The sequence below is a fragment of the Pteronotus mesoamericanus genome, unplaced genomic scaffold (assembly GCF_021234165.1).
Source record: "Pteronotus mesoamericanus isolate MK-2021 breed Mesoamerican mustached bat unplaced genomic scaffold, CSHL_Meso_final contig_182, whole genome shotgun sequence".
Lineage (NCBI taxonomy): Eukaryota > Metazoa > Chordata > Mammalia > Chiroptera > Mormoopidae > Pteronotus > Pteronotus mesoamericanus.
Window position 1 is genome coordinate 15720060 of NW_026555078.1, and position 117261 is coordinate 15837320.

At 43.5% G+C, this 117261-nt stretch overlaps 6 protein-coding genes and 1 pseudogene across 10 annotated transcripts in view; 4 read left to right on the forward strand and 3 right to left on the reverse strand.

Moving 5' to 3' along the window:
* ISM2 (isthmin 2) overlaps nt 1-10235 on the forward strand; it is a 14223-nt gene extending 3988 nt beyond the window's left edge. The window contains exons 5-10 of the mRNA XM_054567603.1: nt 3339-3477; nt 4637-4846; nt 5064-5181; nt 6008-6457; nt 7858-8062; nt 9692-10235. Of these exons, the coding sequence (XP_054423578.1) occupies nt 3339-3477; nt 4637-4846; nt 5064-5181; nt 6008-6457; nt 7858-8062; nt 9692-10235 (1666 nt within the window). The remainder of the gene's footprint in view (nt 1-3338; nt 3478-4636; nt 4847-5063; nt 5182-6007; nt 6458-7857; nt 8063-9691) is intronic.
* Nucleotides 10236-15078: 4843 nt separating this feature from the next.
* LOC129066077 (uncharacterized) lies at nt 15079-15694 on the reverse strand (annotated as a pseudogene).
* A 608-nt stretch (nt 15695-16302) lies between these two features.
* On the reverse strand, nt 16303-25113 carry AHSA1 (activator of HSP90 ATPase activity 1). Its single transcript, XM_054567215.1, has 9 exons — nt 24845-25113; nt 23328-23518; nt 21177-21259; nt 20675-20792; nt 19504-19592; nt 18302-18430; nt 17739-17840; nt 16784-16835; nt 16303-16688 (listed from the first exon to the last, which is right to left on the reverse strand). Exons 1-9 carry the CDS (start codon nt 24922-24924, stop codon nt 16516-16518), a joined length of 1017 nt encoding a protein of 338 aa, XP_054423190.1. The 5' UTR covers nt 24925-25113; the 3' UTR covers nt 16303-16515.
* Nucleotides 25114-25598: 485 nt separating this feature from the next.
* On the forward strand, nt 25599-49881 carry VIPAS39 (VPS33B interacting protein, apical-basolateral polarity regulator, spe-39 homolog). The gene is made up of 20 exons (XM_054567216.1): nt 25599-25695; nt 28622-28714; nt 29375-29477; nt 31846-31992; nt 33075-33113; nt 33443-33507; nt 34192-34248; nt 37764-37856; nt 38336-38369; nt 38876-38978; nt 40484-40511; nt 42927-43000; nt 43901-43976; nt 44425-44559; nt 45163-45204; nt 45541-45630; nt 46976-47062; nt 47633-47722; nt 48133-48237; nt 48877-49881. Exons 2-20 carry the CDS (start codon nt 28622-28624, stop codon nt 48895-48897), a joined length of 1482 nt encoding a protein of 493 aa, XP_054423191.1. The 5' UTR covers nt 25599-25695; the 3' UTR covers nt 48898-49881.
* A 3448-nt stretch (nt 49882-53329) lies between these two features.
* Nucleotides 53330-66734, forward strand: NOXRED1 (NADP dependent oxidoreductase domain containing 1). The gene is made up of 6 exons (XM_054566987.1): nt 53330-53484; nt 55185-55381; nt 60521-60701; nt 61249-61400; nt 62006-62228; nt 66557-66734. The coding sequence occupies exons 1-6, from the start codon at nt 53330-53332 to the stop codon at nt 66732-66734; spliced, it is 1086 nt and encodes a 361-aa protein (XP_054422962.1).
* A 3626-nt stretch (nt 66735-70360) lies between these two features.
* On the reverse strand, nt 70361-78400 carry SAMD15 (sterile alpha motif domain containing 15). 2 transcript variants are annotated; one of them, XM_054566989.1, is made up of 4 exons: nt 76793-78400; nt 76529-76690; nt 75405-75503; nt 70361-70597 (listed from the first exon to the last, which is right to left on the reverse strand). In XM_054566989.1, the coding sequence occupies exons 1-4, from the start codon at nt 78398-78400 to the stop codon at nt 70361-70363; spliced, it is 2106 nt and encodes a 701-aa protein (XP_054422964.1). The 2 variants fall into 2 exon arrangements, with proteins under 2 accessions (XP_054422964.1, XP_054422963.1); XM_054566988.1 differs by having other exon boundaries at nt 76529-78400.
* Nucleotides 78401-78696: 296 nt separating this feature from the next.
* Nucleotides 78697-112983, forward strand: TMED8 (transmembrane p24 trafficking protein family member 8). 4 transcript variants are annotated; one of them, XM_054567217.1, is made up of 6 exons: nt 78697-78865; nt 97544-97625; nt 102359-102488; nt 104235-104361; nt 104585-104890; nt 106087-112983. In XM_054567217.1, exons 1-6 carry the CDS (start codon nt 78748-78750, stop codon nt 106302-106304), a joined length of 981 nt encoding a protein of 326 aa, XP_054423192.1. In that variant the 5' UTR covers nt 78697-78747; the 3' UTR covers nt 106305-112983. The 4 variants fall into 4 exon arrangements, with proteins under 4 accessions (XP_054423192.1, XP_054423194.1, XP_054423193.1 ...); XM_054567219.1 differs by lacking the exon at nt 78697-78865 and adding an exon at nt 79732-79785; XM_054567218.1 differs by lacking the exon at nt 78697-78865 and adding an exon at nt 80711-80738.
* The last annotated feature ends 4278 nt before the right edge of the window (nt 112984-117261 follow it).

A 117261-nucleotide genomic window follows, 5' to 3' on the forward strand; every position in this document is an offset into this window, starting at 1 on the left:
TCCTGAGAGAACCATTGCTGTGGACAATCCCGAGCAACTGAGCAGCCTCTGACCCGTCCCCTCTCCTAACTGGAGATGACAGTGGTCATAAAATTAATTAAACTGGCAGTTTTTTTCTACTCATTTGGCAGATATACATCCTATGTTAGTACTTAATGGCTTTGTATTGTAATTATTTTCAGTAGGTTTGCCAGATCTTTCCCCAAGACCAGCCTAGAGGATGAGTTATTTCAGAGCCAAAGTCGTATCCCCAGCCCCAGCAGGGCCTGGCAGAGCCCTCAACAGCATTTTTTTTTAAAAGATTTATTTATTTATTTTTAGAGAGAAGAGAAGGGAGGGAGAAAGAGAGGGAGAGAAACATCGATGTGCCAGAGAAACACTATTGGTTGCTTCTCGCGTGTCCCAACCTGGGGACAGTACCCATAACCCAGATGTGCTGGTGACCCTTTACTTTGCAGGAAGGACAACATCCAACCAACTGAGCCCCACCAGTTAGGCCTCAACAACATGTTAAAGCAAATTAGAGTCACGGAGGGAAAAAAAACCAACAGAGCTTGGAGCCCACGGCCTCGGGTTTTAGTCCCAGGAGGTCAATAACTCATGTGTGACTCACCTTGGACAATTTCCTGACATTTAAAATGAGGGGCTAAGTCATCCCCGTGGTCCTGTCCAGCTCTAACGTTGTTCCACGAGTCTGTGTGATGTGTTTTAAAGCTGTTACACATCAAAGCTGTTAGCTAGGGAGTGGTCGAGGGAACGCAGACTGCCATTCTAAGGGCCTCGCGGGATATGTCAGAAATAACCGACCAACCCAAAGAGCTTTATGAAGAAACTGAAGAACATAAACTCCCCAAACCTAAAGGTATCGGATGGCTGAAGGGGAGTGAGCATTCCCCGGGCCTTGCAGAGGTGTCAAAGACTAACATCAAAGACTTCACATGATGTTATTTCATTGTCACACCATGACTTGAGCATCGTGCCCATTTTCCAGATGAGAAAATTGAGGCACAGAGATGTTAAACCTAGCTGGGATTGCAAGCCAGATCTATCATTTCGAGAGCTACACTGGGCACCTGATGGGTCTATCGTTGCCTGTCATGCCCCCGCCTGTTCATTGACACCCTTGAAAAGTCTTGAAATTATTGGCATCATGAACAAAATATGCCGTCCCTTCTCTGGGCAGGCCTGTTGCTGAGCTTCCGTTTACTCCCACAGTCAGATGGAAATGGGAGAATATTCTGTCAGACGAAGCTGGGTGTGAACGCACAGCACACCTGCATGGGTGGCACCGTTGTCAGAAGGGGCTGGGGCCCAGCAGTTTGTTCCAAGGGTGCTGGACAGGCAAAGAATGACACAGCTCTGCCTTGGGTGTCCTCTCTTCTAGGTAAGATCAGAACATCACCCAAACAGCCACCATGCCTAGCATTTTGTGTTTCTTGTTATCCTCATTTTTGGGACAAGAAAAACTGACAGTGGATCCAATAACCTACAATTACACAGCTAGTAAATGGTGAGCCAAGATCCAGACCCACCTTTGCTTAATTCTAGGACCCTGGGCACCAGTGCTGGCTCCCCCGGCCTCCTAGGCAGGCAAAGAAAACCTTGGGGTGCAGGGAAGGGGTGCGGGGAGCTTGGGGCAGAGCTTGGGCCATGCTACTAGTGTATAAAAGAGGGTGATGGAGATTCGAATAGGCAAGAGAGAAGAACTGAGAGAACAGCTCTTCCAGGCTGCAAGGGCTGTCCGGCACGAAGGGCTCCCACGTGCCGTGGAGCTGGGGAGCAGACTGAGTTGCCTGGACGAGAGCACCCAGTGAGGGGCGGGCTGAGAGCGGACAGCTAAGCGCGGAGGGAGGAGCCTCCACTGAGAAGCAGGTATTTTCCTGAGGATTGGCCTTCTCTAGCGGGGGCCTTCCTATCCCAATCCGTGAGTATCAGAAGGGGACCTGGAACCCAGGTCCACATGGCGCCGAGCCTACGGGGCCTTGCCCTTAGCCCCTCCTGCAGCCGCACGCCTCTCACGTCCTCGACTCTGGCCATCGTTCTCCATCCAGACCATTCTTCTTGCTCTTAGAGCTCAGAATCACTGGAAAGCCGGTTGAGGGAGAAAGGGGAGAACAGGACCGGGCAGGCTGCTCATGGTCCCAGGCAAGTCCCCAACCTCACTGGATCTCAGTCTCCTAATCGCGTTCCTCCCCTTGGCACCTCACTGGGTTGTTATGAGGATCAAAGGGAAAGATGGATATGAAAAGCAGAACATCCTGTTCTAGCGCTTTGTTCATTCAACACACACACCGCCCCAGAGTGGCGGGCGCAGAAGGCGCAGGCCCTGCCTGGAGCTGGCAAAGCACAAGGGTTAAGAACACGGAGTCCCACCAGGCCACCTGCCTGTAATCCTGCTCTGCCAGCCCCCTCGGTGACTCCAAGCACGTTCCTTCACCTCTCGGCTCCTTGACGGCCTCATCTCTGAAGTGGGGATGACGCTACTGCCCACCCAAGGGGGGCTGGAGTCAATACACACGGGGCACCTGGCAGGGCCCGCTGCATAGTTTGTGTGGCTCAGTGCAGAACGCCACAGCAGAGCGCTGAGCGAGGCACCGGACCCTGGGCACAGGCCGCACGGCACGAGCCAGCCCTGGTGCTTGGAGGCTGTGTTCTGTCAGGAGTACTTTTCCTTCAGGGAGGAGCTTTGAGGTCCCCGCCGGGTGCCAGCGTGGGCTGGGTTAGACCCGTGCACACCAGCAAGGAAGTTGAAAGCCAGCCCCTTCTAGAGCCCTTGTGGTCCTCTGGCCTGGCCGAAGAGGCAATCGCTGTTGAATGTTGGGTCCCCAGCACCTCCTGGGAGACCAGTGACTGTGTGTGCAGCCTGGCTTTACATGGATGGGCCAGGGCCTCAGCAGCTGGGGCTGCGGGGAGGGGAGGTGCTGGTCAGCACCTGGCAACTAGATTTCATTATCCAGAGCACGTTCCTGACCCCGGAGGCAGAGAGGAGATGGGAGGCTGGGGAGCTGTAAGGGGCTGAAACACGTTAGCAGGCAGGCTGGTGCAGCGCAGGAAGGGTTTGTGGGTATGAGGGCTCTTGTGTTAACTGGAAACACGTGGATCAGGGCTGCCGGCCGAACCTGGGGAGGGTATGTATACGTGTGTTCTGTGTGTGTGTGTGTGTGTGAGAGAGAGACAGAGACATACACAGAAAATGGTGATCTGTCTCCATACAGGCGTGCCCTCCTTTTCGAAAGTTCACATTACATCACTTCACTTTTATAGAAGGCTCATATTAGTACCTGTTTTTGCTAACTGAAAAAAAATCCAAGAGGATTTTTTGCTTTTACAAAAAAAAGGGGGAAGATACAGCCAGTGTCCGGCTGCTTGAGGGCATTCACCGGCACTAGGGGCTGCTCTGAGCTGCACGAGGCAAGCCCGAAGCGCCTGCCTGCAGAGCAAGCCCCCGCCCCCAGCAGCCCTCAGCCAATGGAGTTGGTAGGTAGACAGCCCAGCTCCCCCTCCTCCAGGAGGATAACCGAGGCATCCAGTGGGGTTGAACTCCAGCTGCCCACTAGCCTGTGGTCACTAGCCTGATAGAGCATTCCTTCTTAGCTACCTACCTTCGTGACTTGGTCTCTCTGCTCCACACCCCCAACAGTGGTATCTCTGGGCATGAGATCACCTTCTAAAGGCGCCACTTGCCCTTGAATCCTTGTCTGTGGATCCCCCCCTGCCCCTCTCCTGTCCATGCCCAGGGGCCGCCCAGGCTGATGCACAGAGCAGGAGGCTCCACGCAAGGTGAGGCGGGGGCGTGTGTGGCCGTGATGTTTATCCAGAGCTCTCTGTGGCCTTTCTCATCATCTGGTCCACCGGGACACCAGGGAGAGCTGGGATTGGATGTTCTCAGCACCTGCTAGATCCTAGCTCTTTCCCATCACTGTTCCTGTTTTGTAGATAAGAACACTCACAGAGGTTCGGTCCCCTGCCAGGGTCCCACAGGCCAGGGCCAGCCACTGCCGGGATTCAGACTAGGCAGCCTCACTCTAGAGCAGGGCTTCTTAATGAAGCACTGTTGTCATTATGGGTTGGATAATTCTTGCTGCAAGAGCTGTCCAATGCATTATGGGATCTTTGGCCTCTCCTCCATGGTTGCCAAGAAGACCCCTCTCCAGTTGTGACAATCACAGATGTCTCCAGACATTGCCAAATGTCCCCAGAGGAGAACCGCTGCTTAACCACCCACCCAGGATGTGAGGAGCCCAGATCAGCCAGAAAGGCTGCAGGACCCTGAACTCTCGCCGCCTCCCACCTGCGCGGCCCTGCGCCCCAGAGGCTGCTGACAGAGGGGGCGCTGTGCCTCGCCTTCTTCCTCGGTAAAATGAGGAGTTGACTGTGGTTCTTCTCTGTGTAGAAATCTGATTTTAACCCTCCCTCATGCCTCCTGTTGGCACCATTTGTCCAAGTGCTTTGTGGAAACGCCTCACGCACCCTCTGAGGCCTTCAAGCAGCCATGTTTGGACATATAGTCACAGGGCGGGTTTGTGATCTGGTCAGACCCCAGGGCTACTGAATCCCACCCCCACAGCCTTTCTTGGGTCCACATGGGGCGAACCCTTCCCTCAGTCTCCTCTCCCTCCCCTTCTCTCCGCCTTAGGCCTCCCCAGATCCCAGCTCTCTTAGGGAAGAGGAGGAGACCCCAGCAGTCCCTGGAACCCACCTACAGGTGGGGCCACCACACACAGCTCTGACCCTGGAAAAGGCAGCCCCTGCTGGGACCCGGAAGGACTCTCCCCTGCTGCTGGAGCTGCAGAAGCTGCCAGGGCTGGCCAACACAGACTTGAGTACCCCGAACCCCAATATCCAGGTGAGAGCAACAGAGGGACCAGGGGCCCCGCGACCGCCTGGAGGGGGCTGGGCTCAGTGGCTCACAGGCCTTAGGCGTCCTGTCCCGTGTTCCGTGGAGGGCGGTCCCGTGCGGGGTGTGAGAAGTTGACTCCCGTGCTGTCCCCATGGAGCTGTAGGCTGGGAGGGCCTGCTTCTCCGCTTTCAAGCTGCAGACTGTGAGCAACTAATGTCCATAGCAAGGGACAAACAGCACCAACCTGGCCGGGATGTCCGGAGACCAAGCGAGTGGAGAAGGCTTTGGGAGCTGCGGTGGGTTCCGGAATCCAGGGGGAGGCCTTACGGAGAAGCCCGGAGGTTGGATCCCCACCCCGGCCCAAGCCTGTACTGCGGCGCCCTGAAGGGCTGGTGGCGGGCTGGTGGGGTTCCAGTTTACCTACTCCACTGCCAGTCCTGAGTCCCTAGGGGTAATGATTCGGCATTTTTCGTGTAGCGTCTGTAGTTACGAAACACTTTCACCAAAAGAGAAAAGTGTAGAGCTAACTCTGCTAAAAGGACGTGTGTATGTCTGTATGTGTGTGCATGTGTCTGTGTAAAACCTGTCAAGTTCATCTCTAAAATGTTACCTGCTGGCAGTGGAATATGGGCGACGTCCATGTGCTTCTTTCTATTTTGCTGAGTGTTTCCCTAAATTTTGTTCAGTGATCTCAGATTCATTCATAATAACCTCAGATGGTGTTTTCAAAGTTCACTTTCACATAAATCATTTCATATTATTTACTCCCTCTCCACGATGTGGTGAAAGAGAGCCCTACCTTTGCTCCCCGGGGACAGGGGGTGGGGCTCTGCTGTCGCTGCTGTTGTTTTTTGGCTCTACAATGAGGAGATGGAGGCTCGGGGCTGTTAGTGGCCCCTGAGACTGTGCAGCCTGCAGGCTGGTGGAGCCACAGTTCAAAGCCAGCTCCTCGTACACGAGTGGGTCTCGACCCTGGCACATGCCACAGCCACGGTACCCGGCCCTGCCTAAGACCAGTTAAATCCACGTCTGGGGTGGGGAGTTAGAAACCTCCAGCGGATTCCGATGCACAGCCAGGTCTTAGGCTGTGACCCCACGTGCCCTGGGAGGCCAGGAAGTTTGGGCCTCTCCCCGACTGCTCCTGCCTCCCCTCTCCTTGGCGTCCAGCTCTGAGCCCTCCCGCACTCACCAGCCTGGAGTCTCTCTCCCTGCAGGTGACCATCGAGGTGGTGGAGGACCCCCAGACCCAGGCGGAGATGGACCTGTTGGCTGAGCCAAGCAGTCGCGGGCCCCAGGGTGCCCCCAGCTGGCAGCACACCAAGGAGCTCTTCTGGCCCCTCTTCTGGGGCTACACGGAGGGGGAGGCGGGGGAGTCCAGTCTCAAGGGCAGCGTCCCAGGGGACAAGGAGGAAGAAGAGGAGGACTACCCTTCAGAATACAGTGAGGAGGCGGAGGAGGACGACGACCCTTCCGAGTACAGCGACAGCGAGGGCCAGGAGAGCACCAACGAGGAAGATGACGACAAGGAGAAGCCTGGGTTCAGTGGAGCCACCGGCGGCTGGGAGCAAGGCTGGCTGGCCCCCAGGGACTGGGACTTCGAGGAGCTGGACAGCTACGGTGAGCACCGCCATCCTGGCATCCCTGGCTGCTGCCTCTCAAGGTCCAGAGTGGACGTGGGGGTAGAGAGAGGGCTGAGAGCTTCCTGGGCAGGGGCCGCTGGCGGACCAGGAGCTCAGGCCTGTGCAAACGCCACCTTCAGCTCAATAGTAACAACATCACCCATAGTTGCTCAGTCTTTTTCCCCGTTTGTCCCTCACAACAGCCCTGAGATCCCCTAAGCAAGACAGACATTTTTAATATTATAGATATTCATATCTATCAGCTCCCAATAAATTGGAAAATATTATAAATACCACCAATCACAATGGACCTCATTTTCAGACTGTGTAAGTCTGAATCCTGACTCTGCCACTTACCAGCTGAGTGACAGTAGGCAAGTTACCTAACCTCTCTGTGCTCAGTTTTTTGCCTTATTAATACTGGGAATGGCACAACCCTCACTACGCAGGGTTGGGTGTAGACAGTATTAAGTTAGTGAATACTTTCAAAGTGGCAGTATATAGTATACACTGTATTGGTTATTTTTATTAGAAAAAAACATGATACAGTCTATTCAGAAAATGTTACCTAAAGCCTGCCAGTCCCCCCTCTGCATGTCAGCTGTTTGTATTTTTGCACATGCAGTTCAGGATTTCCCTGGGTGCAGACCATTTTGTGCACATTTGCGGCCATTCTCCCCGGGCCTCGGTGTTCTGTCATTGGATGGAGGTGCCTATGAACAAGACTAAGTCATAGCAGGCTTTTCCCAATTTATCAAAATAATAGAAACTTAACAGGCAGAACTGTCATGGCTTTCAGCTTTTGCACCTTTATTATCCCTAAACTCTTGGTGCCAGCCTGCTCGGCCGGCCGAGAAGTGAGGTGTGCCGGCCACGGCATTGGTTTCGGGGGCTCCACAGAGAGCCCGAGTCTCAGGCCCTGCACAGCCAGAGGGTGCAGTTCACCTGGGGTATTTCAGGTCTCTGGCTAGGACCGGGCTCCTAACATGGGCAGCAGGGACATTCTTTAATACCCCTCGTGACAGGCGAGTATTGTCACCCAGGGTTCTGATTGACATAAAAACTATAGCTCAGAGATGGAGAGGGACTTGCTCAAGGTCACACCGACAGTGGCCAGGTGGCCTCCAGCCCAGATATCTTTGGCTCTTGGTTGCTGTGTTGGCACAGTACCTGGCTGGGGGTTGTGCCATCTCTGTAGCGCCACCTCCTGCTTTTGCGTGGGAGTGCACTGCACAGGGGGTGTGAGAGGGGGCTGAAACCCAGGCCCTGCTCCGCCCACTAGTATAGGAGCCCTGGCACGTGCTGCATCCTCCTTAGGAAAGGGTGCCTTTTGTTAATTTTCTCCAGTGCACCCTGTGGGCTGTGCTCACTCACCCCTGGCTCCCTGCCTTGACCCAGATTATGAGCTTCAAGAGGAGTGGAGCCCCTGGTCTCCTTGCAGTGTGAGCTGCGGCAGCGGCAGCCAGCAGAGGACTCGGCCCTGCGGCTACGCCTGCACTGCCACCAAGTCCCGGGCCTGCGACCTGCCCCCCTGTCCTGGTGAGATGAGCCACAGCTCCTGCACAGGGAGCGCCTTACACGCTGGGCCTGATCCCCTGGGAACGTGGGCATGTGTGCCTCGTACCAGGGGTGGACTTGGGAGAGGGGATGCAGGAAGCTCACAAACATGGTGGTCCTGCCTCATCCCAGGTCTGTCCCAGATGCTATGGGCACCGAGAGCCTAGTGAGGGCTGGGCTTCCCCATCGGGAGCACAGAGGTGCCCTGGGGCGCCACCAGCCCGGCCTCCTCTCTTCCCAAAGGCGCCAAGGAAGAGGAGCCCTTGGGCTTCCGCCGTGAGGAGCGGCATCCCCAGATCTACAGTGCTGCGGACATGCTCCGCCCAGGTCAGTGGGGGGCTAGGCCTGGGGTGTCGGGGAGAGCCTCTCTCGGGAGGGTGGAGCATTATCGTGGGGGCAGGAATCTCACTTCCGTCCGTTGAGGCAGAGGGTACGTGCTCCCGCTGGAAGGTTAGCCTTCCCAGCGAGGGGCCCTTGTATTTCTGAGCTCCCCGTGGACAGGCCCATGGGCCTCTCGCAGCCTGGCATTCCTGCCGGGACGGCCCTGATGGGAGCCGCAGGGCGTGGAGATCGCCCTACGGGGCCTGTTCTCCCGGGCAGCAGAATGGGTACGGGGCCTCCCAGCTTCCACTGCTGGCCACCCTCGGAGACGCCTGGGCAGGCTTTGTCCGGGAAGAGAGGGCCATCAGAAGGGGGTCGGGGTCCACATCTCCGGGACTGCTCCTTCCAGCGGCTTGGAGCAGGCCGCGCTTTCACCAGCACGCTGGACATCTGTCACCGGGTCTCAGCTGCACCGCAGGGAGCCTGCAGGCTGCCGACAGCCTCCCTGGCTCAGCGCCGTAGCAGCTCGCTGTGCCCCTGGCGTGGTGCTGCAGCCGGGGGTTCCCAGAGGACTGAGGCCTAGTGCCTGTCCTCAAGGAGCTCGGGTCTTACGGGGCAGAGACACATGACCACCTTGAGCACTGCACTGGAGGCTGTGCCCCGGAGTCTGGGGCACAGGAAGGAACAATTTGTTCTGTGTGTCAGGCGTCAGAAGCCACTTTTCCCAAGGTAGAGAGATGAGGGGGCGCGGCATAGACAGAGGAGGCCACAGGGGGCCCAGAGTGGCAGAGTGACCACCCAAGGTCCTGCGGCCTGAGAAAGGCAGTTTAAGAGCAAGAGTGGGCCAGGGGGTAAAAGATAGGGTGGGGCCAACATGGGTTTCCAGTTGTGAGTATGTGAAACAGTTTTTTCTATTATTATTATTTCTTCATTATTGTATTATTTTCCATACGAATAACTGGAAACCTACGTTGGCCCCAGCATGTATTAAAACGTTTTCTTACCAGTTGGTTAAAACTGCTCTCCTGCCCCAACCACCCAGCTCCCTCCCCAGGACCTTTCCATCCACCCAGCACCTAAAGGGACAACAGCTGGCAGAGCAGAGGGCATTGAGGCCCCCCTTCACCCCCTTGGCCAGGGTCTGTTTTAAACCATGGCCTCTTGCTTCAGGTTTCCTGGGTGTTGTGTGGGAGCCCCTGTCTGTCAGCAGAGGAGGCCCAGTCGTACTGCCCCCAGCTCTGGTGCGGGTTCTAAGGCCCTTCCAGGCCACACCTTCGTACCAGCCGGGGCTCTGGCCTCCACGCACCGGCCCTCCATCAGCCCCCACCACACCACACCACGGGGGTGACCGCAGTTCCCCCACTTCTCTGCCCTCTGCAGATGTGGACAGCTGCGAGAAGTGGCTGAACTGCAAGAGCGACTTCCTGGCCAAGTACCTGAGCCAGGTGCTGCGGGACCTGCCCAGCTGCCCGTGCACATACCCGCCGGAGGCTGTGTACAAGGCCGTGAGCCTGCGGGATGAGCGCCGGGGCCGCAGCTTCCGGTGGAAGGATGCCAGTGGCCCGAGAGAGCATCTGGACGTGTACCAGCCCACGGCCCACTTCTGCCTGCGCTCCCTGCTGTCCGAGGACAGCAGCACGCTGGCCGCCCAGCACTGCTGCTACGACTCGGGCGGCCGGCTGCTGACCCGAGGCAAGGGCGCAGGCGCACCTGACCTCATCAGCACCGACTTCTCACCTGAGCTGCACTTCAAGGTGGACAGGCAGCCCTGGATCCTGTGTAAGGGGGACTGGAGCCGCTACCACGTGGTGCGGCCCCCCAACAATGGCCGGGCCTGCGCCGACAACCCTCCTGAGGAAGAGTACCTGGCCCAGCTGCAGGAAGCCAAGGAGTACTGAGGAGAGGCTGCTGTGCTGGAGGACTTTCCTGGCAGCCCCCGGCCTGTGAACCCCAGGAAGGTCAGCGCCCGAGTGTTGGGTCGGGTTGGAGAGGTTGAGGGGCACACAGAGCCCAGGGTGCGGGGAGGGAGCTTAGCCCCAAGGCCCAGGGGTGCAGTGGGGGTCTGTGTCTGTAGGGGCCTCCCTCTCTTGCCTGCCAGGAGGAGGCACTCTCCCTGCCTGGCTGCTCATGCTCCTCCCCCTCCCTTGAGCTGGGCTCTCCTGCCCTGGGGCTGCACACCGGTGTGAGCCAGGCTCTCAGGCTGTCCACACGCAGCCCGGTCAGCAGGGCCTGTGCTGACTCGCTCAGACCCCCAGCCCTGAGAGACAGCCCGTCGCCTCAGCCACCCCACAGCTGCCCTTTGTCTGCCCCGGGCAACCAGCCCTCCGATAGCCCTGAGTGGCTGCACCTGGCCCTCTGGCCGCCGGCTGGGAGCCGTGGCGCAAAAGGCTTATCCTCAGCTGGGAGCTGCCTTTCAGTGGACACCACTTTAGCCTGGGGCTGAAGGCTTTCAGGGGACAGACAGGTTGAGGCGGCCGAGCCAAGGCAGGCTCCAGGCAGGGAAGGGGTCACCCAGTTCAGGCCCCTTCCTTTGTCCAGCCCATCTGTGTTCTGTCCGGGTTGCCGGATTGTGCAGGGCGGGGGGATGGCACTGCCCCTAGTTGGGGGAGTGGCAGCGTGTCGCAGCGGCCTGGCTTGGGGTGGACTCAGAACCAGCTCAGGCATGTGTCATGCTCCTGCAGTGTGTTGGTGTAAAGCCATTCTCGGGAAGGGGGACAACTTCTGTGGTGTAAGTACTCCCACCATGGCCCACTTTGGGCTCCCATGGTGACGTCACTGAACGCACTGAGCCCAGAGTGGGGGAGAGATGCGCACAGTCCACTCTCCCAGCACAACTTGTGCCTCTTCCTGCCTCCCCTCGACCCCAAACTGCACTTCCTTGCCTTCTTGATGTTGAAATGCTGAAGTCCCAGCGGTCCCTGGCCACAAAAGCCTCCACAAGGCAGGGGATTTCCCTCCCAGCCCCTGGGCAGCTGCCTCGAAGCTCTCTGGGATCCTCAGCAATAAAGCACTTTATTTTCCAGTTCTGTCTGATGAAGACGTTGGAGCCCACCCGTGCAGGGCTGGGTGAGGGGCCTTTGCTTCCAGTCCATGCTGAACTCCCAGCTTCCACAGGCTGTGTTTGTGACCGCTTCACTCACCGGGCAGACACAGCTCCTGGGTGCGGAGATCAGGCTGAACCCACGCTTGTCAAGGGCTGCGTGGGAGACACATTCATTCTAAGCTTTTTGGTCAAAGAGGTAAATTGCATTTATCCAGAGGAAGTGGCCCTGCTCCCCCAGGTAACTTGCTGCAAGGGGATCCAACACAGAGTTGCCCCAAGGACTATACCTGTAAGATGGCAGAGATGGACCTATTCCCTGCCTTAGTGGATACCCTTACCACACACTCCATGGTCACTCCTGGCCATTGGGGAAGGAAGGAGTCACATCAAGGAAACAGAAATTAGACACAAGGCACAAGGTCACCAGTTCGATTCCCAGTCGGGGCACATGCCTAGATTCTGGGTTCAGTGCCCAGACAGGGCATATACAAGAGACACCTGATCCATGTTTCATTCTTTCTCCATCCCTTCCCCTCTCTAAAAATAAATTCTTTAAAAAACAAAAAGAAAGAAAGTAGAATGAGGCAAGGTGTGTTTCGAGCTGCCACTTGGAGAAGCCCAGAGAGCCACATTTTCCATTAGCAACACGCCTAGAGGCAAGTCTATTAGTCTGGTCCTGGGCCACAATCTGAAAATGCTTAGGCCACCCGATGGAAACCAAGTTCACACTCTCTCTCATCTGTGGAATTGAAGACAATTAGCATGGACATCTTTTAATTTTTTTTTTTTTTACCAGAAACTAAGCAAAAGTAAGAGACATCCCAGAGACTATTTTCACAGAAAAATGCAAATTCCCCTATTTTAAAAATTCATTAATTTTCTTAGAGACAGAGAGAGGAAGGGGGAAAGAGAAACATTGATTTGTTGTTCCACTTATGTGTGCATTCATTAGTTGCTTCTTGTATGTGCCCTGACCGGGGGCTGATCCTGAACCTAAGCGAATGGGGAGGGTGCTCTAACCAACTGACCTACCTGGCCGGAGCTCCCCTCCTAACGTAACTTACCCTGACACTTACACATGCTGTCTAAATTTAATCTATATCTCATGGCTGTTTATTACCCAAACGGTATTTGGCCAGTCCCATTTTTGATCTGTAATCCTAGTGACATGTTCAATTGCTACCATGTCAGGCCACAGATGAGAGTGACTAAGAAAAAGAGGCTGAATGGAGCCTTGAAGGGGCTTGGGGAGTAGGTCAGCTATAGAATGGTTCACACTCTACGGAGGAGAAAGAGGCACTGCAGGGAGCTGCAGGCTTGGGGAACACCTGTGTGTGAGGAGAAAGTGATGGAGCGCGCACAGCATCTGGGAAGGGGGGCCTTTCAGCAGCGGCTGGTATCAGAGCCAGGAGGGGCCTGTGAAGTCAGAGGGCCCCCACCTCCCTCTGATCCAGTGTCAGTCACGTCACTGGTGCGATTTACCGCTCCTCCTGTTGCAAACACCAGGAGCCACCTGTGGCCACATCGCTTGTGACCACCGCTACTCTTTCCAACTGAGCTGCTCCAGCCACCAAGATGGTTTTGCCCAATTTCCCCGCTTTGGTTAGCCTATAGAGGGTCCTGCTGTAGGTAAGACTGGTCAAATGGAATTCTTACTAGGCTATAAAACAACCAACAGTGCAAACCCTGTCAGATCCTGCTGACCTCCCATCTCCCGGAAGATTGGATGCCTCAGGTCCTTTGTTCCATTATTCACAGAAGGGACCCAAATGTGCTTCTTTGGCTCCTCCATTACAATTAGATTTTCTTAACATACTGAGGTGCTTCTCAAACTTAATTCCTGATGGCGAAATCAGCTATTTATTAAAATGAAAGTTCATGCCCTGGCCACATGGCTTAGTTGGCTGGAACATCATCCTGTAACCAAAAGGTTGTGGGTTCAATTCCTAGCCAGGGCACATTCCTAGATTGTGGGTTTAATCCCCTGTTGGAGTGTGTATAAGAGGTGACAGGTCAATGATTCTCCCTCTCTCCCCTCCTCCCCCTTCCTCTCTAAAATCAATCAATAAATACTTTGATGAACAAGGCTATTTAAAAAAAATAATGCATAAATAAAATGCAAGTTCATGCACTATACCCACTGGGTGAGAATCTCTAGAGATGGGGTCCAATTTCTATATTTAATGGGTGGTTGGTTCTTAGGTGAGGAAACATTTTGGTCTAGGGATTTGCAATTTGGCCAATTAAACACCTTTCCAAAATATTAATTCTTGCTCCAGGGAAAACACTTGGGCCATGAACACAGAAGTAGCGGGTGCCATTTGCTAACTGCTGGCAGTTGCCAGCATTTATGTGTCCATCGTCTCTAAGGCTCTCATAAGGCACCTGGTATACCCACTCTACGGATGAGGAAATTCGTCCCATTTGTAAGGAAGCGGCATATTTACGATTCCAACCAAGTCCACTGTTTTCAGTTACAGCAGTCTGCCTTGTAGACTCCGGTGGCTAACTGCAGTCAAACGACAGGGGTAAAAATGGGAATAGCTGTCAGTACCAGGGATGTGACCTGTTCCTATGTCACGTGGCAGACTCTTGGCTGGGTGCTTTGGTGTTTTGTTTTTAAGGTGTTAGCAAACTCTACCTCAGGACTTCTTGTAAGTACTCTTCTCTGGAATTAGTAACTCTCCAGTCAGGTGTGAAAGGGGTCCTTTTTTGTCACTGGTCTCTGTTAGGAAAGGAATCTGTGTTAGGAGGGGCCTGTTAATTTAAGCTTGAGTCCAGGAGTTTTGTTTTGTTTTTAATTGCTCTTAGAGAGAGAGGAAGAGAGAAAGGGGAAACATTGATGCAAAAGAGAAGCATCCATTGGTTGCCTTCAATAAGCGCCCTGACTGGGAATTGAACCCGCAACCTTTTGGTTACAGGATGGCACTCCAGCCAACTGAACCACACTGGCCTGGGCCAGTCTAGGCTTTTTATCAGAAGTTGTCTTTTTGGACCCCCAGGAAGCAGATATAATGCCCAGTTGGATGCAAGTTACTTCAGTCCAGCACTTGTTTGAATAATTCAAGACAAAAGTGGCTTTTGGGGGTCTAAATTATCCCTGTAAGTGCTTCTTCTCTGCTTTAAGTACATGTTTTGGCCAAGTCATTTTGGTAGAATTAGCCTGCAGGCCTGCCACCTAATAGAACAGGTGACATAGGGGGAGGAAAATAGCTGCAGGAGGCAGAGTCTGGAGCAGCCGCCACTGACTCGCCCTGGGGTGCGGGACGTGGGGCAGGGCTTGTCTGGGGGAAGTGACCCTTCCTATCCAGGCGGTTACCCCCCCAACACGGCAGTGTGAGCCCCTCCCCGAGAACATACCCCCAGCGGTTGGTCAGTGCTCAGTAAGCTTGTTTAATGGAACAAGAGGTATTTAAAAATACTCTAACAAGGACACTCATTTCTTCCTCTTTCGGGGAGCACTGAGACCTGGCATTTCCTACTCCAGGAAGGATGCCTAATATGCTAGAAATTGTTTCTTTGTGGAAATGAACCCAATGACAAGGCAGCAGACATAGTTGTTGATTAATTACAGTATTTGTCTACCGTCTATCAAACCCTGAGCCAAGCACTTTCCCCAGGCTGCCTGGGAGGTGTTGGAAAGGGAACATACAGGGCAGACAGAAATGGGAGAACTATGGTTCGTGGTGACAGCTCCTTCACGTGGTGAAAGGGGCGAGAAAGGCTACTATCAGGCAAAAAAGCCCCATGGCCTCTCAGAGGGCAAAGCCCAGAATGGTGCAGGAGAGCTGTTGCCTCAGGGAATTGGTTCCTGGCTTAAACACTGAGGCGGCTCCCAGACAGTCCCAATCCCAGCCCCAGAGCCTGCCCGCCCCACTGTGGCCGACTCTGCCCCAATGAACATGGCTGCTGTGTGGATGCCCCTTGAAACGGTGCTGGTTTGGAAGCTGCAGCTAAATGTTAAGGGAGGTCGGGGGACGCGGGGCTGCCAAGCTGCTGTGTCGCTCACCCATCAATGTGCCCACCCCTGCAGTGACCGGCTGGGCCGCTGTCCAGCGGTGCTCCTGGCCCAGGAGGACGTGGGGCACGCTTAGCACAGGTGCTTTTCAGGGGACAAGAGGCTGTGGCAGGAGAGCTGCTTCCCACGCAGAGACCTAGACGAAGCGGTTGAGACTTGAGCACTGGCTCTGCAGTGGTGGCCCTTCCTCCAAATGCCAGCCCTGCTAGTATCAGTGGGGTCTTGGGTATATTAAGAAATCCAAGGCTTGGGTTCTTGTACGAGAGAAATGCTAGTATCTATCGTTACCTTGCCATGTATAATGTGCACCCACGTTTTCCTGAGCATTATACACAGGATTATTATACCCACATGTAACATGCATCCTTATTTTTCCCTTCAAAAAATTGGGCCAAACAGTGCACTATACACGGCACCATATGGTGTTCCATAGGGCTCTTACGGAGTTAAATGAGCTAACGCAAGAAAACTACAGTGCAATGTCTGGTACATAGTAATTGTTCAATAAACAAAAAAGATGAACCCAAGGCCTACGGTTCTCTGCCACAGGGTGGGAATCTGTTCACATCTCAGACCGGCACCTGGCGGTCACTGTTCTTATGAGAGGTTACAAGGCCACAGAGTGCAAAGCCCAGGATGCCACCTCCCCCCGTGATGTTTGTTGGCGGTTACCCCAGAGCACCAATCCTCCTTTCCTTCTCCCCCCGGGGACCAGAACCTCCTGCCAGTCTGCACCATACCTGCTGGCAGGCAGCTTCCCCGCGTGCCTTGGAAGTACATTTCTCCAGAATGGAGTCAAGGCCTTATTCCAACCTTCTAGTTTTTTTAAAAAAATTCAGAACCTTCAAGGGAATCTTAGTAACAGCTATCCAATCAACGCAGGTTCCATAATGCATGTTTTTTAAATTACGTTTATTTAGCATATGTACACATAAAAGAAAAATCGCCCTCTAATCCCACCCAGCAGAAAACATGCACAAACCCAAGGTATACGTGGAGGGAAGGGCCCCGGCCCCAAGTTAGTGGTTGGGATGGTGCAATCCTGTGAGCCAAGCCTCAGTCAGGAGACGATGGCTGGACCGAAGTGTCGGACAAGCTGAAGCTCCCACCGCTGGCCCTAAAGTAAGCGTGCGCCATAGCCGAAGGTCTGTTTGATGCCCTCGAAGTAGTAGCGCTGCCAACCCTGCCGTGTCCTCTCCTCCTCAGGTGCAGGGATGCCTCGGCCTTCCATGCACAGTTCAGTCTCTCCATTCTTGTCGATGAAGGTCAAGGTGATGGTGGCAAAGTGCCCTGAGGGAAGGCAGAGAGAGGGGTGTCAGGCCCAGGGCTGGTGACTAAAGGAAACATTCTGGGCTTAATGGCAATAAACAAATATGCTTGCTTACCTTCTGGCCAAGATTTAAACCTCCACTTCATCACAATATGTTTCTCAGGGACCTAAAATAACCAAAGAGGTCAAGCTGTACTTTATATCAGTGATTTTCAACCTTTTTATCTCATGATATAAACTAATTACTAAAATTTCTGCAGCACACCAAACAATGTATTTTTGCCAATCTGACAAAAACAAACAAACAAACAAAAACCCATTTTTTTTTTCTTTCATTCACACCAGATGGCTATTGTTGTGTTGGCTGTTATTTTTTAATCTGACAGTCTATGGGAAAAGAGGTCAGTGGCCTGACTAGGTAATGCAGGTTTTAGAATTCTTGTGGCACACAGGTTGAAAACAGCTATTGGCCCTCGCCGGGCAGCGTGGTTGGAGCACCGTCCCAGCACACCACGGCTGTGGGTTTGATCCTCGGTCAGGGCACATACAAGGTGCAATCAGTGAATGTGTAAGTAGATAGAACAACCAACTGATGTTTCTCTTTCTCTCTTACAATCAATAAATAAAATTTTTAAAAAGATCGCTGCTATGGATCAAGGGACCCAAGCTTGGCTAGATTAGCTATCTGCCTTTCATACAGAATCTATCCCCTGTCCAATTACACCATGGATGAGGGCAAAGTCGGCCAGAGCGGGTAGCTTCTGCAGCAACAGTACAATAGCTCCTAATATCTGCTCTTACTCCTCAGTTAGGTCTGGTCACTGTGCCCAGGTGAAATTTCAGAGCAACAAATGGAAAGCCGTTAAGCCACCAATATATACAACCTTTCTTCCATTAGTACTCCTAGTAAGAATTAAACTTAACTCCTCTAAGGAAGAAGTTCTAGGAAAGCAAGAGAGTTCAAATGGCAGCATCCTTTTGAAAAACAAAACAGAATGAAGTGCTACTATCCAGAGATTAAGGCTTAAACCACACCCACAGAGCTGGCCCAGGGGCGAGCACGCACTCACCAGATCTGTGAATTCCCCAGTGACGTTGCCATCTACCAGGTGGAACTTGCCTCCTTTGTCTGCTTCTAACACTGCAGGAGCATGGGTAAAGGCCTGGACCAGCTGCAGGAGGGGGGGAGGGTAAGAACGAGGTAGAAGATGCACTGCTCTCAGTGGGATCCAGGGACAAATGGCAGCTGAGACCTGCAAGCCTCAGCTCTCATTCCAAAGATGCCGCCTTGTCCAACGACCAGACCAGGTTCAGGTTCTACCCTGTTCCACCACAGACCACGCTCTGCTTTGAGTGATTCAGAATCCACAACATTACTTTAGCCCCATTTTCTAAACAGAATGATTCCCAATGATTCCCACTTAGATGACCCCAAACTAGTACAGATGAGGAAAAAAGAAAAGTATACTTTCAAGAGAGGAATGAACTAAATTTCCCTTTGTCTCTGCTTGCATGAGGAGAGCCTCAAGGTCCTACCCATCAGTGCTTCTTCTGCACACTGACAGGATGTGCCCACAACCCAAGTCACGTGGGACAGCAGGTGCCATGTGGCCGAAGGACAGATGATACTTACCTCTTGGGTGGTTAACACTCTATAAAGCTCCTCTGGTGATGTCAGGAAGGTGTCTCTAAGGGTGATCTTACAAGTAGGGATTTTTACACCAACTGGTGTGGCCTGGGCTTTTGTAGGAGCAGATTTAGTCTGTGAAAGTCACAGTGAAAAGTCAGTTTAAAGTAATGGTGAAAACTCAACTAACATGACCTGCCATTTATTCTCACAAACTTTTTCACTCTCCAGCTAATTACTCCAGGGGGTTGGAGGTAATTTGTGTGGATGGGTGTTTCAGTCACAAGGGATACCTTTCCAGAAAATTCTCAATTCCCACTGAAAACAACCGCTTTAGGTGAGGGAAGACCTATGCTGTTTTAAGAACCCATCAGCCAAAGGACATGTTACAATAAATCATTAGGCATTTCTAAGAGCACAGTGTAATTCCCCAACAGAATCTCTACACTTAAATAGCCAGGAGCAACAACCCCACCCCCACCTCCAAAATATCCTTCACTGTGCTGACAAAGGGCACTTGGGCTGAAAGCTGAGTGCTGCGTCTGAACTACACAAGTTCGATTTCCAGAAAAAAATATTTGCTCACCCTACAAATGGGGTGAAATTGATCAGATCACTCCCTGACAGGTGAAGCTAGTGACCTAACTCAATACCTTAAAGAAACCTCTAAGATCAAAGTATGAAATACCAACACTCCAGTTAGAAATAACACTGGAGACATATATAGGTGAAGACCATCCTGTGTCTTCAACATAACCAGCGTAAAATGCAACCAAGTGCCCTGGCTCAGTGGACTGAACGCTGGCCTGCAAACCGAAAGGTTGTCGGTTCTATTCTCAAGCCAGGCACATGCCTGGGTTGCAGGCCAGGTCCCCAGTTGGGGGCGTGCAACAGGCAACTGACTGATATATCTCTAGCATATCAATATTTCTCTTCCTCTCTAAAAATATATAAAATCTTAAAATAAATAAAATACAACAGAGTTAGACTTTGAAGTCCCTAATGGATTCCATTTGCTCTAGCAGTAGTTGTAAATGAATAAAACCCAGATCAAAGATGGGTAGACAGACAACTACATATTCCAGACTCTAGAAAGTTGTGGTGTAGAGGTCAGGGTCAGAGAGAGCGAGCTGGAATTAAGGAAGAGGCAGTGTCTCAATTCCTGTCCCAAGCAGCCTCCCACCCTGCCACGTGGGATGACCGTTTACCTTGCGCTCCTCAGTTTTTAGTGTTGGCCTCACGGTTTGGTCTACTGACTCTCCATTCAGTGTAGGCAAGATCATGCCCTGTGTGAACTCTGAAAAGACAAAAATCCCAGCTCTTGGAAGCTATTTCTTACAGTAGTTGAGATTTGGGGCCTCAAGCAGCTGAACAAATATGGCCATCTTAACCCAGAATGAAGTAATGACCAGGAGAGGGTTTATCTACTTCACATTTTTATCTTTGATCCGTGCCAAACAGGTATCTGAGAATACACTATAGAATGTAGTATGTTCACTGGGATTATTTTAAACCCCTGACTCAACTGGAAGCATCACAACTTGTTAAATGTATGTGAAGTCTATTACGATGGTAGCCAAGGAATACAGTTGCACTTCTGATGAATTTCAGAGTGGGAAAAGATACCCAAGGACGCATGTTTAGTACCCAGTCTCCACTCTGCCTTACTGCTGTAGCCTTACCGGTGCAGAACAGCTAACAACATAGTTATGGGATCAGACCCCCAACTTCCCACCTCTCTGCTAGTTCTCTCTGATGGTCATTACAGGCACTCCACCACATCAGAACATACTGGCCGAACTGGAATTCTGGGGGAGAGCTGAGCTGGCTAGTATTCTAATCACCCTCTAAATATCCCTGGAGAATGCATATCAGAGATACTCCAGGACAGTGCCCAAGCAGTGAGTCTGGGGATGCCAAGTCCTTAGATCAGTGCTGTTCAACAGGAATGTACTGTCAACCTCAAATATGTTTTAAAATTTTCCAGTAGCTACATAAAAAGGGTACACAGGTAAAATTAATTTCAGTAATATAGTTAACCCAAAAGATCCAAACCATCACTTCAGTAGGTTATCAGTATCAAAAAATCTGCTATTTTACATTCTTTTTTGTATGAAGTCTTCAGAATCCATTGTATTTTATATTCAAAGTACATCTCCATTTGAACTAGCCACATCTCAACTGCTTAACAGCCAACATACTAAACGGTGCATTTTTAGAACTTCCCCTTACTCAGCGTTAATAGGATAATTTCAAGATGAAACCCCTCCCCCAAAACCTTTACCCATGTGCCGAAGGAAGGACTGCCAAGCCCCTCACTCAGAGCCTGACAGGTGGAAAACTATCTCCTCAAAGCATATGCAACTACTCAAGGGATACCTGTTTTGAGGGTGCTGATGTAAATTCCCATTGCTTCTCTGAGGAGTTTCACCCCTTCTTCTTTCATTAAGGCCACGAGATTTGTGTCAGGCTCATCTTTGGCAAGGCTCACACTAATCTGAGTGAAAGATCAGAAGTAGGTAGTAAATAACTCGAGGGGTACCTGCACTGTGGAATGTGGGTGCTGAGCAATCAGGTAACTGGTGTCTCCAAAGGAAAGGTGTGAGAGGTGAGGTGTTTGTACAAACCCCAGGAGTGTTCTCTGCCAAGGCAAAGGTGGCTAATGTTAGAACCCACATCACTAGCTCAAGCAAAGTTACCAAACAAGCACAAGCTGCTCTGGAAGCTCCCAGTGGCACCACTGACCTAGAAAGTCATCTGCAGGCTGGGGTTCTGAATGCCTGGGCCGAGCCTGGGCTTTAGTTTTGAATGATAGCTCACTGTTCTTATCTGAGAATAAGAAGATGTAGAAGACTCAGATGAGAAGTTAGGAAGCACAAACCTCTACTTCGTCCACGCTGTTTTCATCAGACAAATTGGGGATCTCCACATGTCCCTTGCACTGCACTCCAGACTTAGAGGTGCCTGTCAAAAGCAACACAGTGTCATCAGTCTCCTCTGAAAGAGAAGTCTGCTCCGGAGTCCTTCTACTCCTCTGTATACGCTTCTTACAAACAACTGAACTGACCTCTTTACTCTGAGAAAATGCGACATGCCAGATGCAAGCAACCTTCCCCCTCCTGAAAAAAAAGTCTTTCCTTATCAAATTTTTTTAAAACCGAGCACGTTATTACAGTGTGGGACCAAGAGCCGCATGAATTCTGCCAGGGAAGACTTTGGGTCAACAGCCGATCCAGCCCTGGCTGGTGTGGCTCAGTGGACTGAGCACTGGCCTACAAACTGAAAGGTCACTGGTTTGATTCCCAGTCAAAGCACATGCCTGGGTTGCGGGCGAGCAAGGGCAAGAGGCAACCAATTGATGTTTCTCTCACACATCGATATTTCTCTCCCCGTCTCCCTCTCTTCCCTTCCCTCTAAAAATAAATAAAAATCTTTCACAAAAATTGCCTATACAGTCAGTTCTGCTAGAATGCTTATTTTGAAAATACGAATTTGTTCCAATTAGGGGACATCTGATCCTAACATGAATTTCACATTTGCTTATACCCATGAGAAACACGTTATGGATGTCCAACCTTTGAGCATATCTGGGCCCCACTGTCAGAAGAAGAGTCTTCTTGGACCACACATTAAATACACAAACACTAACGGGAAAAAAAAAAATCTCATAATATTTTAAGTAAATTTATGATATTGTGTTGGGCCGCATTCATTCCTAGCCATCCTAAGCAGCATGTGGCCTGCGGGCTGGACACCCCTGCACCAGGTGAACATAAGAAACATACCCAGTTGAACTCAGCTTCTGAAGAATACAAAAAACATCCCAGACACTGCTCTGCCGGTGACCTCAGTTCACTGAGCCTGTTATAAGCCACACCACCCACAACTGGTGTTACAAAGTTCCCTCTGATTGCAGGTGACTCCGTCTATCGCTTCACTAACCCACCAACTGGAACTCCTGAGGCCCACTTTCACAAGTCAGCTTCCAGTCTTTTTCAAGGTAAGCCAGCATACTCACTGTATTATTAATGTACTGCTTACCATTTTGTGTGTTTAAAGCTGTGCTAACAATTTTTACATTGCTAAATTTTTAAAAATGTGTCACTAATGAAGTTTTGGGTGTCATGTTATGTGCCTAACCCTCTTTTTCCAATAAGCCTTGTGGCTTTTACTGAGCGATTTTGCACAGTGCAGTGATTTTTTAGGAATATGTATGTCACACTATAGCAGAACTGACTGTACTTCAAAAATCAATCAGCAAATTTTTTTTTTTTTTTTCCACTTCACTAGGCCCCGTTTTCTCAATCTAAGACTAGAGGACTGGGCAAGATGATATCTAAGGTTCCTTTTAGACTACTATTCTTTAGTAGCTTAAAAAATAAAAACACCGTTATATATCTACCTTTCCCTTCTTTATTACCATTCATTTGAGAAATGTTTACTGAAGCACAAGTTTACTTTATGCTTTGCCCCATACACAGACGGCTGTAGCTTTAAGGCCTTTTACAATTCAACCTCTTGACTGAGAGACCACCTACTGGGGCATATGCATGGCCCCAATTCTTTGCTAGTATCAAGAGGAGACACTGAACTAGAGGATAAAACTGGCCCACATTAGTCACATGTAAGCTTCATTAGCACAGTAGTCTGACCTGTTAGATCCACGCTGGAGAGTGTGTGTAAGGATAAGACCAAAATAACCCCCCTCCCCACTTTTATATCATCCAACTGACAGAAGTAGCTAGTTTGAGGAAGTCACTTAAATGTGAACTTACAGAGACCAAGCCCCTAAAATACAGGGGCAGAGCTGCTTCACTGGTAGTGACCCTTGAGACTCACAGAGAGGAAACCCCTTTAGTGTCTCGCAGTGGCAGAGAGATTTCAGCATCTAACGCTGCTCCCTATAGGACACCAAAACAGCACTATCTCCCTGGGGAAGTTCATAAGCCCTCAGAAATGGTTCTGCCCAGCTCCTTAACAGGTCAGTCAAAATGAAGTTAACCTTCTTCCTGACAGCCCGAAGTAGACTCACCTGTCCAATTCAGTTTGACAGACCACTCATAGAAGAAGATAAGTTTGCCTTTGCGATTGTTAATGGATGCCTCTCCATCAAGTTTGTTCACTTCTGTCACCTCACACTTGCCTTCCTCATTTTGCACCCGCACGGCCAGGAACAGTGTTTTCAGTTTTTCCGTGGACCAGTTTGAAGCATCCCTCTCAGTCCTGCAAAACAGAAACAAAGCTATGAACCAGCAGCCATAGAGAGTGCACTGCTTGCTTTACTCAAGGGAATGCAAGGCTAGAGGAGGCCTGACAATAGTTTGAAAAGAACAAAACGTTGCACTCCAGTGTGCCCACAAACATGTCACTCTTGTCTTAGGAAGACAAGAAGTCATATACTGTCAATGAAGAGACTGCCCCACAGAATGGTTACAAACTCAATCAGCATAATGGTACAATGTGGGGTGTGTGAAGTCAGTGTTTGACACCTTAACGTGGTGCCATTTGACCACGGGGGAACTGTACACATCTTGCTGAAGCCAGGAGCTCAGCCTGGGCCATACAATGCATAAAAAGTCCTGGAAGGAATAAACAAATAATCTTGACCCCATTAACACAGTGTTCTGATCCATCAAGTTCAGGTTGCGCTATAAACGCCCTACACATTGTGAGCCCTGTAGATGGCCATGAAAACAATGTTTAAGTCCAGGGCTTCAAAACAAAGAAAAATTAGGTCAAACACTCTGCGTTCTGTTAATAGAAGAGCCCGGCTGAGATACCAGAGACGAAAAATCACTCTCTGCCTCCTGACTTACTAACCAGGAGAGGAAAACAACAGAAAGCTGCAACAAAGTAAAAACACAATGAAAACAGTATGAGCAAAGTTCAGTGTAGTTGAAAAAGAAGAAAACTATTTCCGTAAGACTTCATGAAGGAGCAGGCTTTGAAAGAGTAGTTAGATTATAAAAGGACGCTCGCCCGGCAACCAGGGGCAGTTCCCGGAGTTACAACACAGGCAACCTAACAGTTCCGGGGGAGAGGCCGGGCGTCCTCATCGTCACTGAGCTCTGAGCACCTGGAGAACACGTTCCAAACCTTCGCTTTCCGAGCTGAAGCAGCGGTTCCGAAGCCTTTTAATTTCACCCGCAAACCGCAGAACAGGAATTCCAGCCACCCCGCCCCCGAGCCTTGCACAGCAATCTCCCAACACAACCCAGGGCCCCCGTTTGGGTCTCACGGTCTCCTCCGACCACGTGTGGGAAATCTCTCTCCTTTAAGGTTAGAGGCAAAAACTAGAGGGCTATGTTTTCACCTCTTTGAAACCGCTCTTCTGGAGCCAGCCCTCCACGTTGACCCTCACCCCCTAAACACTGAAACGGCGGCCAAGGTAGGTAGGCATGGAGCTACGGACACCGGCAACAAGAACCACCCACCCCCACCTCCGGTCCGGGCTGCCTCGGTCCCAGCTTTGTCCCGCCTGAGGTTCCAAGGACCCTGCAACCCTGACCCAGCCGAAGTGCTCCCGTAGCCCGGCCCGCTAGCTCTCACCAGTGCCAGTTGTTGACGTTGGTGGCGTCCGCCCGCTCCTCCACGATCCAGCGTGGGTCACCCTCACCCCACTTGGCCATCGGCTTTCCTATCGCGCCGGCACCAAGTCCCGAGCAGCCGCAGCAACAACCTCAGTGCTGCCTGGCCCCAGTCGCGCCGTCACCAGGTCCCGAGCAGCCACAGCAACCACCCCAATACCGCCTGCTCCCAGCCGCCCGGCAGCGCCTGGAAACTACTAGAAGCGGCCGCAGAACCTTCTGGCTCGCTTTTCCCTCCACCCCCCGCCCCCTCCCCGCCTTAACTTCCGGCTCCTCCTAACTCCCACCGGTACTTCCGTTCCACCTCGCCGGACCTTGGCTTCCGCTTGTGCTAGGGTTCTTTCAGACTCCCTGAGGTTCTCCCCGAAGGGGCCAGAAATGCAGTCACTCATTCAACCACTCGTAATCCGTAGAGACACAAAGAACGTGTCTCATTGTTTCCCCAGACCCCAAGTCGGCTCTGCTGAGCCTCCTGGGAATTGTAGTTTTGTTGCGTGACCCTCTGGATGACTACGGGAGGTCGCGCTAAAAGAGAAGGAAACGATTAATGCACCGTGCCTTGGAGATTCTGGGAGTTGTAGTCACTAAGCCCCATGGCTTGTCCGGACAGCGCCTGACGCCGAGAAGGAAGAAACTACAACATCCAGCATGCTCTGCGGTGCCTTTCTTGCCACAGGTTCCCTCTGACCGCTGCGCCTCCCTGCGACTATCCCCTTCCGCCCTATTCTATGCCGCATAGCCAGTCTAGAAAGGGTTGTCCTGCGGCGGAAGAGTCTGGCGCTTTCCTGATTGGGAGGGCTCGGTGTGGAAGAGGTGAGGGTGTCCCAAACCCCTTCTGCCGCGTATCTGGCTGAGTCCAGCGCTTCGCACCTTGATCCTTTCCATCAATTCTTTAAGACGTCCCTACACTCCCCCCAAGGCCTGATTCTCTTCCGGTCCGAGCGACCCCAGGCAGGGTGACCAGAGAACGCTCAGGTTGGAGCTGAGAAGGACCCCTGACATTTGATTTTAAACAAGTATTTAGTCTTCCAGGGATCCGCCGGGCTCTGGCAATCCGAGACTTCCTTGGACGTTCGCCCCTGATTTAACTCACAGTCCCTGGTCTGAGTTCATACCCTCATCCATGTAGGACTGTTTTGGAAAAGAATAACTGAATCTGAATCTAACTTCTTATTAGCTGGTTTCTGGGATGTCCTGAGGCGGGGAAACGTGTTGGTTGTGGGATTTTTCTTTTTTCTTTTTCCCTGTGCTTTCTGTTTTTCTTATTCATGTTTCTGTTCTCCCCTCATGGGGTCTTGTTAAACAGGTGGCAATAAAGACAAGTCTCTGAAGTATTTTAAATCATGTTAAAACACCTTCCTCAGCCATTCTTAAAATTATACCTAGTTGCTTTATAACTCCCAGAGTCATTCAGTCGTTACCTCTTTACTTGCCAAGTAAATCTAGGTTCTGTTTTGGCAATAGACAAATTGTTGTCAAGTATCCATCCAAGTTGCATGGTTGAAAAATGATTCCAGAAATCCCTCTGATGGGTTATTGGGTTTGTCAGATATATTCTATGCCTATTTGTAGATACTTACAGATGTTTATTGACTGTAATGAAGAACGCTCTGTCCTAGTTTTCCCTTATAGTGAAAAATAGGGCCATGGAAGTCAGAGTGGAAATGGTCCAGGAGGCAGTAAACCAGGGTCATAGGAGCAAGTAGCAACGTGGCTTGGATACTTAATCCTTTTGTGCATCATTCCTTTCATCAGTGAAATGGAAAAGGAATCTGCCAGGCCTGCCTTATGGTGGTGTTCCAAGGATGACAAAATAACTATAAATTGGCACCCGTGGCAGAGACATTTACAGTATATGTTCTATGTACACCTTCAGTGTTTGTGGTGGCCGCTTACAATTTTTGTATCAATTTTTTTAATCTTTAGCATTGCTTAAAAATACTTTCTAACTTCTTCCAAGGTACCATAATTTATTAAAATAAAAGTTAATACTGAGCATTAATTTTGTGTCAGGCATGTATTAACTAGTTTAGGCTTCAAAACAATCCCATAAGGTAGGTTTCTATTATTTATTTATTTTTAATGCTCACCCGAGGCTATGTTTATTGGTTTTAGAGAGAGAGGAAGGTGGCTGGGGGTGGGGGAGAGAGAAAGAAACAGAAACATTGATCGGTTGCTTCCTGTATGTGCCCTAACCAGGGACTGAACTTGCAACCGAGGTATATGCCCTCCCTGGGAATGGAACCTGCAACCTTTTGGTGCATGGGATAACATTCCAATCAACTGAGCTCCCAGCCCGGGTGGTAGCTTTCTATTATTAATGCCCATTTTACAGATGAGGAAACTGAGATAGGAAGGTGTCAGTAAAATGCTAGCCACTTTGTTAGGCGTTTCCTGAGTCCTATTTATTCTTCACTGCAACTCTGTGTAGGTAGGCTATCACTTTCTCCAAGGCTTAGAAATAAAATTTTTTACCCTGTTTGCTCAGAATTGGAGAGACCAAGATTTGAACTCAAGGATACCAGAATACAAAGCCTGTGTTTGTATCACTATAAGGGATGAGTTCATTGTCTGCCAGCTTTTTATTTGGTTTTGACTTATTGGGATTAAGTATGCGAAAGAATTTTTAAGTTACACCTGGGTTCAGTAGAATGGGAAGGGATCAGGTAGTAGAAAATTCCCAGCCGTACCTTTGCCATCCCTGTCCGCCCTGGAAACACAGAGTCGGAAAGGGAATGCAGACTATGTTAAGGAGCATCAGAAGCCTCAACACGACTGCCAAGATGAGTATTTATGAAGCTTCTATTCAGAAAGGTACTATTGAGAAAAGTGCTATTGAAATGAAAGGAAAAGCAAATGGATCCTTGAGAATTTGACACTATGGAACCCTTGGAGTTATTTTTGGTGTTGTGAAAGTTTCGGACCGAGTTCTTGGATTAAACCAGTTTTCACACTAATCCAGTTGGCATTGATAACTTGGTTTGTAATTCTAGGGCAAATTTTTTCAGACCAAAATCTAATTTTAGAGTAGTTATGAGAGGGATTTGTGGTCCTTTGACCAATTCTTTTTATAGTTTACTTTTTGGCCATGCCCTCATTTCCCAAGTTTGTGCAGATACTTGTTAATAAATTAATGAAGATTTAAAGATACAGACAGGATAATTCTGCTTTTAATTGCTTTTATTCTTTCAGGCATTTAACGAGCATACATGAGAGCAAGATATCTGTCAGTTTTATTTACGGCAGGATCCCCAGAGCCTATAAGAGCGCCCCAGGCATGGCACTCAGTATGTATATGTTGAACACAGGAATGCAGTTATGATCTTTTTGTATATATTTTGATCCTGTATATTCAGCAAAGTTGGCAATGCATTTTTAAAACACTTGCTTGCCTTGTACTATTAACTCTCTATGTACCTATGCTGAATACTCCAGCTGTGTTATAGGATCCTTCAGGAGAGGAACTGTGTCTTGCACTTTTTAAATATCCCTTACAACACTGGAGAGAGTGCCTTGAACAAAGTAGGTGTTCTAGGAATGAATGACTACTTGTGGGTAATTTGAGGATCAAAAGTATGGTTTGATCAGTTGGATACCCAAGGATTTGATTTTACATGCTATATCCACTATTTGCTTTACCAGATTTTTTAATATATCCCTGATTACTACTGGGGGTCTGTAGTTTTTTGACGGGGGGAAATCTAGAAAGGGACATATATCGGTCTTCCTCTCATTTTAGATGAATCGGACAAAAGGTGATGAGGAGGAGTATTGGAACAGCTCCAAGTTCAAGGCTTTCACCTTTGATGATGAAGATGATGAGCTTTCACAGGTAGGTTTCCATGAACAGCTGCTGAAGGTCTCATTCTTCTTTTTAGTGCTTCTAAAATCCTTTCCACTCACATGCACACTTGGTAACCTGGCTTTTGGCCAGGTCTCCATTGAGCTCAGAAATGTTTTGGGTCAGATTTTTAGAAAATGTTCATAAAGAAAAGCCCTTAGAAAAGAACCAGAAGGACTGTAAAAACCAATTCTTTGTTCTTACTGTATATTCTTAAGATAATTCATTTCTTTCTGTTTGTTTTTTCCCTAAGAACCCGAAGTCTTTTGTCATGTGATATAATTTATTCTGTTTGAAAGATGGACCAGATTGAAAGTTTTGTGTTTAGTGTGTCTGTTTTACAAATGGAGGAACACTCATTTTTAGAGAGGTGGATAAACTCACTCAGGTTTACACAGCAAGGCATTGCCAGGAATACGATTACAAGTCAAAGGTGGCTCTGATTCCTCCCAACTCCTTTGCCACTGGACTCCAGTGTTGGCTAAAAACCATTGTGTTTTCTTGGCAAGTGTCTAGCAGACTAGACTTTCTATTACAGAAGGTGGAAGTGTTGGCCATCTTCGAGTTCCAATCTCTCAGCTTTCTTGGCTTTCAAAGAGAAGGGCAGGAGATGCCGATTGCCTGAGCGTCCTTGCCTTGTGTCTCCTGCAGTTAAAGGAATCCAAGCGGGCAGTGAATAGCCTTCGAGACTTCGTGGATGACGATGACGATGACGACCTGGAGAGAGTCAGCTGGAGTGGGGAACCTGTGGGAAGTAAGCAGAAAAGGCCCTACAAGGGGGTTGGTATTCAGGGTTGTCTCTAATGAAGGCTCCGCTTGTTTATCTCTCAGTGTTTTTCAGGAAAGGGAATGAGGTTAGACTATTTTCAGATGCACACATCTGGAAATTTGACCCAAGGAGAAGATCCTTGGGCAAATACAGCAGTTATTCCCATGTGGCTAGGTCTGCTGTACTTGGCTAGCTATTTTAGACTCCTTTGGGTGCTTGTTAAAATTAGATTCCTAGGCTTCCCTCCAGAGACTCTGATTCAGTAGGTGATTGGGATGGGATGGTGGGAGTTAAGACTGTATAGGATGTATACAGATACTTCCTACAGATACTGCAGATACTTCTGTGCAGTCATATTTGAGAACTACTGACTTTAAGTGCTCATAACTGGTTGGCAGAACTGAATTCTTTAGCCACCAAGTCTTCCTGCCTAGGAGTTATGTAATACCACTTAATTCCTTTGCAGAGTCTATCTGATATTTAAGAATATTTTTAAAGTTTGTTGTTGTTGTTGTTTTTTTTAAATACAGAATACTGTAATGTAATTTAAAAATTAAAAAGTATTGCCCTGGCTGATGTGGCTGAATTTGTTGGAGTGTTGTCCCATAAACCAAAAGGTTGCAGGTTCGATTCCTGATTAGGGCACATGCTTAGGCTGTGGGCTCAGTCCTCGGTCAGGGCATGTCCAAGAGGCAACCCATCAATGTTTCTCTCACGTCGATGTTTCTCTTCCTCTCTTTCCCTCGCTTCCCCTCTCTCTAAGACCAATAATTATGTCGTCGGGTGAGAATTATTTTTTAAAAAGTATTTAGGGCACCATGGCTGGTGTGGCTCAGTGGACTGAGTGCTGGCTTGTGAACTGAAAGGTTACCAGTTCGATTCCCAGTCAGGGCACATGCCTGGGTTGCAGGCCAGGTCCCCAGGTGGCGGCACATGCAAAAGGGAACCAGTCAGTGTTTCTCTCCCTCTCCCTCCCTTCCCCTCTCTCCAGAAATACATAAATAAAATCTTTTAATGAAGTATTGAGGGCATAGAGTCAAAGGCTTCCTTCCCACGCTGTCATGCATTTACTCAGTTCTTGCCCTTCCAAAAAGTAACTGCTATTGTTTGTTTCCTGTATATCCATCAAAAGATTCTTTTGGCCCTGGCAGGGTAGCTCAGTTGGTTAGAGCTTCATCCTGATACTCCAAGGTTGTGGGTTCAAGCCCTGGTCAGGGCACATAACAAGGATCAACCAATGAATGCATGAATAAGTGGAACAACAAATCAATGATGTTCTCTCTCTCTCTCTCTCTCTCTCACGCAAAATCAGTAAGTAAAAATGTTTTAAAAAGATTCTTTTCACATTTGGAAATACATATAGGAATGTATATTCTTACCCCTTTTCTATACGAATGATGGCATACTTTATACCCTGTTCTTTTTACTTGATGATACAACTTGGAGATCTTCATGTCAATACATAAGAAGCTTTCTCATTCTCTCTTTTTAAATAGCAATATGATATTACTATATTTGGACTTACCAAAATGTATTTCTTCAGCTCACTGTTGATGAACTTTAAAGATTTCTATTTATTTACTTATTTTTAGAGTAGGGGAAGGGAAGGAGAAAGAGAGGGAGAGAAACATCAATATGTGGTTGCTTCTTGCATGCCCCTAAGTGGGGACCTGGCCCGCAACCCAGACGTGAGCCCTGACTGGGAATTGAACTGGCAACTCTTTGGTTCGCAGGCCAGCACTCAGTCCACTGAGCCACACCAGCCAGGGCCTCTTGATGAACTTTAAACTCTCTCCAATCTTGTGGTGTTTATTTTGCTATCAATAACCTTGCATTCTGCCCGTACGTGACCATATGAAAGATCAAGTCCTAGAACGAAATTATTGGCAGAGGGTGTTTGGGTCTATATTGAATAGACCCTGCCAAATTGCTCTTTGTGGGGCTGCACCGGTTGGTACTCCTACCAGCAATGTCAGAGGGTTCTTCCTGTCCCCCCCCCAGCCTTGCCAACACTGGGTAGTATTAAACTTTGGGATCTTCGCCAGTCCTAGAGGGGACCAGTGGTATCTCAGTGTGCTTTTAATTTATGTAAGTATCTTATTAAGAGTGAGGTTGAGCAGCTTTTCATGTGTTTAATAGCCACTTGAATTTCTGTTTTCTGCAATCCATTCATTTCCTTTGTCCATTTTTCTGTTAATTAGTCTATTTGAATCTATCCTTTTCCCTGTCCCAATTTTTGGAGTCCATGTGGACCAAAGGGCCACGGTGAAAGGCTTTTAGAATTTGTTGGAATGGTTGTTATCTAGGATTTATTTGGATAAGAATGACTGATTCAGTTCTTACTATCTCACAGGTATCTCCTGGTCCATCAAAGAGACTGCTGGTAGTAGTGGGTCAAACCAGGAGGGGCGTGAACAGCTGAAGAGCCGAAACAGCTACTCCTCCTATGCACAGATACCCAAACCTGCTTCTACCTACTCTCTGAGCAGCTTTTTTAGAGGTAAAAAGTGATGGTCGAAGTCACAGGGAGTTCTTTTTTCCTTTTTTCAAAAAAAATGCTCAGGCTATAATTTTTGTTTACTCTGGAAGAAGATTATTGAAGGAAAAAGAACTGTGTTTGCAGCTGGCAGTTGGGGATCAAGAGTGGGAGAAATGAGAGAAATTCAGAGGGATCGTTCTGTGTTTCTAAAACATGAACAAAATTGGCATTAACCCTGTGACAAGTTCTGAAGAAATTTGCCTACATCAAAATTTCTCCCTTTTCCTGTGCATTGCTATTGGGAACCCTTGTGCACTGCTGGTGGGAATGTAGAATAGTGTAGCCACTGTAGGAGACAGTGTGTCAGTCCCTGAAAGAATTAAAAAATTAAATACAGTAACCATATGACCCAGCAGTCCACTTCCAGATATATACCAAAAAAAACTGAAAGCAGGAACTTGAAAAGATATTTATACACCAATGTTCATAGCAGCAGTATTCATAATAGCCAAAGGTAGAAATAACCCAAATATCCATTGACTAATGGATGGATGAGCAAGATGTACATGCAGTGGAATATTATTCAGCCAAAAAGGAACATAATTCTGATACATACTACAACATGGATGAACCTTGAAGACTTTATGCTGTGAAATAAGCCAGACACAAAAAGACAGATAGTATATGATTCCACATACATGTGGTATCTAGAACAGTCAGATTCATAGAAACAGAAAGTAGAAGAATGGTTGCCCGGGGCTGGGGGCGAGGAGGAGTGGGGAGTTAGTACTGAATGGGTGCGGGGCCAGGCCAGGATGATGGAAAACTGCTGGAGATGGAGAACGGTGAAGGTTGTACATGCGAATGCACCCAGTGCCCCTGAACTGTAAACCTAAAAATGGTCAATTTTGCGTTATGTATATTTTGCCACAATTAAAAAATTTTTTCTCCCTACCTCTTTCATAGCCTCTCAAATTTACGAAATTAAATAGAAGCTTTTCTAAGCCTTGAGGTCCCATATTGCATAATAAGGTTTTATACACACCACATCCTTAACCAAATCTGAATGGGTCTAACTTGCCTCATGTGTTTTTCATCTTTAGGGAGAACTAGACTTGGAAGTTTCCAGTCCCTTTCTGATGGTAGGTATTGACCCTCTTTTCTTGATTACTTTGGGAGATGTTACTGTTCTGGGGAGTCATGGAGAAAAGTGATAATCAGATGGTTTGATAAAATTTCTTCTGAATCTATCATCATCATTAGAGACATTTTCTGATTGGGAGTAAGAAGGTAGATTATCGTTATAAGGGAGAGAGGCGACTTCTACAGGCATTGGCTTTAGGGAGGAACCAAGATCTACTTCGGACCCTAAAAAGTATCTTGGGAACCTATAAGTCAAGAAGGAAGCCGTCAAGGAAAGGAATGACAAGATGATGGTGTCCTTCTGAACCAGCTGCCTGTTCTCTTTCAGCTCTTTCTGACACTCCTGCCAAAAGCTACGCTCCAGAGCTGGGGCGACCCAAGGGGGAGTATCGGGTGAGTTATTTCTTACACTGGTTTGACCCTTTACAGAGTTTAAAGTGCTTTGACATACATTATCTTGCTTGATCTTCCCAACTTTTTGAGCACCTGTTATTTTAACCCCCTTTTTATAGATAAGAACACTGGATTTTTAAACATTAGGGCTTGCCTGGGGTCTCACAGCTAGTAAATGGTTTTGGACTCAAAAGTGGTTGTTTTCTGTTTCAATCCTAGCACACTTTCCTTCCCCATTATGCTGCCTTTTGATCATCAGTGTGGTCTGGCAACTTGGTGAAACTCATAGTCTCATGAAGCACATAAAAAAGCAAATGGATTCATAAGGAAAAAACTATATTGTAAGGTCCAGAAAAGGAACGTGCCTCCCTCTTTCCTTATACTGGCATAGCTATTAATTAGAGTCTCAAAAAGGGGCTTGTTTGCATCTAGAGGTTGGATCCTGTACCAATAGGCATAGGGTTACTGGTTTTGTCACTTGGTTCATTTCCTCTTTGATTCATCACTTCCTGCTCATATTGCCTGTTCTAGTTCCTTCAGAAACTCAGAACAAGAATATCCCAGTTCGTTTTATTTTTCATCCATCTGCTCCCACAAAACATTTCCCCTTTAGGGGGTAAGACGGTGAGTGTGAGATGAGACACACTGCTCATCCTTGGGAATCACGCGTTGCTAATATTGCAGGACTACAGCAACGACTGGAGCCCCAGCGACACGGTGCGCCGCCTCCGGAAGGGCAAGGTAAGGCCCCTGGAGAGGGAGGTCCTGTGGGCCTTTTTGGGAAGCTGGTTCCCACAGGGTGGGTTTCTTGGCCTCTCTCTTCAGTTCTATTTGTTAAATGAGGTGGTTTTCAAGAGGAAGATAAATTCACTAAGATGGACAATCAGTTAAAAAATTTGAGATTCTCCAGGGTCTAGTGTTTGACAGAGTAATAGGGAAAGCGTGATGAATTGTCACGTGAGGGGTCGGAGTGCGTCACTGCGGGATCTGAGGGTTTTCGTCCAGGCCCGCTGAGATGGGATCCGGGACTCAATCCCGCAGAGCCCATCCCAGAAGTGTCACGGATGGGGGAATAAACACGAGTCGTCGCAAACACTTTTCTGTTTGCCAGGAGAGAGGACACATCCCTGTAGTGGGGAAGGCCCAGAGCCCCTTTGTTTAAAGGCTTTTATTGACAAGGTTATCAGTGGGGCCAGGTAACAGGAATGTACAGGTTATCTCATTATATCCATAGGTTAATGTTCAGAGAGAATGGGTCACGTTTTGAAGAAAACAAACGATAGGAACACATCGATTTACATGGGTCTGAGAGGAGACTAGTAAACAGGAGAGAAGACTAAACATGAGAGCGTAGTAAACATAAAGAGTGCCCAGGGGTATAAGGATAGGGTCTGTGAATAATGTAAATTTCCTTCCCAGCCTGAGCTGGCTATAGCTTCTGAAGGAAGAACAAAGCACACTTTAAAGAATTTACTTTTAGGCCTGATTACCCTGGGAACCGCCAGATTTAGTTTAGGACTGTCTCTGGTATTGTTTTGAGCCTGACCCAGGCCGGGGGAGGCAACCGCCAAGAGACAAGGAGACTTCTTTTGGATAGAATGAGGACTTCGGCCATGTCCAAGCCGAGCCGAGGGGTGCGGGCCTTTTTACCCTTTCTCTGTGTCCCCCAATTTTTTGTCTGTGCCAATACTGGCCGATATCTGTCTTAGGTTGCTATCTCTGCGTGAGATAACTTACCCCTCATGGATTACCGACCATCACAGGGCCAAGCAGAGAGGCAGGAGCTCCACCCCTGCCAGAGGGGCAGGTTATGTCTCCTCAGGGGCCTGTTCCTCCACGGCCTCCCTGATTATTTCCAGCCTTGGCACCCCCCCCCGCCCCCCCCCCCGCCCCCGCCTATGGGTGGGGTTACAGTTCCTGAAACCAGACAGGGCGTTTCCCAGCAATGAATGAGAGGGGAAAGTACTATTAAGAATGAGAGCTATCTTTTATGTTTAGGTCTGTTATCCATTGTGAGTTAACTTTTATACAGGGTGGGGCAAAAGTACGTTTACAGGAGTGAGTATGCAAAACGGAGTTTATCCTTGTAGTATTCTTTATTAATTACTGTATTATTTTCCATACGAACAGCTGTAAACCTAGTTTTGCCCTGTATGTGGTGTGAGGTTTAGATTGGGGTCATTTTTTATTTTTCTCATGTACTTCTTTATTTTTTCCAGCTCTATTTTTCAAAAAAAGTGTCCTTTCTTCATTGAATTAGCTTGGTACCTTTGTCAAACATCAATTGACCATATGTGTCTAGGTCTATTTCTGAACTCTTTATTCTAGTTCATTGATTTGTCTATCCTTATGCCATTGACACAGTTTTGATTATTGTAGCTTTATAGCAAACCTTGAAATCAGGTAATATAAGTCCTTCAACTTTGTTTCTCTCTTCCAAGATCGTTTTCACTATTGTAGACCCTTTTTATTTCCATCTAGATTTTAGTATCAGATTGTCAATGTCTACAAAAGAAGTTCTTGGATTTTGATTGAGATTGCATTGAATTTATAGAGCAGTTTTGGGAAAATTGACATCATAGTAACTAATGGGTCAAAATGGATCATAGACTTAAATATGCTATGCTGAAACTATAAAACTGCTAGAAGAAAATGTAGGTGAAAATCTTTTTTTGTTACCCAGGACACACACACACACACACACACACACACACACACACACACACACAAAACAAGCAGCAAAAAAAGTGATTAAATGGATTTCATCAAAATTAAAAACTTTTGATCTTTGAATACACTGTTAAAAACATGAAAATACCACCATAGCTAGGAGAAAATATTTACAGAATATATACACTATAAAGGATTTTGATCCAGAATATATAAAGTATAATGAATTATTTTCAGCAATAAGATAAATAATACAATAAAAAAGAACCAGAGCCCTGGTCAGTGTGGCTCAGTTAGTTGGAGCTTTGTCCTGTAGTCAGAGAGTTGTGCGTTCGATTCCCAGTTGGGGCAGATACCTAAGTTGTGGGTTTGATCCCCAGTCCAAGCATATACGATCCCAGGTCCAGCACGTGCAGGGGCTGGGGTCGGGGGGCATCGATGCTTTTCTCTCTCATGTTGATGTTTCTCTCTCCTCTTTCTTCCCCTCTCTAAAAGCAATGAAAGGGTGTTCTCTGGTGAGGATAAAAAAAATTGGCACAAGATTTGACCAGTTATATCACAAAAACATTATGAATGGCCAATAAACAATTGAAAAGATGATAAACATTATTAGTTATCAAGAAAATGTAAATTAACACTAAGAGATACCATTTTACAGCCACTAGAATGGATAAACTTAAATGTACTGATCATACCAAATAATAGGAGAATGTGGAGAAGCTGGAACTCTTGTATACTGCCAGCAGGAAGGTAAAATGGTAAAACTACTTTGTAAAATAGTCTGTCAATTCCATACAAAGTTAATTGTACCTTTAATTTCACCCTAGAAATTTAAAATTCAAGATAAATAAAAACAGGTCCATACAAAGCCTTGTACACAAATGTTGATAGCAGCTTTATTCATAATATTCCACAAAGTGAAAATCCAAATACCCATCAGCAGCAAAATGGATAATAAGTGGTAGTGTGTCCATGCAATGGAAAACTACTTACCAATAAGTAGGAACAAGCTACTGATACTCATCACAACACACAGATATTGATTGAAAGAAGCCAGGTATTAAAGAGTACATATTGTATGATTCTATTTTCCTGAAATTCTAGAAAAGACAAAGCTTTAGTGACTGAAAACAGATGAGTGGTTGCCAGGGCTGGGGATGGGAAGAGGTTGTTGACATCAAAGTAGACAAGGAAACTTACCGGGGTGATGGAAATGCTCTGTACCTTGATTGTGGCAGTTGTTACAAGGAATTATATACTTGTCAAAACTCACTGAACTGTACATTGAAATAGGGTAGATTTTATTGTGTGTAAATTATACCTCATTAAAAAAGAAGAGGCAGTGTCCACCTGTTGACTTCGGCAAGACTTCGTCAGGAAGTGACATCGTCTAGGGCATAAGGCTAACTGGAGAGGCTGTGGTGGGAGCCTGCTGTCTCACACTGTGCTGGGGACCGTAGTGTTAAAGTAAAGTGGCTTTCCTTGCGTACATTTCCTTTCATTCTTGCCCATTCGTCAGCATCCTGTGACAAAGAATTGTGAACGGTCTTCTTCCTTGCACACGAATTCTGTTTTTATTCTACCAGGTCTGCTCACTGGAAAGATTCCGCTCCTTACAGGACAAGCTACAACTCCTAGAAGAAGCAGTAAGCATGCATGATGGAAACGTCATTACTGCAGTGAGTTTGTTTGTTGTTTATTGTTGTTGTCATTAGTTTCTGAAAATCCAGTCAGAATAGACTTTTACATTTCAGGGTAAAGGTCAAGTAAAGTCCTGAATTTCCTTTTGATGTGCAGGATGCTTGGTAATAAGTGTTTTAAGGCTCAGCTGGCAGGACACGCATTGTGTGTGCAACGCTTGCCAGCTGATTATAATCAAGAAGCAGTAGTTTGGCTACTATAATCTGAGGGAAGAGAGATGTGCGAGCAGGAGGTAACTCTTGCCAGTGTGGGCAGGGGCATGCAGACTCCCAAGGCACAGCTCAGTTCCAGATGTCCACCGCCGGTCCTGCCATCACATAGAGAAAGCTGTGCCTGGACCTGCAGCGGTGCCTAAAGAGTTGCTGACTTCATTCCTAGACATCAGGTGCACAAGGCAGGGCTTTATGTTTGAAAGGTTGCATAGGGTCATTCATTCTTTGTTCTCTTTTTCCTCTAGGTTTTGATATTCCTGAAGAGGACATTGAGCAAAGGTGAGCATGGTTTGAGGGACATCTCCAGTCAGCAAGATATATGCTACTGTTGAGGGGAGAAAGGCATTGTGGCTTTTATACCAGAATTCACCAGCATCAGGTCTGCTTCAGAGACGGCGGGGCTGGCTTGAGACCTCAGAGTACACATCACGTCTCCGAGGACCGTTGTCACCCATCAGTGTGATAACTACATTAACTACAAAGCCCCCTGTATTTACTGGATGCACAGGTGCTGTGTTGGTTTGAGGAAGTCAGAGTTGATGCTAAGTACCTTACATTTGGATTGGTGAGAATTGAAAGCTGACTCAGTGGCCAAGAGTTGCCCTGAACCGTGCAGTGTGTTGATGGTGCATTGAGCCATAGGGATGAACACCGTGAAAACCATTCCTCACTTCTAATCAACTTTGAGGAATTAATGTTTGGGATGTGTGACTAGGGAGATTAATTGCGCACTTGATTAACAGGCTTTGACCTTTGTCCACCTGACTTCTTCCTGCCTATCACAGAGATCCTCTTCCGAGAGCTAGAGGTGCGGCAGGTTGCCCTGAGACATTTCATTCACTTCCTTAAGGAAATAGGGGATCAAAAGCTGCTTTTAGACCTCTTCAGGTAAGCACTGATCACCTGGTCCATAAAGTATATTAAGAGTTTTGTTCAAAGCACTGTGTAGGATACCAAGAGAGAAGACACTGTCTGTTTTTTCTGGAAATGCTTATTAGACAAGATTTTGAAATGTGATGGGATAGCTGACAAGCACCACAGGCTGCGATAAGGTGGACAGTGTAGCAGGAGGTTCAGAACCAGGCTCTGGGGTCACACATACCTGCATTGAATACCGGCTCCACCATTAATTTACAGAATGACTTTGATCAGGTTACCCAGTCTAAGTACCCGTTTTCACATCTGTAAAATGGAGATGATGATGCCCTCCCCACAGGATCATTACGAAGATGAAAAGAGTTAGTGTTGTGTAAAGCACTTAGCATAATGCCTAGTCCGTAGTATTAATATCTGTTAAGCATTTTTTAAATAGAAAATTAGAACGAAGGTCTCTTTTATTACTTGGTCCCCAGTGATGGTAGTGAAAAGTACAGTGGAAGAGCAAATGTAACTTGCAGTTAGGATTCCTGAGGATAGCCTTACGGAAGTGGTTAGGAATTGAGTTGGGCCTGAGACTAGGTAGGATTGGTGGAGAGGTAAGAGGTAGGCATATCTGCTGTGGGTTGGGGAGGGTGTTGGGAGGGGGGGGTCCTCTATCTTGTTTTCCTCTCCTATCTCATTCCAATTAGTAGGGGCTATTTCCTGCCTGTAGATTAAAATATATGTATATTATGTTCTTTCTTCAGTGTCAGAGAAGGGGTTGGAACCTCTCTTGAGGCTGACATGTGGCCTAGGGTAACTGCGGTTACCAGTGACTCCAGCACAGTGATGAGCTGCCCCAAAGACTAAGGTGGGGAAAGCAGGTCACCTGGTTAGGGTCAAGATTGCAGCTGGTTAGCTGTGAATTTTCAGAAGACACATTTATGGAGGCAGGCCATTCTCTCCCTCCTTCCCAATCAATAAGGCTTTATGAAGCATCCTCTCTCTGCCAACGCAGTGATCTTAACTGTGGTGGACCATTCAGAGTAAGAACGGAACAGGACATAGAAGTCCTTGTTCTCCAAGGCCATACCATCTTTGAGGAGAGACAAAACACATTTTACACTGTACATGGAAACAGGAGAGCGATATAGAAAATCTGTTCAAGAGTATATTGAGAGACAGGAAGAGTGCTTTAATCTTTCTCAAAAAACCCATAACATTACTGTGGGTAAGGTTTTGTAGAGTCTGAGCCTTCCTGTCAGACCTTTCAGAGTTATTCATGCCCTGCCGTGCCTTCTTGTCCCTCCTTTTTGCTTAGCTAGAAAGGTCAAGGGAACAATGCTAGCTAATCCACCATGTGTTTTCAAAGGGTTGCTGGTGGTAGAAAGTTGAAGAAAACAAGGGCTTATCTTGTGTACGGGGGCAGTTGAGTTAGAATTGTGTTTCTCCTAGAGCAGCCATCTTATTTTATGAGATTATTCTGCTACATGTCAATAGATAAAAATGCCCTGCTCCCTTCTGCTTCTTCCCAGGTTCCTAGATAGAACGGAAGAGCTTGCGGTAAGTGTGGCCTTTATTTCAGTTGGGGACCTATTTAACAGAACTCTAAGCTGAAACACAGTCTCCAGGATCCCAGAATGACTGAATCTGTTCCTTTTCCATTGGTATTGATCATACGCAGAAAAGAGAGACATCTGGGAATCCTGATGATGTACTATTTTATTGTTTTTTATACGTTCTTTTGATTGGGCTGTAAATAAGTATTTTTTTAAATAAATGAATGAAAACTGGCCTCATCAATTTGTAATTTGTTTTTTGTTGTTTCTGTTGTTTTTACCTCCTGGTTTGTAGGAGCTTTTGGCTTTTGGATTTTAATACTAAAGAAAATGTTGAAAGCTGAGAGTGATAAAAAACCAGGTAAAGGTCAAGAAAGAAGAGGTCAGGCTGGTGGTACACCCAGTACTCATATTGGCTGAGAGCTCAGTGAATGAGTATTAAAATAGATTTTTGACAGGTTTTCATCATCATATAATGAACTCCTGGAATACAAGACTAAATCTGAAATTTTGCCAAAAATTGAATGGTATTATTAAAGCTTCAGTGGTCCGTTTTTAAACCTTTGACAGAACGCAGGGGCGAGAACTTCCCAGCGCCAGCCCTACAGAGCAGTTTGGTTGGCTCTGCGGTGCCCGTGTTTGGTGGCATCAGCGCTGATGTCCAGTTGGCACATTTACTGATGCTGTTAAACTTGTTTGCACAACAGAATGTAATTCAGGAAAATGTTTTTTAGTCATATTTTGTAAAAAGGAACATGCACTTAATATTTATGGCAGGGTAAAATCTCAGAAATGCTTTCTCTTAGTCTGCTCAAAATGATTGGCAACCTGTAGTAATCATTTTGAACAGCTTTTTTGTCCATTTTTACTCTGCACAGGTTTGAAACTACAGGGAATTGTTTTCATACATCATTCTTATAAAGTGTTTTGTTTTGAATTTTGATTAAAAATAAATGTGTGTTTTGGGTAACTCATTTCAGTTTAAAACTTATTTTTTGCATGATCTCTGTGATATTTGAATTGAGGATGATTTATCATGCATGTTGCTATATATAACTTTGAATTTTCTAACCTTATAAACTCTGGAAGTGGCAAAGCTAATAGTCTGCTTTTAATTTATCCTCGTAGTCTATGAAGATTTCCAAAGTAGGACTTTTTTTTAAAGACTTAACACCAAAAATTTATAGCTCTTAAAGGTCACTTTTTTAAATATTAGAAATGATTATGTAACAGATATTTTACAGAGATTAGATTATGATATAATCTCTGTTTTTATGTTTTATATTATCATTTACATTCTTATAAAACCTGTTAGCTCTAAAAGGATATACTGTCCTTAAGCAAATTAATTCTCTCTTTTTTTTAAAGATTTTATTTCCTTACTTTGAGAAAGAGGGAAGGGAAGGAGAAAGAAAAGGAGAGAAACATCCATGTGCAATAGAAACATTGATTAGTTGCCTCTTGCACCCCACCCCCTCCAACTGGGGACCCAGCCCACAACCCAGGCATGTGCCCTGACTGGGAATCGAACCGGTGCCCTTTCAGTTCGCAGGCCGGCACTCAATCCACTGACCCACTCCAGCCAGGGCTCGTTCTCTTAATAGCCATACTAACTGATGATCTGTTTGTTTTTAATTCTTGGGAGTTTTTAATAACTATATATAAAATTACAACTTTCACAGTCATCATTAATTATTGCATTATATAAACTTGAGTTTGTATTTTAGAATTTCAAAACAGAAAGCACATAAGATTTTCTTTCAGGGTTACATTTCGAACCTACAGTATTTGAATTGACTATTTAGCTATCAACATTGAATCAGAATGACATGCCTTATTTGTGATGTTACTACCATTGATCCATGTACAAGGTCAAGGATGCCAAAAATAACATTGAAGTAGGCATTTAGCCCTTCAGCTGGGCAAAGGCTTAAGCTGAAGCAAAAGCTGGTTTTGGTTAAATACTGAAGCTAAAGCCAATCTTCAGAGTAAAGCTAAGTGCTCCATCTACTTAATGCTTCGAGTAAGTCAGCACTGTCTAACAGAACTTCCGGCAATGATAGGAATAGTCTATATCTGTGCTGGCCGACGCGGGAGCCACTAATCACGTGTACAAGCCCTTAAAAAATGACTAATGCAACTAAAGACTTGAATTTCTTTTTATTTAATTAACTTAAATGTATATGTAAACAGCCAAATGTGACTCGTGACTACAGTGTTACGTGCTGTAATTGTAGATAGACAATTACAGGGTGGCCCCCACCCCAACTCCCACATCCAGTCTGTACCAAGAAGAAATCTCTGATAATGAAGCATTTAGTTTTTAAGCATGAAAAGTCTACTTTTGGAGATACCTCTTCATTCTAAAGAGATGAAATAGCTCAAAGCCTTTCTGTTTTCTTTTAATTTTTATTTTTAGCTGTCCCATTATCGAGAGCACTTAAGCATTCAAGACCCTGAGAAACGAAAAGAATTTCTGAAGACGTGCATTGGGTAAGTATGCAGGAGAAATGTCTTTAAGTATAAATACTATCGTGCAGAGGAATGAAGACTAAGAGAGAGTGGAATGGAGAGTTGAAGGGAAAAGCTAGCACAATGCATCATACAAGTGTCATTAAAAATTATCTTACTGGTTCAAAATACTAGTCCACAGTAGAATCTTAATTGATTGGTGGTAAATTAAGAAAAATAAAGACAGTGTAGAGAGCTTTTTTAAGAGCTAAATTTATTTAATTGAAAGACTGACTTTTTTTCTGGGATTTTTTTCCTCTCCCCTCCACCCCTTTTCTGTAGTGAAATGGGTTGTAATTCTTTTTTATGATCATTTGTATTAAAATAAAAACTGGGCCACACTTTATCTGATGATAGTGTTTTCAATGTTACTGATCCTTGAAACCCCAATCCCCAAGAACCACTGATTTAGTATAGGCTTTGACCCAGAACGTAAGTCCCTGTAAAATCCCACCCCACACATTAACTCTTCTGCTGATTGGTCTCTCACTGCTCTTGGGAGTAGCTCATTTTATTGTTGGACAACCTTCATGGCAGTTGGCTAATCTCACTCATTAGCTAAGTGAGTCATTCACCAAACATTACAGCTCCCACAATGAGAGGATTCTAATTTGTTTCTCAACAACATCACTAATGGCTATATATTTTGTCAGCTTTCAGGATCCCTCTTCAATTGGCAAACCTTAAATGCAAAATTCTATCCAAAGGTCTACTCTATTTCTCCATTCTCTCTCTGCCTTTTACGTATGCTCCAGAGGTGAATTGAGATCAGATTTATGAAGCACCATACGCCTCATATGCTTACAGTAGTGATTTGGTTTAGTTGGGTTTGTGTTCTCTTTGAGTAGAGGAAGAGGTACTAACGTTCTGGCCCTCTACCAGTTTGCCATTTTCAGCGGAAGATTCTGCACACATACAAGACCATTACACACTTCTGGAACGTCAGATCATCATTGAGGTTAGAATCTTCGTATCTATGTTTTCTGCTTCAGTGCCAAAGCTCAGTGCCATTCAGCATCTGAGAGACATCAATGCTCTGCCCATATATATCATTTCCTGTTACAGTCTCTAAGAGCCTTTCATCTTCTCCCTCTCCACGGTAGCCCCCCTTTCTCCATTGCTCTCAACATCCTTTTTCTTCTCGCCTGCTGTTAGCCTGGAAGTATTTCCTTGTGATCCAAGAATTCCCATCTCATTGCTGCTGCTTTGGTCTTCCTACATCCAGCCTGGATCTGTTATCAGTTTTTGGCTTTTAACCTCCCCTGGATTATCCTAGGCAATTTCTTTTTCTCTTCCTTACCTCTTTCCTAGGGCAGGAAGCACAACTACGTTAGTATTAAAAGTTTCTCTCCTGCTTCTGCAGCATGGGCATTGTTCCTTTTTTCACTTGGCTCACTCTACCACAGGCAAATGATCGCCATCTAGAATTAGCGGGACAGACTGAGATCTTCCGGAAGCACCCCCGCAAAGCTTCCATCCTCAACATGCCACTGGTGACGACACTTTTCTACTCCTGCTTCTACCACTACTCGGAGGCTGAGGTACAGGCCACATGTGAAAGACTGCACACACTCACTGCACAGAGGAACAGGGTTTGAAGTTAGTGTTTTGATGTATTCTCTTAACAGTAGGTGCGTATAGTGCTCAGAAATCCCCCTGGAGGCTTTCCTGGCCCTCAGCAGGGGCGAGCCAAGGGGGAAAGAGGTTGTAAGGGCCCATGTGGCTTCCCGTGAGCGGGCGCTGGCACAGCACATGCTGCCTCACCAGGGCCGGTCCCGCAGCAGCCTCTGTTCAGACATCTGTAAGTGCAGATGAGCTGCTGAACACAGTGTACAGAGGAGCAGCAGGGTGTCAGGTAACTCTGGACATTGGAACCATTTTTTAAAAACTGAATGTTCACAAGTGGCCATTTGGATTAGCATAAAATTGGGGAAAACACCATACTTACTAAGCCTGTCCTATTAAGCTCGGTTGTGGTGATATCTGATTAGACCTGATGGAGCTTTTCTCTGAAAAGAATTTCTGGATTTAAATGGTTACAGAGTAAAATGTAGAAAGTCTAGTGAGTACAAAAGAAAATAGGAGATTGGCTGGTATTTGGGAAAGTCGGTAACACTAAAATCCTTTCTCCACTTTCAACCTAGGGGACATTCAGCAGTCCAATCAACCTGAAGAAGACATTTAAGGTAGATACCTATCAACTGGTCAGTGCTTTGGTAGAAGCGGTATCAGGGTACCAGTGGAGTGGATGTTGTTTGTAACCCTGTGCAGTAAGTCTCTTCAAGTTTAGGGTTAAAGGTAGAAAGGCAACGTGTTTGTGGGAAGTGAGACGAAGCTTTCACTGAACGGCCAGTCGCAGCGCTGGGGCTGGGAAACGAAGGGCTGTTGACCTGAGAGATCAACGGCCATTTAAGGGGCAGAATCAACACTGGTATATTTTTGCCTACCTTTTCCAGGATTCTCAAGAACCTCCCCTGAGGTAGTTCTACTCCCCTTAAATTCCCTTTGTCTCTGCTCTTTAGATCCCAGATAAACAGTATGTGCTGACTGCCTTGGCCGCCCGCGCCAAGCTCCGAGCCTGGCATGACGTGGATGCCCTCTTTACCACAAAGGTGGGTGCCCCAGAACCGCTCCGGGCTGCTGGCGCGTCAGACAGGCCATCTGCTTGTACCTCAGGCCTTGGGAGTCTCATGTTCTAGTGACTGGCTTACGTTTTTTTCCTCCAGCTCTTTATTTTACAGTTTACACCTAATCAAAAGTTGAAAGAATAGTATAATGAACACTAAGAGTCTTTACCTACTTCACTAATTTATTAACGTTTTTGCCGTAACGTTTTTCTATGTCTATACACATAGAAAAAGAAAGTAATATGCTTTATTCTTTTTTTTTTTTAAGATTTTATTTATTTATTTTAGAGAGACAGGAAGGGAGGGAGAAAGAGAGGGAGAGAAACATCACTGTGTGAGATACATCTGTCGGGTGCCTCTCACCCGCCCCCAGCCAGGGATCTGGCCCACACTCCAGGCCTGTGCCCCAACCAGGAACCAAACTGGTGACCTTTCGGTCTGCAGGCTGGTGCTCAGCCCACTGAGCCACACCAGCCAGGGCTGCTTTTTTCTTTTGCTGAACCATTTGAAAGTAAGTTTTAGACATTGTGATACTTCTCCCTTAAATGCTTAAGCATTTTTCTCCTTTGTAACCACTTACAAGAGATTTAACATTAATGTTATACATTAACATATGTAAAGTCTATATTTAAAATAGCTCTAAAGAGCTATTTTTGTTTGTTTTTGTGTTTGTTCATTGTCAGGATCCAGCCAAGGATCTTGCTTTGCATTTGGTTGTCCTGTCTATACTGGTTGACATTTTAAATATTGATTTTTTTATTATGGGTTTGAGAACTTTCTGTTTCCCCCCTTTGTTAGCTATTTATAATTCGCTACAGTAACCACCAAAGCAATACATGCCTGGGTCCAAATCAGACACTGTGGGAAAGCATCAAGAATAAAGAGGGACGTTTCTCTTGCATTGTCTGCCTGCTCCTATCTCCTTCCCTTCCTCAAAGCAGATACCATTAAAAGGTTGATGGGTATTTTCAGATCTTTCCTTGTGAATTTACAAAGAAACATCTTTATGTAAATGTAAAGGACAGGATTTTTCTACCCAGGTAAGTTCACACTATAAGTTGTTAAGTAAAGTACTTACTTCGTTTAACTGTATTTCACAGACTTTTCTGCATTAGTTCCTATCAATCTAAGAGTTTATTTCATATGACTCTTTTCCACCCTCTCAAGTTTCTTGACTTTCCTGAAAAACTCATCTCCATTTCCCTGTCCCCCACCCCAGTCCATCCACCCTCACCACCACCTTATTCTAGTCTGACCATAAAACGCAGGAGACTAGCTCAGAGTGTGTTGAGTTCATGTCTGGCTTAGTTACTACAGCCATCTTTTTCAGAACTGGCTGGGCTACACCAAGAAGAGAGCACCCATTGGCTTCCATCGGGTTGTGGAAATTCTGCACAAGAACAATGCCCCTGTCCAGGTAATGGCTCCTAAAGAGAGCTAGGGGCAGGATCTTCTAGGAGACCTAACTTGTAGCCTTTTACTAGTCCGTGATAGGACACTTGACCTGGTCTCTTCTTCCCTTAAAGGCAATACAATGACTGTATTCAGTGTTGAGATAGAAAAGGCCAGGGGGAGAAGTTCTGCCTTTTAGAAGTAATCTGAGGAGCATTTACTGTGTTGAGCCCATGTGGAGTACTGCCAGACTGTTGAAATGGTACAAAAGGAGAGCTCACTGAGAAGGGACATCGGGGAGCAGTGGGCGCAGTGCTGGATCAGATCTGGAGCGTGCATGTTGCTGGCCCGGGTATCCAGCTCTCGGCTATGGAATAGCGTTCTCTCCCCTTCTTTCCTGGGGGAGCATGGGAGTGCTGCATGGGGCCCCCCTCATTTCCTGCCGCAGAACTGGTCCTGTGGTTGAAGATGGGAATTGTAGACATCAGATTTGTAGACAAACTCTTTTGTCTTCTTCAGGATTTCTTTCCCACTTTTCAGCGTTCTGTGTTTAATGGGTCTGGGAATCACTAATCAGAAGTTCCTCTTCCCACAGATATTACAGGAGTATGTCAATCTAGTGGAAGATGTGGACACGAAGTTGAACTTAGCTATCAAGTTCAAGTGCCATGATGTCGTCATTGATGTGAGTTCCCAAGAAATAAGAACCCTGAGTTAGACCCACAGTGGAGAGTGGGGTATTATGATGTTCTCTGTCCTGCACCCTAAGATACTGCCATCAGTTTTGACTTACTGGACAGAATGATCCGGCAAGAGTGAGCTTGGAGGCCAGCACTCCTGTGTCATCTTCCCAGCCCTCTGACTGGTGTTTCTGTGCTCTTACTAATTTGTTGCACTTGGAGAATTCACAGAACTGAATCGAGCCACTTAAGCTCTGTAGACTTCACTCCAGCATGAAGCTCTGTGGGGGCCTTCACCCCGCTGTCAGCCCAGCCTCTCCTTGACCCTTGTCTCCAAATGGGAATAACAAGAAACGAAAGAGCTTCATAGAGAAGGCTGATTTTGGGTTTATTGTTTGTCTACTTTGGTGTACAGACTTGCCGGGACCTGAAGGACCGTCAGCAGTTGCTGGCGTACAGGAGCAAGGTGGATAAAGGGTCCGCAGAGGAGGAGAAGATCGATGCCACCCTCAGCAGCACGGTGAGTAGCCACAGCTTCCCCTCCAGCGGTCGCAGGGGACAGGCAGTTCACAAAGTAGCATCGAGTGTATATGAGGGTAATCTGGGCGCCTCTGGCCGAGACCCAGCTGCAGTGCTCCGTTTGTTGTTAGGCCTAACAGGTAGGAGGGACTAACTGCTGGCAGTACAGAAATGAATGTTACAGATTCAGAACATCCTGGGAATGGATATGGTCTACCTGTTGGAACTAAGAAGGGGGTAAAATGGATTTTAGCTATTTGGGGAACACAGCCCGCTTGTTTCTCATAGCACAAAATTGCTGAGGTTTTTGTTCATGTTAACCTTAGTTCCCTGTTAGATATTTTGGGACCCCCCCTGGGGTTGTTGGAAGCTAGTGACTCGTGGTCCTGAGGAGGGCAGGACCAGAATAAATGCCCACCTTAGGCTTTTGAGATACAGAATAGGTGTCTGATTTATATATCAGTAAATGAACTCTACCACATGCAATGTTTTTAAAAGTTCATTGTTTTTAAAATTCTCCCCCTCCCCTCCATTCTTCTCTTTTCCTTACACTACGTAGCTGTGAGTCTTGTTTAATTGCATTCCCACTACCTCTCTGTTGGGATGAGTGCAAACTGATCATCGTTTCCTCCTCCCACAGCAAATTCGATGGAAGAATTAAGTGGCATCGGCGACCCTGAAACCTGCCTCGTGTCTTCCTTTTCTGCCCGTGAGAGTAGAGTGCACTTTTCTTTAGGAGAGTTACAGCATCCCATTGCTTGGGCCCATCACCTGCAGGCCACACCTGCTACTCTTGGGACAGAAACCAGCACCCAGGCACAGATAGCTTCCGACTGATCTTCTGTCCAAGGGCCGTCATCTAAGGACCAAGATATAAAGCTTCGACTCGTGAGAAAGATTCCCTCCACCTGGTGCTCACGTGAAGGTGGGAGTCATTTCTACACTGGGCCCATATTGGGCAAAATCGCTCTTGGTCTGAGATAAGGGACTGCTCGGCCAAGGAAGTCTAGAGCAGGTATCACGGGCTGACCCCTCAGTTCCTCTCAGCAGATGGTGACCCTGGGCTTGGTGCTGGACATTGGCAGTTCTGCTGTGAATGACGTCAGAACAGAACCAAAACGGCTCTCTCCCAGGGGCCTCAGGAAGGGGTGCCGGTGTGGCCAGGACCTGCTGGAGGTGCCCTCGCACCAGGCCGCACGGAGCCCTCCACCTTACGACAGAGGGCCCAGGCATTGTTTCTTCAGCCAGTGTCCTTCTGCTGCCCCAGGCTCGCCTCTGTTCACGGACTGCAGACTGAGACGGCCTGTGTGGGCGATGAGGACAGCCCCATCGTCTCTTCCTCTGCATCTCCCGCCCCAGCCCGGGAGCTTCCATGGAGCTTAGACTCCGCAGCACTGGAGCACTCCCCTTCTGCACAGATCTCATTACTTCACTAGCAGAGTGTGGAAGCTTCACCAGGCTACGCCCAGCAGCACTGCTGCCCGTTAGGGTAGTAAGGTGGCAGTTTTAGTTTCACACTTGGTTTTTAAGAGGAAGTTCTGTAATGCAGGATTCCCGCCCTGTACCAACATTAGCCTCGCTTCTCTGTGACTGAATTGGGTTTCCCCAGACATGTTGAGACTCCTAATAAAGCTGTTTCTTCCTTGGTGCCTTCTTTTTCCCTTCGGTTGTTTTCCGCAAAACAAATAAATAATTGCTCTGTCTCTTGGGACCACTACCGATCTGTCTTGGTGAGTACATTCAGCAGCCTGTCAACACATGTCGGGTTAGGGAGTAATGGTGCTTGGCTTAGAGAAAGCGGGGCCATGTGGTAATAAAAACCCCTGAGCTGGGAGACAAAAGACCGGGCCTCTTGTCCCAGCTCTACCACTGACAAGCTGTGTGATGGTGGGTGGGTCCCTTTCCCTCTGGACCCATTATCTTAGTGTTTCGTAGGAGGGCATGATTCTTTCATAGGATTCGGTGCTCCTGTGACCGTGGAGTGGATTCGGTGGAAAGGGGAGGAGATGCCCATGCAGAGGCACCCAGCATGTAAGGCAGAGTGGTTCTCAACAGGGTGCTATGTTGACCCCTCGGAGACCTGTGTCAATGTCTGGAGACACTTTTGGTTCCACAGCTCGATGGTGCTACTAGTGGAGAGAGGCAAGGGATACTGCTAAGCATCTTTACAATGCACAGGACAGACTCCACAGCAAAGAATTACCCAGCCCAAAATGTTAGTAATGCTGATGCTGAGAAATCCTCCTTTAAGGGGGATTTTTCTACCCAGGTAGAAAAGAGTTGGAGCTGGACTCCAACTCTTGCTTCTGCACTTTGCAGTCCCTCTCCAATTCCAAGTAGCTTCATATGTGGTTCCTTTCCTAATTATTGTTCTTGCTGTTGAAGAAACAGCATAATTTGCTAAACTGCTAAAGTTACTGGCTGATCTTCAAACAGTCATAGCTTTATTAACTAGTGTATCAGTTAAGGTTCATTTAGAGAAGGAGACCACTGTGAGTAGTGGTCTATCTGCCCATCTATCTAATATATATGTGAGATTCATTACAGGGGTTTGAGCTTACTCAGGTAGGGCAGTTAGTTAAACAGTCTCTGGAAGGTTGTCTGCGTGGCTGGTGGTACAGGTGCAAATCCATGTGGCAGGCAGTGGGGAAGGGAAGGTGGATATAAAGTAAGGGGAGAGCAAGGACAAGCTGGAGCCCATGGGTATGGATTGGAACCCATGCCAGGTCTCACTGCTCCCAAACTTGGATGAAGTAAGTGTCCTGCAGGACAAGCGAGCTGGTGGCCTTTGCCGTGGAGCTGAAAACAGACCCAGCAGGGGAGTGTGAAACGCTGCAGGAGGACCGGGGAGAAGGTATAGCAGTTGGAGGGCCACCTGCTGCCCCACAGGCAACGGCCTCCAGCGGACACCAAAGTGCCTGCCTGTCCCTTACCAGCATAAACACAAACTGGCCGCTGCCTGCACTTGTACCCTCCAGAAATCTCTTCCTGTGGCACACCGAACTGGGAATAGAAGGAAATTCTGGAAAACGGAGGTCAGCCAGCTCACGTGACATGTTACAAAGCCACAACAACTGGATCCCCATATTTGAAAATGCGGAAGGGACAGGCCCAGCAGCCATACTTGTGCAAGTTAACCTGGGCTGCGCTGGCCATGCTGAGCTGGGAGGTTTTGAGCTCCTCTTTCCTTTGGAGCAACATTAGGACGTTGTGCCCACTGTTTGGGTCTGAGGAAGTATTTCTTAGACTTGCTGACAATTTCCATGCTCTTCACTTCAAGTGCTGGAGACTTTGCTTTTGAAGGGATCAAGAAAGTGATATAACAGCTCTCGTATAAAAGGTATTTTAGAGAAGCCAGACAATGTGATTCCATTCATGTGAAATACCCAGAGAAGGTAAATCCATAGAGACAAAAAGCAGCTCAGTGGTTGCCAGGGGCAGTTTGGGAGGTGGGGTAGGGAATAACTCCCTAATGGGGGCAGGGTTTCTTTTGTGAGGGGGATGAAAAATGTTTTGAAACTAGAGGGGTAGAGGGTGCACAACATTCTGAATGTACTGAATTGTTCTCTTTTAATCAACTAGGTTATGTGAATTTCACCTCAATAAAAATGTTAATCAAAACGCAGATTAGAGATGAGTAGTTTTGAATTCTGATCTCAATTTCACCATTGTTATAAAATAGACTAGAGTTTTGAATGTCATTGATTTTTCCTCAGCTTTTTTGAGGTATAATCGTCAAATAAAAATTATATACATTTAGGTGTACAACATGGTAATTGGTTACACATTGTGAAATGATTACCACAGTCAAATTAATTAATCCATCATGTCATAGTTACTTTTTTTGTGTGTGGTGAAAACACTTAAGATCTACTCTTAGCAAATTTCAAGTATACAATATAATATTATTAACTGTAGTCACTACAATGTACAGTAGATCCCCAGAACTTACCTTATTCATTGATTTCTTGAACACAAAAAGAAAGGGTTTGAAAAATAACTCTGTGAGTAGTGCTAAGATTTGTATGATATCCCAGTCTACAAAAAAAAAATCTGGAAGTCCAGACCCTTCTGTAGGGAAAAGGAGGATCCCATACTGCCCTGGTGTAGTAATTCTAGAAGAAGTGGAAGGAATTCGCATCCTCCTGTTACAGGTGGGGAAAACCTCTAGGCAGGGCTGACCCCTTTAAGTCTCCTAGACAGTAATTTGGTAGCTAAGGAGTCATAATGACAATTTTCTTGGGTAGTTCTTCCTGGAGATATAGTTCTTCCCCTGAGGACCAGAAGTAATGAGGAGTAGAGCCACCTTCTCCTCAGCTGGGTTGGTGAGAGATACATGTAAATGGGCTTATACTTTGTTGGCTTCATTTTCTAAAGAGATTTCCCGCTGTAAACAAGGGACCGTGACATTTAGTTTGGGCTCTTTTCTATTCTGCAGGGGAACACAGAGTTTAGTGAAAGGAAAGAATTTACTTGAAATGTGGTCTAAGTGTTTGCTCCTTTGTTTTTAAAAATATTTTTTATTTATTTTTAGAGAGAAAGGAAGGGAGCAAGAGAGAGAGAGAGAGGGAGAGAAACATTGATTAGATGCCTCTCACACATCCCATGACCTGGCCCATAATTCAGGCATGTGCCCTGACTAGAATCGAACTGGTGACCTTTCAGTTTGTAGGATGATACCTAACCAAGTGAGCCACACCGGTCAGAGCATGCCCTATTTGTAAAACAGGAGGAAATGGGAGGGAGAAAGTTCTAGCCCAAGAGCACCTGTGAAACCCATTGCTGGTATAAATGCATCTGCTGAAAGAAATGCCTATGGAGGAACATTACTTTGGATTTCCATTCAGGTTTTTCACAAATGCAGGTCTTCTCAACTCACAGGCAATGTTGAGGAATTCTCCAGGACTCACACTGAAACAGGGAAGCCGATGAGAGCTGAAAGGGCAGAACCGGGAGGAGAAAGGTGCTGAAGCCCTTCCCCTTAGGAGCTGGTGACGCGGGCGCACACATCCTCTTGCATAGACTCCCTTCTCTTCCAGGGCAAGGAGCCAAATTGATTGCTCTCTGTCGCTGCAGGAGATGGTGGCTTGGGAATGGACATGCTAGAGGACCTTGAGTCCCTGCAGTTTGAGCACGGGATTGAGGAGGAAGACCGCAGCTGGCTGTATTTGCAGGGCCGTTATCACGGGCTGCTGATGAAGGCCTGTGCCCATGCAGCCTTTTTCTGTAAGCTACTGCATACTTTAAGGTAAGCAAGGTCTCCAGGGTCAGGCAAGGCAGATGGAGAAGAATCTCACTGCCAGGAATCCAAATGACTTTAACTTTTTTTATTGGAGGATAACTTCGGTAAGTGTCTTCCTACCTTTTCCAACCCACTGTCTGTTCCTCCTGATCTGAAAACACCAGAGAAATGCACACTAGGGTCCCTTAGCTGTGGTTCCATGATAAAGCATGGATTAGTGGTGATTTCCTTTCTGTGAGTGGGTTGATTAAGCAATCAGTCCATTCATCAATCCATTCATTCACTCATGTCTTCCACAGCTCCCAGTGACCTATCATTCCATGAAAATGAGTTGAGTTCCTTTTTGTGGGGCTTATAGTGGAATGCTCCCTCACAGGAAAGCCATTTGGGACTTCGGAGTCCCTGTGGCCAGACGACTTGCTTGAAACCAGGAATACTGATTTGCAGAGGAGCTCTCAGTCCGGTCAATGCGGTTTCAGACACTTAAATAAGAAGTCATGTGAGAGCCAGGCACTTAGGACTAAGCGCCTGGATTCTGTAACTCTAGGTCACTCTTGGAATATTTGACCATGCCCCCCACCCAGTCTATTTCTCAGTTTATTTTTCTCTGAAATTAGATTAAGTCCTTGTTGATGGAACCAGACCTGAATTGAACATGTTATAGATACAGCATATACCTAAGGAGGCAGGATGCTCAGTGGGTTTGCTGATTGGCTGACTGATAAGGATGCACAAACCTATTGGCTGAATCCAAGAAGAGTGGTGAGAAACTGATATGAGAAACTTCCAGGAGGCGTTTTATGTTTATAAGGGTCAGGCACTGAGAGAAAACACTCCCCTTTAAACCAAGCAGCTTTAAATAGAATGTGGCTTATGATGCTTAGATGGGAACTTCAGAGCTTTACTTTTTATTTTATTTTTTTGAGCTTTAATTTTTAAAAACTCCAATTTGCACAGAAATACGAATATAAGGTTGTCATACAACAACATAAAACAATGCCTTATGTATTCTACGGTCAGATTTTGTTCATTTTGGGCTGAGAAAATACATCCAGAACCAATAGTAAGGGAATCTCTGGAAAGAGAGTGTTCAAATCTCTGACCCTTCATTTCTCAAGTCTATTTTCCCTTACTATAAACCATTTTCTTTCAGTTAAGAAAAGCTAAGTCACCGGTTTCCTGGATCTGTGCAGAACTGATACAGCAAACCAGAAGGCACAGGCATGTGGTAGGAGGCTGCCCCAGTCATGGCGATGGCAATGAACCCTGACAGCTGTCTGCCGTCAGGAGACAGGGAACAGGCCTGTGGTGTTCCAGGATGATGCATAACGGTGGCCGTTCACAATGATGGCCCTGAGTCCAAAAAAAACAGTTTAACATCCAGACCTTGTGTTTAAGAAGGCAGGGAAATGCACAACACATGTAACCAAAAAAAAAAAAAAAAAAAAAAAAAAAAATTCACTTAAAAATATTTCAAACAAGTTTTGGTCCTTGGAAAGGATAGGCTTTACATTCTGGAAAATTCACTCAGGAAGAGCAGTTCATTCCCTTGCACAGGTGGCACATAATTGGAATGCCTTATCTCTGAACGACTTAAGGGGACACCAGACTGCCATATGAAGAAGTTAAAGCAGAGAACATCAGAGGAAGGCAGGGAGGAAGAACTCCAGGGTGAGCGTGTATTTCCGTTTGTGTTCTTTCTCCAGAAAATCATTACACGAGAAGCGAGCTTCCGGATGTCTCTCGATTGGATCGCTTGCCAGCGCCCCTGATGATGATGACTTAAAGGTGGGCATCATTGGCGGTGGCCATCTTGGGAAGCAGCTGGCTCGTGTACTGCTTCAGCTTGTCCCTGTCCCTGCTGAGAAGTTGCGGATCTCCACTCGGAGGCCAGAAGTTCTGGGTGAGGAGCAGAGTCCCGTAGAAAGGGGGCTTGGGCGGCGAGGCCATTGCGAAAGGGGAATCCTTGCTTGCAGCATGCTGAATTCTCAGCTTTCTAGGCCTGGAGAAAGCTGGAAAGGTGGTTTCTAACGTGTCCCTTACATTTTTTTTCTCCACTTAAATGTTTCATAGCCATCTTTCTTCCTTGTACCCTTGGTGGTGAGATATCTTTCTGGGTCTTTGATACAGAGAAACTTCCCAAACAGAATTCAGATCTAACTGGACCAGTTAGAGTCTGGTGGGTGTTAAGCAGTTCCAAACATTTGGCCTTGTGTTTTTTAACATAACATTTCCTCAATTTTTGAAAGTTTCTAATGATTCCATTTACTAATCAGAATGGTGCTTCCAGGGCGATTGATGGAGAAGGGGCCTAGGGGAACTTTTTGGGGAGATGGAAATCTTCTAGTTCTGGAAAGAGGTATGAGTTACATGGGCGTATGCATTTGTCAAAAATGATCAAACTGTATAGTTTAGATCTGCATGTTGCACTGTATGTAAATGATGCTTCAATAATTTTTATAAATGTAAAATATTATATGCATGTTATAGAAAATTATTCTGTAGGAGTAAATAATAATAATAATAATAATAAAACCACTACCTATAATCCCTTTACCAGGTATATAATTTCCTGTTTTTTCTCTGATTAGATCAGATTATATCAATAATTGATACTATACACAGTTGTTTGTATTCTCCTTTTTCACTTAATGTATTATGAGCATATTCTCATTTTATTTAATATTCTTCAAAATCATGATTTTTAAAGTTGTATAGCATTAGAAAATATGGCTGTATGATAATTTGTGTAACTGTGCCTTATTAGATTTCCTTATACACAATTTCTAAAATAAAATTACTAGGTCAAAGAACAGGCACAGCTTTATTAAGATATAACTTGCATAGAATAAACTGCAAATTTTTAAAATGTACAATTTGATGTTTTGACACATGTATAATACCTGTGAAACCATCAACACAAGGTAATGAATTCATCCATCACCCCCAAAATTTTCCTTATACTTCCTCTCTCTCTACCTCCCTGTAGCCCCCATCCAGGAAACCACTGATCTGATTTCTATCATCATGGATTAATTTGCATTTTCTAGAAATTTATACAAATGGAATCGTACAGTTTATACTGTTGTTTGGTCTGACTTCTCTCACTTTGCATAATTATTCAGAGATATATTTTGAGAAATATGTTGTCTCATGTATTGATATCCTTTTTGTTTCAGAGTACTATTTCATTGTATTAATATCCCAGTTTATCTATTCATCTGTTGACGGACATTAAGGTTGTGCCCAGTTGTGGGCTATTACAAATAAAGCTGCTATGAAAATTTGTGTACAAATATTAGTGTAGACAAATGCTTTAATTTTTCTTGGGTAAACATGGAAATGGAATAGATGGATCATATGGTAGGTATATTTAATTTTTAAATTTTTATTTTTGAAGACAATTTCTAATACATTTTTTCAAGCTGGCTTCCAAAAAAGTTGTTGAGGTATAAACTTTCACAGCATTATGTAAGAACACCAATTTCATGACACTCTTCAATTCTGAGCCTCTTTTTTTATAAATCACTAGTTTAATATGCCTTTTAAATGTTTCTTATTTGATTTTTTCTTTTCTTTTTAAAAATTTATTTATTTTTATTGTATTTATCCATTACCATTTAGTCCCATTATACCCCCCTGACCCCCCAATCACCACACGGTTGCCCATGTCCATGAGTCCTTTTTCCTTTTGTTCAGTCCCTCTACCCCACCCTCCCCCCACCCCTTAGCTCATCCTGCTCTCTATCTATGAGTCTACCTCTGTTTTGCTTGTTAGTTCAGTTTGTTCATTAGAGTCCACATGTGAGTGAAATCATATGGTATTTGTCTTTCTCTGACTAGCTTATTTCACTTAGCATAATGTTCTCTGGGTGATTTGTCACAAAGGTAAAATTTTCTTCTTTTTTACGGCTGAGTAGTATTCCATTGTTTAAATATCCCATAGGTGTTTTATCTCCTCATCTACTGATGGACACTTAGGCTGCTTCCATATCTTGGTGATTAAATGATGCTGCAACGAACATAGGGGTGCTTAATGTTTTTTCGAAGTAATGTTTTGGGTTCCTTTGGATGTATTCCCAGGAGTGGGATATATCGCTGGGTCAAAAGGCAGGTCCATTTTTAATTTTTTGAGGTAACTCCACACTGCTTCCCACAGTGGCTGCCCCAGCCTGCATTCCCACCGACAGTGCAAGAGTCCCCCTTTCTCCACATCCTCCCCAGCACTTGTTGTTTGTTGATTTATTGATGATAGCTATTCTGACGGGTGTGAGATGATATCTCATGGTGGTTTTAATTTGTTTCTTGGATGATTAGTGACGTTGAGCATCTTTTCATATGTCTATTGGCCATCTGTATGTCCTCTTTGGAGAAGTGTTGGCTGCATAGCTCCTTTGCCCATTTTTTAAACTGGGTTGTTTGTTTTTTTGGTGTTGAATTTTGTAAGTTCTTCGTAAATTTTGGATATTACACCCTTATTAGATGTATTGGTGGATATGTTCTCCCATTATTTTGTGGACGTTTTCCTTTGCTGTGCAAAACTTTTTAGTTTGATGTAATCCCATTTGTTTATTTTTTCTTTCTCTTGCCTGGGGAGATATAGCTGATAAAATAATTGCTACAAGCTATGTCTGAGATTTTGCTGCCTATATTTTCTTTTAGGATTTTTATGGTTTCAGGTCTAATATCTAAGTCTTTAATTCATTCTGAATTTATTCTTGTGTGTGGTGTAAGAAGGTGGTGTAGTTTCATTTTTCTGCACGCCTGTCCAATTTTCCCAATACCATTTACTGAATAAACTATCTTTAGCCCATTGTATGTGCTTGCTTCCTCTGTCAAATGTTAATCAACTTTAAAGTTTGTTTCTCGGCTCTCTATTCTGTTCCATTGATCTATGTGTCTATTTTTATGCCAGTACCATACTATTTTGATTACTATGGATTCACAGTATAGTTTGATATTGGGTAGCATGATTCCTCCAACTTTGTTCCTCTTTCTCAGGATTGCTGTTGCTATGTGGGGCCTTTTGTAATTCCATATAAATTTTTGTAATATTTGTTAGATATATATCACAGAACTGGAATCTGGATAGAAATTTCATTGAATCTATAGATTACTTGGGTAGTATGGATATTTTAATGATGTTAATTGTTCCTATCCATGAACACAGTATGTGCTTTCACATAATTGTATCTTCTTTAATTTCTTTCTTCAGTGTTTTATAATTTTCCAAGTACAGGTCTTTTACATCCTTGGTTAGATTTATTCCTGGGAATTTTATTCTTTTGGAAGCAACTGTCAAGGGGATTGTTTTCTTAATTTCCCTTTCTGTTAGTTCATTATTGGCATATAAAAATGGAACTGATTTCTGGATATTAATTTTGTATCCTACTACTTTGCTGAATTCATTTATCAGTTCTAGCAGTTTCTCGGTGGAATCTTTGAGATTCTCTATGTATAATATCACATCATCTGCACATAAAGACAGTTTTACTTCTTCCTTTATAATTTTATTTCTTCTTCTTGTCTGATTGCTGTGGCCAGGACTTCCAGTACTGTGTTGAATAAGAGAGGTGAAAGCAGACATCCCTGGCTTGTTCCCAATCTTAAAGTGAATGCTTGTAATTTTTGCCCCTTGAGTATGATGCTGGCAGATGGTTTGTCATATATGGCCTTTATTATGTATGTTTCTTATTTTAATATTTCCTTAGTGATCACTATAATTGTTGCATATTTTCATAGGTTTATTGCTATTTTGTCTTTTTGGAGTTTTCTTTGTCCAATTTTTCTGTTGGCAGCCTATATTTTTCTCATTAATTTGTAAATATTCTTTCTATATTAAGGAAATCTTAAAATTTTATTACTTGAGGCAAATTTGAAAAGTCTTATCAATAGGACTAGTATTTATATTTCAATAAAATGCATATACTCTTTGGGAAACAATATGTTTATTAATAATAAAGTTAGTGATTTAGAATGTCACTGCATGTTGTATAAGGAAGCAAGAATTCAAATTGCTCAGCATCAGCTTCTATATACTTTTGAGAACTACATATGAAAGAAGAATAGATGTGCATGTTTTCTAAACTTACTCTCTGTAAGTACCTGCATTCCCAGATAACCTCAGCACCAAATTTATCATCTACTCTTGGTAATTAAGATAGAAAGTAGCCTCTCCAATGTCTAATACTCTCTTTTTCAATAACATTTAAGACATATTACCATATGACTTTACATTTTTATTTTTGAAAATACATATGGCAGTAAGTACACCAAATGATTAACTACCAAGAGGTGTTTTTATGCAACTACATGATTTATCACATTTCTCTCTACCTTTATAGATATCTTAACATTAAATTGTATATGCTTTACAGAAACTATAAGTATAGAGGGCAGGGCAAAAGTAGGTTTACAGTTGTTCATATGAAAAAAGAATACAATAATCAGTAAGTAATAATACAAGAATAAACTCTGTGTCTTGTGTACTCACAACTGTAAATCTACTTTTATCCCACCCTGTTGTTTCCCAATCTCCTCCCAGCCTCCACCCTACACTCTTTCACTTTCTTACTTAGTCATTCCTACCAGCTCAAGCTGGTTAGCTATGTAATTCCAGGCCAGTCACATAACTTCTTGACTTAGTTTCCTCATCAATAATATAAGAATAATAAGGTCCTTAGGAGGAGTCCTGTAGATAATGCATATAAAGTACTTTGTACATTATCTGGCACATGATATATTGGAGCAGAAGGCTTCTTTCGGAGGTTTTTCTTCCTAAAAAAAAAAGTCTGAAAAGCTCTAGCTTTTGAGAGAAGGACAAATTGTCTTAAAACCTCAAGCACTGCTACAGTGGCACCAACTGCTTTAGCAATGGGGGTAGGGCACTGCTGAATGGTTTTAGACCGCATGAGGGAACCTCTTCTCATGTATGTGACCGCAGGAGTTGAGATAAAAATAATTGTCTTCCTCTCCCTACAGTTGATGTTCAAGTGCAACTCCTTTGTACTGTGATCTTCCTGTCTTCCTCTACCTCTTCCAGATGAGTTCCAGAAACTGGGAATCCAGTGCTTTTACGGTAACACTTATCTGGCGGGCTGGGCCAATGTGGTATTCCTCTGCTGCCTGCCCTCTCAGCTGCCCAGTATCTGCACGGACATACAAACCAGCTTGGAAAAAGCCTGCATCGTGTACAGCTTTGTAGCTGCCATCCCAATACCCAGGTATCTCATTAGGGGGAGCACAGAGCTGGCAAGCGTGCTCTGTCTCCTCAGCCCTGGCTTCTGCCTCCCACCTCCACCCAGCCTGTTGCAGGTGGCCGTTCCCAGTAGATAAGGTAGAAGTGGCTTCACCTGCAGAAGGACCCAGCCGTCCTTTCTAGCATCATCCCACATCTGTGGGTGGGACATTTTCTTTGACATGCACATGTTTAGCACTGCAACAGAGCATAGCCTTTCGTCCTTTGAAGCTGACCCGTGTTCCCCTTGTGCATCAGTCAATAGCATGAAGAGTGACTGAGAGCACATGTCAAATGTCATTTTCATACCCCCAGTGTCTAGGCCAGTACCTGGCAGTGATAACATTCAGTAAGTGTTGGTTAGGCACATGGCTAAACAGTCCAACTGGTAAGTAGTGCCCTCAGTGCGGCCCCATACCGGTGATGTGCGGGGAGGCAGTGTCTTTTGTTGGGGTTGCATATTAACTCGGTAGATCATGTGGCTTATTTCAATCCTGGCCCTGTACTCCATGTCTTGGTGGCTTTACTTTCAGGTTGAAAAGCCTACTAAACCACACCAATATCCTGCGGCCTCAGTATCAGTGTTTAGAAGGTTTTGCCAATGTCTGGGGGGCCAATAAGGAAATCGTAGTGGCTCTTCAGGATCCCGTGGTTCTTCAGGCTACCTGCCCCTACAGTTCTGCTGGTAATGGCTTGCCCTCATGTTGGCCCTTTAAAAACTTACCTTCCTCTTGGCATGTTATCTTATTAGACCCCTGTGTGTGTGCGCTGGGTGAGTGCGGGAGGAGTACAAGCTAGATACATTCCCAGCTATTTAGTTTTTGTACAGAAACAGCTTTGGTGGCAAAAAAACAGTCCTAATAGGGGAAAGCTGAAAAGTCTGAATATTTGGACCCTTTAAGGATGAACTGGAAACCACCAAAGGGGAGAGCTTATTTAATAAACAGGAGGGAGGCAGCGTCTAGGACTACATGGATTTTCCCTGCTCTAATCTGCAGTTTTCCCTAGTTCTTTTTTTATTGGCAGGGGTCATTCTAGAAATTCCTAGAGGTGCTTTTGCCATTAGCAATGTCCACATTGGTCATACCTGTCCTACGGTGGCAGGGTCGGCATGCTGTATGTTATCAAAGGTCAGGGGTGAGGGAGAGTGTTTGCTTATCTTGAGGTTCCTGTGACCAACTTGTCCTGGAAAAAAGCATGAAGAGTGTCCGAAGTCCTAGGGTTTGTCCTAGGTCCCCTGCCAACCTTTTGGTGGAACTAACTGGTCTTTCCCTTGTCATTGATGTGTAGGCGGAATAATCCTCAATATCAAGTGGTTGGAGGGGGTGTTCTATGCAGCTCTAAACATCTGTACGGCAAAGGCCATGCGTCACTCACAAGCGCTGCAGCTTCTGAATGAGCTGTTCCTCTCTGTGCACTTTGAGGACTGTGGTGAGGACAGAGCATCTTGCCCAAAATTTCAATTACGGGATTTTGTCAGCAAAGTCTATGCTGAGAACCTGCCTCACAAAAGGTAAGGTATAATGGCTGGCCATTCTCATTCCTCCCACACTGTTGTCTTGGCAGATGTTTTGCTGCTTCTTTCCTTCCATGTTGTGTTTGAAAATTTATGAAAAGAATACATTCTTGTGAAAAGAAAAGTGAAACCTCTCCTTTTCTCCACAAGTACCATTTCATAGACTCCCTCTAATGGTTTTTATGTTTCTTTTTATGTATGGATTTACAGACATATTTATACTATTATTATATTAAAGTATGTACATCTATATCTAGATACACATTTTAGAAACATGGGGACTATATATACTGCATTTTTACTTATTATTTCATGGATACATTCTTCGTTAGTACAATCGTATCAGTTTCATGTGTGAGCAACTGCATTAGCATCCATTGATACATTTAATTAAATTTATTCATCCTATTTCCTCTTGAGGATAATGTAGTGCCCCCACCCCAAATTTTACATAAAGGGCTGCATTGAACATCCTTGTACTTATTTTGCATACTGGGACCACTATTTCTGTTGAATAGCTAGAATAATATTTCTGGGTTAGAGAATATATATATTTTGTTTGATGGGCATTGCCAAACTGCTTATTGAAAACGTGGTGCTTATTTTTATTTCCAGTAGTAATATATGAGAGTATCATTGCATGTTTATTTTTTAAATAATATTTGCTGTAGGTTTTTTTTAAAAAAGATTTATTTATTTTTAGAGAGAGGGGAAGGAGAAAGAGGGGGAGAGAAACATCAGTGTGTGGTTGCCTCTTGTGTGCCCCCTACTGGGGGACCTGGCCCACAACCCAGGCAGGTGCCCTGACTGGGAATTGACCAGGCAACCCTTTGGTTCGCAGGCCAGCACTCAATCCACTGAGCCACACCAGCCAGGGCTGCATTGTTTAATCTTTGGTAATCTAATGAGAGTGTAAAATGTTTAATATTTGATAATCTAATGGGAAAAATTGCTGCCCTTGTTACAATGCCCTTTTGTCACAAAATTCCTTTTCATCCTTGACTATCAAACATGCCATCCTTCTTGAAGCAATCTCTTGTTTTGACTTTCCTGATATCTTCACATTCTCCTCATTTTCTTCCTGTCTCTCCGGCCCCTCTGTTGCCACCCCCTCTTCTGCCCCATCCTTAACACTGGAGTTTTCAGGACTCTGTCCTAGGCCTTCTTTCCTTTCCATTCTACACTTGGTTCCTGGGTGATCTTCTCCACTGTGGGGATCGGGGCTGCCATCTTCACACTGACACCACTGAGTCTGTATCGCCAGCCTAGAGGTCAGTTTCTTGCCCTGGTATGTTCACACTCACTATCTCCACTCAGATTCAGTGTGTCCAAAGCATCCCTGCTCTCATACCTCCTCTTCCATTGTTTCTCATCCAGTTACAGGCTTCTTCACCAGTGGTTCAAGCCAGACCCCTGGAAGAATCCTTGATTCTTCCTTCTTTTGCATTCTAATTAATCACCAATGGCCCGTGATACGCTCAGTTTGGAGACTTCCCATCCCCATTATCCTGGGATTCCCTTCACTGCTCTCTCATGTGGGATCTCTTTTCCTGGATCTCTCTTCCCTGGCATGGTTCACTCCTTCACTGTGGTGGGTCAGGCCCTCCTCCTGTAGCTTCTTTAGAAGAGGGTGCATAGGAAGTAATTTTCAGAGACTATGTCTGAAAATGTTTTTATTGTAACCTAATATGTTATTGAAAACATAGCCAGGCATAGAATTCTAGGTCAGAAATAATTTTCCTTCAGAATTTTGAAGGCATTACTCCATTGTCTTTCAGTTTTTAGAGTTACTAATGAGAGAGAGGCACAGTGTCATTCTAATTTTTGAATCTACCCTTTGTCAGAAAACTGTTTCTTTTTTTCTCTGGAAGCTTATAGGATCTTTTACTTTCAGTGTCCTGAAATTTTATGATGTGTCATGATGTGGATCTACAGGGTCCAGCACAAATAACACCCCTTTTCTATTACAAAATCCTAAGCATGTAATTCTGTAACATAACAATGTCACACTCAAGCACACCATATGACATTTTAGGTGAGATGTTCAAATTAAAACTATAAATTAATCACCTACATTATTACCCTACCAACCACACTGAAGCAGGCGTTACTTCTGCTGGACCCTATATTTTAATTCACTGCATTGGCATTTGGTGGGGTTTTTCTTTCTTTTTTTTCCCTTAAAAAGATATTGTCAAATATAACACATGCCCAGAAAAATGCATATTCCATAAATTCATAAATACACAGTTTAATAAATTATGGTAAAGAAAATATCCAAGCAACTGCTACCCATAAAAAAAAAAAAAGAATATTCAGTGGTCCTTTTCAATCTGGATGTCAAAGTTCTCCAATTGTGTCTTCAATCGTCTCCCTCCCATTTCCTCTGTTTTCTCTTTATGAATATTTTATTAGTCAAATGTTGGACCTTCAGGACTAATCCTCTGATTTTTAAAAATATTTCCTATTTTCAGTATCTTTGTCTTTTTGCTCTGCTTTCTGAGAGATTTCCTCATCTATAGTGTTTTTGCTGTCATACTTGGAGCCTATTTTCATTTGTGCTATATTTTGATTTTCAGAAATTAAAAAAAATTATTTGTTGATTTAGAGAGGGGGGAAGATAAATATCTATTTGTTGTTCCACTTATTTATGCATTCACTGGTTGCTTCTTGCATGTGTCCTGACGGGGGACCAGACCTGCAACCTTGCTGTATCCAGATGATGATCTAACCAATTTAGCTACATGGTCAGAGCCAAAGATTTTTCTTTTTAGTCTCCAATTACCTTGTTTTTAGCATCCTCTTGTAATTTTACTATGCGATACCATCTCCTATCCCTTTGATAGAGGGTTTTCTTTTCTGAGTTTTTTCCTGATCATTTGTTTTGATCTCTATCATTCATTTTAGAGGCTTTCTTCAAATACATGGAGAATCTTGACAGTTCATATTTTTAAGATCCTCATTACTAAAAAATTGGCTTGCTAAAATTCCTTGTAGCTGTTTCCTTCAAAAACCCTGAATATTGGTATCTTTAAATCTTTGGGCCTCAACTTGGGGAAAGGAAGCTGTGTTTAGGGAGAACAGTAGTCTTATCCTTCAGTTTATATTTTTTCCAATATGTTTCCCCCTTTTCTGCATATCTCTGCCCTGAGTGGTGCCTATTGTCCCGCTGTCTGGAGGCCCTTTGTTGGACCTTCTCCAGAGAGTAAAGCTTCTGTTAGGGAGGAGGAGAACCTGTCTCTTGATAGGGCAGTGTTGGGTAGGGAAGGGGGAGGAGGGGTGTCTCTGTCCTTTTAAGATGTTTAAGCCATCATCCTCTTTTTGGCCATCTTGCACCCACTTCAGATGTACTTGGTTCACGACTTCCTGAGTCTTCTGTGGGTTCTCCGACGTAAATGGCCTGGGCACTGGCTCAGTGTTACTGCTTGTCCATATTCTTTTCAGCTTCCAAGCTTGCTGCTCTTGTGTTCTCATTGTCATTTTATGTTCTTGCCTATTTTTCATGTGGATTGTTTTCTTTGATTTATTGTTTTGTAGGAGGTTTTCAGTAGGAATATGTTTTGAGTATTGGAAATGTTTTTCATATTATTTCTCTTTTTTGGGGTCTATTTTGCTGTTGAGAGGATTCTAATTTTTGTAGTCATAATGGTCAAATCACTTCTTTATGGATTCAGGGTTTCAAGTCATAAAGACTTTCTTCATCCCGAAATATTCTCTATCTTATTCCAGGATTTTATTTTTAAAATATTGAATTTTTAATACATTTAGGATTTTTAACATCTTTTATTCATTTTCAAAAACCAGTTGTCCTAAAACTATAGAGTAGCCAATTCTTTTTCTGCCAATTTGAAATGTGATCTTTATCATTTGGTAAATTGCAAGATATTCATGGGTATATTTAATAACGTCTACTCCTTCCCTATAGACTTGAAGAGGGTATATTTTTTAAGAGGATATTTGAAAAGAAATGAGATATTTTCCGTTCCCAATGTCCAAGATCCTTTTATGTATTCTCTTCCTAAATTCAAGGGAAATATACTGAAAAGGATGCCAATGTTACTATTATAACCATTCCGTAATTATGAATTCCTCCCAAAATGCACTTAGAAAAATGAACGTGTGAAAATGCGTCATAAGTACAATTAAATCCACGCATTGAGTAGTTTTAGCTGAATGTTTGATTTAATTATGAATTTTAATTAACTTGATGTAGAAAATGAAGAACCTTATTTCCAAGCAGAGGAAACCTTTCTTGAAATGTTTACAGCCAAATCAGATGTATTGAACAGACAAAATAGTAACAGTATTTTTTTTTTTCACTCCAGGACTCTCCCCTGGTTTGATCTGACTGCTGTGCAACTCGGGAAAACTCCTTTTAGCCAGCACCTCTTAACCTGCCCTGCTCTCCAGCGCCACCTTACCCATCTGTACTGTGATTCGTTTGGCATCCCCCTAACCAAAGGACAGCAGCCCGAGGCTTCCACAGGCTCTCCATCCCAGTGAGAGAAGAGAAGTCAGGAATCAGAATTTGTTCCCCCTTTGCAACGGTTGTACTTGGATCATCACAATTGACAGTGGGGGTCACCTGACTGTATTGTGTTTGCCTTGTGTTAGGCACTAAAGAATTAGGAAATTGTATTGATGGTTCTTTAAAATGTAGATTAAAACAGGTGGTCCTTTACAGTGGTATATATATGTGTATATCTGGATTTTCAGGCTACCAAATGAAACTACATAACCTGAAACATTTAAGGAAGCTACTTCCCCATGACAGCCTTGTTAATACAAATTATCTCATTTGTAAAAGCTAAATTTAAGGTGTAATATTATTAGCTTCTCTTCCTGTAGCAGCATGTAGCTGACAGATGATACAGCTTGATTTTCCTACATCTTACATAGAGAAGTAAAATGTGTGGTAAACAACTTCACTATGATTCATTTCATGCTTATTTCAGCTATAGATGACTGTTTTGATACGATCATTGAAGTTGTTCCATTTAAAGTATTTTCAACCATACATTTAATTTTACTAATTTATTTTAAAATCCTCACCTTAGGATACGTTTTTATTGAAAGGGAGAGAGGGAAAGACAGAGAGGGAGAGAGAGAAAGAGAAATATTGATTGGTTGCCTCCCATACACTCCTGGACTGGCGATTGAACCCGTAACCCAGGTATGTGCCCTGACTAGGAATTGAAACTGTAACCCTTTTGGTGTACAGGACTGTGCTCCAACCAATGGAGGCACCTAGCCAGGGCAACCATACAAACATTTTTAAAAATAGCTGGCATTTATATTAAATGACTAAAAATAATTTTTGTAAATATATTAAAAAAAGATTTATTTATGTATTTTTAGAGGGGAAGGGAGGGAGAAAGAGAGGGAGAGAAACATCAATGTGAGGTTGCCTCTGGTGCACCCCCTACTAGGGTCCTGGCTCACAACCCAGACATGTGCTCTAGAGTGGGAATCAAACTGGCGACCCTTTGGATCGCAGGTTTGCACTCAATCCACTGAGCCTCACCAGCCAGGGCTAGATCTTGTTTCTATAGTGAAAATTTATTTTCTTGACAAGGGGGGACCTCAAAAAACTGGAATTATCTTCTGGAGGGCGGGGCCCTTGTGGTACAGGCTTCCCCTTCCAGGTGAGTGTTCCAGGAACCCATCTGTGTCAGTATACCAGCTGGTGTTATTGTGAGAGGCTGTGTTTGGCTTCAGTGAATTTTTTTGGAAGACGTTCAACGTGTTTGCCCATTTCATTATGAGTGACTTATGAGCGCATCTGCCCACACCCTGTTGAGTATTCAGCACTTTTGGGCCAAAGACAGCATGACCCCCGTGCCCCACGCTTCCTATTCACCTGATCTCACCCTAAGCAACTTTTTGTTTTTTATTTCCCCCAATGAGAAAAGTCCTCAAAAGGAAATGTTTCCCTGATGTGGAAGAGGTGAAACAAAAAGACAGCAGAAGCACTAAAAGGCATGAAAATCGACAAGTTCAAAAACTGTTTTGAGCAGTGGAAAAAATGTCTCGATAGCTGTATTGCATCACATGGAGAGTACTTTAAAGGTGACTGAAGTTTAGACATGTAAGAATACACAATTTTCTATAAATAAATTCCATTTTTTGGGTCCTGCCTTGTATGTTTTGCAAATACTTTGTCAATTGTAATACAGTATAAAACAACATCAGTGGCCATCAAGTTGACAAAGGGCAACACTGACCATGCTCTGTCACTGAACAGAACCACTGTGTGCTAACTGCTGAAGTGCTTTTGAACAAAACGATTCACTACATAAGTAAACCACCATGGTCCTAGGTTAATCATTTACATTTTTCTTTTTTGCATAATTATGAGTCAGGCAAACTCAATGGTATTGAATGGTTTGAGATAAAATTTTGTTAGCCCAATTTGGGAAAAAATTAGGTTCATTGCCAAATTAACACTCAACCCTGCCCAGGTGACTTGGTTGGAGCATCGTCCTGTGCATCAAAAGGAATTGGGTTTGTTCTCTGGTCAGGGCACATATCTAGGTTGTGGGTACAACCCCTTGTTGATGTGCATACAGGAGGCAACAGATCAATGATTCTCTCTCACATGGATGTTTCTCTCTCTCAAATCAGTAAAAACATATCTTCAGGGGCCTGGCTGAGTAGTTCAGTTGGTTAAAGTATCATCCTGATATGCCAAGGTTGCAGGTTCAATTCTAGGTCAGGGCACGTACAGGAATTAACCAGTGAATACGTATGTAAGCGGAACAACAAATCGATATTTCTCTCTCTCAAAATCAACACATTTAAAAAAAAGAAACTGGAAGAATGCTGGGCAGATTGTTTACTCCCAAAATGACCAGCCAAAAAAGAAACAAACAAACAAACAACATATCCTCAGGTGAGGGAAAAAAACCATCAACACTTGGTATGAATGTTAATTTGAGGCACTGTTCCTTCTCTCAGTAGAAAAAGAAAGAAGTGTATTCCTTTGACTATTCATTCAGGTGTAGGGAACTGGATAGGATACATCATTGTCCTTCAGGGTTATGGTAGCCCTGTACTGGTTTTAGAATCAAGAAGTGAGGGTGGGAAGAAAAAGAGCAGTTAAATCCATAAAACTGGAGAGGAATTGGAGTTATTAAAGCAATAACAAGTATTTTGTAATTTCTTTTGAGCAGTCCAGTCATCGGTACATTCTGGCCTGAATTCATTTTATAAAGGTCTGGCAAGTACCACATAAAAGAGCCCTGTAAACCAACTCAGACCCTAGTTCATAAGGGTACTTTCGTAAGCAACACTGTTTGTAAGGATAAAGGCAAATATAAAATATATTTAAAAAAATATTTCTCTGATACCAAAAGGGAAAAAGAGCTTTCCTCTTCTTTTTAAAAATATTTTCTTTAGAAAGCTTGTAAATCCTTTTTCCCCCTGTCTTTGAGATGTACGTCAATATTTTAAAAAGCTGGACAAGCCTTCTGCCAGTTGTGTGTCCCAGGACTGACTTTTTGGGGGGGAGGGGCAGGGGCTTTGGAGCCATCTCTGAAATGTGAGCATCTAGGAGGAGGGTGCTTGGTCTCCATGAATCTGTGGGAGTCCAGCCTGAGCGCCTGGCCCCGAGGAATAACTTCCTGTTTGTGACAGAGACGTGAGAAGTTTTTACCTTTGGATACAGACAGTTAACACTGTGTAAGGGACTGTGTCTGCTTGGCTATATGAAAGGGTGGGATTTCCTTGTCTTCAATCTTTTACGCAGCTCATCTGTGATGTGCATCACAGTCTGACTTAATGCTGACTTATCAAAAAAACTGTTTCTCTTTTTTTCCATTTTGGAGAGGACTATCTGGGATGGCAGGAGACCCAGTATGTTCCTACCACCAGATGCATTACTAGACTTTATCAGGAAATTCTTACAATTACCCAGAAAGAGAATATTGCTATCTTTGTTTTAACCTGAGGCTAAATGAAAATACAAATAACCGGGAGGTGCTGGGAGTTGGTGGAAGAACTAGGGATAGAGCCAGGAGTTCTAACTCTGCTCCTTAAGGAAGAGGAGAAAAAGAAAACCCCGCAAGACCATACTTCTTCCCCCAAGTAATTTAGTTTGATCTTTCGAACTTAAGTGAAATGGCTTTTCCTTATGGCTCAGAATAATATAATGCCTCATTCAAGTCAGGGACAGTTATTTGTGGTTCATAATCTTGTAATCTTGCTGTTTGCACAAATTCTGCTAAGGTCAAGGAATCAGATTTTACCCCAGTATGACCTTTTTGTTCTAAAAATAAGCCAATATTGTCCCTATAGGGAAGACTGATGCTGCGATTAAATAATGGTTCTTCAATTCCCAGGAGCTCCCGTGTGTGCCGAGAAATGACCTGAAACACAAGGATGATTTTTTTTAATGGTACCAGCCTGAACATACAACCAAATCAAAGCAGTCCACTTTCCTAGGCCTCTTGAATGCTAACCCCTTCCGTTATCTCTATGGGAAAAATAAATTAATAAAATAGCACTTTGACAGGCTTACTAGCCTGGCCTTATCAAAACAAAGTTCTTAAGAGAAACATAATTTATCTTTTTAAGTCTCATTTAAAGATGTTTCTAGGCTCTTACATCAATCAGATGGCCATGGATGGGTTCATTTCTTTTTTTTGGCTGAACAATCTGACCAACCATCTGAACAAATAATAGGTTCAGATTAGGAGCCATGACTATCTCTGGGAAGGTTAATAAATAACATGTCTATAAGGAGCTCAATTAATCTGCAGCTAAAAAAAATTATTATGGTCCTGGCCGGTGTGGCTCAGTTGGCTGGGCATTGTCCTGGAAACCGAAAGGTCACCAGTTCCATTCCGGTCAAGGCACATGCCTGGGGTGCAGGTTCAGTCCTTGGTTGGGGCGCATGTGAGAGGCAACTGACTGATGTTTCTCTCTCACATCCATGTTTCTCTCCCTCTCTTTCTCCCTCTCTCTAGAATTAAAAAAAAAGAAAAAACATTTTTTTTAAAGTAAAAAAAATTATGCAATAGTTATCAATTTGTTTGACTAAAAATACATCTTAAAGACTAAACAGCAGACGTTAAAGTTCCAGCTATTCTATTAGTACTTATTCTTGTATATTCTTTTAAAGCATTTTTTGCCACAATTTTCAGTATTTCTAAAACAAAACTTTTACTCATTTGAGCACTATGCTACTTGATATCCTAGATTAAGCTGTCATTGAGTTTTCAAAATTTAATTTTAATCACAGGTCTGTTATTAATAGTATTTGAACTTATATTCTGCACCTGGATGAGACTGTCATTCATGAAATTGCTGCTAGAACACGGCCAAAGGAGTATGTGAAATGGATTTTTTTTAGTTTAAAACTAAAAAAAAATATGGCCATAGTTACAAGACTGTAAAGTTCATGCCACAGACAATTCTAAACCTGATACAAAGCTTCCCATTAGCCATGTATGTTAGTCAGGCAAGAAACCTTTCTTCTCAAATCATACTTGGTTTTGTTTAGACTCTAGGATCGTTTGTGGGTAAAAGAACATCTACATAGTTGTCTTGCATTTCCAGTGGATATACTAATTAAGGTGTGTAGCAATTGAGGTTTCTAAGAGTTGAGATCCAAATTCCTACAAGTGGCTCTTAAGAATCCTCCTTTATAACTGGTGTTGCTACACTGAGCACCTTGCTTGGTCAGCATCTCACCCTGACTCTCTTTTTGAACATCCCCTACCAGAAGAGGCTATTTCACAAATTCACTGAGGTTTACCGATGGTGCCCCGAGGGGGAACCTGGCAGTCACATATTCACAATTAACCAAAAGAGCTCTGTGCCTAGCGTAGGCCAAGAGAGTCCAGCACTGTTTAATTTTTAATGCAGAAATTAAAAGTGTTATAAAGCAATCAGTTACATGTATAATCAAACAATATAATCTAACCCTCCCTCCTCCAATTCAGAGATTCTTCGGGTATGTCTGAGGTTCACGGATGGACCATGAGGGTCCTCTGATGGGCTATAAATGTATCTAAAACTGTGAGTTCTTTCTTTAATTCTGATGAATAACAAGCATTAGACCTTATTTTTGCCTAAGACTTAAAGCAACTTAGTAGTAACTTATTTGAGTTAGTAAGGATTATTAGAATAGGTGTTTAGGAATACTAACATTTAAGTTTTCTAAGGATACTTAATTCTATATTCTAGGATGGTGGCTCATACTTAACACTTGGCATCACTTCAGAGCATCTACTTCATATGGTCTCAAGCAGGCATCTGCAACACCGATAGTTTTCAAGATTCTATTTTTATTATATCATCATTGTATCTCGTGTTGATCATGATTTTAAAAAGCTGTTATTTTTGCTTTTATTTGTAAACTACTGATGGATTTGCTTCACTATTATCAATTTATTTTTATTTATTTATTTTTAGAGAGATGGGAAGGGAGGGAGAAAGAGAGGGAGAGAAACATTGACATGTGAGAGATACATCGACCAGTTGCCTCTCACACTCCCCCAACTGGGGACCGGGCCTGCAACTCAGGCCTGTGCCCTGACTGGGAATCGAACCAGCGACCCTTTGGTTCACAGGCTAGCCCTCAATCCCCCGAGCCGCCAGCCAGGGTATCATTATGAATTCATTACATACTGCTTAGTTATCTTATAGTAGCAATGCATATTTGCTTAATTGGGACCTATGGTTTACCTTAATTTAACCTAAAGACCTAATTTTTGTGGTTCAAATGTGAATCATCTATACCATCATTATGAAACCAGATGTATGGTTTCCTTAAAATCTGCTTGTTAATTCATATAATAATGTGAATTGATCTTAAATGAATTTTGCTAAAGGAAAGAAGCTAAACTCAAAGGCTACATATTATCTGACTCTATTTATGTGACATTCTAGAAAAGTAAAAACTAAAGGGACAAAAACCAATTTAGTGGTTCCCAGGGATTGGGGTGGAGGGATGGGCTGACTACAGAGGGGACACAGGGGAAATATTAGAGTTATAGAATTGTTCTGGATACCTGATCCTGTGCATTTGTTAAAACCCACAGAACTGTATGCTACAAAGAGTGGCTTTATGCAAGTTTTTAAAAAGCCAGGATGTTGTGGTAACCCCTGATGGAATAAAGGCTGTAGAGAAATACATCTAACTGTATCACAAAGTAAGACATAATGTCATTAAGAAGGTAGGGAAGAAAGGAGCTGACTTTGAAAACCAGTGCTTTGTCTAGGCCAGTGATTTTCAACTAGTGTGCTGCAAGGATTTTTAAAATAGGCAATACCTGACTACTTTGTCAGGGGCACTGACCTCTTTTCCCATAGAGTGTCAAATAAAAAAATGACAACAGTCAACACAGTAACAGCCATATGGTGTGAATGAATCAAAATTATACCTATTTATTTATTTTTAGAGAGCGGGGAAAGAAGGAAGAAAGAGACAGAGAGAAACATCAAATGATTGCCTCTCACGTGCCCCCAACTGGGGACCTGGCCTGCACCCCAGGCATGGGTGCGAATCAAACCAGCGATCTTTTAGTTCAGAGGCCAGTGCTCAATCCACTGAGCCACACTAGCCAGACATTTTTTTTGTGTCAGATCAGCAAAAAAATATACTTTTTGGCATGCTGCAAAATTTTAGTAATTAGTTTATGTGTGCCATAAGAAAAATCATTGGTCTAGGTCGTGTAAGGCCAAAGACAAAACAACTGGACACAAACACTGTACTCTGGTAAATGTGTTTCTCATAGGGATACATATTTACAGATAAGGAGAGCCAGGCTTCTCATTGTCAGAGAAAGAAGTTATAAAGAAGCAAAGGGGGACAGGGAATAAAAGGATGGGAAGGCTAGAATGAACCTTGTGGTGCCGGACTACAGTCAGAGATACCAGGGTAACTATTAGTAGAGTTAACTATTAGTAAGAGATTAAATGTTCATTTAGAGTTTAACGTGTTTAATAATGTAAAGGATTTCTTTATTTTCTTGTTGCGAGGAAAAGGGATTAGGTATTAGCAAGTATAGTTTTCTTATTTTCTAAATCATATTACTTATAGAATTACATGATTTTAAGGTCTGATCAAGAGTCACCTGGGGAACAAATTCCAGGGTTTATTCTAGACATAGTGAATCAAAATCTTTGGAATGTGGAGCCTAGGAATCTTTTCTAAAAAATCTCATCTGATTTTGAAGACTATCCAAGTTTGAGAACCACTGAAGCAGAAGCATTTATGGGCAAGAGTGTACTGAACGAAACCACTAGTATGCTGGGGAGGTGGTATTAAAGGAAAGGTTATAAATGAGATTATGTATGTGAAGCTTTGTAAACACTATAAATGGAGGGTATTATTAGGCAAAGAAACATGATCATGGACTGTTGGTGCTGGAGAGATCTTAGGAAACAGGTCCAGAGAGGTTAATGTAACTTGTTTTCAAGTTAGGTACCAAAGCATGCAAAATACCTATGGTGTTACTTAAGTGCCAATGGGTGTTAGAGACATAGAATGTATGAGATCTTGGAAAGAGAGGTTACTGTGACCTGGGAAGGTCAGGAAAGACTTCTTGGAGACAAGAAAATTGAGCTGGGTCCTAAGGATGATTAAGATTCATATTAGTCATAGAGGAGAAGGAGAAAGCTGCAGAGGGAGAAATGCAGACAGGTTTAGGAAGGTGTGAGTTAAACCTGTGAGGCTAGAGCAGAAGATTCGTATAGGAGAGTGATAGGAAGAGAATGGTGGTTGGATAAAACTTGTGGGGGGCCCTGAATTCTAAACTAAGGAGTTGAGACTCTCTTGTAGGCAGAGGGGATCCAAAGAAGGTTTCTGAGTAGCATATAAATGGTTTGAAGGTGAGAGTTAAAAAGAAGCACTCTTGACTCAACAGAGGACCCATGGACAGAGTCTGCAAGTAGGAGGTTGCTGGAATGTTCTAAGTATAAGGCAATAAAGGTCTGAACAAGTGGAAATGGAGACAACCAGATGCCATAGGAGGAACTGACAGTTCATGGCATCTTTGTGGGGATCAAAGGAGACAGCGAGAGGAAGAAATGACTGTGAGCCTGGGGACTGGGAGTACAATAACACTACTGACAGAAATTGGAGGCCATGGAGGAAGAAAAGGAGGTTCATTTGAACACAGTAGGATTGTTACAGTGGTCTATGGGGAAATTTGATACACGACTCACCTTCATGTCCTCGAAATCTGTTATCCCCATCTGAGGGAGGTTTGAGCAGTTTACATGGATGAGTTTTCGGCCACTGATGAAGTTTGTGGTAAAACACTCCTATCAGTACAACGAGAATGTCACTGAAAAGATGTATGGTGGAAAGAAGGAAGGAAGGGAGAGAGGGAGGGGGGGAAAGAGATGGAGAAAGAAGGAAAGGAGAGGAGGGAAGGGGGCAGGGAGGAGGGAAGGAGGAGAGAGATGGACAAGGAAAGAAACAAGGGAGGGAGGGAGGAAGGAAGGAAGGAGAGACAGGAGGGGAAGGAAGGATGGAAGGGAGGAAGGGAAGGAGAGAAGAAGGGTAGGCAAGCGGGGGGGGGGGGAATAAATCATGTTTTCCTCCTGTTCTATACTGAGCGAATTTTAAATTTAAAATAAGTTTAAACTTAGTAATAATCCTAATAATCCCACATATTTTCCATCTAAGTTTTTGCTAAATTTTTTTGGTATGATACAACCAATAGTTCTTTCATGCTTCAATTACATTTTAAGTTTTAAGTATAGGATTACAAAAGATATTATATCTTATTTTGTTTATTTATTTATTTTTGGTAGTAGCCTAAGAACATAATTGGCATCAATGAAATAAAAGGATTCACTTTTCATTTTATCTTTTTGATAAAACTATTTCTAGTTAATTGGCTATTTAAATTAGTACTGTGAGGTGCTCATGATACATATGACATATTTAGGACATTTAAAAATAATAGTACAAATTCAAATTAGGGAGCTAAAACAACTTCGCAGAGTACCAAAAAGTCTACCTTGGGTGAAATCTATTAAAAAGTGCAGTTTTCTATGAAAAGAGGTCTATCTAAATTTCTTAGTCTTTATTTAAGGATTTGGAGAAGAAAAATCACTGCAATGAATAGAAAAACATACAAATGTGACTCTCCTTCCTCTCCCAAAATACAAATACACATCCGTGGAAAGTCCAAAATTAAAATCCAAGTTACCATTACCATAGTTCAGGACTTTTCTAGACTTCTAGTAAGGAAGAAGCAAGAACTCAGGCAACGGTAGAGGAATAAGAGGTAGAAGAATGAGAGTATAATTTCAAAAAAAAAAATGTTATTTTTGTATACCTTGTATTGAGGGAATCCTAACTTGCTAATCCACTCTGCAACTTTTTCTGGGCTCCATTTAAGATACTCAAATTGTAGCTCAATCCTTTTTTTTGGCTGGGTTTCTTCATCTTCGCGTACCAGTTTCTTCAACTTTAGAGACTCTCTTAAATCCCTCTGAGACTCTGAGAGATATAAGTCATTACTGGTATCAACAAGCTCGTCCAGCATTGGAGGTCCTTCTGAAAACTGATAATCTGTATTTACTGAGTTTACTTCTCTTACCTCTAGAGATCCTAACATAGAGTCTTTCATAACTTTTTTAGTTTCTTTTACTAACAACTGTTCTTCATAGTCAGAATCCTCTAGCTCATTTTTGTCTGCAAAATGCTTAAATTTGATTGATTCTGACCTATCTTCCTTGGCAAATTCTTTATATGTCTCTTGTCTACGTTGTGGTTTGGCTTTATCTGGTAACTTTAAATCTCTATCCTTAGTTGGTTCTGTTTGTGTCTCCTCTTGAGCCTCTGGTTTGGTCTTCTGTGGTGGCACTTGACCTGTGTTCTCAGTCAATTTACTTTGTGTCTTTGGTTCTTCCTTTGTAACCTCTGGTACAGTCTGTTCTGGAGGATCTAGACCTGCCTGTTTAGTTGACTCTTTTAGTGTGTCCTCTGATTTGGACTTCTGTGGTGGTGCTAGCCCTGTCTCCTTAACTGATTTTCTCTTCTTATTTTTTTGAACTGTTGGTTCAGTATCTTCTGGTGGTTCTAGAACTTCCTCCATAGTTGATTTTCTTTGTATCTCTTCCTGAATTTCTGATTTGGTCTTTTCTGGTAACTCTAGACCTATTTCCTCAATAGGTTTTCTTGCTTTTTCCTCAGGAAACTCTGATTCGATCTCTTCTAGTGCCTCTGAAACTTTCTCTTCAGTTGACTTTCTTTGTGTGTCCTCAGTGTACTTACTAGGTTTCTGGTCTGGAAACTCTTGTTTAGTCTGCTCAGATGGCTCAGTCCCTTCCTCAGTTGGTTTTCTTCCTGATTCCTGGGAAACCCCTGGCTTAATCTCTTTTGGAGACTCTAGACCTGCCACCTCCGTAGACTTTCTTGGTTTCTCTTCTGTAAACTCCAGTCCGGTCTGCTCAGATGGCTCTCTCCTTTTCTCCTGATGTGACTTTGTTTGTGTCTCCTCTGGAAACTCTGGTGTGGTCGACTTTTGTGGCTGTAGAACTGCCTCTTCAATTGATTTTCTTGGTTTCTCACTTGGAAATTCAGGTTTGGTCTGCTCTGCAGGTTCTAGACTTGACTCTTCATTTTGCTCTCTAAGTAAGTCCTCTGAAACCCCTGGTTTGGTCTCCTCCAGTAACTCTAACCCTGTCTCATCAGTTGTGGCCCTTGGAACCTCAGACTCTGTTTCCTTTTGTAACTCTAGATCTGTTTCCTTAGCTGACTCTATGAAGACATCCTCTGTAACATCTAGCGTGGCCTCCTCTGGTGGCTCTAGGTCTGGCTTCCCCTGCTTTTCATCCATATGGGCCTCAAAATCCTTGAAAAGCTCTCCTACCATCCCTCTGGATGCTTCCGACATTACTTCTTGGGGAATCCCTGTATCTATCTCTGACTCCTTGGCAATCTCTTCCTCGGATGTCCTGGTTGGTTTTTGGTGTAGGTGTATATTCTTAGGACTCTCTTGCGCCAGGTGTTTGAAGTTATCTTCCTCCGTCTCTGGCTGTGGCTCTTGATCCATCCCTTCATGGAGCTTCGGGTCTGCCTCTGCCGTTGCGTCTGGTTCGGCATCTTCAGCTATTTTAAGAAGCTCTGGCAGTTGTGGTTTCCCAGACTCCAGGTCTTCACTTTCATCGGGGCCGGAATCGTAATCCTCTGGTACTTCAGCCATGACGCAGATTAGCCCACGCGCCCACGCCTCCCAGCAACCCCAACTTCCGATAGCGTCTCTATGGATACCACGATTTCCGGCCAGAAAATTCCTCAATCTTCCTCAGGTTTTGTTTGTTCTTTCACTCCAGGACTTTAAAAACCTGCCGTCCAAAGCACGCAGTAATCTTTCCCACATCCGCGTTGCCAGTCCTCGCTGGCCAGAGCTCCTGTGACAGCTCGGGGGCCGGCGCGCTGCCCCTTCCGGCCCTCGGGCTCCGCTCGGTACTTTCCGGCGCTCACTAGGCCTTCGGCTCTTTCCGGGACCATTCGCGGCGGGCGGTGGAGGCGCTCTCCGCTCAGCTGCAGATGTCGGACCCGCAGGCGGCTGAGGGGCTGGGCTTCTGGAGCCCCGCAGCCGGTCGAGAGCCGGCGGGCAGCGTCGGGGACGGCCCGGGAGTGGAGGGGAGCCAGGCGGCCGTCTCAGGTACGCAAGGCCAGGGAGCCAGCGGAGGGCGCCGCCCGTCCTCAGGGCTCCGCTCCTCGGCTGCAGGCTCGGCCGCGCGCTGCCCAGCTTGGGCAGCCCTTCGCACGCGGATCTCCTGTCTTCGCTCCTGCGGGGTCCCGGCTTCCCGGGGCCGCGACCCCCGGCCCCGCCTCTGCCACACCCCGGACCCTGGTCTACGCTCGAGGTTCATTTCTACTCCTGTTTAGAAATGCCTTGGTTCCTGCTTCGCTTCCTTTCTCCGATCAGCCCAGACGGTAGTAACAGGGCTGCTCCGCCCCGGGCCTCTCTTCGGCTTTAGCACGTCCGCCGAACTCGCCCTGGCTGCCGACCCCAAGCCTACTGGCGTCGCTGTCCCACGCCTGGCTCCCCACCCCGGTCCCTACGCCTGTCCCCGGCCCCGGCTTTCCGCACGCCTCTTAGCCCGTAGGCCCCTGCCTCGCCTCCATCCTCTCCACCTCAGAGTGGGAAAGATGAAAAGGAGAGTTGGCTCGGGGGTCTCTTGAATGAACGTAGTGGCCAGGAAATAGGGGCTGAAATAGGAACTTTGGCGACCTCCCTCTTTCTCCAGGATCCTCCTCTTGTGCAGGACACTTAACTCCATTTCTGTCCACTAAGTTCCTCCATGTGGGTCACTTCAGAGTCCAAAGGCAACAGGGTCCATCTGTCACAGCGTTACCCCTCAGGACCCTGTATGATCACCATACACGTCGCAGCTAAAAGGACGCTCTTTTGAAATACAAAAGGATAGGGGGGAGAGAACTGGTCTCACTAAGTAGCAAGTGCAACTTAATTTTCCAGGTCTGAAATTAAAATAGACACCGTCAAGTGTAGCGGTAGAGGTGGTGCCACGGTACCTGGGTTGGAGTCTGAAATTTCAATTTACTAATAAGTGACCTTAGGTAAGTCACTTATCTGTCTGAGTTTTGTCCTCTGTAAATTGTGGGTACCTGCCTATTGCTGGGTTACATGAACCACTATGTGTGAGGCACTTGGTGCCTGCCTAGCCCAAGGTACACACCGAACTGGTGTGGTCCGTTCTTAGGAGAATAAGGTCTGTTTTTGCTCATCTAAACTCCGTGTGCTGTTTTAAGTGTTCCTGACTGTATGTTCCAGCATGGTGACTTTTCCTGTCTTTTACTTCTACCCCAAGTATCCTCCGTCTCCTAAAGCTGCTTGAGTCAAACACACATCTTTGAATCTCCTAGCTTTCCCCACCGACTTTATGTTCTCTGACTTTTAAACGTGGGACAACAGCATTTGTCTTTTTTTTTTTTCCTTCTGAACGCTGTGCCTCATAGTAAATTCAAAATTGATGGCATGTTATTTAACTTTATAGCGATAGAAAATTGAAGCCAAATTTCTAAAAGATTAAGCAAGCAAATACTCAAAGTCTCATGAATATCTGTCCCTTGCATGTGTTGATATTTTTGAAATAGGGATTGTTTTTCACTTCCTCTTTACATCTTTGTGTGGTTATGGCGAACACACCCGAGCATTTAAAATGAGGTCTTAAGAATAGTTCTGGGCCCTGGCTGGGTAGCTCAGTTGGTTGGAGCATCTTGCTGACATGCCAAGATTGGATCTCAGGTCAGGGCATACACAAGAAGCAACTAATAAATGCATAAATAAGTGAAACAATAAATCCATGTTTTTTTCTCTCCCTCCCTCCCACCCTCCTCCTCTCCTTTTCCCGCTCTTTCTAAAATCAATTTTAAAGTATTGTTCAACATATATTGGGTTTGTCTCTGAAGGCCCCCCACATCTCCAGCTGGTTCCTGCTCGCACTTTTTCCTCCCAGGACATTGCTAGAAATATTTATGGTTACTCTCTCCTCTTGCTGTCAAAAAGCAGGGTGAGTGTTGATTTTATTTCATGTTGGGGTTTGTTATTGTATCCTGGAGCAGGATCTTCTCTTTGAGGTAGGATTTGTTGCTAATAAAATAATAATAATGATAGCTTACATTGCTTGCTCTGTGCCAGAAAAAGCAATGGAAAAAGATTGGCTTGTATTATCTGACTTCCTGTCAACAATAATTTTTCTCCCCATTTTGCAGCCAAGAGGGCTTATTGCCCCAGTTAGCTGTGGAGTTTTTACTGTCCCTATGAAATTGTCACCTTGTTATGGTGAAATTTACAATAGCTTATTTTTATTTTTATTGGCCATTAATCAAGTGTTAGTATTCCAGAGTATGGTCTTTGCCCTCTAGGTGTTTTTATTTTGGTGAGGAACAAAAACCAGCACTTCAAAACATGATATAATTGGATGTCTTTTATTATAGCTCTTAATGTACTTATTCCCCCCACCCCAAGAATCCTGTTTGAGGGACAGAATTGATCCAGTGTATCTCCTAGAGCCCTTAATGTTTTGTCCTAGTCAAGGGTGTCCAACCTGCCGCCCGCAGGCCGCATGTGGCCCAGGATGGCTATGAATGCAGCCCCACACAAAATTGTAAATTATGCAAGTACCTTTCTTTCTTTCTTTCTTTTTTTTTTTTTGCTCATCAGTTTTCATTAGTGTTTGTGTACTTAATGTGTGGCGCAAGACAAACTCTTCTTCCAGTGTGGCCCAGAGACGCCAAAAGGTTGGACACCCCTGTTAGAGGTTCTGTAAATATTTGTTGGATTGAGAGACAAAGTCTCAACACAAGGATTTGGAGGCATGTCAAATGATTATGAGGAATTAAGGTTGAGATAATCAAGAATGTTCCTTTGGTTAAAGCAGTAGTTTTCAACTAGGCGCAATTTTGACCCTCCCAGGAGACTTTTTAGTTGTTACAACTCCTGGCTGGGGAGGAAGAGGAGGGCTATTATTATCATCTAGTTGGGTAGAGGCCAGGGATGCTGGTAAACATCCTGTGGAGCACAGGACAGCCCCCACAGTGCAGAAATATCTGGCCCCAAATACCAGTAGTGCTGCTGATGAGAAACCTTGAGTTAGAGTTAAGCTGGGTTTGCAAAGCAGTGTGGAAATCATGCTTTTGACTTGGCTCAGAGTTTAGAAGCTTGGTGTAAACTCAAATTAGGAGTTTGATTGGATCCTTCTGCCTTCTCCTTTGGAAAATGATCCAATGAGTAAGCAATAGAGGCCTAAGAATGAAAGAAATTGAAGGAGGTTTCTGTCATCCTTTCTTAGAGGGAAAACAGCAATAAGAAGTGAGATTGTTATGGAATTAAGGGTTTTGATTTCTCCATGTATCATTCCTTCAAAGCAGGAGTTTGTAGTCAGGATAATCATAACTTGTTTTTTAAAAGTATTCGCTGCAGAGAATACCTTTTGACAGCCATTGTGTTTGGTAGCTGAGGTTTTGGTGATAAGGTAAAAAAAGTGTTTACGTTCTTCGGAACTAAGTTCTCCAGTGGTCATAGTGTTCTTATTGTTTTATGAACTGTAATTGTTTTTAATAGTCTTTCGTTTGGGACACTTGGGTCCTGCAGTGAGAGAGAGAGAGAGAGAGAGAGAGAGAGAGAGAGAGAGAGAGAGAGAGAGAGAGAGAGAGAGAGAGATTATTCTTTATATAGTGAAACTCCCTGAGGTATGCATGTTGCATCACTTAAAAGCAGGCTTCTTTTTCTTTTTCTTTCCTTTTTTTTTTTTTTAACGATTAGAAAGCTTTGGGAAAAATAAAGAGCAAAATCTGTTATGACCCTAAAATCAACAGTAGGACTTGGTTTGGTGTATGTGACCTTGAGCACTATCAATGCATTTCGACATTAAGGACTGGAAATGGCAGGTGAACTTGTTCATGGTTCTTACGGGGGATTTAGAGCAGTGCAATAAGTCTTTCTGCAGTGATGAAAATGTTGCATTTTTATGGCTATTTCAAATTTAAATTTTCAGTTTGAAATTTGGTACCTACCATATTGGATAGAACAAAAGAGTAGAAGCCTATGCCAATGTGCCCTTATGTTTTTTTGGTTTCTCTTGTAGTTTCATGTCAAAATGCCTTATTAATTTGTCTGCCTGTGGGTTATTTTTTTCTCTTACAGTGGTTGTGTTTTTATGGTGTTGAGATAGCCAGTTAGTCCTGTCATATTTCAATCCATAACATAAAACATAAGGTTTATAATCTGACCACTCAGGAGCATGTCCCACTCATAAGGGCTGAGGAGAAATTGGATCACATGGTCTCTGGATTCAGTTGGAATGTAAACTCAGCCAATTGCTTTTTATTTGAGCCTCTTTAATCTATAACCATATAACCTGCTTTTGGTTCCTCTGCACTTGAATCTAATAGCTCAGGCTAATTATTTCTTTGCAGCCTGTTTAGTGAAAGGGAAGTCCTGTGAGACCTGTTCTAAAGAACTTTGACTTGATTTTCAAGTGCTTTAGAAAAACCTACTTTTTGGTTCTCTCGGTAGAGAAAGTATATGTCACAGTAAATTTAAGTCTGTACCATGATCAGAATGTCTGAAACCATATTCTGGTAACATAGGAAGAAAACACTTACATCATTATACTTTATTTTTAAAAATATAGATGATCTTTTTTAAAAAAATTAAAGATTGTATTTATTTTTAGAGAGAAAGGGAGGGAGGAAGAAAGAGAGAAAGAGAAACATTGATGTGCAAGAGAAGCATTGATCAGTTGTCTCTCACATGCCCCAGCTGGGGACCTGGCCCACAACCCAGGCATGTACCCTGCCTGGGAATTGAACCAGCAACCTTTTGGCTTGCAGACCAGCACTCAATCCACAAAGCCCTACCAGCTAGGACAGAAAACATATTTTAAAAATAGAAAACAAATCATTTTAAGAAGGTTCTTTTTTTCCCCTTTCTCCTTTGGCCATCACTTATAAATGGAGTTATTCTTGAGCTTCCATTTGCTCTTCTCCATTCATTGTTTTTAAGACCATGGCCATTCAAGGAGCCACCTTAGAGAATATATTCCAATATTATTTGATTATTACTTTTTCTTTAAATTGACATTTAAAATTTTGTTCCATCCTAAATGATATCTGTGATATTACTAGTTTGTTGTATCTGTATGTTTTTCCTAATGCATATTAAAATAATATGTTTTTCCTAATACATATTAAAATAAATATATACACATTAAAATTTTTAAAATATTTCCCACATACCATCTAAATTTGCAGAACTGTCCTGGTTTCTCTGGTCTCTTTTAAGAACACTTGTAGAATTGGTCTATATTTGGCTGACATATTAAAAGCTGTACTACAGAAAAATTGGCTTTTGCTTCTTTATAGTAGTCTAAATTTCACTAAATAAACTTAGGAAGTCTAAAAAGTTGTGTTTGTAATTGTTTTCTCTTCAAAACAAGACTGCATCTTCTACAGTATATACTTCTGGAAATAAACTTAGATATTTCTGTCTCCTTTTTTACTTCCTGCCTCTCTGAGTCCAATTATAAGTTGTTTTATCAGCAGTTCTTACATAATTTAGCATATACCTTTAACCTTAAAAAAATTAAAAGCAATTATCTTTTCACTTTTTTCCTGCATACATTAATCTGTTAAGTGGCTGTTAATGTATAAAAAATGCTCAACCTAACTCATTATAAGAAAATAAATCATAACCATACTGGGTATAGTTTGATATCTCACTGTTGGTAAATCTGTATAGAATTGCATTGCTGATAGCTGTGTAAATTGGAATACATGCTAAGAGGGCAATTTCTTAATATCCATCAAAATGATAATATATGCCCTCATTGATTCATTTCTTCCAGGAATTTGTCTTACAGAGTTATTCATGTGTCTGTTTAATGACATAGACACAAGGTTATTATAGCATTATTTGTAATGGTAAAAGATTAGAATGGACATAAACATCCATCAGTAGGGAAATGGATAAATTATGGAATATCCAGTGAATGAAATATTAATTAGCTATAGAAAAGAATGAGGAAGCTTTTCATATATAGTTATGGAGAGGTCTAAGATATAAGTGGTAAAAACAAAGGGCATAGTAATATGTATGGTATTTTCATTATTTGTGCAAAAAAGAATAGATATGTGTGTATCCACATACATACCTTTTTATATGCAAAAAATATTTATGGAAGACTACACAAAACCTAATAGCATTTGTTGCTTTGGGAGGTGGGGACTGAGATGGGAGAAGGTTTTCACTGTATATGTTTATGCTTTTTGAGTCTTGAATAATTTGAATATTTTACCTATTCAGAAAAAATACACAAACATGTTATTAGATTTTTTTACTATGTTTATATTGTAAGTTAGAGACATTCTGTACAACTGTGTTGCCTTTGTGGTCCTCAGGAATTGACCTCACCTTTTCTGGGCCTTTTTTCTCTCAGATGAAATTTTTATGAAATGCAGATTGTAAATCTCCTTAGGGATTAAGTTTATATTATTCTTTAAACCAACAACTGTCTTCCATGATTTTTATGCTAATTTTATTTCTGTCTAAAAATTTAATCTTACTGAAGTCTTTATTATGATATAAGAGACAGGATAGATCAAAGTGGGATAGAACCATTACTTAGATAAGCTCATACTGTTAGCCAATGACAGAAAGAAGACTTAAAATTTCTATTTTGTTTCCATTTTATTCACTAAGTTGTCTTTGAACTGGAAAAGGTAAAGGGCCAATGTAGGTTTCTGCTGAGTAATGGCAGGCTAGATGACTGGGATCAGTTCTCCCACTGCAGACAATTAGAAAATAATTGTCGAAATATAAACATCTACTTGAAGATCCTAGAGACCTAGCCGGATAATGAAAACTTACCAGGCTATGATCCTTGTCAAGGCGGAAGTATAAAGGTAGAAGTCCAAGGGTGAGAATCCATTGTGGAGCTCCTTTCTCCTCTGAGGGCATATGCTGGATTCCTGAGTGGGGAGGCTGGATGACAAGGCTGTGAAAGTGCCTCTCTGGACTAAAGCAACACGGATTAACGTTTAGGACCAGTCAAGCAGGGGAATCCTGGTGAATCCTCTTTCCTTTGGGTTAAGACAATGAAAGGCTATGTTCTAGAAGTAAGGGTAGATTAGAAGTAGGCTATTGCAAGGGCTGCAGCTCAGCTTCAGAAACATATCAGTTCATACAACTGGATTAAGGTGACTCCAGGGTGCTTGTGCTCCAGGGCATGTGGAAGAAGTAAGGCAAATCTCTGAAAGATCATTGTAGGCTTCAAATTATTTCTACAACAGCTTTGCAAAAACAATATCTGCCACACAGCATAGTGGCTGGATGCACAAGAAGAGACAATGTGAACAAAACTCAAACAAATAACAGACAGTAAAATTGAATCTGTACAGGTTATACATACATTTTGGATCTGTACATTTTAGGGTTATCATATACAGACTTAAAAATAATTATATTTATTGTTCTGGCTGGTGTGGCTTAGTGGATTGAGTGCTGGCCTGTGAACCGAAGGGTCACTGGTTTGATTCCCAGTCAGGACCCATGCCTGGGTTGCAGGCCCGGTACCCAGTTAGGGGCATGCAAGAGGCAACTGATAGATGTATCTCACACATCAGTGTTTCTCTCCCTCTTTCTCCCTCCTTTCCCTTCTCTCAAAAAAAAAATTAAAAAAAATTTTTTTAAATAATTACATTTATTATTGTTGAGGGAGAGAGAAGTTTGAGAAATTTGGCAGATAATTGAAATTTATAAAAATGAAACCAAATAGAAATTCAGTAATTGAATGAAAAATAAGAAATTCAAGTGATAAGTTTAGCAACAAGTTATGGCACCTGGAGAATAGTGCACTGGAAGAAAGGTCAGAAGAAAATATGTGAAAATGCAACAATGGAAAATTCAGGAAAAAAATAAGCAACATAGAGATTATGATGAGAAGGTCTAATATTTGTATAATTGGAGTCACAGAACTGAGGACTCAGAGCAAGAATGGACATAAGCAATGTCTGATGAAATAATAGCTATGAATTTTCAAAAACTAATGCAATCTACAGATTTAAGAAGCTCTATGTCCCCCAAACGGTATCAGTGCAGTGAAATCTACAGTCTGTATATATTAAGTTAAAACTGCTATAAATCCAAAACAAATGGAAAAATATTAAAAGTAGCCAGAGAAAAATTACAGTTTGCCTTTAAAGGAGTAGTGGTTAGACTAAAAGCTGATTTCTGCAAAGAATACTGGAAGCTAGATTATCTTTAAAACAGTTAAAAAAAATAACTTGATATAGAATTTATTTTCTCAGTGGAGTCTATAAGAATAAAGATGAAATAAAGATATTTTCAGACAATCAAATACAGGCCTAATCACCTTCAGACCTGCACTAGAAGAATAACTAAATCTTTCAGGCAGAATCAAACATCCCAGATGAAAGGAAAATTGCAATTTAATATTACTCATTAACAGAGATGCAAAAAGTTATCAATAAAATATTAGCAACTAAATCCAGCAATATGTATGGCCCAATTGGTTTTTTCCAGGAATGAAAAGTTATTTTAACATTAAAAAAAGTCAGTGTAGCCCTGGCTGGTGTGGCTCAGTGGATTGAGCGCTGGCCTGCGAACCAAAGGGTCACCAGTTCAATTCCCAGTCAAGGCACATGCCTGGGCTGTGGACCAGGTCCCTGGTAAGGGTGCGTGAGAGGCAACCATACATTGATGTTTCCCTCTCTTCTTCCTCCCTCCCTTCCCCTCTCTCCTAAAATAAATAAAACATTTTTAAAAAGTCAGTGTAAATCACCATTTTAATACACTAGAGGATAAAGATGATCAGTTTAGCCCTGGATGGTGTGGCTCAGTGGACTGAATACCGGCCTGTAAACCCAAAGGTCTCTGGTTCAATTCCCAGTCAGGGCACATGGCCAGGTACTAGTTGGGGGCTTGTGAGAGGCAACCGATCAATATGTCTTTTGCACATGGATGTTTCTCATCCTCTATTTCTCCCTTCCCTTCTCTCTAAAAATAAATAAAATCTTTACACTTGATCTTAGCATAAAGGCCGAGAAGCGATTAAAAAATAAATAAAATCTTTAAAAAATATTTTTTAAATCATGAATTTAATAAATGCAGAAAAAATGACAAAATTCAACCCTTATTTATGATTCAAAACTTTTAGCAAACTAGGAATAAAAAGAAACTTCTTCATTATTGGATAACGCATATCTACAAAAAACCCTACCAGCAACTTCAAACTTAATGATAAAATTTGAAAGTTTTCCTCTTAAGATTGGGAATAAGACAAGGGTGCCCACTCTCACCAGTTACTATTTATTATTTTATTGGATATTCTAGCTAGTATAGTCAGACAAGAAAAATTATATGAGGATTAGAAAGAAATCCTGTTAAATTTGTTGTTTGCAGATGATGACTATGTATCTGGAGAATCCAAAAAAACCATACAGATAAATCATTGGAATTACTTGTAGTAAGTTTGGCCACATATCTCTATACAGAGCGAGTGTGCCAAATTCCATTTATAAATATCAGCAACAAAATTTTTAAAAATTAAAATATTTACTATATAGTAAAAAAATTAGGAATAAATTTCACAAAATGTATTTAAACCTTTCTGCAGAATATTATAATACATTAAAGAATACCTAAATAAATGGAAGGATGTAACATATTCTTAAATTGAGATGCTCAATATTGTGAAGATGTCAGTTCTCCCCAACTTTACTTCTGGGTAAAATTTAATCCCAACAAAAATTCCAGCAAGGTTTTGGTGGGCTTTTTGGGTGGAATTTGACAAGCTGGTTCTAAAAAATATGTAGAAGTGAAAGGCCACAAATAGCAAAAACACTGGTAAGAACAAGAAGGAAAGATTTGTTTTATCAGGTATCAAGACTCATTTTAAAGCTTTACACAGTAGTCTCATAGGCTCGAGGACTAGGTTAAAAGCCTAGAAACAGAATCCTTGATTTGCAACAAAGGTTGTACTATAGATTAGTGGGGAAAGAATGGTAAATGTTGCCGGAACAGTTGAATATCCTAAGAGGAAAGAGAGAAGGAAAGAAGAAAAACATGATCCTTGCCTTACACGCAAAAATTCAAGCTCTAGTTGGATTGTAGATCAAAATGTGAAAGGCAATATAATAACCTCCTAAATATAGATAACATGGGATAATATTATTTTGATCTCAGTGTAGGGAAAGACACCTTAAACAGGATACATAAAGACTAATAAAAGAAAGTGATAAATTTTCACTATATTAAAATTAAGAACTTTGGTTCATCAAAGAATACCATTAAAAGAGGGAATAGGTAAACTACAGAGTGGAAGCAGGTTGACAAACACATATAGTTGACAAAAGGTTCGTTTCCAAAACTCCTAAAAATAAAAAGACAATCCAGCTTTTGTCTTTTATCTCAGAGGAGGCCAAGGTGCAGCTTTTTTCATTCGTCCCTAATCCAGGTTCATCTGATTCCAGCCTCCATCATGATGCTTAAATTCGACCCCATCAAAGGCATACACCTAAGATACGCAGGTAGGGAAGTCGGAGCTGTACCTGCTCTGGCTCCTGAGATCAGCCCCCTGGGTCTGTCTCTGAAACAGGATGATGATGACATAACCAAGGCGACCAGTGATTGGAAGGGTCTGAGAATTACAGTGAAACTGACCATATAGAGAAAACAAATCCAGATTGAGGTGTATCTTCTGCCTCATCCTCATCCTCAAACCCTGAAGGAACTGCCAAGAGACAGAAAGAAGCAGAAAAACATTAAATTAAATACTGAGGAAATTCAGTTTTGATGAGATTGTCAACATTGCCAGATTAACGTGGTACCAGTCTTTAACTAGAGAGCTCCGTGGAACCATTAAAGAGATCCTGGGGACTGTCTTGTCTGTGGGCTGCAATGCTGATGGCTGCCACCCTTATAACATAGATGACATCAATGGTGGTGTGGGGAATGCCCATCAGGTTGAGAACAATTAAATACGTAGGAAAATACTTCAGTAAAGAATCATTTGACCAGGCCCTGGCTAGGTAGCTTTGTTGGTTAGAACATCATTCCAACCTGCCAAGGTTGCAGGTTTGATCCCTGAAGAGGGCACATACAAGATTCAACTAATGAAAGCATAAACAAATGGAATAACAAATCGATGTTTTTCTCTCTAAAATGAGTAAATAAAAATTAAAAAAATAAAAGGAATCATTTGAATAAGAAAAATCCAGTAGTAAAATAGGCAAGGGACTTGATCAGGCACTTTACAAAAGAGGATTTCTATGGCAAGAGGCATGCTAAGTCATCAGTGATATGCAAACTAAATGAGTTTATACCCACCAGAATGGCCCAGATAAAAAATATTAATATGAGCAAGTATCGGAGAGCATACAGAGTAGTGGGAAAGCTCCTCACTGCTAGCAGGAACACATATTTGACACAACACCTTTGGGAAATAGTTTGGCATTACCTACCACAGTTTATCATTCACATTTCTGTGATTTAACCATTCTATTTCTAGGTTTGTATCCAACATTAAATGCGTGTGCATGTGTACCAAGGGACATGTGCAAGACTATTCATAGCAACATTATTAATAATAGTCCCAAGTGAGAAATAAGCCACATTTCATCAACAGTATATTGATAAATTATGGTATCGTCTTGGGATTTGTGCAGCAATGAAAACCAACTAACTCACCCACACCAACATGGATGAATCTTTAAAACAATGTTGAGTGAAAGAAGCTAGACTTAAAACATTCTGTATCATTTTCTTTTATATAGTGTTCAGAAAACAGGCAGAATGAATTAACACTATTTAGAAATGCATATTTAGAACTATAAAGAAATGCAAGAAAATGATTCCCACCAGTTAGGATAATGGCTAGGAGGAAGGCAGAGGCTAATGATTGGGAGGGTCATGAATGGGGCTTTTGGAGTGCTAGGGACATTATATTTCTTGGCATAGACTGTAGTTATATATCATAAATGTTTGCCTGTGATAACTTATTGAGTAGCACATTTTTGGGTACTTTTCTATATGTTTGTTATATTTCACAGTAAAAGATTTAAAGAGGAGTCAGTGTGTAATGTAGATATTAAGAATGCTAGCTTTGGACTTGGCCTGCCTGAGTTCATACCACTTCTATTCCTATTTGCTGGCTATCTAGGGCAAGTTACTTGATTTTGCTGAGCCACAATTTCTTGAACTATCAAAAGGAACTAATAATAGCATAAACTTCAATGATTATGCAATTTAGTGAGATTCAGTAAAAATTCAATGAGGTGATGCCTGCAAAATGCTAGAAAGTAATTGGCACATAGTAAGTCGTCACTATGCCTTGGTTATAGTATTAATGGTGATCAGAATGAAGATAGGACATTTAGCTATTTTAAGTTTAGCTTTCTGGACCCTGGCAAATTCTATTTGGGTATTTAGGTCAGAGTTCTTGGTTATAGCCAACTGAACTGATTCTGGCTGCAATAAACAGAGGATTATTGAAGGATATAGGAGGAAATAGAAATTGTTAGAAAAGGAAAACTGAGTAGATTCTAGAGGTTAAGCAGCAACAGTTTGGTAAGGGCTCTTTGGCTGACACTAGATGGCTTCTCTCCTTTGTACCACTCCTGTTTCAAATTCTTGGTGGGAATATTTTAGGTCATGTGCCTATTTCCCAACTTCCTGGGGCTGAAGAAGGATCATCCGTTCTGAGTTTCATTGTGTAGTATTTACAAAGTCAGTCCTTCCCCAAGAGGAGAAGGTTGAGTATTTGAGAGCCAAGATGGCTACTTACCTCCAGGCCCTGAAAGAACCTGCAAATGTAGTTGTGTGTCATCTTCGAGAAATGTCAGGGGCTTGAAACGAACCTATGTACCAACTATCCTAAAGCGGAAGAGAGATTAGAATCCAGGATCTGTAAACCATTAAACTTGATACAACTTCTCAGCAAAGTTCTAGAATATGTCACAGATGGTTTGTGAACATTTCATAAAGAAAATAAGGGTTACAAGGAGCCAGGCTGAGCATACTACAAATTTGTCCACCTAATTATTTTCTACTCAAGTCCTCTATGCCTCAGCTATCACTATTAGATCCTCATTGTCTCTCACGTGAACTTCTACAGAGACCTCCAATCTGATCTGATAAAAATTCATCCTACCAGCAGCTGCCCATTGAATGCTACTAAAGAATAAAATATCAGGTCATTTCCTTGCTTAAAATTCTTCATCACCTGTGAGACAAAGGCCCTTCACAGTCTTCCCTGCTAGACTGAAAGCTTCGTGAAGGCCAGAACTGTGTCTGCTTTAGTGCATTATTTCCAGTACGTACCGTGGGGCCAGGCACTTGATAGGAATTTGATGAGTGTGGAGTTACGTTGATGGACCCTTGGTTCATCTCTGCACTTACCTATACACACTGAACTGGCATGGTGTTTTGTTTGTTTTACTAACAAAACAAAAATGTTTGTGGGTTTTTGTTTTTAATACTCACCCAAGGATATTTTTATTATTGATTTTAGAGAGAGAAGAGGTGGGCAGGGGAGAGAGAGAAACATCAATTGGTTGTCTTGTTTATGTGCCCTGACCTGGGATTGAACCCACAAACTAGGTGTGTGCCCTGACCAGGAATCAAATCTCTGCAACCCTTTGGTATACGGGATGATGCTCCAATGAACTGAGCCATTTGGCAAGGTCATGTCTATAATGGTCTTGTGAGAACAAAACTGAACCTGAATCTAGTCAAGCCTTAAGGTCAACACTGTCCGATAGAATTTTCTTTGATGATTAAAAATGTTTAATCTGTTTAAATGTGCTGTGTAGTACAGTAGCCACTAGCAACTTGTGACTTTTGAGTACTTGAAGTGTGGCTAGTGAGACTGGGGGACTGAGTTTAACATTTTATTTAATTTTAATTAAATTTAAGCACATGTGCTAGTAGCTACTGTATGGCACAGCTAGTGGTCATAGATAGTATGACCATTTTACAGGTAATGCAGGGGATAGAAGAATCTATTAAAGTGACACCATGAAAATGTAATCAGCCAAAATCAGAATATGGGAAAATCTGTATGTCACATGATCTTTTTATTTCAACAAACGTGTGAAAAACAATGAGGTAAAGATAGGTATAGATTAAGAGACTTAAGATCCATATAAGCTAAATTTAGTATGTGAACCTTATTTGGATCCTGATTGAAACAAACCAGCTGTTAAAAAAAAAATCTTTGAAACAAGCAGAGAAATTTGAACACTGACTGACCTTTAAATGATGTTATGGACTTGCCCATTTTGTAGGAGTGATGATGATATTGTACCTATGCTGAAAGTCTTTTCATTTAGAGATATATTCTAAATGGATATAATGATGTCTGTGTGTATGGTAGCAGGACAAGGAGGTGGGGCTAGATGAAACAAGATGTAAGATGATGAGAAGATAGGTAATGGGTACATGAGTCTAGTCTCTAATTTTGTTCATATCCAAAATTTTCTAAAATAACATTTTTACACAGTAGCAATTAATGTAATTAAAATATATAAAGGGAATAATTTACTCAAAATTCAGAATGGGAGAAGATATGATTGGGAAGAGGCATTATGCAAGGGACTTCTGAAGTGCTAATAATTATCTTCTTTAGTGAGTACACACAGTTCTTGGTTTTATTAACACTTTTAGTTCTGTGTCTGCTTTTCATGCACTGTTCCATATGTATGATATATTTCACAGTAAAAAGTAAAAAGAACATAAAGGAATTGTACAGAATCCAATTTGGAGGAAGCACAGTTGGACTGCATGGGAATTAGAACGTATTCAGAGAGACTCTGCGCCTGTTTTCCCCCGGACACCACAGTTTCTTGTTTCTTCTCTTTGCTTGAATGCACCGTTTTCCTGTCTCTGACGGTTGTCTTCTCTGCTTAGTCATCTGCTTTTACGTGGCCTGTGAAGACTTCTTCAGATGGCGGGCCCACCCCCTGACCTCACTGAGGCTTTTTAGTCTGTTTTGGTCTCTGATATGAACTCTAGATTTTGGAAGAGAATTGGACTGACTTTCGGGCAGGTGTTCACCCAAAACCAATAAATGAACTATGACTAGCATAGTGCACCTTGGTCACAGGGCCTGCCCCTTCCAAAGCTGTTTGCAGGGGACGTTCTTAAGAAAGAGTTGTAGATACCTCTAACATAACATCATTGTCTATAATGGTGAAAGATTTGACACAGTATCTAGCTTTAACAACACAGGCTTGGGGATTGGTTTAAGAAATTCTGGTATAGCCTATGGGATAATATGTAGCATCTGGATCCTGAAAAATGTTCATGAATAATGTTGAATACTATTTGGTGAATGCCCTTTCAGAAATATATACATTTTTTTTGAGTCCTAGAATGAGTGGAAACTATAAAACATTAATGAATAATTAATGAAAGCTGTATTTTGGATAATCCTGAGCTAGTGGGTATCATAGTTCAACTGATCACCTCGCGGTACAGTATGTCCAGTAGAACCTGTGGGCTCTGTGCCTCACACAAAGCTAATGGCTGGGGATAGGGGAAAATATATGTATGCACATGCATGTATATACTTAAGAGTACATAAATATATTTCTGAAAGGAAGTGCATAAAAATGTTAACAGTGGTTATTTTGGGCTAGTGAGATGGTAGTAGGGTTTTTTGTTTTGTTTTTGCTTATTTGTGTTTCCTGATTTTTTTCTACACTGAATAATGGATTATTTGTATAGTAAAGCCTGTAAGGATAAGTGGGAGATATTTTCTTATTTGTATTTAATTTGTTCTACAAATAGCAGAGCACATATTAGTATAATTTCAAAAAGTTAACTTGAAATAAACAATATGGATATGTAAAGTCTTGCATTTAAGTTAAAACCCAATTATCTTCCACAAATCTGTGTCAAAAATAGGACATAAGAGAGACTGGGCTTCTAATTATAAGTCCTGGAGATCCTGATTAACTTATTTAGGTCAATAGTGTAAGTTTTCATCTAGAACAGTCAAGTGCCCCGTTAAAATATTATGTGAAAAAAATACTGTGTCCTTATTAAGAGAGTACTCTTTCAGTGTACTCTGCATGGATTCAAACACATCTGAAAAAGTTGCCTGTGTTAAGTCCTTACCTTGAAATGGGACAAAGTGGAACCCTAAATGAGGCCAGCGTGGTCTGAGGCCATTTGAGGGATGATTGAGAGAGCTGGAGATGGTCAGCCTGGGAAGGAACCCGCAGGGAATGTGATAACAGGCCATAAATATTTGAAAGGGCATGGTGGGAAGGAGTGATCCAATTGCAGAATTTATTAGGAAGCAGATTTTACTTGGGTCAACATAGGGAAGAACTTTCTGTTCACATTATTGCTCACTGGAAAGGGCCTCTTCACAGAGTGGCAGAGACTGGGGACACATCTGACCATTGTCTTAGACTCAGGTCTTTTGTTGAAATGTGTAAATTAAAACTTAGTTCTTCCCCTGCGTGTCTCTCCTTTACTCTCACGCCACCACCACACTCACAACTCTCTCATACCGAAAGTGTGGGTTTTTTCACCCACACCAAGCAGTTCTGCAGCACCAGCTGGGTGTCTGTAATTTAATTCAGTTATGACACTACCTGGACATAGGCTCAGTCCCACAGGACTGCCCCCCAGTCCCACTTCAGATGTCAGTGTGAAGGTAGTTGGGTCCCCAGGCTACCACAACTTCTGCCCTACTTGGCCACAAATGGACCCACCTCTTAGATTTGATTATGTGTTAGAACGATTCACAGAACTCAGGGAAACATGTTTGCCAGCTTATCAAAGGCTGTGGTAAAGGATACAGATGAACATTCAGATGAAGAGATACAGAGGGAGAGGTCTGGGAGGGTCCAGAGCTCAGAAGCTTCTGTCTCCGCGGAGCTGGGGCAAGTCACTCACGCAGTGTATGGGTGTGTTCACCAACTTGAAGCTCTCTGAATCCTGTACTTTTGGATTTTTATGGGGACTTCGTCACATAGGCACAATGACTGAACATTAACTTCATTTCCAGTACCTCTCCCTTCTCCGGAGAATGGAGGGTAGGGCTGAAAATCCCAAGCTCTAAGCATGGCTAGGTCTATCTCGTGACCAGTCCCCTTCCAGGAGCCGACCCAGAATCACCTCAAGAGCAAAAATCATTTATATCACCCAGGAAGTTCCTAGGGATCTAGCAACTCTGTGTCAGCAACTAGGGTCAGAGACCAAATATTAGAACAAAAGATGTTCCTAGTGCACTTATCACTTAGGAAATTATAAGGGTTTGAGGACTTCTGTGCCAGGAACCAGTGGCAGAGACTAATATATATTTTTTTGCTCCAGCTGGTGTGGCTCAACTGGTTGGAGTGTCATCCCATAACCCAGAGGTGGGGGTTTGATTCCTGGTCAGGGCACATACCTAGGTTGCGGGTTTGATGCCCCTGTCTGAGTGCGTCCGGGAGGCAACCAAATGATGCTTCTCTCTCGCGTTGTTTCTCTCCCTTCCTCTCTCTCTCAAAGCAATGAAAAAAGTGTCCTCAGACGAGGATTATATATATATGTTCTCTTAACTTACAAGAGGAAAATTGTGTGGCATAAGCTCTAAGGGTTTTCTATCTCTGAGAGTGTGAATTGATGAAAAATAGATCTTATTTACATACAAAAAAAATGAGACTAGATTAAAATTGGATTGCAAAAATTTGTCTGTCATTTGCATTTTTACAAAACTCTGAAACTTCCAACATTTGAGGTGTACTTCAGTAAGTTATTTTGAATTAAGAAGTGAACTTTGGGCTTCAGTTTCTTGCTGTCTTAGCTAGAGGCAGTTAAACCAGGAGTATCTAAATACGCACTGAACCATATGGTTATCTGAGTGCTCAAGAAAAGGCTAAATGAATAAACCACAAAACTAAGCAGCTTCTAATGGTTGTGAGGCTGACTGCCTGGGTTTGGGTCCTGTCTCTATGCCTTATTTTCCATACCTGCAAAATGGTAATGACAATGCCAGCCATAGGCTCTCTGTAAACTTGGGGACATAGCCCACATTATGCATTTCACCTACATACTCCTTGAAGGCATTTAACAGTATTCAGTAAGTCATTGGTAAATGAGTGAGTAAATGAATGAAATCACAAAAATCTTTTACCTGATTTTTGATACAGCGATCTGAGCTTACTGAATAGAGAGGTGGCATTCTGTACTTTGGCCCTGAACTCCAGTTCGTTTTATCCTACATCTCACTCTGCCCTGTATTTTCTGCCTAATTTAATCATCTGTTTTCCAAGAAATAATGATTCCTGAATTAGGATTGATTCTGTGGGGACTTCTTTTGGAAAATGAATTTTTTAAAAAATAAATGGGTTATCTGAGAATACTTGGATGTGATAACTTGAATAATTTTGTACTGGGCCTCCCAGAGTATAAAGTTTATGCCCAGAATATTTTTGGAAAGGGAATGTTGTTTGAAACTGCCAGATTATTTAACTTTTTTACTTATTTTATTATTTATTATTTATTATTATTTTTTATCCTCATCCAAAGACATGCTTAGAGAGGGGGAGGCAGGGAGAGAGAGTGGGAGAGAAACATCGATGTGAGAGAGAAACATCGATGTGAGAGAGAAACATCGATCAGTGCCTCTTGTGTGCACCACAACTGCGAATTTTACCTATGACCTTTTGGGTTATGAGATGACGCTCCAGCCAACTGGGCCACACTGGCCAGGGCCTGCCAGATTTTTAAAAACGATACAAGATAATTATGATTGTGTTCCCTCTTAGATATTGACTTTTTCTTTCCATGATTTTCTAGAGAATGAAGATGTAGAAAATACCAAGGTCACCTCTCCAGCGGCTTCTGCCTCTGATCCGGAGCCCCATCCCTCACCCTATAGGTAGGAACAACGACTGCTTTGGATAAAATGCTTCTAGAGCATTTTTATTCCGAGAGAGGGAATTGGTGAGAGAAGTAGGCAGCAACTTTAAGGGGGAAGACAAGTTGTAGTGAAAGGTATGAATGGTTTTTGCCATTAAATGATCAACCTTTAAGTGTATTTAGGGGCAGTGTCAGATCTATTTCAAGTTGTAAAATTTTCTTTTACTTTCAGAGAATAAAACTGTAACAAATAGTGTAGCATCTTTATGTTCTGAAGACTAGGTTCAAATGTGAAGACATTCAAAATGGATCTCAGGTGGACTTTCAAGAGAACATGTGTTTGATTTCTGTTCTTACAAAGTGTATGTGTGTGTGTGTGCATACACACACACACAATTGGAGGTAGTTTTTTATTATGTAACTTTCAGGTTAAACCATTATGATGACCTTCAAATTATCATTCTTAAATTTCCCTCCCTGTCCAGCTCAATCCCCACCATCAGTGATATCAGAGTATACAGGAGAAAGGGGAGACTTGTACTGAGCCATACATAAAACATTATGGAACAATTAATGAAAAACTATTTTGGAGAACCCTGAGCTAGTGGACATGGTAGTCCCACTGATCAGGGAATGGTACAATGTCAGGCAGAACATGTGGTTCCTAAGTCTCACACAAAATTAACAGTGAGAGAAGGTCAAGATATTTTTAAATCTGTTACATCTTGAATAAAAGTTCTTTCTCCTTATCTTTGTATATGAAATAAAACTCTTCCCCCCCAGAATTCAGATGATGAAAGATAATGATTAATATAGTTGGTGATAATAATATAAGCCACACTTGATTGAATGTTTCTCTGTAATAATAATAAAATTATTACTTTTTATTGAATATTTATATTTGCTCAATACTATTCCAGGTGTTAAACTATGTTATCATTTAATTCTCATAACAACCCTCATTAAACAAGTATACCTTTTTTTTTTTTAAGATGAAGAAAATCACACAGTGAATTCAGTTATTTGCCCAAGTTTACCCAGCTTTGGGTTTGTTTAACTCTAAAGCTTATTCTCATAAGTAGCAGTAGAGGAGTTTTGAGTTCTCTGCTTAGAGCTACTAGGTTACTATATATAACACTCCTTTTAGAAGACACGGTCTCCCGAAGGCTTTGATGATCTGAGACAGTTCATGTTCTCATCAGTCCCCTGAGGAGAACTTCCCATCTTTCTGCCACCACCCTTTTTCTGTTGATTTGAAGGATCTTTGGGGGATAGGTTTTGGCACAGAACTGATTTTTCCCTCTAAGAATAAATACATTTTTTTGGAATGAGGATTACTTGTATAGAACATTCTCAGAAAGAGATTTCATTTTAAAGTCTTGTTTCTAAAATCTAGTGTGTGAAGAAAGAAAACCCAGCGATTGTGACATTTAGCGTGTGAAGTTTAGTACCGTACTTGTGTCTTATATATATTGGAAACGGAAACGGCACAACTGTCTGTCCGTTCCAGTGAGCCTGGCTGCGGGCCCCTCCCTGTGGAATGGCGTCCCTGTTCTGGGTCAGCCTGACCAGAGCCTTGCACTGGGAGTGTTTCCTTGACGTGGTTTATCATTGGCATCAAGTGATTTGCAGTTTATCTTTCTGAAAATGCCCTTTGCTGATTCTTCAGAGCATAAAATGCTAATGTGAATATTAAATTTATGTGGCTGTTGTTTGTCCTGTGTAACACATTTTTTAATAAGTAGAGCCATATTTGTGCAAAGTAACATGCAGAAAGACAAAAAAGAGACTCACTTTTAGATGCCATACATGGTAAGGGCAGGCAAATGGTCAGATTAGCTGTTGTATTCTTACATTCCAAATATTCCTCCTTTGTTCCCAAACAAAAATTCATTCATTCATTTATTTATTCAACAAATAATGAGTGGGTGTCTACTATTTATTCATTCAGCAGATATTTACTGAGAGCCTGCCCTGTACCTAGCACTCTTCCAGGCACTGAAGATGCCACAAATGAACAAGCTGGTGGGGGAAGGGGCGATGAATAAGGGGACTAAATGGTAATGGAAAAAAAAAATACAAAAACCAAAACTGATAAAGAAAAAAAAAATGAACAAGCAATCCAAGTCCCTGGTTTCATGGAGCTTACATTCTAGTGAGGGAGGAAACAGAAAATAAATATATATTGTATTTCATAGAATCTAAGTTGCCATCAATGGTAAGATGAACTGCTATTTTATGTACGAGCAAGTAATAAAAGAATGCCCAAGATAGTGAATCTAATAAGAGACTCTCCACATGGAGCTTTGGTTCAACAAAAGCCTGCACCTTCAGTGAAAAGATAAACAAGGAAAAAATCCCTCTCTACAGCAGAGGACAACAAGGAAACTGGAGGGTCTCAACCTTGCACTGTATGAGGGCAGGGCAAAATATGTCTCCTGAGAATCTGAACCACAAGTCTAGTCACCAGCTTGTTTTCTAAACTCACTCTCCCAGTGTGGTCTAAACAAAACCCTTCAACAGAACTTCAAGTTCTACTCTGCTGGTAGCACTCCCGAGCTCCGGCAGAAGCAAATGCAAATCTCCTGGGGAAGCACACGACGTCAGTCCAGGCCCCAGGCCATTTGAAGACACCACCAGTGTTTTAGGACATCCCGTATTTCAGTTGTATTAAAATCTGAAAACAAATATGCAGCTTGCAATCAACAAAATATAGTACATACTATGCCAGGCAGTAATGAGTGCAGTGAAGAAAAGTGAAGCGAGGAAGGTGTAAAGAGAGATAGGGCCAGGGAGGGGGGGACGGTATTTATTATATGCAGACATCTGGGAAGCCTCCCGAACCTGAAGGAAGGAAGCCAGAAGGTCACTGGGGGAAGAGATTTTAGGCAGAGGTGGCAGCAGGTGCAAAAACCCTCAAGCGGAAGAGTGCTCGAGCTGTTTGAGGATCCCTAAGAGATTCAGAGGTCCCTGTGCCTGGAGTGGGCTGGGCAAGGCGAGATGAGATCATCCGAGGGGAGGTGGGGTCAGAGTGCGAAGGGTTTTAGGGTTCCATGCGACAGGCCTGGCTGTAGATACTGTGCAAACAGAGGGGACAAGGCCAAGTTTTTGCCTTCAAGCTCACCTAAGAGTGAGAGAGATAATAATAAATAGTTTCGAGGAACAACACTGAACTTTAATTTCTGGGCTAGAGGGAAAAATAGGCTCACAACATAGATTAACTAACAATTTACACAGGATTACCTGAGCAAACCCATAAAAACCAACAGTCTCCCACGGTTACTATCAATTTTCATAGTAACTACCTTTTGTTTGCTGTGAGGTAGGTTGGAGTGACTTGGTTATTCCAAAAGGTGGTTCTGTTTTATCTAAAGAGGAGATAATTTATAAGCTAGAAGGTTTTTCTTGTTTGTGTTAGAAAGAAAGAAAAAGAAAAGAAAGAGAAAGAAGGAAACTGACAAACTCCAAAATAAGCACTCTGTTTTTGAGGAGATAATGCCCTAAACCAGCACTCCTCAAACCTTTACACCCCAAAGAATTTTTACCTATGTGGGTTATGTCTATCAATGTTTACTATATTAATTAAAACTGAAAAATTAAAAAAATTGTTATTGATTCATTTAGAATAATAACAGACTCATTACATTAATATAAATAACATGTTTTTAATGAAAAACAATTTTTTAAAGCAAAAATAATTTAGAGAGAAGAGAGATGTTGTAAATTCTTTAAACACCTTAACAAAAGGCAATTGGGTTCTCAGATCTGCTTTTGCATTCACTGTGTTGCAATAGCACGTATAGTCTCTGGAAAACTCCACTGTATACTCTTGAGAAGATGAAAATGAAAGAAGACAAATGATATTTTAGAATTATTTTGAAAACATTTTGACTTCACAGACTCCCCTGAAAGAGCTTTAAGGTCCCTGGGTCTCTGACAAGACTTCGATAGCCGCCGCTCTAAAGAATCCATCCATGCCACCTTTTGTTGGAAACAGATTCCCAAGAGACCTGGGTATTGGGCTCCAGTCCTGTCACTTCAAGCGCTTTCCAGTCTCTGGAAGGCAAGGGAAATGGAAGAGAGCATAATTATTACCTTGCTTCTTTAAAATCAGCTACTCAGATAGATGTGGTTTAAGCCACTGGGATAGAAGGTTAAGGTGCTTAAAGAGGAAAGAAAGTGATTACCTTTTAAAGTCACCCAGTGAATTGGGTGCAACGTGGAAACCCTGGACAGGGCTGTAGAAGGTAGGGTGTGAAATGGAAATGCTGAAAGACTGACTGCTCTGGGGTAACTGTTGACAGGGGTTGCCTTGCTAATCAGTTTGTGCTTCCTTTGTTTTGCTGAGCAGTTTCTTTGCTTCTAACCAGTGGTTTTATGTGTCCTGGGAGTCTAACTCTTGTTGAAATTCTGTGCAGAACAAACGGCATGGGTCTCAGAGTGAGGAGTAAAATCAGACCTGCCGTCTACCTCAGATGACTGAGCTATGCATGGACCATGGTTCTTGGAGCCTGGGATGTGGCTTCATCAGTCCGTGGGCCCTCATATATGGTCACCACCTACTTGAGGGCCAGTTCAGCCCTGGACAGTGGTCTCCTAAATTGACAGTAGACCTGAGAGACCTGAATGCCAGAGGAAAGCAGAGGCTGTGGGGTGTGTCCTTTGAAGGTTGTTTTATTTCTGAGTTTCTCCAGGGCTATTGTGCCTTTTTAAAAAGAGTCCTTGAACTGACCTGCTGTCTTCCTCTGAGAGGCCACAGATGGTATCTCCGGGGAAGGAGGATGCTACGGAAGAGCCACGGAAAGCAGCCAGTGCCTTGGAGTCTCAGGCCTTGGTGGGGCAGGAATTGCAGCCTACAGACCAGGCCCAGGTCCTCAACAAGGTGGGGAACATATTCTCATTCTCTCTTTGAAAAGGAGGAGTTTATGGCACCAGAGTTTAGCTACATATGGACGGGTCGGAATTAGAAAGCCCGGGGAGAGTGGTTCGCAGCCTTCTCTCTGCTGCCTTCAGGCATCTCGTTTTTAATTATTTGGAGAATGATCCAGTGTGCCTCCCACAGGGCCCATCCCTGTGCTAGCACCCAGTAGGTGTCTAGTTTAAAAATGGAGCATTAGAATGAATGTTTATATATTGTCTAAGATCGTCCCAGTGTGAGAAGGCTGAAACCATGGGACTGTGTTTTAGTGTCACTTTTCTTGTGATAGGTCTACTCAGCATTTATGGTAAAGATTCCACGAAAATGGTATCGACAGCAGTGGTCTCCCTGCTGTGGAAGAATGGGTTGTTTGTATCATTATTAACATATATATCATAATAACAAATGGTATTAGTGTCAGTAAAGACAATGGAAAACATAACTACAATCATATAATGCATTAGAGTTTATAAACCATTTTATCCACAAAACTGCATTTACTCCTGAGAACAACCCTGTGAGACAGGTACCATTGTGTCCCCATTTTACAGATGAGGAAACTGAGGCTAAGAGCTGTTAATGACTTTACTAAGACTATGTAATTAATAAGCTACAAGCTAAATCCTTTGTTTATCCTTCTGCAAAAGGAAGGACTCAGTTAAGCAAGTTAACAACAGTCTGATTCACCTCATTTAGCAATGGAATTAAGAACTGAAAGACTTACTCTCCAGAAACAGGTAGTATGAGGATATAATCTGGGAGGATTACAAAATTTCTTTCTTTCTTGCAAATATAATTCTGGTCTCTTAAACTGGAGCGCTGTCTCAATCACGAGCTTTCCCGTGTTGCCAGCAGGTGTACTTCTTGACTTGCCTGCCGACTGGTAGGAGAAGGAGCAGAAAATTAAGGCATAATACCATATAACAGGGGAACGCTAATCCAAGTGATTTGAAGGGAGACCCACTATGGAGAGATCGCAGGCTCCTGCCATGCGTTGTCCAGGGCTTTGAGTATTGAATGACGTTTGTACTCTTCCTTGTAGGTTAGATGTCTGACAACAAATATACTGTCTAAATGCCAGTCCTGGGACTGGTCTAAGGGGAAATTATAATCATTTATAGAACATGATAGTGGCTGAGACAGCCAATGGGATAAGGTGTCTAAGGTGAGCCGTGGATGAGAGAGAGACAATAAACTGGGTTCTCTCTCTGCAGTGCTTTGGTGAATTGATTGACAGCGGTCTGGAAATAACCTTGGAATGGGAACTGTAGCAGGAGGATTGTGTGGCAGAGTGGGAGCTGAGCTAAACCTTGGGTGCAAGAGCTGTCATGAGTGAGCTGCAGGGTGGTACAGTGCGGGAGGGGAGACCAAGACATGGCCCAGAAACACTGCTGATGCCAAAGTCAGTAGCAAGCTTTGAAGACATTTGTGGGCAAGGATTTTATAACGTGTCTTGAGTAGGAAAGTTGCAAAAGGTAGGAGAGAAGAAGAAAGTATCTTTAAATTAGGGAACATTTTGGTGGCATTAAAATAGTTAGAATTTCTTAGCAACCTGTCCCCAGAGGAAAGAAAGGAAATGATGAATAGCACTTTAGGCTTAGAGTTGGGAGAGTGGAGGTAATAGGGCAGGGTGGGCAGCCTTCCTTTGGAAAGAGGCTAATTGGAATCTGCCACTCTCATATGTCCTCTAACCGGAATTCTGTTGTGCAGATGGCCAAGTATCAAGCTCCACAGAGATCTGGGGACATCGTTATGATCCAGTCTGAGCACACAGGAGCTGTAGATATTCTTTCAGCTGATTTGGAATCTGCAGACCTTCTGGGGGACCACAGGAAAGGTGAGACCTTTGGGAGTATGGAAGGTGGTTTTTCTGTTTCCACTGGGTACTTAAAAGAAAGGCAGGCAGAGAGATGAAAGGAAAGAAAGAGACTTGTGAAGGGAGGTAGAAAGAAAATCCAGTAAAAGTAATGTCTTTGACTGTGACAACCCCCCTAAGCAAAATGCCAGATGTGGCAGCATTTCCTTTTGGTTTCTCAGTAGTAAGCCGCCTGTCCTTTCAGTCTCCCCACCTCTGATGGCTCCTCCATGCATCTGGACCTTTTCCAAGATGAAAGAATTCAAAAGCAAGCTGGGCAAAGAGAAGAACAGCTGTCTGGTGGTGAAGCGGGGTGAGGTGGTGACCATCCGGGTACCCACCCATCCAGAGGGGAAGCGTGTCTGCTGGGAGTTTGCGACCGATGACTATGACATTGGCTTTGGAGTTTATTTTGACTGGACCCCTGTAACCAGCACTGACATAACTGTGCAGGTCAGTGATTCCAGTGAGGATGAGGATGAAGACGAGGAAGAGGAGGAGGGGATTGAAGGTAAATTTAACTTGAACTTAGTTTGCAGTTTCCTTTCCAGCTCAACCTACTATCTAGTGACCACTTTCTGTGTTGTACGGGTCCTCCTCTTCCTTAGAATGCAGGTGAGGGATCCCTTTCATGATCGCCAGCTGAGTTGAGTGATGCAGGCCAAAGTCAGACCCTCAAAGAACATTCTGGTAGGATTGGTATTGATGCCTTCGTGGAAAGCTTCTTTTCCTTCTAATCAGTACCTGTTGTTTCCCCAACATCTCCTTGGGGACAGAGATGGGACGGGGGCAGGGAAATGGGTGGGTCAGTGCTGCTGTATATAGAGGCAGTATTTTTCAGATCACATATATACCCAAGATGATTTTTCATTTCTCTCTTAGTTTTACGATATTTACATTTATTCTTGGCCAGGAACCAAACTGAGTGATTACAGTTTGCTAAATGTGCCCATTCTCAACTCCTCCCCCACCTTACCAAAGGTCACAGCTCTGACAAATGTTTACTTCTTTGTTTTATGCCTAGAGCAGTTTTAAAAGAAGTCTCTGGGCTCCATTCCAGTTGTTACTTGCAATACCTTCTCAGTGTGGCCCTGAGGCATCTTGGGTGGGGAGGGAGCAGGTCGTGTAAGAGTAGGTTTTACGCCTTAACTTTATTCTTTGATTTTCCTATATTATCTTAAAATCAGTTCCTTAACTTGCTTCTTCATGGACAAGCAAGTCTGCAGGGAAGTCTTAAGGTGTCTGGGGAAGAGGAGAACTGCATATATTACTTGCTGCTCTTTTGGAGGCCAGATGGAAGTTCTAGGCACTCTGTACAGTGTGTTTGTTTGCATCTCTGACCATTCACTAGTTCTTTCCCCTATTGAATGAAAGGATGTGAGAATCTTCTCTTCTAAATGTCTTTTTCTTTCCCTTGGAAATGTCCAGGCACTTCTAGAGCTAGGTAGGCTCTGTAGGGTTAAATCCTTGTTTCTCAGTAGAGATGTTATTGGTATTTGGGGTGGGATGCCTGTTTGGTGAGCAGGTGCTGCCCTGATGTTTAGCATTCCTGGACCTGTGGGCCACCCAGACATTTCTGTAGGAGGGCAATAGCATCCCCCCGGGTGAAAGCCACTGGTTCACCTGGTCTATTCTCTCACCTTCAGGTAGGACTTGTGCGTGGTGTCTGAACTCCTGTCCAAACTCTCTACCATTTTGCTCATGCAGACCCTGTCCCAGTTGGAGATGTGGAGAGAGGCTCCAGGAGCTCCCTGCGGGGCCGCTATGGGGAGGTCATGCCTGTGTACCGGCGGGACAGCCACCGAGATGTGCAGGCTGGTAGCCACGACTACCCTGGTGAGGGCATCTATCTGCTCAAGTTTGACAACTCCTACTCCCTGCTACGCAACAAGACTCTCTACTTCCACATCTACTACACCAGCTGAAGGCCTGTGGGGACCAGGCAGGCGGTGTTTGCTGGCTGGAGTGGGCTGCCAGCTGGTGCCTCTTGTTTTGGGTAGGCAAGAGCTTGAAGTTGAGCGTGAGGCTCTTGGCCCTCACGCCCTGCCTGGCATGCCTGATGTTGACCCCACATAGCTTTTGCCCTCCTTGGCTTCTGCAGGTGGCGGTGTAGTGCCCCTGCTCTGTGGTCCCTGACTCACGCTCTTCTTGCTTCAGACTCCAGCGAAGTCCTGTTATGAAGGCGCCCATCAGGCAAAAGCCCAAAAGCAAGTTGGGTGTTGTCTTTTAAAGACAGATTTGTTTTGGTACAAGGTATATTATTCCAGTTGCTGCTCTCTCCTCTCCCAGAGCCTTTATTGCAGATGCGTTCGGTGGTGCCCCCTCTCTTTTTGGAAGTGCTGGAAGAGGGAAAAACACATTGTCCATGAAGGAGCCCAGTTTCTTGCCCGGAGAAGGGTCTCCCCAGCCTCTCAACCACTGCCATATTCCCGCCTGCTGGTTCTTCGTGGTCTCTAGCCCAGGCTGGGAGCCCTCACTGCCTTTGACGGGTGTTATTAGTCCTGATGGTTCGCCTCTGCCTGTTTGCCTCCTCTTTTCCCTTCCCCAGGCCTGTCTTGGCCGTCACATCACAAGAACCTCCATGGACTCTAAAGTGATGATCAACGTAAGTAGGATCTTCTGGGAAGAAAGACTGCCTCCATCACTTCCTGTTTCAAGAGACTCTGTCCCTTACCAAGGACGCTGGTGGTTGAAGGGGCAAGGGTGGCAATTAGGTACTGGATTGATGCCAGAACCCACATCTTTGAAAGTCAAGTTTTACTAAATTTTTTTCTTTTCTTTTTTTTTTAAATAAATCAAAGAAGGAGTATCATCTGAGAGAGAAAGTTTAAAAAGAAAACACTCCAGATTCCCCACTGCTTTTTTCTTTCTTTAGAGTAGGAGCATTATTTAGAAATTTTGCTTTGGAACCAATCAGACTTCCAAAATTTCTGTATTGAGGTTGCACTGAGGGCTTAAAGCTTTTGGTATCCAGAGTCTCTTAGGAAAGATGATAATGAGACTCATGGGTGCTGCTGGTTGGATTTGTCCTTTGCCAGGCCAGGCCTTGCCTTTCCCTGGCAGGGCCTCTCCCGCTGTGTGACCAGGGGCCCAGGAGCGCCGCAGGCGCTGCAGCCAGCGGTCACTTCAGTGGCAGGGTGGCCGGGCCTCAGGCAGAGCAGGGAGCACAGCAGTTGTCGGTACCTCCTTGTTTCTTACTCCTTGTGTCAAGTAAGTTACCTCCTCAGAATTTTGAGGAATAATTAGATTTATTTATTACTTTATTTATTTTTTTAGCATGTCTTTTTATCTTTGAAACAGTTTCCTCTGTTTCATAGAAGGCTTCCGTTTGCCACCTCTTCTGCAGAGTTAATGTTTTAGAAGAAGCTGGGAAGTGATAATGTTCCATTCCTGCAGGTCAGTCCTATGATGCTTTGGGAGGAATCTGCCCCTTCGAAGATGGGTGGCGCTAACCTACCCCAGCATTCCCTGTGTGGAATTCTGGGTTGTGAGAAAATCTGCCCATTTCCCCGGGTCGAGTACTTGAGTAAGCCAATCAGAGATATCCTGTGATTCTAGGATGTCAAAGTCTTTTGCCTCCTCTGAGGGGTCACCTTCTTCAGGATATTTTCTCTGGCTCATTCGTTCCTGTGTGAGTGCCTCGCGCCAGGCCTCCCCTCCATGTAAGAGCAGGAAATGGAAGAACAGGGCTCCTTACTGAAGTTCTGTAGTAGCATCTGCGTCTTAAGCAAAGGGTGATACAGCCTGCACCTTCCATTTCCCTGGACGCAAAGCCCCGCGTAGGGTGGGATATGGTGGACTGCCATGGCCTCCCCATTCTCTGAGCAGCATCACACCACCATTATTTTATATTTGGGTGCATTTTGTAGAGGATTACACTGGCCAAAATTTATATACCTTGTAAGAAATTAGAAATTATTTTCTTGACTCTTTTTGGGCAGCAAAAAGCCAACCTCCTCTGCGTCAGCCCATCAGATAACTGAAAGACCACTCTTTCATCATTGATGGTGAATCATGCCTTTGCTAATATAATCTTTATAAAATAATTTTCTACTGAGCTGCTCTCCAGTCAGCTAAAGCCTTGCTTATTTTTCTTGCCTATTATTAACTTCTGACTTTCCCTTAAAATGGAGCTGCCAGACCACAGCAAGCTCTCTGGATAACACTTACTGTTTATTTTTGCTGTGAGAATCTCTGTACTTACTTTTTTTTTGGAATCCTACTTCTGTTGCATCAGGGAAGCCTAAGGGACTTGTTCCCATTGCCTCTGTGTGCCTCTTATTGTCCAGTCACTTTTGAAGTCCTGGACATTCCTACATTTCATATATACTGGTGTTTTACTAACAATCAGGGTTTCTTTGTTCTGTTTGCACAAAATAGCTAAAAGAAGATATTTTTAAAAATTCGTTCACTATTCTCACATTAAATTTCTGACATTATTGAACTTTAGGGACAAAATATTATTAACTGAAGCGTAGTAATTGCTGAGAATTTCATAGCCCAGCGAATCCTAAGAGGTAGTTGTTTCCTTAGTCTCTCCCTGTACAAGTTCACAGAACCAAACAATAAAATGAAAATCCCTTGTTTTCATTTTCACCCTGTCTTCCAGAGAACAAATAAATATTAACAGTAGAAAGTAACTTCATCATATGAGAAAGACTAGAATTCTCTACACAAAGCAGCTGAATCCTTAAGTTTTTTCCATTTGTTTAGTTTTCGAGATGGTGCTTTTAGAAAGACGTTTAAAAAGTTAATTTTTTCCCAGCATTTTACTATGAAAAATTTTCAGCAAAGTTTTTAAAAGAAATATATAGTACACACGCTTATGCATACCACCACCTAGATTCTAAAATTGTAAGCTGCTAATTTTTAAACAAAGGTGATTCTACCATTCTTTTCCTTTCAACAAGTGTCCAGTTAGAGGCTGTTGCCTCTACAGACATCAACTCTCCTAGGTCAGAGGGCTCCTGGATATTTGCAGGCTTGTTTAATTCAACATGAGTTACCCGGGAGGTGGTCCTCACCAAAGTGTTTCCTGGTCTCCATCTTTCAAACTCATGTTGTATTTCCCCTCTCCCTCAGAACAGAATTTCTGTTTTCTTCTCCAACATGCCTGTGTTCCAGTGAGGGTAATTGTGAAGGTGCTGTGGTAGGGATTTATTCTAATCTTTTTTGCTTTATGAGACATCCTCAGGACTCTGAAATTAAGGCTCAATCCTCAGACAATATGTAGCTTTATAATGGAAGTAGGTAGCAACTTGAAATGAGACCATTCTTATTTTTTTCTTAATTGATTCATGCACTTTAACAACGTTTTTATCTGTTATTTAGGAAAGAAAATCTCAGACTTTAAAATGTATATATTGTCCCCTATAATATGTATGTGGAAGAATTAAATATGAAAGCTCACTCTATCATTTTAATCAGTGGGATTAGATATTATTGTAAAACATATACTAAATATCTGAGTTGATATGTTTTTGATGAGCCTTCCCAAGTCCCTTTGAAAGAATTAGGTGAAACCCAAATCCCAAAGCCTGTATTTTTATGTTTATTTTTTTAAACTACTTTTCTGCAAAAGCTTGCTTTATAACCACAAAGTATGTGGTTCTAAGTTACACTATTGAGTGATCCTAATATTTACATAAAAGACTGTTGTGTAAGAACAAGCGGCATGAGTGAAAGTTTTGTATAGCTTGAGAACTGCCTTTTTAAATTGATAGTAAGGAATGAAAACAATAAAGTGAAGGGAAGAGAGAAAAGTTACCAAATGTATCCTGGAATTTTGCTCATATCCCAATTTTGTTTCGTTCTTAATTTGCATTTCATTAGTTGGAAATGTTCTTTAAGCCAGAAGCCTCACAGGTTCTCATTATGCTTGTTTTGGAAATCCCAAACCCATTTTGCTGTCTTTTCCAATAGTACCAACTTTAGATGTGCTTTTTAGTAGCTCTTCTATGGTAAGTATAACCCTGGCCTGAAGAGAGGGACTAGCCTCTCCATTTCCTACTGATGTCTTGATTGTCTCTGGTATTGTTTAGCACTGGCAACTTGATGTCCAAGGCCTCAGATTTCCTGATTAACCAGAATTAAATAATAGTGATATGAAATTGAGTAGATAAAGCAATCAGTCATGGTTGGGAGTAGGGCTTTGTTCTTTAAACCAGAAGCCTCACTGGAAGGAGGGATTATGACATTTAGTCCCACATGGGGCTACCTGGGTAACCCGCGTATGGCTGCAGCCGGAACCCTTGTTAACCTTACCAAGTGGGTGAAGAGGATGTGACAATACTGTGCTGATGAGGATGACAAATTAATTGAGTTGGCTTATAAATAGAGCAAGCCCTGTGTCTGTGGGAACTATATTCTGTTGCTGGCTGTAAGCATCACGTCATGTGAGCTTGCAGCTCTTCAGCGTTCTCCGAGTCTGACTTCAGGGCCCACCAAAGGAACCAGTCTCCTGTGGGCAGTGACTCTGGCGTCCTTCAAAGGAGAACCTCCTGGGAGCTGGTTCCTGGTGTCCTCTCTTCTGGGAACGGGGGCAGGCCTTTCATCAAGCACTGCTTTGGTTCTGTTGATAACCCGGTTATAGTCTGTGTTGCCCCTTTGCTCTGTCTGACCAGTCCAGCACCTGTGGAATAGTCTAGCATCAATTACTTTGATATCTACCTAGTAATTTACATAATGAGGTTAGGGTACGATTTGGGACCCAAAGAGAAAAAAGCTTTGCCGTGGCGCCGGATTTCAGAAATCACTGCTCCGTCTGGAGCGTTGCATTGTCCTTGCCTGAATCAAGACAGCCAAAGCCCACCCCCGCCCCTGTCGGAACCTCTTGTCACCAAGCTGAGAAAGCCCAATTAATTGTCCAAAGCCTTGATAGTGGGGTTTATTTACAAATAGTCATTCCCTCAAAATCTAAGTCCAAAGGCAGGACTGGCTTTGAAATTATTTCCAGTCCTGGTCCTTGCTTTTAGTGTGTGATGTCTATTATATGTACTTTGATTTCTTTTAGGCCCCAGACACATGGACCAGAGCAAATTTCATGGCTCTTCTTCACTCTAAGAGCTGAGGGGAAGGTGCCCAGTAATCTAGAGAACAGACTTTTAAAATTAAATTCCACGGTTTTATGTCACTTTAAGCACGTAGTTTTGGCTTATTGAGGGGTAAAATACTATACATATGTGAAATGATTTTCAGGGGACAAAGTATATCTTCTAAAAATTCTGACATAGTGAGCAATTCTAAACTTTGGGCTTGAATATTATAGTGTATAGGGTTAGAAGAGCCCTTAATTGGCAGTCACGGTAAGGGGTTCTCTTCCGGAACTCTCATCCTCGCTTAGGGTTAAAATGCCTTGTCTGTGATGTTCCTTGTGATTGGTTGTTTTGTTGTGTGTTTTTTTTTTTTAAATAAAGAATTTATATATTTTTACAGAGAAGGGAAGGGAGGGAAAAAGAGAGAGAGAGTAACATCGATCTGTAAGAGCAGTATCAACCAGTTGTCTTTCGCATGCCTGCAACCAGGGACCTGGCCTGCAACCCAGGCATGTGCCCTGACCAGGAATCAAACGGGTGACATTTTGCTTTGCAGGACGATGCCCAACTCACTGAGCCGCACCAGTCAGGGCTGTTACTGTTGATTTTTAGGTTCAGGCAAAAATCATCTGAAAAACTTAATTCCTTCTATTGTGTCCTAAATAGTACATTCAACTAAGAAATTCCATAATAAAAATTCCACTAATATCCCTTTCTGAGATTATTGTCCCGTAAATGAAAAAAAAATTTTCTTTTGTTTATTCAAGCTGAACTATTGCCATTTAGCCTTGTACCCATGTTTCCTTAATAATGGGAAGTGTTTTGAAATTTCCAGAAGCAAGCTGCTTCATAATCAAAGCAATGGGTTACGAGAAAGCCATTTGAATATGGATAATTGGAGTAGAGGGAGGTGCTCGAGGATTTCCTAAGCTGCTTCCTGCCATACAGCTTATTTCTGAAAGGCCTGCTTGGGTGCCGTGCACTGAGCTGTGTCAGTCAGTTGAAAGACGATCACGCTTTCTTGGTAAATATTTAAGCAATTGGCAGCCACAAAGGCATTTTTCCTTTATTGTTCTATATCATGTATTTATGCTGACATTACAAAAAGGAGTCTGAAAGGGAAACAGTCTTATATTTAAAATACAGACATTTTATTTAAAATATCTTAGCCAATCATTCATTACAGTCACCTTGTTTTACATGTTCCTGTCATGAGAAATGCTGTCAACATCTCCTGAGACTTTCAAGAGCTCTGTACCAAGTTGTTATTTAATCATTATGTCCTGCTGAGTGGTTTTTCCTTTAAAACCATATTTTACCACCCTGTGGCACTGAATGTGTTGCTGTGATACACAGGTGATCCTGAGCTATGGTTCTTGATATAGCTCAGTTCTTGTGTTTTTATATAATGTAACAGTTTTGTGATGCTTTTGTGCATTCTTCCTCTTCTGAGTTTTGAAATCTGTCATAAATAAACTTTTTCACTATGCACCTGAAACATTTGAGTTATATCTTAACCTAATTTACATTTAAAAATTTCATTCATCTCTCCTCTGCATCTTGAAAGGTATTCTATAAGTTTAATCTATTGAGGTTATACAAATTAAGAAAAATTGATAATTAAGCAAAATTGAGAATGAGGTTAATAATGGGTCTTTCATCTGTATTAAAGTTCATGGTAGAGTATTATGAACTGGGAGCTGGGTTTGGCCCAAGAGTGGAAATTGGGTTTAGAGTAATGATTACTGAATAGAACATTATTGAGTTTTGTCAATATTTAGTCCCCAGTGATGCTCATTTTCTGATGAATTTACTTGCTCTGTTCAAGTTTGGAACCAGTACTTTGGACACCAGGGTAATAATTAACTCAGCCTGGGCAATATTAATTTAGCCTATTTTCATTTACAAAAATGACACCGTAAGGTATCTTTGATGTCTCTTACAATGTGGCCTCTGTATATCCCTGGAGTCTTTCAGAATGAGAAGGACTCAAGTGTGAGCAGGGAGGGGTGCCATGTCAACATTTTCTTCAGTGATATCTGTGGATCCAAGTTGAGCCTGGTAGGTCTTTCTCTGCTTTCTTTTGCAACATATTTTAGAGTCTGTTGTATAAAAGAGGAAGAGATCTGAAATAATTGTGAGTTAAATAATGCACCACAACCAATAAGGAAAAGGCCAGGCATCTGTATGTAGCGAGCGATCTTCACTGAGTTATGTTTGGGTATGCTGAATATGTCACTGCTAAACACGTAACATACTGGAGGTTACTTCTTAATTTTTAATGGCACTCCTACCTGTCACATCATGGACCCTGACATAGTTCAGGGTTATATAAGGCAGCTCACACACTGCAGCTCTTGACGCTCAGCCTGATGTTCTTTAACCCATGAGATTCTGGCGAAATTCAGCAGCCATCTTACTCTAGGTATTCTCCCAAAGTGGAGTGATGCCTGCCAGGACCTTGGAATCAAGAGCTAAATAAGTCATGTTTGAAGTTAGGAGGAGCTGGTAAAATGAATGCTTATGAATATGTATATCCACCTGTTTGTCCAGTAAGTTTACTGTTTTCCTTAATAGATACATAAAAATGCTTTGGAACAACATCCTGTATTTTTTGCTTTGTTCTCAAGTCCTTCCTGCTTTCATCCTTCTAAAGTATTTTCCAGGACTTCCTACTTCCACCTAATTACCAGGATCAGGCCACTCCAACATCGGTCCTTTATCCACTATGGCCCCTTCACTGCACTGTGGGAAGACTGCACATCACGTCTCCCTGGGGCCTCTTGCACCCAGGAGTGGGCGCCTGCCGATTGTTCTTCACAGATCTAACCGCTGATGTGGAATGATGAAGGACTTAACTTTTACCACTCACTCAGCCTTTGGAGAAAAGCCCTACTGGGAAGTACCCCCTAAATAGGTGAAGATTTTAGACTGAGAGAGATCCAGCCCCTGAAAATAAGAATTTATTTGTAGACTGGAAGGAGTCACAGAGGAAGTAGTCTTCAAAACCCTTTATAGAAGTTTAGTTATTGTTAAGCCTTGGAGCTGTTTGGTCTGACCTCTAGAGAAAAGTCTATGCACTTGGGGAGGTATTTGTTCCTCCATGATTTTCTAGGGCCCCTGAAAGAGGAGAGGGACACTCAGGGAGGCCACCCACAGTTGCACAGGAAGGATATCTCATTTAACACACGTTCATGGAGTGAGGCTGGCCACCTTGCTTGGCGCTTGGGGAACAGCGGGAAGAGGAGTGCAGCTCTAGAGGAGCTTGAGGGAGCTCTGCCCTCCTGCAGAGGATATGGGGTGGAAATGTTTCTCTTCCTCCCTAAGGCACAGCTAAGCTCTCTAGGACTGGAGGATAGGGCTCTGCTCTCTCCACGCAGCCAGCCCCAGGCCCATAGAGCACAGTTCCCTATGGCGAGGGGCCGAAGCCAAGGGGCCACCTGTGTTGATGGCCTGGACCCCATGGAGGCCCCAGGGCTGGGAACATGATAGTCTCCCGCTGACTGAAAACTGCAGGCCCAGAAACCAGACGGACTGCTCTCCTTTCTCATTAGCTGTGGTCATTCAGTGAAGCCACAACCTGTACTCATCCCTCGGGTCCCCTTCCCCCAGCGCACACTCGCTTTCCATCCTCAGGTAACCCTGAGCTGGTGGCTCCCCTGGGCCTGCCCTCTGTCTGCGGCCCTGCCAGTTCCATCCCCACTCTGTTCCCCTCGCTTCCTCACGTCCCAGTCCCTGAAACCCACGGGAGGCATCAGAAAGGTTGCTGCAGGCCCTTGAGAGCGGGGTTGGTCCTGGGGTGGTCCTCTCCTTGGTTCTAGGTAAAGGAGGTAGCAAGGGTGGTCCCAGCCCTGGCCTTGAGACCAGCTTGTGTCACTTGGACTGAGTGGAGAGCTGCCACGGCTTAGATTCCAGCTTTAAAATACAAAAATCTTTACGAACCATCATGAGACAAGGAGAGGGATTATTTTCCTCCTAAAGCCAGTGCATTTGAAAACCACAAAGGTTTGGTCAGTCACTTCCTCTGGGAGGCACAGGTAATCAACGTGGGCACGTTTGCAAGGACCCTGGACTTGCCAGGGGAGCCACCTCCCAGGAGCCTAGAGTGAATTTCTTTGGCTTAGATACCTTTTTGTTTTTGTGCGGAAGGGCAGGTGTATCTGGTTTTGGGGAAAACCAATGAGAAAAGAGGGCCTCAGCAATGTCATGGGCTCCAAGGATCTCTGCTGGGTCCAGAGGAAAACACTGCATTTGTCTCTAGCCTCCCCACCCACACGGCTGATTTTCATGTTTCATTTGACACATACCAGGAAACTCCCGTTGAACAGAGGACCTGAACTGTGGGGACTCTGGGGAAAATATGTAAAGTGAGTGCTGTGCATGTGACAAGGGATGATTTCTAAATGTTTGACGACAGAGGCTGTGCGGCCTCTACCTGGTTTAGATTTCCTAGAAATCCAGTAAGCTTTTGCCATAAATTTTAGGATGGCTAATGGAACCCCGGGTTAAACAGGTTAATATTTTGATACTGCTGGCCTGGGTTAAAAATGTCTATTCTTAGAAGTCATCATGGACCAGACAAGCAGATTAGCAACAGACCCACAACAAGTGGCAGTGTTAGAGCTGGCTGATCAAATTTCCAGGAGTAAGCGGGACATAAACTCCCAGAGAGCAGGGGCACGTCTGCTATATTGCTGCCAGATACCCCCACACCCCAGCTCGCAGTCTGCGGGGGTCACGTGGGGGAGCCCACTGCATGCTGCTGGACTGGATGGAGGGGCGTCCACTATTAGCTGGAGTAGGACAGACAGGAGATTTGTTTTCCTCTAGGAAAAACCCCAGTTCACCCCCTCATACCTAGTTCTCTCTGAAATCATTCCGGGCAGGGGGACTGGTCTCAGGTGGCCTGCTTCTGTACCTTGTCCTAGATGTGGATTCTCTCTCTTTCCCTCTCTTCCCAGAAGTTTCTTGGGCTTCTCTGTTAACTGGAGGTGAGACTGGGGGGGAGAAGGGGTGGGGGAAACTTGTGACCTCAGCGCTACTGGAAATCGTCTCAGATCGTTGGGGCTCCCAAAGGCTCGTTGCTGAAAGGCAGAGCCAGCTGCCCCTCAATCCCAGGGAAGTGACAGCCGCACCCCATCTGGCCTGAGGCTTGCCTCCTGCTCTGTCTCTCCAGGGCGAGGCGGCACCCTGTGTGGGACGTGCAGGAGCACAGCCTCCCGGGTGCGGCTGCCCTCTTTTCCCCAAGTTCATTCTGTCTTTCCAGTCCACAGGAGTCCTCATCACCTTTTCCAATGCCCAAATCAGGTGGTGACTCCTGATAACCACGCTGAGATTCGTCTCTTGTTTCAAGTACAGGTTTCTTGGAGAGAGCCCAGCTGCGCCTTATCCAGCCAGGCAAGTCTGGAGTAACCTGAGAAAAGGGTCCAGATGGCAGCAGCTTTTGACAGGAGGTACCACTGTCTCCTTGTCATTGCTGTTTTAGCTACTTTCCTGTTACACTTTCTGGCTCTACCAGGACAAATTGACCTTGGGAGCTACAGTGGCTCACTGAGGTCATTTTAGAGCCTGGAACCCAGGTCCTCTAAGAGGAGAGACCACAGGGGAGCCCAGGGGGAGCGGGGGAACTAGATAGCCTGGGGCTAGGGTTGAAGAGAAAGGACGCGTGGCTGAGAAAGTTGGCTTCCCTTCGAACCAGACACACATACCTTAATTTCCTGTTTAAACCTCAGCCATGCAGGGAAAATACAATCTCAGGTAGAGGACATCAAGGTCATCTTGTTTAACTCCCATAAAGGACCCCAATCTCTCTACATCATCTCTGCCAAGCAGCGATCTTGGTTCTGGT

Excerpts from the sequence above, each read along its gene's own strand:
- AHSA1 (XM_054567215.1), bottom strand. The coding sequence starts at position 24,924 with ATGGCCAAGTGGGGTGAGGGTGACCCACGCTGGATCGTGGAGGAGCGG. Across the intron at positions 20,793-21,176 it reads ACAGCGTGGACGAAGTAGAG|ATTAGTGTGAGCCTTGCCAA; the intron begins GTTTGTGCTTCC and ends TCTTTCACTCAG. Across the intron at positions 19,593-20,674 it reads CATCAGCACCCTCAAAACAG|AGTTCACACAGGGCATGATC; the intron begins GTATCCCTTGAG and ends TTGTCTTTTCAG.
- NOXRED1 (XM_054566987.1), top strand. The coding sequence starts at position 53,330 with ATGGACATGCTAGAGGACCTTGAGTCCCTGCAGTTTGAGCACGGGATT. Across the intron at positions 53,485-55,184 it reads AAGCTACTGCATACTTTAAG|AAAATCATTACACGAGAAGC; the intron begins GTAAGCAAGGTC and ends TTCTTTCTCCAG. Across the intron at positions 55,382-60,520 it reads TCGGAGGCCAGAAGTTCTGG|ATGAGTTCCAGAAACTGGGA; the intron begins GTGAGGAGCAGA and ends TACCTCTTCCAG.
- TMED8 (XM_054567217.1), top strand. The coding sequence starts at position 78,748 with ATGTCGGACCCGCAGGCGGCTGAGGGGCTGGGCTTCTGGAGCCCCGCA. Across the intron at positions 102,489-104,234 it reads AGGCCCAGGTCCTCAACAAG|ATGGCCAAGTATCAAGCTCC; the intron begins GTGGGGAACATA and ends TCTGTTGTGCAG. Across the intron at positions 104,362-104,584 it reads TCTGGGGGACCACAGGAAAG|TCTCCCCACCTCTGATGGCT; the intron begins GTGAGACCTTTG and ends CTGTCCTTTCAG.
- SAMD15 (XM_054566988.1), bottom strand. The coding sequence starts at position 78,400 with ATGGCTGAAGTACCAGAGGATTACGATTCCGGCCCCGATGAAAGTGAA. Across the intron at positions 75,504-76,528 it reads TAGGATTCCCTCAATACAAG|GAGTGTTTTACCACAAACTT; the intron begins GTATACAAAAAT and ends TTGTACTGATAG. Across the intron at positions 70,598-75,404 it reads CAGATTTCGAGGACATGAAG|GTCATTTCTCGGCACACACG; the intron begins GTGAGTCGTGTA and ends CTTGTGTTTCAG.
- VIPAS39 (XM_054567216.1), top strand. The coding sequence starts at position 28,622 with ATGAATCGGACAAAAGGTGATGAGGAGGAGTATTGGAACAGCTCCAAG. Across the intron at positions 37,857-38,335 it reads ATGGAAACGTCATTACTGCA|GTTTTGATATTCCTGAAGAG; the intron begins GTGAGTTTGTTT and ends TTTTTCCTCTAG. Across the intron at positions 48,238-48,876 it reads ATGCCACCCTCAGCAGCACG|CAAATTCGATGGAAGAATTA; the intron begins GTGAGTAGCCAC and ends CTCCTCCCACAG.